Source organism: Ochotona princeps, chromosome 11 (assembly GCF_030435755.1).
Source record: "Ochotona princeps isolate mOchPri1 chromosome 11, mOchPri1.hap1, whole genome shotgun sequence".
NCBI lineage: Eukaryota > Metazoa > Chordata > Mammalia > Lagomorpha > Ochotonidae > Ochotona > Ochotona princeps.
Genome location: NC_080842.1, coordinates 45,142,529 through 45,286,707, shown reverse-complemented (window position 1 = coordinate 45,286,707; position 144,179 = coordinate 45,142,529). Strand labels below are relative to the sequence as shown.

The window sequence follows — 144,179 nt, the reverse complement described above, 5'->3', positions numbered from 1 at the left end:
CTGCGCCAGTGTGGGAGACCAAGATGAAGCTTCTGGCTCCTGCCTTTGAAATGACTCAACCATGACTTTTCCAGCCATCTGGGAAGTGAGCAAAGAGATGGAAGATCATTCTCCCTTTCTCTACGTGAATGTTTGTATGCCTCCTCACTCTGGAACACTGCTTTCAAACACATAATCTTTTTTAAAAGATAATTTCTGTTGCATATTCTTTTTCATTCCTGATTGTGTGACTCAGAGAAAGCTACTTCAATACATTTTGCCTCCACTTTCTCATAGTAATACTAATGAATGTCTTATGTGTGATGATTAAATGTGTAGATTCTTGTAAATTTTTTTGCTGCTGTGACTGCCAAAATAGAGGTAGTTCTATAAATGTTAGCTATTTTAGAGGAGAAACTATGGAGCAAAGAAATGAAAATGGAAAACCTTTAAAAGAAGCCAAGAGGATCTGGGCTGAAGAGGGAGGATGATGAGGGTGAAGACCTGTTCATTAGGGCACTCTAAGAGACAGCGGGGTAAGCTGAATCAGGGCATAGTTGTTCAAGGAACTTCATTCGCAAACTTTAACACAGAAGCCAAAGCCTAGATACCCAAACACCTTCAACATGAGCATATGAAAATCCAGTAGGTGATCCAATGCACTGGATGAGCTTCCGCCAATAATCAAAATGAGACAGAGATGATCAGAGAGAGAGTTCCTCATAGGAAACTTTTTAATGCTCCTCCAAAATTATTGTGCTGAATTCGAACAATTAATGAAATGAGCTTTGCAAGTGAGATTTTTGTTTAGATTTGTTTGCTTTTTATTGGAAAGTCAGATTTAGGAAGAGAAGGAGATCCTTCTGCTCATTCACTCCCCCAGGTGGCTGCAACAGCAGGAGCTAAGTCAATCCAAAGCCAGGAGCCCAGAGCCTCTTCTGCGACTCCCATGTGGATGCAGGGACCCAAGGTCTTGAGCTGTTCTCTACTGTTTGCCCAGCACACAAGCAGGAAGCTAGATGAGAAGTGGAGCAGGTGGGACACAAATTGGCATCCATACGGGATCCCAGCAACTGTAAGGCAAGGATGTAGCCAGTAGGCCATTGCACCGGGCTCCTTCGATTAGGACTTCTAAGGAATGGTCAAGAGAAGGAAGAGCCTTTGTGAATGTGATCATTGCTTTATGAAAGAGGCTGCAGAGAGGTCTCCTGCCATTTTCTATATGTGGAAACACTGAGAAGATTTTCATACTCCAAGAAGCAGGTGCTCAGGAGTATTTAACAATGCTGGCATGCAAAAACTGTGAGACATAAATCTCTGTCGTTTATAAGACAGCAAGTATTTTTATAAAAGATTTATTCATTTTATTACAGTCAGAAATACACAGAGGAGGAGAGACAGAGAGGAAGATCTTCCGTCCGATGATTCACTCCCCAAGTGAGCCGCAACAGGCAGGTGCGCGCCGATCCAATGCCGGGAACCAGGAACCTCTTCCGGGTCTCCCATGCGGGTGCAGTGTCCCAAAGCTTTGGGCCGTCCTCGACTGCTTTCCCAGGCCACAAGCAGGGAGCTGGCTGGGAAGTGGAGCTGCCGGGATTAGAAACGGCGCCCATATGGGATCCCGGGGCTTTCAAGGCGAGGACTTTAGCTGCTAGGCCACGCCACCGGGCCCAAGACAGCAAGTTTATAATACTTCATTAAAGATCCCTAAAAGTCTAATGCAAGATTATCACTACATATTTGGTCCTGATTTTAATACTTTCGAACAACTTTTCTATTCTTATATTTAACTATCAACACAACTAAAAACAGTCAAAAATTAAACTACCACCATTAAATGTGTAACAGTTTGTTGCTGGTTTTGTAGTTTTGTTGATTTCAAGAAAAATGGGTCCCTATTTACAAACAGGAACCATTCAAAGTAAGTCTGCTCATGTAAAAAGAATAATTTTTTTTCTGCCACTAGTATTTCCTGCGAAATGTAATTGGAAAGTTAATACCATTATTTTTTATTTCTTAGCAGCAACTCCCCAGAAAGTTGAATGAGACCTCAGAAATGCAAATGAAGCTTGTTTGCACATTGCACTTTTAACAGATTAATTCCTCAAAATTAATTGTTTTGAATAGACAATGCCTATACTAACAACAGACACGGATGACTAGATTTAATTATTCAGCCATTACTGTATATACAAGGTACTACATGTTACACATGTACTTATGTCCCATGTTACTACATGTTACACATGTACTTATGTCCCAGTTCTGTGAATTAGGTACTGATTTGGATATAGCAAGGCAGTGTTTTGTTAATGATGACAAAAGTAGAACCACACAGGTTTTATCAGTTACTCAAAATCACATGACTCGGGGCCCTGTGCGGGAGCCTAGCAGCTAAAGTCCTTGCCTTAAATGCGCCAGGATCCCAGATGGGCACTGGTTCTAATCCTGGCAGATCTGCTTCCCGTCCAGCTCCCTGCTTGTGACCTAAGAAAGTAGTCGAGGACAGCCCAAAGCCATGGGATCGTGCACCCATGCAGGAGACCCGGAAGAGGTTCGTGGCTTCTGGCTTCTGATTGGCACAGCTCTGGCCATAGGTCACTTAGGGAGTGAATCAGCAGGCAGAAACTCTTCTCTGTCTCTCCTTCTCTTTCTATATCTGACTTTGCAATTAAAAAAATAAATAAATCTTTGATAAAAAATTCACATGACTCATAACAGCATGGTTTGTTTTGAGTGTCTGTGATGAGTTGACATTTTAACTCTATATCACTGCCATATGTAAAGGCCAACATTATATAAACATTTATTGAAAGATTTAGAATATAAAATCCATTAGCTATATACTTGGGCAGCTAAGAAGACCAAAAAGTAATTGGATATGAATTCAGAATATGTGTAACTGTATATTGGAAACCACTGGAATTATGTAAGTTTATTTGACAATGTTGAATAGCTGAAGGAGAAAAACAAACAAACAAAACAAAACAAAAAACTACTTTGCCGGAGCTATAAAGATCACCATTAGTACTTAGTAAAAAAAAAAAAAAAATTGCTTGAAAGTAGCCTAACTGGCCCAGTGCAGTATCCTAGTGGCCAAAGTCCTCGCCTTGCATGTCCAGGATCCCATATTGGCACCGGTTGGTGTCCTGGCTGCTCCACTTTCCTTCCAGCTCCTTGCTTGTGGCCTGGGACAGCAGTAGAGGATGTCCCAACCCCTTGGAAACCTGCACCCACGGGGGAGACTTGAAAGAAACTCCTTGCTTCTGGCTTTAGATCAGCTCATCTCCGGCCATTGCAGTCACTTGGGGAGAGAACCAGTGGACGCAAGACCTTCTTCTCCATCTCTCCTTGTCTCTTGAAATCTGATTTTTCCAATAAAAATAAATAAATCTTAAGAAAAAGAACATGCCCTTCACAGGAAGTGAAAGAAAAGCTAGTAACTCTTAACGACTCTTAATTCTATGCAGGGGTAGTGATCCTTAGGTCACGGGTCAGGTAAGATCTGCACAATCATTTGATCCAGCTCTGCAAAGGTACCTGCAGGTGGGACTTGACAATAATTAAGTCTATAGCAAGCTAATTTTTAATTTGATAATGCTATACTGCCTGCAAATGAGATAAGGGGATTAAGAAAACACCCCTAATTGTAATAACATATAAAACTAAATAAGAATAAAATACATTATCTAAGAAGAAGATTTGCATCTGAAAACTGTGAGACACTTAATAAAATAATATCTTGGTGACCTTCAGCATGATTTCCAATGTCAGGTAGATTAATTATCTTTATTCAAAGATAAAGTATGATTCAAGAAAACATTTATGGATGATAATTTTTCAAAGGGTAGATTGGTAAGGGTCACTTTTATGCATCATCTTACCTGGAAAAAGATGTTCAGACAGCTTGTAAAACATTGTTACTCAATGTTTTTGTAAGGTTGTTTCCAAAGAAACTAGAATTTTAATCAGGAGACTGAGAAAAGATTTATTTCACCAATGTTGTGGCAGGACATATTCTGATAGTTTGAGAACATCAGTTGAACAACAGATAGATAAAGGATGATTTATCATCTTTCTCTTCCTGAGCTGGGATTTCTGTGTTCTCCTGCCCTTGGGTCTCAGAGATTCCATATTTCAGATCCCTGGATTTGCACGAAGACACCTGTCTTTATGTCTTTCAGTCCCCGGACCTTCATTCTCAAGGGGATGTGACCACTCTGTCCTCCAGCCTACTCAGTAAAGCTCACTATTCTCTTAAAAGCAGCAAGACCTAAGTTACAGTTACATAAATTCTGCACTTTGGAGGCTTCATAAAGCTGCTATATTATATTTGTCCACATAAATAAACCAAGCAGCAAAATTAATTAAATCAATAAGATGTGGAAGTATCTTTTCCTTTAAGTAACATTCCAAGTTCCCTTCTGTTAAACCTGTACCAGTGCTGTACTCTGGTGAGTATGTGCTCATGTTTAGGAGTAGTATGATGAATTGATCGTCCTTTCTTTTATAAAAATCAAAGGAAATAAAGTATCAAGAAAAATTAGTTAATATCAATTGATTAATCAATCAACACAAAAACCAGAAAGTCTCTCTGTGGCTTCTGTGAGTTGGCTGCTACTCAATACCTCACTCAGATTCGCACCAAAACACACCAGTGCCAATTCCTTCTATTGGTGAAAGACTCATATCAGTCAAAATATGAAAATGAGGTGAAAAATCATCTCTACTACAAAGAACCAGAACACTCCTTGTGCTCACTGCCAGCATGCACAATCTCTGTAAGCTGACCAAAATTGCAAGTTGAATCCCAGTGGGAAGTTTTTTCAGCATGTCAATAACAAGAACAAAGGAATATGGCCGGGCCTGGCGGTATGGCTTAGCAGCTAAAGTCCTCGCCTTGAACTCACTGGGATCCCATATGGGCGCCGGTTCTAGTCCCGGCAGCTCCACTTGCCATCCAGCTCCCTGCTTGTGGCCTGGGAAAGCAGTCGAGGACGGCCCAATCAGCTCCACTTCCCATCCAGCTCCCTGCTTGTGGCCTGGGAAAGCAGTCGAGGACGGCCCAATGCCTTGGGACCCTGCACCCATGTGGGAGACCCGGAAGAGGCTCCTGGTTCCCGGCTTCGGATCGGCGCGCACCTGCCTGTTGCGGCTCACTTGGGGAGTGAATCATCGGACGGAAGATCTTCCTCTCTGTCTCTCCTCCTCTCTGTATATCTGGCTTTCCAATAATAATAAATCTTTTTTAAAAAGAAAAAGGAATATGGCTAATTATACATTAATTGAAATGGTGTTTACTTGGCTAGGTGCATCCATTTGGCAATGGGGCAGTATTGTTAATACTGAGGAGCTGGGTCTTCTGATGGTTCATTCTGCATGGTTTTTGAATGAGCACTATTTACTTTTTGTTGGCTCCTGTGGCTTACTAACAATATTTTCAATTTATGTTTTCATTTTAAAGCATAAAATATATTATCAGGGTATATTCTAGTACACTAGAAGTATAGTATCTCTTAAGTAATGCATTTAATCTGCATTTGTGACTTATGATTTAATTCAGAGTAAGTAAATCTATTTCTTTGATCATCAGATTTTTTCATAAGGTAGAGTATACATTAATTAAGCTTCTAAATTTTTGGCATACTCTAAACAATCCTGGACATAAAATGAATATTAGCTCTACTATATGATTAGTAACATGCCTTTCAATTGAGTTCAATGTATTATATATGAATGTACCATGTAATTCTTGAAAGACTCAAATAATAAAACTAGAACTCATCTAAATGGTGGACACACATGCCACATAAACTGGTTCCTCAGAAACTCAGCAATATAAATCTTATTTTACTTGACTTCCACTGTGCAATCGTTGTACCATGAATAACTTCTTCATTCTACGTTTGCTGTGAATTTGCATACCCATTCATCCCATTATTCTTAATGTGCATGAACAGCTGGATTCATTACAAAAATATAACTTTTGTTCCCAGAGAGATTGAGGTAGGAGAATAATTTTTAAACATTTACTATGATATTTGGATGGAAGAGCTAATAGACAAGATGTGGCTGCCTCTCTGGGCTTTCTGTTCCAGAAGCCACTTGTTTCCCAGTGGACAGAGTGCTATGTTCTTCTTAATGAAGCCCAAGTGTTCTTGTAGCATTTCCCTGTAATTTTCTGGACAAAGTGAACTGCTGTCTGTGCCAAAAGAGAACTACACACTCCATTATCTTTTCAATAGGCCTGAAAATTATCTGCTTAAAAACCTTTCCCACTGTTGCTTTTAGAAGTATTTACAAAGTGGTTGATATAGATTTTCCTCAAATTACAATTTTGGAATTGCTTCACATTCAGTCTTATATTTTTAAAAGAAATCAAATTTTAAGTTAAAGAAAATCACCTATCTCCCCTGGCTCTATTTTATACACTGAGAGATTTCCTTTGTTTTTACATTAATTTTTGGCTTCACAACCTGCTAACTTCTTCTGTATTTGATAATTCCCTTGTCATCCTCATGAGAACACTGCACCGTGCATCTTCTAAGGGACTGATGGTATGATGCCCTTCATTTATCTCTTCACGACTCATCATACAATCATCATATTACAATGCTGGAAATTTATCTGGTACAGCGGCTTGTAGCTGATGTAGCTTGAAAGCTAGAATTCTCAAGTATTTTTCTGCCACATTTGCAGAATGTGTGTTTTCAAGGCATTTTATCATTCACCTGAATAAGCAGTTCTCCATTTCCAAACATTTAATATTGTGGTGATTGAACGAAATATTCAGATTTTTTTTTCAAATTACAAACTTGTCTTTTTCAATGTATGGTCTATTCTAGATATATGTAATTGTTAAAGATCGAAACTGATCCAAACTGCTCTTGGTTACAGACAGTATCATACATTATATTTTCTTACTAAAAAAAATCCATTTCCTACAATCGTTTTTCTTTCCTACTCTTTCTGAAACATGGCAGGTAAAAGTTCTTGCTGATGTTCATAAAAATGGTGCAATTATTATCTAAACATGTTCATCCCTGTTTACATTCATGACCTTAAAACATTGCATCAAACTCATGTATCTGGACTAGAAGGGCGGTATCATTAAATTAATAGAGATATTTGCAAAATATACTTTTTGTGTTTATTAGCAATGAAAATTTCAAAAAATATGTTTCATAGAACTGTGACTTTAAAATAAATAAATAAATATATATATATATACACTTAATTTTGGACACCTTTCATCTCTTTTAATGTTTTAAATCAATGAGTTGTGAAAACTCTCATTAAGTGGTTCTTGACATCCATTTCAACATATTCTTTTTTTCCCCCAACATATTCTGTATACATTTTTCTGTTCTTGAGTTCAGAAAGCTCTCATCTTAATTTTTCAGACTTTCATCCATTTAGTGTTCTGGATTTAAATTCAGTGAAACTAATACATTTATACAAGATTTGAGAAGTGAAAAACCAGGTAATTAAAGACATCTCTTGGCTCTACTTTTTATTCACTTTTATATAGATTTATTATCATTTGAAAGGCTTAGGGGCAAGAGAGGATGAGAGAGATCTTCCATCAACTGGGTCACTCCACTCTGTAGGCTTATTACGGCAAGTCACAGCTGGGACAGATTGGAGCCAGGTGCCAGGTATTTTATCTGTGTCTCCTACCTGGGTGGCAAGAACCATAGCAGTTTCTATTATAATCCACTGCTTTCCTATTTGCAGGAAATTGGTTTAGAAACAGAAGAGCTGGTACATACACTGGCACTCCAAAATGGGATAGAGTCATCCCAAACAATTTTTGAACCTGTCGTGACACAACACCTACTCCATGCTTGTTATTCAAGTAAAGCCTAATGCAAGAGTTCCAGGGTTTAACAGTTATACTAGCAGTAGTCTTACCAACCTACGTACATAGAAATTAAAAGATAAAATATGGATAAATGATTTGGATCATTTTAATTTTAGAAAACACAGTGTGTGCATCTATACGTGATATGTGTTACTTGGTTATGATGGCTGGGTGTGGCTGTGATGTAAAATTTTTTAAAGATTTATTTTATTTATTTGAAAGGCAGAGTTACAGAGAGAGAGGAAAGGAGAGAGAAAGAGAGAGAGGGAGAGAGAGAGAGAGAGAGAGAGAGAGAGAGAGAGAGAGACCCCTCTCTTTGCTATTTCACTCCCCAATGGTTGCAACAGCCGAGCTGGGCCAGCCAAACCCAGGAAGTGGAAATGTAGGTGCAGGGGTTCCATCAGTACAGCTGTCTTTCCCTGTTTTTCTACATGGGGTGCCATTGTCACAGGTGGTAACTGCTCATTGAGCCACAATGCTAGCCCTGGCAGTGTTGCTGTCATGGTCAACTTTAGGGAATTAGATCTTTCAATGTGGGCAGAAAACTTGCCCTATCTTTTCCTAGAATGGGACATTAATTTTATCTTATTAGATTGTAAATGATCACACTTTAGTGTTGTCTTTTCTACTAAACCATTGTTTTATATCAACCTATATGACAACACCATCTACAACAAAAACAGCACATTTCTTTGCTGACCAGATGTATTGAAATGGAATTCAAGAAAATTTTTCCAAAAAAAAAAAAATCTGAGTAACACAGTAGGGGTAACCCACCTAGTGTGATGTAGTGTCCCATCCAGACACCCTTCCAGAGGCCCTTTAAAAATTATATATATATATATATATATATATATATGTATGTATGTATTTGTGTATGTTGCTACACATCACTTCTGTTGAGTTCTTCCAGGAGGATATGCCATGATGATGACTCTTTTGACAAGTGAAAAGTCTCAGTGATGGAAGGTAAGATTTTATCTGCATAATTTCTCTTATGTAGGATATAATTAATTCTATTATCTGTAACGCCTCTGTATATATCCACTTTTGAAACATAAAATGATCTAAATATTCAATGCCTGATATGAGAATCATTTGAAGTAGCCAAACTTTGATTTTTATATTAGTTTTGAACTAGTTGGAATTATCAGTCACAGTATTGCAAGTACATGAAGATAATTGTTTTCCTTTATTTTTGTTATTTTTGTGAAGACAGATATACAGAGAGGAGGAGAGAGGAAGATGTTCCATCCATTGATTCACTCCCCAAGCAGCCACAACAGCCAGAGCTGAGCCATCGGAAGCCACGACCAAGGAGCCTCTTCCAAGTCTCCCAAGCAGGTACAGGGTCCCAAGGCTTTGGCCCATTTTCCACTGCTTTCCCTGGCCACAAAGAGGGAGCTGAATGGGAAATGAGGATGCCAGGATTATAGCTGGCGCTGATATGGGATCCTGGAGCATGCAAGGCAAGGACATTAGCCATTAGACCATCACAGCAAGCCCAAAAATAGTTGCTTTTTCTGTTTGTCTTTTTTTAAATCTAATTTTTAATTTTAGTTCCCACATACAGGGGAGAATGTGTGCTTAAGTTTTTTTTCTTGCTGCAAATAAAGAGTGTTATTAAATTTTGTTTTAAATATTTGTCAAACAGGTTAGAAATTATATGCTACTATAACTTCAACGATTTTGAAACTGTTTTAAAATTTATTTTGTACTAGTGAAGTTGAACATATTTTTAGTTGATTATTGTGTATAGTCCTTGCGTATTTTCCAATTGATCTAAAAGATTTTTTTTTTCCTTAACTTGTTGAGTTTCATATAGTGGATCCAATAAGTATTTGAGTAAAATGCAAATTAAAGCTATGTTCTCTAAAGAAAATTGAAAAGCATATAGTATTAGAAGGAAGCATGTGAAAGTTAATAATCTTGCATAATCTTGTGTTAGTTGATGAATTTGTCAAAATCTCAGATCATAGAATTCTGAGACGGAGATTTTCCATAGCTAGTGCAATTTGTTTGTAATCTTACTAAATATAAAAAATTTTATATTTGAATTACTCCCCTTGATTACAGGAGAATTATAGAACAGTTGAGTAATTGGTGGATAGACCAAATTTAATAGACCAAAATTTAAATTTCAAATATGATATGAAATTTAAAATATTAAAAATTTCATTTTGGGGATGTTATTTAGAAAGCCATGAGAAAATATAAGAGAAATTAAGTGAAAATCTATATATAATTGGGACTAAGAAAAAGTGTAGCAAACAGAAACAAAAAAGCATTCAAAGAGATAAGGAAAGATATGTTAGCAATTGGAATTACAGGGTGAAGGAAGAAGAGAGAAAGAAATATAATTAGGGTCCAGCGTGATAGCATAGTGGTTAAGTCCTCACCTAGCATGCCCGGGATTCCATGTGGGTGCCAGTTCTAATCCCAGCAGTCCCACTTCCCATCCAGCTTCCTGCTTGTGGTCCAAGGCTTTGGGACCCTGAGGCCACATGGGAGACCTGAGGCAGGTTCCTGGTTCCTGGCTTCAAACTGGCTTAGCTCCGGCCATTGTGTCCACTTAGGGAGAGAACCATCGGATGGAAGCTCTTCCTCTCTGTCTCTCCTCCTCTCTGTATATCTGACTTTCCAATAAAAACAAAATAAATCTTAAAAAATATATATATAATTAAAGGGATCATTACTGAGAATTTTCCAAAATTGAAAAGACAGTCAACATATTTAAAGAATTTCAGTGAATGCCCAGTGTGATGGCTCAATAGCTTAATCATTGCCTCACAAGCACCATACTGCCATATGGACCCTGGTTCGTGTCCCTGTCTGCTGTACTTCCCATTCAGCTCCCAACGGGTAGCCTGGGAGAGCAGTGGAGGATGGCCCAACACCTTGAAATCTTACGCCTGTGTGGAAGACCCAGAGGAAGCTCCTGACTCCTGGCTTTGGATCAACTCAGGTCCTAGCTGTTGCAGCCACTTGTGGAATGAACCAGCAGATGAGGGAAGATCCTTCTCTCCGCAACATTGCCTTTCCAATAAAAAAAAATCAATAAATCTTTAAAAAAAATAAAGAAGTGATAACAACTAAAAGCACTGGGATTGTGGGGAGAGTGCGTAACCTCTGACTTTAAGGAACTATAGGGACTTATGTTGTGGCACACTGGATGGAGCCACAGGCCACAGCCTTTGATGTTGGTCTACCTTTTAAGTCCCAGTTGTTCTATTTCTGAACTAGTTCCATGCTACTCTGCCTGGGAAAGTAGCAGAAGGCGTGGGTCCTTGGCTCACCATCAGGAAGACCAGACTCTAGGCTCTTGCCTTCACCATGGCCCCATGCTGACCTTGTGGCCATTTGGGAAGTGATCAAAGGATGGAAGGTATGTGTGTGTGTGTGTGTGTGTGTGTCTAGATAATTCTACCTTTCAAATTAATAATATTATTAATTATTAATAATTATTAATAATAATTCTTAATAATATTAATTTGAGAAGCACAGGAGCCCAGTGACTTTGAGATTGCAAAAGTCACATATTTTCAGTGAAGGTGATAGATATTATATAACTGGCCCAGGAGAATGGAAATGGCTCAGCTTCTCAGTCTAAGTAGGTACAAGTCTTCATTCTTTCAATTCAGCATCAGGTTATGAGATAGTTAAGGGTGTCAGGCAAACACAAAATGATGTAGAGTTTAAGTTTGTCTAATTAAACTTACAAAGTTTAGTGAAAGGTAATGATGTGTTTAAACCAAGAATAAATTATTTTATTGTGTTTCAGTTTTGTTATTAGTAAAGTATTTCCTGTAGGCTCTCAAATCTAAGGTTATTGCAGTTTAATATTATAGAAATTGTAATAATGAAGGCTTAATAATAATAACCCATTAAAATTAACATTTTCTATTTAAAGAGCTTCATTCTTCTAAGTAGAAAGTTAAATGACAAAATTATGCTTTCAGCACCACTTTGAAATGTGCTAATTATATTTATATGACTTATATATGCATTATTATTAATTAATATTGGTAATTAAAAACACTATTTCAAAATTTTAAAACCACATTATCAAATCTTGATCACTTCTCCTTACTCATATCAGAAGATTATTTAATCACTGACTTTTATTTTCTGATTAAAATAAAGGTGTTCACATCTCATATCTGCTATTACTCCTTAGTTGTTTTATTTGAGATTAGCATGAAACTAGCATGTATCTTGAAGACCATGGATAACGAAGAAAAAAATCCTAGGCTATCCAATGAAACTTCATTTTCTTCATTTATAGTATGTGTCCTATTCCATTCAAGTTCTCATTTCTAATCCTCTTGTTTTGGCCTTGCTCTTGTCATTGGGCTCCATTAATTGTACTTTTTCTGGAGTGTTCCTTGCCAGATAATTTCTATTTGGCATGAAGCTAGTGATAGATTTGCTTAAGCAAAGTGACTTTCCTTTGTAGGTTCCAAGAGCATACACTTGATTAACGGAGAATGTTTCTATACTGCTTCTTCTGCTCTGCGCTTGATTAGGTCTTCCATTTGGCTTGGTTCTTTCCTGTCTTTTAACAACTTCCCCTACAAGTTCCCAGAAAACTTTCCTTACTCCGAGGTCGAAATTATCAATTGCTGACATTACAGCTCATTTTGCAGTAGAAAATGTCTTACCTAGAAATGGTTCTAGGGGGAGTTTGGTGTCTCCCTTTTAGTGGCTGTAGATCGACCGGTTTGGGAATATAATGTTAAAGCATAGATTGGAAAACATTTTGTGTTTTGTAGGTAATTAAGCCTCTCAGAGACAGAGCCATTCTCCCTTTAACAAATGGATGAGAATATTTGTATTCAGTAAAAGCAAAGGGAGTTTACAGTTCTTCCTCTCCTTTCCATTCAAGTGGGAGTCTTGTATGGATTGCTGTACAAAGTTAAAGGTTGCACCTGTTTCTCTCCTGGTGTATGCTACACCAAAATTAAACTGAAAGCTGGCTGATACTGTTACTGCTCCAGATACATCCATTCTCACAATTTAAGAAAATTTACTCCAAAAAGAGGACTCCATGTTGGAAGGACAGGTACAGATTGGCTTGCAGGTATCTTGGATGGGGAATGGCAGCCCTAACTCTTTTTAGGTTATCAACTCTATGCCATGATCGTGGATTTCTAGATCACTCCAACTGCAAGGTTAAATACTTCACCAGATCAGATCAGTTTGTAGCATACCATGATTGTTAGTCATGATCATATGCCAACAAATGCTGTCACCAGTGGAACTGAAAAACTATTGAACTACCTTGAATGTCTTAATCTTGTGTCATTTGACATTGACTGGGTTGATTCCAAGAGTCCTGTCCAAGAGTCCTGTATGGCAGCTTCTTGCCATTGTGTTGTTCTCACCCATAAGCTTTAAACATATGAATGCAGCTATCCTTTCACATCAAATCATTTTATAAACATTGGAATAACATATGTAAATTAAGTTATCTAAGGAATCTTGGCATTGTGAAATATAAAGTTGCATTGAGATCAAGTTGATCGATTGTGGTATTTGCAAACCATGTCTTCGCTGTCACTAATTATGGTTTAGTATCTCAACACGGACAGGACAAGCCAAAGGGAGGATATCATCAAAACCAAGTAAGTTTTATCTAAGCCAAAATCCATACTTAACCACTGAGTTTGGCTCAAAGCAGCTTCTGCACATAGTGAACTGTAACTTGCTTGACATGCAAAAAAAAAAAATCTAACCTAGTTTAACAGTATATCTTTGTAACTAAGCAATTGAATCTCAACCAGTCTCAACAATCGAACATCAGCTAATGGCAGACTGCCAACAGATCAAGTCACGTAAATACAAAGCAAATGCTGACAGGGACAATCAAGCAGCTCTTGTGTGTCAATTGTTATTCTAGCTGCAAATAGAACCTGTGTGGATGTGTGGTGAGGTGAGCATTTGGAATCACAGTCTGAAAAGCTGCGGAACAGTACAACCTTCTCACTTAAGTAAAATTTGTTCAGTTGAGTTGGACCCAGTTTTTCTTGTATCTGATGTAATTCCATATTTTTCTTAATGTACAGCTGAAGGATTTGATGCTCCAAGAGTTAATATTGAGCATGGATCTGAGAGTATAAAAGGTTTTCTTGTCATTGTGCAAGTATACTCATGACATACTATTTTATCCAAGCCTTACTGTTCTGCCAACTGTTTCCTTGGCTTTACATTTTCAAGATGCATAAAACTTGTAACTTCATAGAAATTCCTATGAAATCTGTTTCATCTGTGTGACTCTTCCAGTACAAAAGTGACACGAATTGATTACATGTATAGTATGCTTTCATTTAAATGACTGAGAAAATCTGGGCTGTAGACTTTATCATATCAGTGAGGCAACTAATAGGTCTATGTAGCATTTTGGTGCCTGTAATTCTACTGATATATAAATTTGGAACTGTTAATACTTACTTTGTTATATAAAGGATAATAATTTCCTCAAAGGGTGACTAATGTGTGACTATAATTTTCAAAGTATTTGTTTTAAAGTATACAAGTATAATATAACCTTATATTGTTCACAATGTGTTATAGGTCTATTGGAAATAAAGAATAAGGGAGCAGTCTTAACTATTGATTATATTTATAGAATCTCAATAATAAATACTTTAATATATAAGATTGGTTATCACATGTTTGAGTATTAACATTATTCAATGATAATAGGCAGTTAGTACCATCAGGACCTATCGCTTCATTATGATTAGGCTTACATGGTTAGTGATGTCCAACTTTCCATCGTACTATACTAGAAATAGATCTCAGTTTTTACCATTTCCAGCTATGTTAAGTTCATACAATTAAGAAGCACATGGCCAAATTTCAATTTTGGTTTGAGAGTTTACAAAGAAATGGTTTGTAAGTGGTTCAAACATAACTTGTAAGTGGTTTCTTAGTGCTTACAGTGTAGAAATTTACTCAGAGTATTTTTAGGTAAACTACCTTCAGTTTAATGAATTGGAATTTTTACAGTATCTTCCATTTCCATTGTGTTTTGGAAGGAACGATGGATAATCAACAGTTGTCTCCAGGTTTCTGTCATCCCTGTGTACTTCACACATGGCCCGTACCACACAGGGTTGAGGGCCAGGTGTATCTGCAGGGTCGCGAAGTTAACATTCAGATGGGAAATGAGCGTGCAGATCTTTTTAGGCTTCCCCTCAAGAGCAAAGTCATCACACTCAGGGCTGGCTCAGTGGCTCAACACTAATCCTCTCGCCATCAGCACAATGGCTCAACCGGCCCGGGTCCTTGGGACCTACACGTGCATGGGACAGCAGGAAGAGACTCCTAGCTTCTGCCTTTGGATCACTTTGGCTCTGGCCTTCGTGGCCACTGGGGAATCAATCAGTGGATGCCAGATCTTTCTGTCTCACTTTCTCTGTATAAATCTGATCTGCTTTTTCAAGGAAAATAATACGTCTTGCAGAAAAATTGTTTCAGATCTTTCTTCCCTCTGCAGTGGGTTCCACCTGAGGTAGAATATTTGCTATCTGCTTTTGTGTCTGTGTTCTTCTTGCGAACGTTCTGGGCACATGGGAGCCAAACAAGGATTGGATGCTGGATAACACACCACATTAGCAGAATCAAGCCTCAGGGTAACATCAGTCCATAACCTTGGACATCAACTGAACTACCCATCAGAAGATGAACTTCCTCTGCAAACATTGTGCAACCCCCTAGAAAGCAAAGGAAACAATTCAGTCATTTTAAGAAAACATGAAACTATTCTGAATACCAGAAGCATGGGATACATAGTGGCTAGTATTTTCTGTCCTTGTACCTGGTGTGCAGTTGGACCCTGGCAGATGATAGCTAGAAACAGATTACTACCCTCAATCTGACTCAGTTTCTCCCAGCTCTTCCTGGCTTTGAATGATGTTACCAGGCACTGTTTCATTTTTTAAAAGAGTCACAGAAAGGGAAGGGTGGAAGGGATGGAGGAGAAAATCTTGCCAATAGAAAAAGAATCTGTAAGCCAGATTTTGTCCTAAAGCAGAAAGCAGTTGATTAACGCTCCAAGCTACACCAGACAATATGAAACACAACCTCTGTGTGGAGGATAGAGACGAGCACACATGTTTGGGCTGTCCATGAACTACATGCTGAATGGACAGGATTTTCTGCTTCAGCTGCAACCCGTCTTTGCCAGTGACAGGGAAGATCAGAAGACAGGAGTCCCCACAGATCTGCCTGGAGTGCAAGGACACACGAGGGCACAGTCTTGTCTTCCCATGGCAGTGGGAAATACAGGACGATCTCCAAACATACAACAGTCATAGCCATCACGATGGACTCAGAGATGCCCCTGTTGAGGAATTCTGAGTCCCTAAGGGTACTTTTTCAAAGCTGTTTGTAGCAATATGAATGTTGGAAGATGAACAGTAGTTCTTGATATGATGAGGTTGTTGGGGAGATGGACTTGGATTTGTAACAACATCAGTTAAGGCTATGGTTCCTGGGCTCCTTATGCCTCTAGAAAGCAGATGATGTTAAAGAAGGAGATAAAAAGTTGTGAATGTCCTTTAAATATTTCAGTTCCATTGAAGGCTTTTTGACAAGATCTTATTCCGCTGAACACATTCAGGGCCAAGCGTGTTGTCCTCCAGCTGTGGGTATGTGAAATCGCATGAAGGAAGCAAGAAGCGTGCATTCATTCTTCCTTTTTCTTCCTCAGCAACACAAGCTCGTCGTGCCTGAAGCTGCAGCTGGATCCAGCCACGTGTGTTTGAAAGCAGACTTTCCATGGGCTACACCACCTCTCACCGGAGGCCTCTGGGGTTGTTGCCACTGCCTTCCTCTGTTATCACTCACTGTATTCACCTGTTCCCCAGGTGCACAGGCACCTGCTTCTGGAGTGGAAGAGCCACTGGAGGGGGATGAATCCCCGCAGGACACACTGCTCGCTTAGCACTTTCCAGGGCTGTTTCCTCTTTGCCCATCTGTGATTGTATGCGTGTTGACGTTTTGATCTTGACCTCTTTGACTGTGTAGGGAATATCTCATAAGCAGGTTTTCTAATGTAAGTAAACATACTCATGTTCTCGCTTAGATAGATCTGTTTTCAGCCTGCTAGTGCTTATCCTCAGCTTTTTAAAAAAGATTTATTTATTTTATTGCAAAATCAGATATACAGAGAGAAGGATAGACAGAGATGAAGATCTTTCGTCCGATGATTCACTTGCCAAGCGACCACAATGGCTGGAACTGAGTTAATCCAAATCCAGGAGCCAGGAGCTTCCTCCAGATCTCCCACTCAGGTGCAGGGTCCCAAGGCTTTGGGCTGTCTCGTCTGCTTTTCCAGGACACACACAGGGAGTTGGATGGGAAGTGGGGCCGCCGGGGTTAGACCCGGTGCCCATATGGGATCCTGGGGCGTTCAAGGCGAGGACCTTAGCCACTAGGCCATAGTGCCAGACCCTAACCTCAGCCTTGGAGCACAGGCCTGCACAGGACCTGAGCCAGGTCCATGGGAGGCAGCTCTAGAGGTAATGGAGGAATTACTATGTTCTTCAAGGTTTAGGGTTTCATTACACTGTGCCTTTTCCTTAGGACAGGAAACTTCATCAACTTTCTTTAATCTCTTTTGATTTTTTTTTTCTTTCCTTTTCTGTTGTTCCTGGTTGACGGAATGCCAACTGTTCTTCCCTTGACCATGTTGTGGAGTTTTTGTCCTTGTCTCTCTGAGTCCCCATATTCAGGAGAGAAATGCAGTTGATAAAAACAAGTATTTACACTTCCAAGACGGTCTGAGGTCCAAGAGTGCTTTTCTGAAAGACTTAGTATCACTTAAATTTATTTTATTATGTAAAAAGTGACTTACAGTATATTTAATCGTGTGGCTATTTCTTGTTTAAGAATAAATCATGAGCAAATTAAAAGATATAGACTGGTAAGCAGAGATCCTTAATCAAACAACAAATATTAGAAAGGGACAAGAAATAGATTTGTGAGGTGAAAATCCATAGAGGTTAAACATGACTGTGGAGCTTTACTTTCTTTTTTCTTTTTTTTTTTAAGTCTGATCAAGACTCACCCAAGTTTCTGATTTATCTCAGGCAGTTGTGAAAAATCAATAAGGAACTTAACTATGCTTATAAAAACTATTTTTATGTTTATTTGACATTTCAAAAATATTTATTTTTATTGGAAGGGCATATTTAAAGGGAAGGAGACAGAGAGAAGTATCTCCCATCTGCTGGTTTAATCTCCCATGGCCTCACAGCTGGAGCTGAGTCCCCGTGGATCAGGAATTCCCTGTGGGCCTCCCATGCAGGTGTAGAGTCATAAGGCTTTGGGCAATTTTTCATTGCTTTCCCAGGACACAGGTTCCTTGCTAAGAAGTGGAACAGCCAGGATACAAACCAGTGTCCATTTGGGATGCCAGTACTACAAAGCAGAGGGTTAGCCAATTGAGCCATCATGCTGCCCTCTCAAAGTATTTTATTTTAATTACATACATAATACCAACAATCAAAACAGAAATTCGTTTTTAAAATCGCATTGAATTAATAAAATATATGCAATGAGAAAACTTTAAATTTTCTAGATTTGTAAATAGAATGATGAACTTGAGTAAATTCATAGAAAGGAAAACCTGACTTCTTTTATATAATGTTTTTCTACATATGGCACTTTATAGGATAGAAGATAGCCAATTTTCTGGGTGAACTTAGATTTAAAAGGTAACATTATCTTGAAGTATCAGAGATATACGGTAGTAATTTATGGTCTCTCAAAAAAATTCAGGGTAAGTTACATTTTCCTGTCACCCCAAAGCTTTAGGTTTTAAAAAGAAGTTTAAGAAACTAGCAAAATTTCACATTATTGTCCCAAAATACTATATGCCAACATAAAGAAGCCACATTTATAACAAATTCAGTTATTGTCAGCCAACAAAGAGACCTTTAAAAACACAAATTTCAGATTGAGTAAAATTAAATTCATTTTAATAGGTACAAAAAAATCTAACACTAATTTGCATGAACTTAATTTGATTTTAAAAATAGTAAGCATCATAGCACATTCAATACAGACAAGCTTTTCTTACATAGATAGAATCCAGTGGTTTTTCCCAAATACAAGGTCACAACTCACAAATATTAGTAGCTCTTGACCTATCTTCTCAAATCAGAAAATCTACCGCATAAGTTTATCGTCACCCAGAAAATTTCAAATATAACATGCTATGAATATTCAATTTAGTGTTATTGCATCCTGGAGCACTCTTTAAGCATGCGGTTTGCTTGTTAATGTGTAGCATCAGGGAAACATGCTACTTTTTTTTTTTTCTAATTTACCAACAAATAGAAGCTGCAGAGCTTCTGTGAGCATCAGCTCTGACGACAATATTTGATGGAGGGTCACACTCCACAGACTGGAGTCCTCAAAACTTGAATTTGTGTTTTCTTAGGAAATTATGACTACAAATGTGATACAAAGAAACTTAAAACCACATATGACAGACACACCCAAGACCACCTGGTAAAAAACGAAGTTTGGGTACATTTTTTTAAAAAGGTAGTTCAACAATTCTTTTTTCCTTTTCTAATAATACTTGAAATTTTTTTACACATTAAGTTGACTTTAAAGCACAGTGTGGTTTAATTACTGTGTTGATTGTATCAAAACTAAATACATTGGGAACAAATGTAGAAAGCGTTGCGAAAGAACTAATTCCTTTGTTTCCGCTTCCTGATACTACTTGTTTTCACAAACGTATCTTGCTGGAAGTACCAGTATTTCTCCAACATTATAGGCCCACAATCCAGAAACATGATTTGTAACATAAGACTTCAAAGTGAAGCATGAATGACTAAAATCTTCACACTATCTCATCAGTGCCACTAACTTGGGATCAATTTGGCTCCTTTTTTTTAAAAAAAGATTTATTTATTTTTATTACAAAGTCAGATACACAGAGAAGAGGAGAAACAGAGAGGAAGATCTTCCGTCCAATGATTCACTCCCCAAGTGAGCACGACGGCCGGTGCTGCGCCAATCCGAAGCCAGGAACCAGGAGCCTCTTCAGGGTGCAGGGTCCCAAAGCTTTGGGCCGTCCTCAACTGCTTTCCCAGGCCACAAGCAGGGAGCTGGATGGGAAGTGGAGCTGCCGGGACTATAACCACCGCCCATATGGGATCCTGGCGCATTCAAGATGAGGACTTTAGCCGCTAGGCCATGCTGCCAGGCCCAATTTGGCTCCTTTTATACATACTGATTTACAAAACTATATTTGAGTAAATCAGAAAAAAAAATCAGAGTTCAGTGAGTTTAAATATAATGAAACCAATAATATGGCAAATGAAAACTAAATCTATTTACTGGTAACGTTAAGGGGGGAAATGGAATAAATTAAACAGGGAGGTGTTGTCTTTTGTGTGCTTAGGCATTTTAAAACATACATGATCATTAACTATGGGTCAAAAAGACTCAAGTGTTTCTGGAACCAAACTGTAAGCTACATTAGTGAATAAAAAGTGTTACAGAGATGAATTTTTGGTTACACACTGTACAGGGTTCTTGGTTTTTCATATAGAAAAGCAGACAGCAGGCTTCTTATCAGATGCATCTTCACAAAAGAGTCCTGATAGAAATTTGAATTAAAAGAAAAAAACAGTTTTCTTTAACTTTTCCTACACTGGATCTTACACTGGTGTATTGGTATTCTATATAGAAATTCTAGATTTCCAGAGCTTTGCCTCTCACACAGCGATTACAATAGCTTCGATGACTCAGGCAGGCAATATTTGTAAAGGGACTAGCATATTAACTAACATAATGATCTCATTAAGAAAGTATTCTGAATCTTTTCAATTAAGAAATTAGATATGAATCAAACGGTAATGATATTCACGACTTGATGCTTGCAAGAGATCAACCAGAAAAAGTTTCATTTTTAAAAGAGACTTCACAAAATTGTTGGAAAAGCTTGTGACTCAGAGGTTTTTCTGTCTTCTCTTAAAGTAGTATTGTAAGACCATGTTTAATTTTGTGGCTCAAAAGAACCAACTAGAAATACATGGGAAGCATGTACACGCCTTCATTAGATGGGTCGGTATAAAAATATGTACGTCTCAAGTCTAATTAATATGTTTGTTGTGGATCTATTGAAAAAGCCACTCTGTTAACTAAGTTCCTAACTAGGTTAATAACAGTGACATGTGATCACATATATTAACAAAATAAATATTTATCATAAATAGAATTTCCTGAAACATTACTTCATATGTGCTTTGTGACACACACACACACACACACACACACACACACACACACTTACTCCACAGACATACAAAGCTAAAACATAACTAAAACTTTTTTAGGAATATTACAATAAATGCACAGACCTAATCATTGCTTTTCTATACTGGCAATTTTAACTGATGTTAGGAATTGAATACAACACGGTACAGAGAATAAATCACTTATGAGAGGACATATTCCTTGTACAAAATATTACAAACAATATATCTCAACCTAGCATGGGAGACACAGTGGTCTAAAAGTGTTGATAATTAGGAATTTTAATAGGCAACGTGATCTCACATTATTTTATGGAAAACAAACTTTGGATGAATTATTATCTTTGAAAATGACTTTCAGTTGAGCATCCTCTACATTAACATTTTCATTAAAATGCTCATTGTGATTTAAGGATTCTGTTAAAATATCACTGAATATGAATGTATGTTTACAGTTTAGTTTTAAGAGATAAAAATAGAGAATACTTCATTTGACTTAATTAGCAACAACACAATTCTCACTGTTTTTATTCTTAATATTTCCTTCGATGTTCTCCTCTGTAAATTTAATGAAAATAAAAGTTCTTTCATAACAAGCACAATATTAATATATTGAAATATAAATTTATATGTCAAAGATTATAAAATAAATAATTTTATTAAATGATGACTTTCACTTAATGCATGAATTAAATACTCAATACAAAGTACCATAATTTATCTTGTTCACATATTAGAAGTAATTTTAGTACAATGTTGTGATTTCTAAGCATGCAGATGTTGAAAATAACTATACTTAAACTCAGTTTAAATGCTATACCCTAAATACAATGAATTAATAAAAGTTCCTTGGGACATTAGTTAAAAGAAAAACAAATTGCACTGTAAGAAAATAAAGAGTGAAATGGTATTTCAAAGTTTTGAATCTTTTTATAAGAAAAACTACTCCAAGTATCCCAAAAGTACCCAGATGAACATAGGAGTGCCAGAGACTGATGGCTCTCCCTTGCTTAGCAAACTATTAATATGCCCCAGATTTCAAATTAAGTAATACATACTTATATGTTTCACAGAAATATGTCTGGAGACCTTCACTATGGGGAAAATAAAAATGTTGATTATCAAGCTTCTTGTATTCTCCCATCGTTGAAGTCACGTCAGGCTGTGCCCCAGTAAAGTTCTGGTGCCATTCTAGAGACCACGATAACATCAAGGCAGTGTTCAGTTCCCAAAGCCAGGAATGAGAGATGAAACATTAGACCATTTGAGATAAACATCTACCTGTAAGAATAGATAGATACAATAGGTGGATCTATATCTTAACAAATTTACTTATTAAGGAAAAATAAAAATGTGAAATAATACTTTTCATGTTGCTTTGAAATAAACTATGATTTTATCAAAAAATAAGATTAGAAACATGATGTAAGGAGATCCTGAGATAGGTTTGAACTAGAGATCCCTGGGAATATTTTTGATCAATAAACTGCCGTCTAAAATTTACTGAAGAGTTAAAAAATATAGTAAATGGTCACATTAGTTCTATTTCTATGATCAAAGAGCTGTTTGCACACTAATAGTATCAAAACTCATTAATCAACTCTTAGAACCACACTTATTTACATATTTCATCTAGTCTCTTATTTTAAGTTTTTATGGGAATCAGAGGCATTGTAAATTTTCATTAAATTCTATAGGTGACACTAAATTCTATGAGTGACATTAACACGAATTTCAGGGCATGGCATATAAAAATGGTGAAACATTGATTGATATAATTAATATGTGCTAATTAGTTTATATTTCTCTACACATACATTTACTTATCTACATTTTGTACATACCATAATCCTTATATCATTGTATACCTGCATAACCTTAAGTGCAATTTTTTGGGCCAAAGAAATCCATGTCAGTACACAAAAATGTGTTTTCTGAAAAATAGGCCTTATGGCAAACATACCCTTTTTACTTTGTGTTTTTAAACAGGTTTGTGGAATGGAAAAGAATGTGAAGAATTTGGAATCCTTTGTTGTGGAACATCCTTCCTGTTGTCAGTGAAAACATAAGGCTCATTTTGATGAGCTTTAACAGAATAGCAGAATGATGGACTTATGACTGAAGAACTATACTATTGTAACAACACAGGGAAATCGGTGTGAGGGGGAGGGAATTTGGGGAGAGGGTAAGGGAAATCCTAGAGCCTATGGAATTGCATCAAAAAATAAAACTAAAAATAAATTAAATACAACTTTAAAAGATGAGTGTAAAAATTACCCTAAAAGTTGAGAAATAATAAGTTTTGATCTACCTTATTGGAAAATCTAAGCTGTCAGTGATCAAATAAAATCTTCACGGTGAAATTATAATAACTGATCCAACTGTTTCAAAGAATAGCAATCTTAACCATAAGATGACAAATATGCCATAAACACTCCTAAAACTGATGCCATGAGTGTAGCTGCAGCCCTGTGCCCCAGGTACAGATGAGTTTTTCCATTGAACTACAGACACATTTATTTACAAACATTTTTACACATGTACATATTTATAATTGTGTAATTGTAGTTAGACATTATGCAGGAGATGGCTTTACAAGGAGAAAATCCTTAAAGTTTTATGAATGCCTGTCATACAGGGCATTGCTAGTGCTGGCCTGCTTTCAACCATATTCCCTCATAGTATCCAGCACTTCCATCAGCAGAGGAGCAATGCTACATGTCAAACTCCATGAAAAAAGGATATCTGTCATTTCACTGAATGGAAAAAATGCAGTTTTTAAAACTACTGAGATGACAAAGAAGGTGCTGTTGCAAGGAAATGAAAGAAACACATTTATCAGCTCATGTAACAATTTCACAGAATTGTATTTAATCAAGGATTTCAGGTTTTATCTCGTGAGGGAATGTTCAATGTCAAGGCTGCCTTTACAGCAAATTCTGGTAAGGAAAAAAAAAAGATGCATTTGTGACCCTTGTAATAATGCAATCATGCACAGTGCATAATCTAATCACATAAAAACAAAGAAAATGAAATCAAAGAAAAAGCCTAAAGGAGGGAAAGAAAAAGCAACTTTTGTTGAGACTTTGCTAATTTCCATTTTTTATTGATTTTATGAACAAACCTATTTATGCACTACACTCAAATACTTTACAAAACTGCAGAAAATGCCACTATTTGACTACTTATGTTTCTACAAAAACATCACCAGAAAGGTGCATCTATTAGTAAAAGTCAACTAATAACTGCTAATGCACATGTCAATCAAAAGTGTTTTAGGTTTGCCAAAAACTTTGAATCTAGCATAATACACAATTGTTAATGTTTATTACCATACTCTGGGGCCTAAAGTGTATTTTTAGATATTAAAAGAAAATGAATTTATTAATTAATCATTTATATTATATAAACTTGAGAAGTGTGATTTCTAATCTGTATGTGTGTTCACGTTTGTGCATGAGATAATCCACAATCTGTCAGTGATGCTTTAAAGTTGCAGTTTAAAAATGTTAAACGCTTACCAAAACCACTTCTAGTATACAAAGCTGTTGTAAATCTGAGTCAGCGAAATTTAAAGTTGCAATTTACAAAGGCAGATTTACATGAATTCTTATCTGAAAGAGCTGGCTTTCAAGACAGAAAAGTGTGCCAACGCACTGCCCTTTCCTTTAGAATTAGTGGCTCCTGAGTCCTGATGAAAAGAAGCCTTAAGGCAGAATTTGCAGTAAACAGGAAAGAGGAGAATCATGTAAGTGCTCAACTGAAGCTGGGGACACCTATGGATTCTCATCAATGGGAGTTTTTGGCACAATTTTCTAATCCATTACGAACGTTGCTCCACAGCAGCCACACCTGTCCAGTCTCCAGCACCAAGAAAATTTAGCTGATCAATTTCAATACAACACATACCTGGAAGGAGTAAGACACATTTATTGTATGTATATTTTTAAATTTCAGGTAATTTCCAATGATTGAAATAAGATTTCATTTAATACTTTCAAATAAAATCTGAAGCTAAAAATGTAATGATCATGACACTCCAAAAGTCACTGTATCATAGGCATAGTTAACATCTGGTCAGGGAGACTCATGTAAGTACTGGAACTTGTCATGCTGTAATATGTACATGGCTATAGACACTATACACAATAATTAAAAGCTGCTTTAAGAACTCTAGCTTTCCTTGTTATATGTGCCAAGCATCCAATTTGACTAGCAGGGATTTGAAGCACTCATGATGGGAATTCATGTCATGAAGAGAGACTCCGCTATTTAGGACAACTCATCACTGAATGATGTTATGTCCCACCATAATTCAGTAACACAAGAAGACACTTCTATTTAAGACCTAAATCAAAAGTGTCCTTAAAGGATGACACAGAAACTGCATTCTTTAACACAGAGTAGGAAATGAAGTTCATCTTAAGGTTAAGTCTCTTTGAAAGGCAATGGCTCTTTTGGTATGGGGTGCTTTCTGCTCATGGTTCCATGAGTTAACAAATGCGTATCTCCATTAAAGGTCTACAGGTAAGCTCTACCAGTATATACAGACTATACATGTTGGTTTCATAAATTAGCAGTTATTAGTCAAACTGTTTACAGTCAAACAAACCGAATTTAATGCAGCTGTACATCCCAACACAACGTACATCTAGAATCAAGGACTAACTCCTAATACAGGTTCTCTGTTTAAATATGTGGCCCAATAAACTAAATTAAATGTACCAAACAAAACCGGGAAAACTATTCTAGACATTCTGTCAATTTTGCTGACACTGTTGAAGGTTTTCTTGGCTTCCGCTGGCTTGTTTTCCGGCTTCTTGTTGGGTTCGGGCGTGGTTGCGCTCTTGGAGATTGTGGAGAGAACCGGGTCTTTTGAGAGGTTCGGGGCGTAATTGGCCACTGCCACGGCATAAGCATTGTTCTGTATCATGACAGAGGCTTTCTCTTTTTTCTATTGAAAAATACAAAAACGAACAGAGTGTGGGTTGAGCCTGATTCTTAACATTTTCTAAACTCCAATTCAAATTCTGAAGGAAAATATCTTGATACCAAAAAGAAACCTATGGAAATAAATCTATAAAATCTAGAGATATTTAGAGTGAGGAAATCCCCAGCATAAAATCAAGATTACCATTTCCTCAGAGAATTATTTTTTTGCTATTTTCATAGAAAATAAGCAATGGAAAATGTTCTACTTCATAATACAACATTGGTTTCCACTATTAAAAGTCACTCAGATATCTGCTGACTGAATCAGTGAATGAAGCAGTGAAATGAATATATATATAAATGAGTATATATATACATATATATATATATTTTAACAAGAGGAATTGTCCTCTATAGTGAAAGAGCCCAGATTTCCAATTTGATAAAGTTCACGTATATTCACTCAGTATATAGTCTATATATTACAGTGTCTGCTTTACTCAAAGAGTAAAATATAGTAACTTTATGCAGATAATATAGTAATCTTATGCAGGTAGCAGTGGAAAAAACATTTAAAAAGGAAAATCATAGGAAGGAAGTAAAATAAAATACAAACTCTTGAATTTTTGCCTAGGTCACCCTCATATTGTTTTACTTCCAGTTGAGTAATCACCAGCTCTTCTGGGTTACTATTACCTTCTGTCTGCAACATACAGTATTCCTTTGTACTCTTCTACTCTTTCAGCTTGGCCTGATAAATCTTATCATAGATACACTATAACCCCAGGAATCCCCTTAAGACTTGCGTTGGATCATGTCACTCCAATCCATAAATCTCTTAAATGCTCTTCAAGGACCTTAGGATAAAGTATCATTTTTACTTACTGTGTACTGATTCTTCCAAAATGACTTTAGTTTTCAAAATTCAGGCTGCCTTTGATGCCTTTGGCTGTACTACTCCCATAGCCTAGAAATCCTTATTCTTACCCTGTTATTCACATGACCAATTAATTTCCTCTCATTTTTATATGAGTTTAAATGTGAAATGCAAATGGTTTCTATAAAAAGTTCCTGGTACAGAATTTCAGGTATCATTTATTTTAATTAGGAGTTCTCAAAATAGATAAAATAACAAAAGAACTCCAAAAGTTATGGGAGATCTAACTCCTGTATTGCCCATCCATCCTTTTTTTTTTTCTTTGAGTTCTGCCCACTCCTCTTTCCTTTGTTGATAAGAGATTATTCCAGAGCTAGTTTTTATTTAACAGGAGCAATGAAGCACTAACACATGTAACTAAAAAACCTGTAACAAAGCTCCTTGTCCTATTGATGCATGTAGTCCACCTGTTACAAATGCAGAATGGTAGTAGGATGTGTCAGGGTGCAGGATAACCTGAGGTGGCATCTTTGACAATCCTTACAACTGGATAGGAAATAATTTCCAAGATTCATCTAGGTTATAAATAAATGGAAATGAAATCATAAATGTTGATTAAAGAGATTTTGTGACTTGACTATTTTCCTGTCTACTAAATGGGCTGAATGAATACTACTTAGATGTATCTGGCTCTCATACCTCTACTTTAAATAATACTGCAACATTTTCAGTCTGAAAAAGCTGGTCAAAACTCAGGAATAACTTTTTTTCCCAAAAAAAGCTTATGTTAGTAGGTTATTTTCCCCAAGAATTCTTTAACCCATATAATGTATAATATACAGCCTTTACATTATTTTAATTATATCTAAACATCATTTAAAGTGGCATAAAAGCACATTTAGTAGGGAATCTGGGCCGAGGGAAAGTTCCTTTACCTCTCCCTGCTTCAGTTTCTACTTTAAATAAAGTAAAATAATATACCACACCAATCTGGAACTGTTGTGATAAACAAATGCACCAGGGTTAGTCTAACCAATAGAAATACAGCGATCTCTGCTGGTGGAACGCAATGACAATCAATTATTACAAACTAGACAATGATTGCTGGCATATAAAATGCATAGGTAATATAACTTAGTATGTGTTTGGAATAAAAAGGGATATGTCTTATATGGGAATGCACAAGAAAGATTTTTACGAAAGTGGGACATATACATTGGAATAGAAATTAAAATAAAACATTCTTTGACACACAAAAATTTACAGTTTTCCAGGCTCCTCCCTGCCGACCCCAATATCGAGGCACTGAAATACTCTTCAACTGCCCAGATAATCACAGGTAATTAAAATGTGCTTAAAACTGTAGACCAGAGTAACTAAATCAGTCAGAAGAGACAGTCCAGCCAATGACCAGTCAGAGTGGACATGTTTACAAATATCCAGCACAGCCCTATCGGCATGAACTAAACAAGTGTCAGCCACACATATTTGTGAACTGCATGTTTTGTTTAACCTTAACACTGCATTGCATAAAGGCGATGTTAAAAAATAATTCCAATATATGTTGCTGATATTTATCACCTTATCTATGAAGGGAAAAACTACTCTTTTTTTTTTCTTATTTTTCCAAGTATGGCTTCAATTTCTGAGTGTTACTGGCAGTGGAAAACACACCAAAAAAATTTTTTTAAAAAAAGAGGGAAAATAAATACAAACTCAGAAGCAGGCCTAGCACTTAAGGTGTTGCTTTTGGCTGCAAAATTCTGCCTTGCAGTTTCGCAAAGGGCCAATTTAAAGCAACATGTACCACACACACAAGTACTGTACTTAATCAAGGTCCCAGTGCTTGGCACCTGAACTGCTTATGAATTCTCTGAATGAGAACAGGATATTCTCAGGGTACTACATCTTCCCAAATCCCCACCATAGGAGCACAATGTATTTTGGCTAAGATTTTTACAATGTCTAGCTTCAAATGAGAAAATAACTCCCATCGGTGCATTTGAAAATAATTACCCAAATCTGCAGCAAAAAATGAAGTTTTTCTTCATTAAAAAATATATACACAGGAAAACCACTAATGAATTAATAACTGACTCACAATTCTTCTGTCTTCAAAAACCTCTCTCTTCAAATGATCAAGTAGTTACAGCATTAAACCTATGCATAATGAACTATTACCAAGAGATATTATCTCATCCTAGTCACTATTAATGACTATGTAAAAGAACAGGATTGAAACAAATTGTATTTTAGAGACCTCTTTGAATATCAAAAAGGCTTTACATTAGCCCAGACCACCAGCAAGTTGAATTCTTTGGCCACATGACTTGGACCCTGCTAGACTTGATTTTACTTTAATTAATGGACCCTTTGACTTACATTTAGACCTTTGAAAAGAAACAGCTCATTGAAACCTACTGCATAACTCTTCGAAGCAGTACTCACCATGAACGAAACTGTAATGCCAATGCCCATGACCTTTTACGATTTTGGTTTCTTTTGAAAACTAGAAAAATTCTGGCAGTTCTTATTGCCTAATTTTCTATACTTTAATTTAGTTCTGTATTTATACTTTAAAGCACTAAGGACACCTCATATCAATTGAAGAATAAGGTCACACGTTTCCAAAAATATGTATAAGTACAGGCTAAATGTCTGAAGTTTCAAAAAAAATGTAGAGCACTAAAAATTAAAATCCAAGTCAACTGACTGGAGAATTGAAGAAATGCAGAAAAAGTCACAATTATTTTCTATTCATTTTAGGCAATCCTGTGAGGCATAATACCTAGACAGGGGTAATTGCTACAGTGACATTTCATGATTCTTAACTACCATCATTTCAATGGACTTGTACAGACACAAAACATCGAGAAATGCACTCAGTTTAAATTTATACTCACTTTCTCTGCAAACTATACACTGCCTATAATTTTTTCATCTATTAGTAATACTACCATTGAGGAAGAAAGTCCTAATTAACTCTAAGAGTTGTTCCCAAGTCAGATGTATTTTACTTTGTTCCCATCACCAGGGTTACACTGACTCAGATCAAAATCACAGCTATGAAGATACTATTTCTTGTTGCCTACATTAAGAAGCACTTGTTGGTTCTTCCAAGGCCATATGTTGTTTTCCTCTGTAAGAACACCCATAGGTATTCTTTTCAATTTCCTTTTCCTCTTTCAATGAACTCTAAGCTTTTGGAAAACACAAGCTGTACTGGACAGCTTCTAGCACAGTTGCTGGAGCACAGCATACTCAAAAAGAACTTTACCCAATGATAAATGAATGCCAGGTACAAAACATAATTGTATACAGATAAAATAAAAAGTTTAAAGTGAGACATTTTATGTAAGGCATACTTTGCTAGATTGGTAGAAACACAATCCCATAAATAATTCTATAATGCTGTTATCCAATCATGTTGAAAGTCCTTAGTAACACAATCTACAGGTGTGGAAGACTGAGGACTAATAAAATAAGCTCAAGTAATAAACAATGACTATATATTGAAGTTATTTCACTTGTGACTGACAGACAAAAGTTTGAAGACTGGACTTATGTGAGTTAGAAACAAAACCAATAAGTTACATATTTTTATGTACTACCTGGGATGGATAAGTAAGCTATTACACATTAAAGTTTGCTGACAGCTATATTGACACTTAGTTGAAATAGAGGAGGAATATACTCATATCAGTTTATTTTCTATTTTATAAATGATATTTTACAGGATCTGGAATATTTTGTTACCACAAGTGTCTGGTTATATATTGTAAAGTGTGAAATCTAAAAAAAATTTGAAGTATCTTACACCATTGTGGCAGTTCAGTATTAACTTCCTTTGAGAGGGAGAGAAAATAAAATTGCTTGTAATCTGAACAAATGCCCTAGCTAAAATAAAGATACCTATTAGTGAAGTGAGCTAGCATATCAATGAAAATCACAATCGCATGGTTTCAGAATCGGAACTAACCTCAGAGATGATCCCTTACAGAAAAAAAGAGGTTCTTACAGAAAATATTGAAACCATAACATGTTGCCTTTTTACAGTGACTATGGCTACTAAAAAGCCCATTACTTGTAAAACAACAACATGCTCCCTGGTCAGAAAATGCTACTGTTAGCTGTCTCAAAACCATCCTGACTGAGAAAAGAGATACTTACAGAATATTGTTGGAAGGTTAAACAGTCCATCCACTTCTCTAAGTACGCTAAAGTCTTTCCTTGGATTAAACTGGGCCATGAGATAGCTATGTACTTGGACCATATTAGATTAGCTCCTTGAAGAATTGCCTTCACTGAGTTGTATGTTAGTGTAATGACTTCAGCTTTTATTGAAGGGGACTACAAGAAACATCAATATGAAATTCATTACAGCATTTATTGGGAAAAATCTGACATCACTTGTTACAGTATCAGTTTTCCCTAACAGAAAAATTCACAGGATGTTTTGTTTTTTTAAAAAATGATTTCAACATAAGGAAAACATTTTCTCTCTCATGTTTCCATTTTCTGTATAAAAAAACAATTTTATTCCCTTTTGTGCTGCTTTGCTCAGCAAGATATTCAGAATGCGGATCTCAACTATTATAGCTTTGGACTACAGCTAGTGTGCTGGCCCAGTAGTGGACATGGTTGAGTCTCTTCTACTGATTTTCTACTTTAAATCCCATTTTACCTATTTGTAAATAAATGCATGCATTTTCTTGATAAACTACTTGAAATTCTTTTGAAACAAGACAGGATGTTAAAATCCAAATCAATGAAAAATATAATTAAAAATAAAATACTTCCCATAAATTGAATAGAGTGACGCACAAAGCACAGATACGTTCCCTAAACACACGGATTAACATGTTACAATGCTTGGGGTTGAAATAATTTATGGCCTGGTATCTGCCATGTTTTCCTTAGCATATTTAAATGCATAGACTCAAGATTCAGATGAAAACAATCTCAAAACTTAAAGTAAATATCTTGTAAAACATAGCCCAGTCAGCTCTGTGCCAGATGCTGTGCAACATAAAAGAAGCTACAATGATTAATGATACAAAAATATTCTCTTGCATATTGTAACCTGGTGTTAGAAAAATACACTTGCAATTAAATTCTAAGTCACTGAGCTAATATTAAAGAGATTTTTGTCATGTTCTATGGGAACACACATTGTGAGACTGTCAGTCTAGAAAGCTTTGAGGTTAAGTACAATCAGACAATTGTTAAAGATTAAGTAAGAGTTCACTAAGTAATCAAAGAAGATATTTTATAAGAATGGTCAGTATAACCAACATCATAGAAACATAAAGAAACATGAATGTTTGGGGAAATGATGGTGACTTCTAATGGTAAGAGAAGAAAACAATACAATCGTGCCATTTGGGTCTATCTTTGGACTTGGATCCTTCATTTACTGCATGTGTAATCCAGACCAAATAACTTCCTTTGATAATTTATACCTAAAACAGAGATGTGTTCAGGAACATAGAAGCAATTGCATAATAAATAATAGAAAATATCTTACTGCCCATCCTGTAAGCAAGTTTATGAGAAAAGTACATATACATCATATTAATTTATTTAGAGTTAAGTGATCCAATTTATATTTTAGAATGATAATACTGGGGGTTTGCTGCTTGGCATACAGGTTACAAGTCCTGCATCCAACATCTGCTCACCTGGGTTTGAAATCTAGCTCTGATTTCTATCTTCACTTTCCTGCCAACACAGACTCCAGGAAACAGCAGTAGTGTCTCAAATAATTGGATTCCCTCCACCCATATGGGAAAACCATGAATGAGTTCCCAGTTCCTGGTTTTGACCCCAACCCAGATCTGGCCATTGGGAAAAGGTGGGAAGTCAACCAGCAGGTAGAACCTTGATATTTCTATCTCTCAGAACAATAAGATACATTTTGAGAAAGAATAAATACAACTCTGATAGTACTGTAAGAGACAGATTAAAATAAGGCATCATTACAGATGGGAAACCACGAATAAACTATAAAATAAGAAGAAATGGTGAAGACATGGTTTAAGGTTTTCAGGAAGGAAAATGGGTAAGATTTTAAAAGTAGCTTTATACTGAAAAATACTCGCAAGAAACAAGCCTGTGCAATAGATTGTACTACTGACTAGAGGACTGATTAGGCCTGGACAGAGGAACGCTTGTAATCTGTTTGCTTGTCTGTTTCTCTTCTCCATTCTTGTTAAAGATTTGTAGATTGAGATACTCAGGTTGATCTCAAAAGTTAAGAAAAGTGTAGGGTATAGTTGTCAATTATAACCCTAGGCAGAAAGAAAAAGCCATAGGTGGTCACTTTCGTATAGTAATACCTCATTCATCCATACCATACTTGCTAAGTACCTAATTCACATGAGAAACTGTGCAAAGAGCCAGTGATAAATGGTTTATAACAAGGATGGTGAGATGCAGATCAGTGAGAGTGGAGACACACATGTACAATACAACCTGAGGTAAGGGCTCTGAGGCCCAGGCGCAGCACCAGAGGCACACCTGAAATCATGAGGGAGTTTCCAGTCCTCAGAAAGTTCCTGATGACTGTGTATTTGTACCGAGCAGGAGCACGATAATCTGAATGGGACTGTCAAAGGGCGACGAGTGTGCTTAGTGTGGCAGACATTCCTACACATATTGCACTCTGAAACCCAAAAATTGAGAATCACACAGCAAATTGAGAAACAAAAGAAACAGTATCAAAGAACGCTGGAATGATTCTTTAAGGAACAGATGCAAGGGAGGCTGGATTCACTCTGAACTCTGGCAGAGAATCCCAAAGCTTAGAATGAATAGTGGCAGCTGCCAGGATGTGGAGCAGAGAAGCTGAATTTCCAAGGCCAGTTTTCCGAAGCAAAAAGGAGACAAAGAGTTGTTGATTTTAGTCTGGTGTGGGTTTCTGCAGTCTAAAAGCAGAAATGTTCCTGGAAATCCTTTGAGAAAAATGGAAAATTATTATCTGTTTCTTGAAATAGAGATTATTGCTGACCCTTGGTTACAGGGAAAACAGATTTTAATAAGTAGAGAGTTGAAAGTGCAACCGATAGTGCAGAATTCAAAGAGCGCAAGAGAACTGGAAACAGGTGATCTAAAACAGTTTAATGACTAAAACTTGTTGGGTTTGTTTGTTTGTTTTTAGATGATGTTGCAGGAAAGCTTATTTTGCAGTTGCACTCAAAGAGATTGATACAAGGTAAGCTGTAAGGGTATCTCTCTCCTTTCCTTCGTCCTGTTTATATGTAGTAAGCAGGGTCCTGACTGTCTCTCCTACCCCTGTTTAGGTAGGAACTTTTATGCCTCTCTCTGGCTCTTATCTGTCACGAGTAAACAAACCTTTCCTTTCAGGAACTCCTGTTTCAGTGTGATTATTGAGCAACTCCCCAGGAAAACATGCCTAATTGTGTAGGGTAATAAAATGATAACACTATAAACAATACTTTAGAAAAGTCTGAATGGGAAACAAAGGAGAGAATAAGGTACAGACATAGGATTGGGAAAATTTGGCTTTTACCATTATGGTAAATTAGACATGAGCATCTTCTTAAGCTGAAACAAAGGAGTGGTTAAAAAAGTAAACATATGCATTTGAAGGAACAAGAAAAGGATAACGAATGGGAAGACATTTGAAAAACAACCAGAAATGAAACCTAGTTAATTAATTATTCTAGTGAAAGGATTAGTATTCAGCAAATCAAGGAATACAGAATGAGAAAGAAACTTCCAGAATTTGGGAGTGGCATAGATATGTTTGAATATGAAATAGCAAATAAATCTGGAGACAGCTTACCTGACCCTGGACTATACTTTTAGAAGGTTTTGTTGTTTTACTTTACAACAGGCTGACAAGGGCATGACTCTTCCCAACAAGAAAGCAAAGTCTTCTTTGTTGCCTAACTTAGGGTTTGAAAGTAGCTTAAATATAAGTAAGTGGGTTTATTAATTTGCTTGTGAAAGTTAGATTTAACCAATATCAGAGTATAATCAACCTTTAGACAATCTATACTTAAATATGTTAAATAAGTACTTCTTTTTTTCTGGACACAATTATTGGTATGTGTCTGAGTAATTATTCCTACAAAACAAATTTATACTTATCATTTGTAAATTCTAAGAATTTTGATATACTGTTTGAATTCAAAAATAATTTAAATGTATTTACAGGTTTCCTAATGCAAAAACGAAGGACTTTTGCTAGACAGATTAGTCTGAAGCACATGAAAATGATCTGAGGGATAAAAATTCAAAAATGAAGCCAAGATAGTGTTACTGAACTATCTTTTATAAATCTAGCAGTCTTTTGCGCAATCTACTAAGTATACTAAATATCTGTTTTGTTCTAGGGACATGGCTATTCCGAAGGAAATTTGAAAATACCTTGACTCATAAAATGGGTAAGGTGGTTGTTCATAAATTCTTTTTTGTAAAGCTTTTAAAGCCTTCCCAGAATTTAACATCTGTAATTCATTTAATTCTTAGATTCAACAAATAGTTTTCAAATTCTTATTAAAGTTATGGGCATTGCACTAGTCAATCTTGTCACAGAAAAGTGAAGGAGAACAAATATTAAGACTGAAATATCATAAACAATATTGTCTTCCTGAATATTACATTGATAAATCAGATGTTTTGACATGAATTTATCTTGCTTATGTGTGATTTAACACGTAGGTAAACTAAATATTCATCGGTACTGCTATTGTTTTTTAAATGCAGTTTGGAAAGCCTTTTTCATTTAAAAGTACCTTCATTTTTTTAAGCTCAGGAACTGAAAAGTCACATCATTTGATATGCCAAATTGCATTGTCAATTTGATTGACACCCCCTAGCATTAAAGATAATACACCAATATATTTCTACATGTGCACATATTCGACAAAACACTGTAATTTATATTTTATAACATTTGCAAAGGACTATTTAATATTTTACTCAAGAAATTGTGTGAGAAAGTATGTGCGCCAAGGTGGGTAGGGAGAGATTGCATTCATAAATGAAAAACCAGTGTACTGTATGGCAAATGGAAACAAAGATTAATAAAAAGTAACGGAAATGCTGAAGTAGCCTTGAAGTAATGCATATAAAACTGGTCATATTTCTTTTAATATTTATTGGTTGGCTCTGTTAGTAGAAAAATAAAATTTAAATGAGATGATATAGTGTTCTTATTAAATCTTTATAGTGTACACAATTAAGGAAAAATGCAAGAATTTTAAATTCAACATCTACCCTTTCTATGCTTAAACTGCAATATGGTATTAAAGTAAAATGCATATCTATTATATACTATAATTAGTATTATTATTGGAAGTAAAATACATATACTTATTTTTAGTAGTATTAGAAGTAAAATGATATATATTTATACACTGTAACGTATTTCACTCACTAGAAATGGACTTAAAAATGTTATCCTTATTTTAAATTTAACAGAAGACGCACTTAGTTAGATGCAGTTTTAAATGGAAGCATTTTGATATAATATTATACTACTATTAAGAATATTTTATATTTTATTATGATATATCCAAAGTCTCATCATGAAGCAGAAAAATAATAATGCAAAAAGCAAGGAAATTACTACTTATGAAAGCACAAAACTTCCCAGGTCAGTACTTGGAACCTACAGATTGACACCAATAATCTCAAAAGAAATTAACCCTAAAGACAAATAACTTTTCCCTTTCAGAGCAATTTAAAATTTTTCAGCATTTTGGGCCCGGCGGTGTGGTCTAGCTGCTAAAGTCCTCGCCTTGAACGTGCCAGGATCCAATATGGGCACTGGTTCTAATCCCAGCAGCTTCACTTCCCATACAGCTCCCTGCTTGTGGCCTGGGAAAGCAGTCGAGGATGGCCCAAAACCTTGGGACCCTGCACCCAAGTGGGAGACTCAGAAGAGGTTCATGGCTCCTGGCTTCGGATTGGCACAGAACCAGCCGCTGCGCTCACTTGGGGAGTGAATCATCAGACGGAAGATCTTCCTCTCTGTCTCTCCTCCTCTCTGTATATCTGACTTTGTAATAAAAATAAATAAATCTTTTAAAAAAATTCTTCAGCATTTCAGCATCTTCATGTTTATTATATAAAACATGGGAAAGGCAAAAATGCTACCTGAGCTTTTGCAACCTAGCCACAGACATGCGGATATGTGAAGAGTACTCAATCCCTGGAGAAAGCCTGGAATTCTACAATAAGTATGGTTAATTCCCACATTCTTCTTCCGATCTATTGTAAGGCTATATGGTGTTTAAGAATATGAACTTAGGGCCCGGCGGCGTGGCCTAGCGGCTAAAGTCCTCGCCTTGAAAGCCCCGGGATCCCATATGGGCGCCGGTTCTAATCCCGGCAGCTCCACTTCCCATGGGAAAGCAGTCGAGGACGGCCCAAAGCTTTGGGACCCTGCACCCGCGTGGGAGACCTGGAAGAGGTTCCTGGTTCCAGGCTTCGGATCAGCGCGCATCGGCCTGTTGCGGCTCGGCTCACTTGGGGTGCGGCTCACTTGGGGAGTGAAACATCGGATGGAAAATCTTCCTCTCTGTCTCTCCTCCTCTGTGTATATTTGGCTGTAATAAAATGAATAAATCTTTAAAAAAAAGAATATGAACTTAATGGTTGAATAGAGATTGGTTCTAGTAAATTACTAAATCTTCTGTGAGCTTTGTCAAGTGCATGACTTTACTCAGCACTGACAAAAAAAAAAAAAATGAGAAGTAGGAAGAGAATCTAGTCACAAACTTGCTGCAAAACTGCCCAAGAGAGCATTGGTACAAGACAGAGCACAGTGCATGACACAGAGACCTCAGCAGAGGCTAGGGAATAACCATAAAAGCAGCATTGACACCATAAGCACTCCCAAGGTATTTCAGGCAATAAATATGTATAAACTTGTATACATATTTATGTATGTAAAAGTTCTCTTTTCAGATAAGATGGTATCTGTTACCAGTTGAATATGTTGGGGATTTGGGGAATTATAGAGAGAATGAATCTGTCACTTACCTTGTCATTCACTACACTCTTCCCATCCCAAGCCCATCCTCTCTTGGTGAAGTAATTAACAGTTGCAAATTCAATTAGGGCAGAGAACACAAATGCATAACAGACAGCAATGAACCAGTCCATGGCAGTTGCATAAGCCACTTTGGGAAGAGAATTCCGGGCACTGATGCTTAAAGTTGTCATTGTCAGAACAGTGGTTACTCCTGCAAGAGAATATACAAGAACCAACATCAACATGTCCAACTAGGACAGCAGGGAAATCAATTGTCCTTTATTATTTTTTCTTTCTTCAAAGTTACTTTCAGTGTCATTTTTATCAGTTTGAAGATACTGCAAGAATATAGTTCAATTAATTAATTAATAATATTATTGTATTTCTTCAGGTAATAACTGATAATGCTTTCAATATGAATCACTAACTCTTTTTTTAAAGTATTCTTGAAACTAAAAGGACTGCACATTCTGAAGTAAGATTCCTGTGAAGAAAAACAGATTTTTAAAAGTGCAATTTTGTCCTTTAACATTATCTTTTTTCCCCAAATCCTGCTGACAGTCTTCAGTAGATACATTCATTCTTCTTTTTTAAGATACTGAAAGGGAGAATTAAAGACAAGGAGTGACAGAGAGAAATCTTTCATCCAATGGGTCACTCCCCAAAAGGCCACAATGGCCAGAGCTGAGCTGATCCGAAGTCAGCAGTCAGGAGCCAGGAGCTTCGGCCTGGTCTTCCATGTGTATGCAGAGACCCAAGGACCTCTCCAGGTCATAAGTTTACTTCCCAGGTCATAATCAGCAAACTGAATTGGAAGTGGAACAGCCAAGACATCCACATGGGATACAGATACTAGCCTTTATGCTGCCGCAGCAACCCTGCTATATAAATTCTTCATTCAAATCATGTTACACAATGAACTGACAAGCCACACTCATGATCATAGTGGAACTCTGATGAATCTAGTTTTCATTCCAACATGACTATAAAAGTATGAAATTAATTCTGAATTACTAAGCATTGTGAAGATGCATTTCTTTCCATAACAAAACATAGAATCAATAGAACATTACTGCTAAAAACATAATAAAGAATGTTTTATACTTTCATTGGTTTAACAATAACCCTGTTGTTTCATTTTATGGTTGCTCAACTAGTAGGTAGCTGAGTCACAATTGCTAAAGACCAGGAAGTTGGCCAATCAGGAGGATAAGTCGTACCACCAACATGCAGCATGGCTGTAAGCTGCTGTCTTATCAGTGATCCAAGAGAAGCTGAATTAGTTACCCAGGAGACAGTTTATGCAAAAAGAAAATGAAAATGTGAAAGAAATGTTCATTCATATTTTGAAGTCTTTGTATTTTATTTTTTTACTTTCCCACAAAATAGAGCAGTTTTTTGTTTTCTCACCCACAATGGTAATTCAAAATGCAGTAATTCCATTGAAACAGTAGTGAATGCATCAAGAAATATGATAGTAGTAATAGAAATAAAAGATAGAAATGAGCTTACTTTATCTGCTGCTGAGTCATTATCATAAAACATTTTACAGAAGCACACTGTACTTGCATGTATCAAACAGTAAAAAATATGTTTTATCTTCTGACTGATACATAAAAGCTCACATATTAATGGAATGCCATGCTGTGGCTTGTTTGAAGTTCACACTGCATAAAGTCCAATCAAGACAAATAGATCTATCTCTTCAAACAGTTAACATTTCTTTATGGTATATACATTCAAAATCCTTTTTTTTTCTATTTTTCACTTAGAAAAATCTACAATACATTAACACTGTCTATAGTTATCTTACTGCAAAGTAGAACAGCAGAACTAATTATTCCTATCTAAATATAACAGTAAATATTAAATAACTAAAATCCCAGAGTCCCTCTTCCCTACAGTTCCTATCTAAAACTATAAAAGATGACCAACATGATACACTTAACTACTATGAGATCAACATTTTTAGATTGCCATGTGAGTGAAATAATACAATGCGTTTTTCTTTGGCTTATTCCATTAACACGGTAACCTGTGGTGCTACCATGTGGCTGCAGATGGCAAGGTTTCATTCTCTTTTTATGACTGAATGCTATTGTGTACAGGTTTTCTCTATTCAGTTGGCAGTTGATGTCACAAGTTTTAGGTTAAGATGTTTTGTTTGAGACTTTTGTATGGAAAGTAGAGTGCAAGACAGGTACAGGACTTCCAATATATGCTTCTCATCCATTTATTCACATACAATACACACAGGACAATCATGTGCATATGTACAAACCTGTATGTATAATATAGGAAAAGAAGATACCAAATGAGTACATGGAAATACATTTAACTTTACCAGCATTCAACGAGGTGCAGACAAAGCAATAATTACATACCCTTTTCAGAAAGCAATACCATAATCAACATACTAGCAAACTTTTGTAATATTCATGTCTTGGTGTTAAGGAAAATATGAAGCAATGGAAATAGTGATTTAATAGTGATGTCAAGTTGGAGTTAGCTAAGATCAGTTGCCTAATTTAATGTCATAAAGGGTTTTTTTGTGAATAATGTTAGGTAGTTGTGCAAGTTGGTTATTTTGCAAATGGATATTCAGTATTTCATCATCATTTACTGAAAATACTTTTTCCAGGAATACATGATCTTGGAAAATTAAACAGCATTTTTTGTAGAATTTCAATTTTATCTCATTGATCAATAAATTGTCTTTGTGCAAGTTTATACAGTTTTGATGACTGTTTACAATAAGTTTCAAAAACAGGAAATTTGGGTTCATTCATATGCTTAATTATCTTATTCATTTACAAGATTGTTTTGGCAATTCAGGGTGCAATAGGGTTCCATGATTTTATGATTAATTTGCCCCCTTCTAAAAACAGTCATTGACACTTCGATAGTCATGACATCGAAATTGTAGATTGCTTTATGCAGCATTATCATTTTGACCATGGCATGCCTTCTAACTTTTGAATTTATGATACCCTTCCATTGTAAGCAATTGATAAGTAAATTTACACAAGTGTGTAAAGATACATAGAATTTATTAGACCTTGCATAATTTCACTTTGCCCCTTAATAATTTTCCAGTATACAAATTTATCACCTCCTTGGCTGAATTCTTTATAGGTATTTCTTTTGTTCAGAGGCTAAGGCCAAAAGAATTGTATTTTAACTCTTAGAATCTTCATTTCTGATTTATAGAAATACAACTGATTTTCATGTACTGCTTTTGCACCCTGCACTTTTGCTGAATTTGTTTAATAGCTCTAATTAACAGTTAAATGTGGTTTGCTAAAAATCTTCTATATTAAAGACTATGCCATCTGTTAATGGAGAGTTTTTTCTTCTTTTCCAATATATATGTCTTTTATTACTTTGTCTTGGCAAATTGTCCTGCCTATATCTTCCAGTATAATGTTGAATATAATTAGTGAGAGTAGGTTATCTGTGTGTTTTTGATGAGTGGAAGTTCTTTGATTCTTTGTGTGTTATGGTAGCTGTATGCTTTTCTTAGATATCCTTATCTTAGGATGAAAACTTTCTCTTATTGCTACTTCACTCTTTATCAGAAAAGAGTTCTGAATTTATTTAAGAGGCTTTTTTTTCATTAATATGATAATTCATTTCTTTACCTGGCTTTGTTTTCTTAGTTCTATAACCCTATACAGTGAGCCAGGAATTGATGACTACTACTTTATTAGTTGGAAGGCTATGAAGATATTTGATGCTGATTAAAATATGTACACATACAAATACATGTATTTGAAAGGCAAAGCATGGGAGAGAGACACAGGGGGAGAGAGAACGAGAAAGAGAGAGAAATCTTGAAATCACTGATTAATTTTTCAAATGGCCAAAACAGCCATGTGTGGCAGAGGCAGGAATCAGGAACCTAAGGAGCTCCATGCTGGGACCCGGCAGGAGTAACAGCTACCCAAGTGAATTTAGCTGTATCCTACTGCTTTTCCAGGTAATTCAGCAAGAAAGTAGATGAGAAGTAGAGCAACACAAAATCAAACAACGCTCTAATGTGGGATGTTGATTCTTGGGGCAAATATTTGGCTTATTGGCTAAGCTACAGGTACGTACACATGCATCCCATATAAAAACGTCTGGGATCAAGCTCTGGCTTTGTAACTCATTCCAGCTTCCTAAAAATGTGAATGCCAGAAGAAGGATACAACGGATGACGTTGCTGGGTCCCTGCCATGCAGTTAAAGTATCTAGATTGAGTTCTAAACCGGCCTGGGCAAACCCTAGCTATTGATGATCTTTAGGAGTTAACTAGTGAGTGGTCCCATCTTGCGTCTCTTCTCTGTCTTCCTTATAAGTATATAAAACATTAAATTATATTGTTGGTGTTAACTGTGAAAATTTTATAGAAATATATGCACTGATATGTCAATATCTGTATACCTTCATAAAGAGCATAAAACAAAAATCAGGAAAGTCATTCATCTATAATCACCACTTTAAAGAATATTAAGTGGATAAAATAGAACATGAATCACCATTGATATTTCTTTCCTTTTTTAGATATTTTAAAATGAAAGCAGAAATAAAATTAAAAGATGAAATCTGAAAGTATATTACCTTAAATATATTACTTTAAATACTATTTAACTATGAGAATGAGATTTTAGTATTCTTATTTTGTTATTTTTATTTCTATTCCTTTCTTCCCAGCACAAATCTAGTTTGCTTTTTTGCCAAGAAAAGACAATTTTATTATAAAATGATCATAAAACTATTTTTACATATTCAAATATTCTCCATATTAAAATCTCATTTTCTCTCATCACTTTGGAAATTTGATAATAACATTGTTATGCGAAGCATCATTATGAATTTAAATTATATATGTGAAATACATGAAACATTTTATCTTCGTGTTAGTAAAAAGTTTTTAAAATAACTTATATCTCTAGGTCCTTTCTTTCTTCCTTCCCTTCCTAAAAAGTTTTTGAAATAACTATCTCTAGATGCTTTCCTTCTCTCGCTTCCCTGTCCTTTCTTTCCACTAGACAGCTACTCTACGAATGAGTGACCCATGATGTTTCTTAGCTTTTTTCTCCACGCCTCACCTCTGTGTGACCTCCACAGAACCATATTCTCAGGGAGGCTTGTTTCTCTCTCAGTAAAACCAAAAAAGCATGTATCTTAAATCACATTCAACACTAAAATTCCATGCATATATGTGAGATGTATGTCAGCCCCCTCTACATGCACTGATACATATTCTGGCATTCTGTTACACAATATTTATTATCTCAATGTGTGAGTGCCAAACCTTCCTTTAATTTGTTGATATTAAATGTTCATTTATCTTTATTTATTTGAAAGAATGAGAGAGAGCCCTCTTGAGAAAGAGAGAGAGAGAGAGAGAGAGAGAGAGGTCCATCTACGACTTGGTGGACTATACAAATACTAACAAGAGCCAAGCTAACTCCATCCAGTGTCTCATGGGGTGGCAGGAAAGAAGCAATCAGACCTTTACCGTGGCTTCTCAGACTGTAGCGAGAAGCTGAATTAGAATAGAGCAGCCTTGAATGAAACTGTCATTCTGATAGGGATGTAGCATCCCAAGCAACGACTTACTCTGCTGCAACGCAATGCTTGCCCCACAAGAGCTGAACAAATTCTAAGGAAAAGCATCCGAATCTTGGTGAAACCTTCCGTAAAAAAGGAAGTGGTTTCAGCTCCAAGGCAAGGAGCCTGAGTTTAATCTGTGGCCTTGGGGAAATTTCCCATTCTCTTTTGATCAGTGCTTCATTACCGAAGTTGACATTACATATAGAGACTTCCAAAAGTGCTATTACCGAGACTAGATGCATTATTGCATGTAAAGCCATGCCATTTCCATCCGAAGGTGCTCCAATGCACGCAGGAAAAAGCTACTTTAAAAGCAAAATCAAGACAGATTTAAACAAGAAAGGTTTAAACAAGATTGAAACAAGAATCTGTGGTTGGATTTGAGGTGAAAGTAAGGAAGGAACAAGCCTCAAAATCTAATAGTCACAAAAAATGCAAGGAAACAAATTTAAAATTGTTTGATACCACCTGCTGGTTACTGCTAGAAATGACAAAAACAAAAAGATGGTAAAAGTGTCAGACTTTTTTTCTTTCTTTTTTTTCAGCACAAATGGATAAAGCAGTACTTTCCACCGTCCAAATGAAACAACTCTGATGAATGCGACCTACGTGTATTTGAAAAGTTAAAATTTTAATCCAATACTGCACTAAACCTGAATGATAAAAACACTGACACTGGAATTTGGAAAACATACCTATGTTGTAAATCTTAACTTATCAACAGTCCACTAATTTACAGTTCAGGAATACAAGAGGAACAATTATGATCTAGAAAAAGTTCAAACAGCCAATTATAGTATAAGTAATACTGTTGAGGGAATTTTTTTTTCTTAGTTGGATATACTCTATCGCCATTCCATATCCTTTTTTTTCAGATAGCCCTTTTTCAGTGAAAGTCTCCATATACTAAATATTAATACACAATCAAAATTATTTTATCAGTAGTCACAACTGAATCTGTTTGCTCTACTTGAAATCGTATATTTTCTCCCCTCCTTCCTTTCATTTCTTCCTTCTTTCTGTTTCTTTTTTTCTTTTTTACTTAATAGACAGAGTGAGAGATTTCCTGTCAACTGATTTACTCCCCAAACAAATGTAACAGCCGTGGCTGGGCCCAAGCCAGGGGCCAGAAGCTCCATCTGGCCACCTGGGTCTCCCACTGAGATGGCAAGGATGCAAGCACTTGAGTTACCAAGTCACATGATGAATATTAGTAAGAAACCAACCTGGAAGGCACAGCCGGGGACTTCAAGTCAGGCCTCTGATTTCGGATGGGGGCATCCCAAAAGCCTGCTCACCACAATGATAAAACCTGTGTGTTCATGCCACCTAGAACCTTCTGCTCATCATATATGGCTTTTTTTTTCATTTAAGGAACTCCAATTACTTCGTTAAATAAATTATTATTTGTATCTAGTAAGTATGAGGTATTTTTGTAGGGACTAGGAACAGGCCAAATAGTAAAATAGCAATTACTCTTGCACCCTGGAAATACAGTCTACAAGTGCTGTATAATGTGTTGTGCTGCTTTTACAGGTGGTGGGACTTCTTCCCTAAAGGCACCAGGAGCCTGGCCTTGAGAAACATTCTTATCACATCCTGTCGCTTTCACATTTTCTGTTGGTTCAAAGCAGATTTTCTTCACCACAAAATGAAAAGGCTGCCTAGTGGGGGGCGGGGGGGGGGGGTTCTTAAATCTTTTTTGAATGAATTTAAACAAATCTTGAATCTACTCTCCCATGGATCAAAATTGATAAGCATTTATTTCTTAGAATAATTATAGGAAACCTATCCCTTCTTATATTAAGCAAGCATGATTTTAGTCCTCACTTTGTAGTGGACACTGAGGGTGTAAGTGAAACTTGAACAAAGTAGAGTAATGGCGCAGCTGGGCAAGGTCTGTGAAGACCAACCCTAAGGCACTCTACCCAGATGGAGAATTCTGGGTGAGTGTTTCCATAGGAAAGAGGGGGAAAAAATTAAGCAGGGAAAATAATACTGCCCTGAAAAATAGCAAGTTTAAAGCTTCAGGGACTCAGGAAGCAGGGTAATTAGCAAGAATGGAAAGAAGGCTGGAGGGTACAAAGGTCTAACAATTTCACCACAAATATAAGCAAAATCACACTAATATCAAAAGAGGAAAACTGGTACAATGGTGTTAATCAATTTAACAATTATTTACCTTAGCTGCCGAAATATTTAAAATACCAAAACTTACTTAGTATAGACTAAAAGGAACTGCAATAAGAATCAATACAAAAGTTCTTTTAAACAGCTAACAGGGGTTAGTAGTTAAAACTAAAGACATAATGATGAGGAGATATTTCAACACTGGGCTGAGTACCATCTGTGTTATCAAGTAGCTCTTTGCATATCTTCATAGCACAACACAGCACAACAATTTCCTTGTCTATCTCCTAAATCAGTTTGTAGCCTCTCCAACTGTAGAGTTATCTCCTTCTTGTCATTTTGTCTGTAATATACAGCATAGTACCTGATGTATTTAAAGAGTAAATAAATGAATAAAAATATTTCATAAACTTAAAGCATAATTATGGATATACAGACATAGAAACAAATGATTATGCCTGTCTGTGTGGTGTAAAATACACAAACTATAGTTTTTAAATAAATGTTTCTTGTACTTGATAAATTCATTCAAAGTCCATATGCATATATGTATATATAATACTCGTGTTTGTGAATATGTGTGTTGTGATTAGTTAAGTTTTAGAAGAGATAGTCCAGATAGCTGGTAAGGGGCCAGCGTGATGGCTCAATTGGTTAATCTTCATTTTGCAAGCAACAAGATCCTATATGGGTGCAAACTCATGTCTTGGCTGCTCCACTTCCCATCCAGCTCTCTGTCTATGGGCTGGGAAATCAGTGGAGGATGGCCTAAAGCCTTAGTATCTAGCATGCATGTTGGAGACCCAGAAGAAGTTCCTGACTCCTGGCTTTGGATCGTCCCAGCTCCCATCGTTGTGGCCATTTGGGGAGTGAACTACCAAATGGAAGATCTTTCTTTTTCTCCTCTCTGTAAATCTGTTTCCAATATAAATAAATAAATACATACATACATTTAAAAATCTTTATAAAGAAGCTAAGCAACCCCTGAAGACTGTTACATAGAGTGAGCAAGCAGAAAAGATTAGAGGAAAGATGTATTCCTTCTTTCTCTGTCATTTAACAATTATTGCATAACATGTGCAAGAATAGGAGATCTTTAGCATTAGAAGCCTAGACTTCATCTTCTTTATTTATCACTATTGAGGTCTACTTTAGTTTTGAGGTTTAAGAAGGTTGCCAACACTTCTCTGCCCACCAAGAAAGGGAAAATTGAATGAAAATAAGGCATATTCACAGGCACAATGACAGTTCATGAGCACAAGGCTAGAGTTGAAAACTATGTCATGAACGATTGCTCATATCGCCCCAGGCACTTCTAGTTGTACACACAGAAATGTAGTCTTGGTTTGATGAACATAGTTAGCATCAAAACTACTTTTCTGCAAGTTAAGTTTTTTAAAGATTTATTTATTTTTTGTTGGAAAGGCAGATATACAGAGAGGAGGAGAGACAGAAAGAAAAATCTTCCATCTGCTGATTCACTCCCAAATTGGCTGCAACGGGCTGGGGCTGAGCCAATCCGAAGCCAGGAGCCAAGAGCTCTTCTGGGTCTCCCACACGGGTGCAGGGTCCCAAAGTTTGGGCCATCCTCGACTGCTTTCCCAGGCCACAAGCAGGGAGCTGGATGGGAAGTGAAGCTGCCGGGATTAGAATCAGCGCCCATATGGGATCCCGGGGCGTTCAAGGCGAGGACTTTAACCACTATGCTATCACGCCAGGCCCTTATTCTGCAAGTTATTAGAAAGTAACTAACAATTTTTAACATAGGGAGCACTACAATTATCTGACAACTGGCTGTGTCAGTTGATTCAAAGATGAAGAAGGAAGGAATGCTATATTTGGATCTTCTAAACTTCCAAACTTAACGAAATAAAGAAAACAAGGCTTATACTGCCCATTCACCATACCACATCAGCTTGGCAAATGCAGCATTTTTTGACAGCTTACAATCTCCACTCTCCAAATAGAAACTCTGCAACTACTACTATTCCACATACATTTTATATTTTCACCACCCCTCTCCATTTTGTTTGACATCAGCATTTAATTATTAGTAGCCTGCAATAAATTGTATTAATATCCCATTCTTCTTAAAATATTGCTCTTCCCTAAATAATCTCATTTACCCTCATTTCCTATGGGATAGAGATCTTCAAGGATACATCTTACGAAGTGTAGAGCCAAAGACCAGAAAGTTTAAGTATCTGCATGGACTCACTTAGAAAAATACATACTGTATCTTTTAGGTGATATTTTGTATTTTGGTAAAAATGTATCCACTCCACTACATCCCAATAAATCTATTAGATATAAATACATGGAAAGACACACTAATTGCTCAGGAAAAATATGAAAATCTGGAAGATGAAAGTATGGGCAATTTACAAAGTAATGCACAAAATAAGAGAACGAACAGGGACCTCTTCAACTACCCCGTGGGCTATCTAACAAAGACTTTTGAATCAGAAAAGGCTTCCTGAAGAGAGTAAAAAGGATGCTTTAAGGATTTGATAAATATAGGTGATACCTAAAAGAACATGTTCATACATAGTTTGTAGGTCAGCTCAGAAAAGAAGAGTTTTAACAATTCAAGCTGGTAAGCTGTCAAGAAGGGCTTACAATTACCCGTGTGTTTTCTTCAATAGCTGCAATGTAGACTCATGAAAAGATTTTGGAGGGGATATATAATGAGATTTTAACTTTTAGAAAGATCATTCTTGCTACAATATATAGATTTGACTGACCAAACCTGAGAATAAAGATAGAAAGACCAGAAGAAACTTGTGCAGCATACCAATAAAAATGAGCTCTTTTGAAACTTTGAATTTAAAGCATTTGTGTCTCAAACTCTAGCCTCATTCTTAACCTATTACATGTTCTACAACTTGGTATTGCAGAGACTGACACTGCACGGTCTAGCCACTCGGAAATCTAGGAACATCCCATGGTGTGTGCATTTCCCTCCCGCACTCACATCCAGTACGCCTTGCACGTTCTTCCGTAGTATTACTGAGAGCTACAACTACTACTGCTACAGACAGGCACTGCTCTATTTCAGGACCTCACCATTTCGAATCTTGGGATATTATTTTTATTTTTTCCTTCATAAGAATCTTCCCCAAACTCAAACATATCCAATAGTTTACTCCTTTGCTCCAACATTTCTCAAATAGTTGCCTTGGCTGTTGCACACAAATTTGACTCTAAACACATTAACAAACAAATGAAATCTTCTTGAAATGAATAAATGAGAATTTTTGATGAGAGTAGACCCGTCAATTATTCTTTTACTTTTCCTATATTCATGTGTTTTTTGATAACCATGCATCCTGTACTTAGAACATGGAGTTTCCCATTATATTAATTTGCAAAGATTAACTTCATTCCTTTTCTCTAAGAGCTTCTCTGAATTCCTTAGGTACAATTTCTTGCTATTACTTTTTCTCCTTCGTTAATTTTGAAATATTTCTCTCCAAGCTTCCAAAATCCTTCATTCATTTACTCACATGTCTGTTACATCCCTCTCCACTCAGCATAACTTGGTGGACTGGTAGTCTTCTAAAAATTCTGCTGCTGGGAATGGTATTTGACACAGAAATTGAGACTTCACATAGAGTGCCGCATTCCTTGTACCAGGGTCTGGATCAAGGCTTAGCTCCACTCCCTATCCAGCTCCCTGCTAATGTATCCTTTGGGAGACAAGAGATGATGTCAAAATTCATTGTATCCCCCGAGTCATGAATGAAATTCCTTGCTCCTCTTCTTAGCCCAACCCAGCCCTGGCTATTGTGAGCGTGTGGAGAGTAAGCCAAAGGATATAAGATCTTTCTCTGCCTCTTCATTGCTTTTTCAAATAAAAACAAACATTCATTACATTTTAAATAATAAAAAAATGGCCACCTAATTCAACATCAGCAATTACTTAATACCACTTTGTTCACTGAACAAATAATTAATTTTAATATATGTGAAAAGTAGCACAGTGGACATACTTATAAATTTATTAAGAAAATATATAAATGATATAGTGTAATGAAGTATGGCTTAATGCGGTTTAATTGCAATATAATTTACTTTCAAATTGTAGAGCTTGATGCCTTCTGCATGTAAGTTTTACATTCTTACATTATGCTTAACAGGATGATTTAAAAATATCACTAAGGAGCATTTACAACATTATGTTACATATTCCAAGAAATTGTATGCATTATTCTGAGCCATCCTCAAAACATTTCTTGTGAGTTAGATAGTCCTACATCCAATTACAGATGAGGAAACTGAAGCTGAGCAAGGTTTAATTTCTTCTGAATATTTTTTATCATCAAGTAGTGAAGTTGAAATAAACACAGGCAAAACTAACTTATACTGCTGAATGTATTCATTTTTCCAAATATATGAGAAAATATTTTTCACACATATGCCTATATTTCATATCCTTTATCTAACACTTTCATTTTACTATATAGCCCCTACTACCTTAGTGTATTGTAAGGTTATATCACTTATTTAAATGTTCAAATTGCTTGAGAAATGACTGTGCATAGACTTTAGTGGTCAAGCTAAGCAAGAGTTCAGATTGCAATTCTATGACAGTAACGGTGATTTTACTGTTCTTTCATCCATACAATGGAAATGTTTGAAGGCTGTTGGGAAGATAAAATATTTCTGTTTCTACCAGATCTATATAATTGTTCAATAAGGTTAACTGTTCTGTCCTTCTTTCTATCCTCCCCCTCTACATTTCTCTCTGAAGTATGGAATATACACCTTCCGTATTTCTGCACATTATGGGAGTGTGTACAGTCCCTGTCCGTGCAGCCTGCTAAACAGAGGAGTCCAGAGCTTCCCTGTATTGCTTAGTTCATTAGACACCCCTGTACGCCTAAACAAAGCACACAGAAGCTAAGAATCTAAGCCAGGGATGAAAGAGTCCCATCTAGTGGTGGTTTAAGAAAAAAAAATCAAAGGACACTTAGGTATTACTATGTAAATGTTTGCCTAGAAAAATCTTGGGAAATTTTACTTTACTTATTACACATGTCTCATTAGAAAGCACGGAATATGGCTCATTAGAAAGAGGAGAGAAAAGCTCTGAACCTGATACCGCTCAGTTCTCCAAGAACCCCAAATCTTTTCAGAATGGATTTACAACTTTGATCTCATAGAATCTACCATTTTCATGACTGATTACTATGTTTCGAGGTTGCTAAGGAGACATGACACAGATCACTAATTAGGAATAATTTGATATCCTGAGATCATCAAATGGATTTGCTATTGTCAGTGTGACTTAAAACAATTCACAACTGAGTGAGGAACAAGTGGGAAATTCTACATTAAGATAAGGCTGGAACTAAGGATGCTCCCATGCAGCCCATCGGGGCACCACTACACTTCCTTACACCTCTGCGCCTACTGCTGGGTGTCAGAAAAATACTGCAGCTAAGTAATTAAAAGCTCATGTACTCAGTTTGATGACAACAAACAATAAACTCATATCTGGTACAAACTTCCCGTTTTTATCAAATGCTTTTTCTATTTCAGTCTTGTAAGCCGTATCACTGTATAATTCAGGGTGACAGCTAAAATATTAACAGCTTGGATGATGTCTTACAAATCTCTGAAATGATTTAACTGGGGAGATATGTGTCAGGAATAATACGTTGCTAATTTTTGTCATAAAAAGTCATCTGACTGAATGACTTTAAAGACTGGAAAATAGTTAAAATAATTAAGAGCTGTTAGTCTTTTTCTTTAAAAAAAAGCTTTAAAAATCTAATAAATATGCATTCAAAATTGTGTTCTAGTGAAAGTAAATATTTCACAATTTAGTGTGAACCTAAACCTATATGAATAGTAGAATAATCACAGTAAGGACACCAGCCATAAATTTCTATTTTTTAATTCCAAACTTAAGTGAAAAAAAAAGCATGCTTACAATAAAACAATAGTAAAACAATCTCCTGAAACAATTAAAATCTTCCTCATATACTCTTTGTAAACTAATAAATCTTTCACAGATAAATCCAAGGAAAGGTACATTATGAAGAATCAGGTTTAAGAAACCAATGAAAAACTATGATCAAATTCTTCACCTCAGATTACCCGGGAGTTTCAAATGACTAAGGTGATCCTATTATACGTTAAGCCTGCTTTTAGAGAACTGGGTTAACTCAGTGATTTTTACTTAAAATTAGAGAAGATGACACGGGAGTGGATCTGAACTCTTAAAAAGCCGTTCTATCGTATTACTTACTGTACTATAATTTGAGAGTATGAATTTCTGCTGAAGGGCAAGGAATCAGAATTATTTCCATTAATAGCTGCCAAGCACTAATTTAAATTTAAATCTAAATACTCATAAGTTCTTATGTACATTGAGTGAGTGTGATTCCCAGGCAGAAACTACCCATGGATTAAACAATCCCAAGGTATTCCTCTCTTCAGACTTTAAACGAACAATGAAATTAAAGCCTTCTGGCAGAATGCTGCAGTAGAAACAATGAAAGCCTTTGAGTTAGCGAACTCAAAGGTCAAATTATTCTAGTATTAACCTGATATTTAATGTTGGCATAGCCTTTTAATAGTCCTGGTCTCAATGGTCTTGTTGGAAATTGGGACATAATGTCTACTTAACCTTGGATATTTTTTTGTTTTTCCTATAGTAAACCTGGGACGTAGACGGTGGCTAAAGAGTACTGCTGTTTTTATTTTTGTCTCATCATGATTGTTACCTAAAATGTAGGACATGGGAATGAGTTATGTGCTCTCATGACTAAATTGTCAGGGCAGTAAAAAGTACTATTCCGGTGTGTTTGTGAAAGTCGAATTTGGAAAATATTCAACAAGAGCCCAGCAGCATATCCACTTAATTCTTTCTTTATGTTATAATTGTAAGCAGCTAATAAGCCATTCATTTCGATCAACCCTAACCAGGCTGCCTGTGTTCCTGAAACCACTTCTCAGACTACCTCTAAACCAGAACTAGCATGGCTCTCTCATGCTCCTTGCCATTGCTTATTAAAGCATTTTGCTCCACTCACCTTCCTAATTGGCAGTAGGCTGCCTGCGATGCGGCTCTGACAGCAGCAGGCAAGAGGGCGGCTGGTGGGCTGGCAGCTTGTATCTGATTAGCATGTGCTGCCTTATGCCAAAGTCAATTCTCAGATGCCAGTGGTGACTCCTGATACCACTCCACAGCCCATACTTTGTGTAAGACAGAGAGCAGAAATGAATTCTGCAGAGATTGTTTCTGTCCTATTCAGGATTCCTGTTCATTAGTTTCCAATCCTGTTTGTTACCAAACAGGCACTGTATGCCTTCTGTGACCTTCTCACAATTTCCAATTAAGACTGTGTCCTTTTCTAAGGCTGCTCTAACTCTTCAGTCTAACTTCAGCCGCTCTCACAGGACTTCCTTTCGCCTCACTTTTGTTTTCTGACATAATGTTTGCAGGCTACCCTGTTCTATTTTTGTATGCCTTGATCTGTATGCAAATTCTAATGTCCACAGAACAAGGCAGGAGAACTACAAAGGCAAGGGAAACAACACCGAGAGGTAAGTGCTAGGATAAAGCAGAGCTTGCAAATATTTACAGATAGAAAGCAGAATCTTCAGTTCCTGTCAAGGATGATCATATGTGGCCATGATATCTGTTTAACAAACTCTTTTGGCTTTTCAAAAGCTTTTTTAAAGCAATCTAGATATTAATTTGAGTATCTATAAGTGCATGCCTGTGTGTGCATGTGTAATCAGTATCAATCATCGTGGCTCGGCTAGTCAGCTAGCTACCTCTATCCTTCACGTGTCAAGTATTTCTATGAAATGCAATAACCAAAATCAAAATACTCTTTCATACACATACGAAAAGGAGTTGAAACATTGTATAACTAGAGGATCAGATGTGGACTAAACAAAATTGAATTCAAGACAGAAACACACACACCACTTTAATTTACAGCGCATTTGACAATATGCTTGGTCCCAGGAAATATCCAAATTTGAAATCATATAGGCAAAACAAAAAGTAAATACTCACTACAAAATCTAGTTACAGAAAATACTGACACATGTGTTGAAATAACATGTTGACATGGTGAATGGAATGATCTATATACTGATAATTACAGATACAGGATAGAGGGGCAATGAAACTAGCGTGAGAGAGGTAGAAGGGCAGACAGAATCTCAATAGAGGTAAGACAAAATAATCTAGGTATTACATGTTTAATATTTGCTTCTGTACTGGCATTGAATGTTCAGTAAACAAATCTGATCTTATCCTCTTTTCCAAAAGAGATCCCACTCTGCCCTCAATTTGTTTCTCTCTCTCTTTCTCTCTCTCTCTCTCTTTTGAACATGGGGTTCTAGAGTCATACATTGAGAAATAAGGTGAGTTTTGAGTGATAAACTCTAACTTTTATAGAACTGGAAGCCAGGTCCAGACTCATGTGTCCAAACGATAGAGCACAATGCAGATTCGGAAGAAACAGAAACACATGAGTTTCCTTGACTGTTTCACAATCTCTCCCTGGAGTCAACCAGAGCCAGAGCACAGCAGCTTTGGACCGAGTTCTCAGAGTCCTTCCAGGGAATTATCCAGCCTGAAGATGATGTTGGAAAACACCAGAAGTAACAGTGAATATCAGAAGGACTGCAGCTCTGTGGGCTATTGTCCCTCTAAACCTCACAGCTGGCTACTTAATTTTCAAAAGATAACTTTTTCTTTATTGTTATGCCAATATACATTCAACATTCAATTCAGTGTAACACTCTGATTTCCTCTGGCTAACCATGTGGTGTGCAATTTTTGTCCACATATTGTTTGTGTTAACCTAACTCCTGTTGAATTAATTAATGTATTATTTATCTATTTCATTAATATGTGTATGTGTATATTAGTGAATTAATCTACCAACTATAATATCTCTTATATACTCGCCTAATCTAAAATTACTTACCACTTACCCACTATTCTCACAATTATATTAGAAGTTTGAACATTGTAGCTTTATTTCAAAATCTGATGTTAAATTATTTCTTACCTGTCTTCTTTCTTTTTTCATAATTTTTGTTCTTCATATGAAGAACAGTCCTGTTAATATATTTTAAATCAAAGGTATACCTCCATATATGTAATTGAATTTGCATGCAAATGCATTTTTACTGTAAAGTTCAACATCTGAATTATTTTGTTACAATTTTCATTTCTTCTGCTATAGAAACGGAAATGCGCTTCCAGTTTTCTTTAACTTATTCAACTTTTTATGGTTACTATACAGGAAATACATGGACTACAGGTTCTCAGCTCTAATCACTTTGAGGAAATAATTGATTAGTTCCAAGAAATTACAGTTTGTAATTTTTGCTTGCTTGTAAACTATAAGCTATAACTGATAATAATTTTCTTATACATAGGGAGTGGAAATTTCATTTCGGCTACCCAGGGTACATGCATCGATTAACAAATATTTTTGAGGACTGTGAATATGTTTAGGTGCATGTATCTGGATCAATCAAATTTTTCTCAAAAGAGATTTTAATTTTTCAAAGATTTATTTATTTTTATAAGAAAGGGATATTTACAGAGGGGAGAAACAGAGAGAAAGATCTTCCATATGCTGATTCACTCCCCAAATGGCTGCAATGGCCAGCTCTGAGCAGATTTAAAGCCAGGAGTCAAGCACTCCCTCTGAATCTATATGAATGCAGGTGTCCAAGGCTTTGGACCATCCTGCATTGGTTTCCTGAGTCACAGTAAGGAGCTGGATAGAAGGGAAGCAGCCGGTGTATGAAAGAGCACCCATATTGAATCCTGGTGCATGCAGCGGGGAAGATTAACCAAGTGTGCTTTTTGTCTTTTTACAGTGCTTCAACCTTTTATTATCATTATCCATTCAGGATATTATGTTTAATCCACCATGTTAAACCGCTTGAATACAGGGGCAGGTTTTCTTTGTGTTTCTATCTCTTGGCCTTGATTTTGTATCTGTTATAGTGGGTTCTCAGTAATACTTTCCTAAAGGAATGAGTGGCCCAAATACACAAAGATCATCTACTATGTTATGTAATTGGTCCTGCTTAATCTATACATTCAAAAAGCAGCATCCAAATGCCCCTGCATGATTTAAATTAAGATGAACTTGGTAAGTAAAAACACTAAAGGAATGAGTCTCTCTCTCTCTCTCTCTCTCCCTTTTTTCTTCCCCTTACCTTTTCTTGTTTAAACTGCAAAAATCAGTACAGGCAACTGGCCTAGTAGTTAACACACTGGGATGCTCATATGCCATATCAGAATGTTAAAATTCACAACCTGCCTATCTAGTGATTTCAGCTTCCTGCCACTGTACACCCTCGAAGGCAGCAGATGATGGCTGGAACAGTTGGGATCCTGCTAGCTTTGGGAAGAGCTGAATTACGTTCTTGTCTACAGATTCCAGTTTGGCCCACTACCAGCCACTGTGTGCCTTTGGAGCAGTGGATCTGCAGATGAAAATGTTGTCTATTGTTCTCTCTCAAATAAAGACAAATCAATCGATCGATAAAGTATTAATACTAAAACATCTTTCTTCATTTAAAACAATATTGCAATAGACATAGAAAGCGTAGGACTGACAGTCTGCCTCTAAAATAATTCCTTGGCCTAGTTTCACTCCAGGAAATCAGACACATTAATGGAAGTGAATGACACATCTCTCTTTTGCTTTCTCCAACTCGTATTACTAAAATAATGTTCATTAATTAAAAAAAAACACAGAAAGCCTACACATATGACATTGTTATATTCTAAACCAATATCTTCAACAAAATTCTACCTTTACTAACATAACATTGAAATAAATATCAACACGCAATATGAAATAGCACGAAAAGATATTAATGTGTATCTTGAATATCTGAGCCTTTATGAATCGTGTGGTCCCAACTCTATTTTACTTCCCTGGGCCCAGCTACCTCATCTAGAAGGTAAAATCAATATGGTCTGCCCATGTTCCATATGATCTTGAGTTGAGAATCAAAAGAGAGTGCTTTTGAAAGTGTGCTGTGGAACATACTGTGCTCCCTTACAAAGTGCACGTCCACTCACCGAACACAGTTCTTGCAGGCACCGACTCTCTGTTAAGCCAGAATGATACTTGTGATAGAATGACAGTCATAATACAAGGCAGGTATGTCTGAATCACAAAATACCCAATTTTTCTTTTCAAGTGGAAATGAGCTGTCATTACTGTATATTCACCTGGATGTAAAAAAAAAAAAGTTAGGGAGTTTAAAAACTTTAAAATCCAATTGCTTAAACATTCTGGAAATAGAAGGGAATAAAAAAGAATAATCCTGAAACACATACATACCCCACATGTGCTGCATATATGCCACAGAAACTATCATGTTCAAATGCATAGTTAGCAAGAGTAAGAAAGATAATTTCAATAGTATCAAGAAGTGTGTGCTGCATATCCTGTGAGCTGGTGTTTGATTTGACTCTTCAGGGAGATGCTAATTCACCCAAAGAATTCGGAATTCATAAATGGTCTCTGCAAATGGACTATCTGACATAAGCAGGGCCTGGTAACCATCGATCCTAAATTCAAGCTTCGTCTTGGACTGACCTATGATGCTCTTTGTCTTTTCAATGGTTGTTCTCTGGGTCCATTTCCCTGACTGGTCTTCTGGCCCAAATTTCCCACTTTTACCACTAAATCTGAATTTTCTGATTTTGTATTTCTGCTCTATTTTTTCAGCTAATTCTATCTGATCCTTGGAAATGAACACATTCTTTGTGTTTCCTGGATTCTAACTGTGGCCAGATAAAAGAAAACTCGTCCACACAGCTACTTTGTTCATACATCAGGATGGCCCTTCAATAAATAATATAACAAGCTAAGAGTGTTATCAAAAATCAAGAGTTGAATAGTCATAAACTTTCCCAAATAAAGGGGAAAACATAAGAAGAGTACAGAAATTGTCATCACTTATTTGAAAATGAATGCTAAAATTGACTGGTCTGGGCCCAGCTCGGTAGCCTAGTGGCTAAAGTGCCACAGGGTGTCTGTCCTAATACCAGCAGCCCTGCTTCCCATCCAGCTCCCTGAGTGTGGCCTGGGAAAGCAGTCAAGGATGGCCCAAAGCCTTGGGACCCTGGACCCGCGTGGGAAACTCAGAAGAGGCTCTGGGCTCCTGGCTTTGGATGAGCTTAGCTCCGGCCTTTGCAGTCACTTGCGGAGAGGATCATTGGACAGAAGATCTTCCTCTCTGTCTCTCATCTTTGTATATCTGACTTTCCAATAAAAATAAATAAATCTTTTTAAAAAATTGACTGGCCTGAGATGGCACACTCTTTCAAAATAGGGATTATAGTTCAGAGTGAAGCCTAATGTTCTTAATGGCTTAAAACTCCAAGGAAATCTATGCTTCTAGTTCATGGACCTCTAGAACAGATGCTTTTAAGTAATCTGACACCTTTCCAATGGCTGGAACTACTTTCTTAGCACTAGCTTTTCTTTAGACTCACTTTACTAACCTGTGCTGGATTTAATTGTCTCCTTTCCAATCGACTGACCAAGAAGATCGTATTGATTTAACCTGGAGCCATCAGGAGCAACCTGTACTGAATCAGATGCGTTGTAAGTCCAAATATAAGTGACCTCTGAGGTTGTATATGCATCTGTGGAAAATCAGAAAAAAAAACCATTTTTAAGCATTTCAGTATGACCATCAATAAAGCACAATATCGAAGGTTATTCATTTCAGACTCACTGTTTCCCGAAAAACATAATATGTATCATTGCTTAGGGCAAATTTGCATTCTTGGAATATCCAGTTTCTATATGAAATGGGAAGCAACCCAACAGAGACAAATATGAAGAGGAGTGTATGATAATTGCAATTGTTTTGAGAGCTAGAGTGAAAGTATCTGTAGATCCTACAAAAACCACTGGGAACTGGGATAGCTATAACATTTGCTTGAGCCCCAAGATAGCAAATGAAGACACAGTAATAAACAGGTTACTAATACCCAAAGTGTAAATGTCAATTGCTTCATGAAATCAAAATCACAGTCCACAATTATATAGTCTTCTGGACATAAATGTACCATAGTTGATACAAAAGATACAGCTCTAACAAACCATTGTTCTAATGTCATTAGAAGAAAGATAACTACTTGCTACACAACATGCAGGAAAAGAAAAAAAGGAAGCTTTGCTTCCACCAAGTTGCACACTCTTTTTAATCTGAGTTTATTTTAAAATTGATGCACACAAACATTACTAGCCATCTCAAGTGATGGATTGATGGGAACGGACTGAACACACACATCATGTGTGAGTTCCTTATTTATTTGGACATGGTCGAAGAATTTAACAAAAGTCAAATCACTATACAGTGGAACACAAATGCTGTATATGGTGTTGGCCTTTTTCTGTGGTACTTGCGAGTTTCTTCGTCCGTGTTTGTGCTGTTGGGGAACGACGGCCTCTCCACTAGTTCCCTAGCCGGAATTTTAAACACCGTGCACATGCTTTTCTCATGTAAATGTTTAGAAATAATAGTTCTTATTGGTCTTGGAGAAACCTCAGCACCATAGTAAATTTTCAGTTGAGAATAAGAATTGAGTTTTGTGGTAATATTTCTGCCTTTTACTCTCCAAGACACTGGAAATCTTATCTCCTGTCATGGGCAGATTTTCTACCTTCATACCATAGTTCTGGATGCAGTAAAGTGGCAATCTATGAATTCATGACTTACTGCTCTGTGGTGTTTTAAGGACATACTGTAATGTCCCCTGATTTTACGAATGTTACTACTAAATGTTCCTTATCAATGAAGTACTGTTTTCATTGTGCTTGGACTCAAGTACATCTACGAGTAAATAATGTGAAATGATTTTTTAACACTCTAAAAGTAAATTAATTACATATTCATATGTGTATACTTTAGATAACAGAACATATCTATTAAATGTTTAGAAGTTGATTATTTCTAGTTATTCTAAGGCTCCAACTTATTAATTAATTTTAATTAATTAATCACTAATCTACTGAGAATAACAATGACATCAGTAGCATTATTGTGGTTAATTAGCAACTTACTTGTAGATTGTGTGGTTTATTTTGTTTCCCCATGCAAACAAATTTCAGCTCTAGCTTTAATAAACTTTCCAATGATATACAATTCAACATATTTTTGAAAATCATTTGTGCCCCGTTTTTACTGGGAACATCTCATTACACTCAGTTGTGAGATGTACGAACTTATGAAGTTGTTTTAAGCTAATGTAATTATACCATTTTAAATCATGTTATAAATGAGTCCCTATAAAGCTTATAAGATTTTAAAGGGATTAGTGAGACGCTGATAAACAAGGATTATGTATGACTCGTATCTGCATGTCTAGCTGCAAATACAGGGCCTGACTTGCAGCAAAAGCTCTCTCTTTGTTCTTGCCAGTTTCATGAATAAATTCAAGTTTTAGTTGTGTTATTTCATGAAAGATAGAAACTTGGAGAAGAGTCCAAGAATATATCGTATAAAGTAACCAAGTTTCACATGACTTTTAATAAAAAAGTGATGTATTTCATTGGACATGAGTGTTTCGTTTGTTTTTAAGATCTTGGGTCTGGTAAAATTAAACATGTAGCAGAATTCAGACAATACAACTTGGAGGCTCTCTCTCTGGTACACTAACATCCGTAACCAGAAAGCATTCAAATGATCTTTAATACAGGATAAAGTAAATAGAGGCTGTTTGTTCTATATCACTCTAAATTATTTGTTGAAATTGGGCTGACATCAACTCCTTTCATTTAATCTAATCAAGCAAGATGCATTTGAGGTTTGTGTTGCATTTTACAGATACCTACCTGCTAACTCTCAGCACACAGTAGGAAAAAAAAATCCCAAATATTTGGAGCCAGTACTTTTTACCTCAAAAGGCATTTTACAATTTCTTTGGGGATAAAGCTTAAACTGCCTCTAGGCTTCCATTTGAGCAGTTTGAAAGTAATTGAAGCAAAAAAAATATACAGGTAATAATTTTTTATAAAAAGACTAAATTTTAAATTACAAACACCTAAAAGGATCTTCCTTTGAGAATAGTGATGAACTTTCAGAAAATCAATCAATTTGATGAGTGGAATAATTTCTATGAAAAATGAAAATAAATGACTAGAAGAAAAATGTCACTACTGCTTTTTGAAAACTTTGTTTATCAACAATTCCAGGCTTGACTTTCTTATCTACACTTTTATATTTATGCACCAATTTTTCATCAGAATATAAGCATAAAGAAAACAAAATAAACCGCAATTCCTCAAGTAGAGAACAATTAACGAAAACTATGTTATGCCCATAACACTTCTGCATTTTATAAGCCATATTTTCAAACATGTAATCTACTACTCTGTAGCTTCACTAGATGATATCTTTAAATTTCATTTAAAATGCATTTGTTTCTTTTTCACAATTTAGGTGTCAAGTCAGCTGGGCTTGATACAATAACAACACTTTTCTCACTGAAAAATGCTTGTTTCATTACATCATTTTATCTTACGTCAGTCTTTCTTTTCAAGGTTTCCAATTTTTATTTTAATGTCACTTATGCAATGCTAATGTGTGCTCCTCTGATGCATCTGCTGTGGTTTTTTCAGTGTCATGTTTACATTGTATAATACTGTCGACTGAAATAATGTTGGAGGAAGATGTCAGTAGAGAAGCAAAGGGAAATTCTCAAACGAGTTCAGGACTATCACCTTTGTGTGATTGTTCAGAATAAGCAAGACCAAACTTATTCCATTAAACTATGGTCATCCCAATGATTGGTGAGTCTTGCACTCACCACAAGCCAATAATCTTTTTTTGTTTATCAGTTGATACAGTTTCAGAGAAGATACACTGCTCAGTCATACATATTTTTAATAAGGCAAGAACACTGTATCTATGCTCAATAGAAAATAAAAAGCCACAAGCTTCCCAGAATGGTTAGAGATGGGTTCCAGAAACAACACAGTTTCTAAAAAGGTCAGGGATGGCACAGGCTCACAGAGAGAGCAGCTGCTTAACAATATTCATGAATATATTCTGAGTCCATCAGGAGTGCCACGTGAGGACCTGGGAGATGATTTGACCTTTCCCCTCTTCGATTATTCTAGGAGTATGAATGTTTCTGCTTGGCATACAAGACAGAGCCTCTGTGACCTAAAGAATGGCCAAAGGCCATTCGATGCACATGGAAGCTGTCTGCACATTGCAACCCAGCTACATCATCTCCAAATGTAACTGGGGAACAAAAAATATCCCTTCCATGAGTTACACAGCAGAGGCAAACGCACAGCTTTAGCTTCCGTGCCTGCCACTGGCAACAGGCTGATGGGTACTTCAATAAGCAACAGAAACAACCTTTTACAATTCACTCTTTGTTGATGAAAAAGATTTACTTTGCATTTTTAACATTATAACACAAGAAGAAGAAAGTAAATTTCAGGCTTCATCTTTAAGGAATTCTTGGTCTAGTTTTACCAATTTATTAAGCACACATTCCTTTTTAGTAGTCAAATGAGCAGTAATTTAAGCGCAATGAGTATTAGAACGTGTTGAGGTTTCAACAATTACTCTCCTGAAGGTAGTCCACATGTTTTTACTCATGTACTGTTTTGGACAAGTGTCAAGCATCCCAGTAAGCGGAAAGGAATGACAGAACTGATCAGGAAGGTTTATCCCTGTACTTACAGCTGCCAAATTTCAGAGGACATGAATGAGCATCCATTGGAAAATCCTCCAAATGCATTGGACATTCAGCTTGAACTGTAAGCCTGAAAGTCAAAATTCCACTCTTTGTTTAAGCAAATTGGCAAGTAATGAAAAATAACTCATCACTGTTGTCAATCCAAATCAATGACCTAGGAAATTCTTTACGCTTCACTTAAGGCAATTCATGTTCAAATCTGTTTTACATTTAGGTGTTCCCTCAAAAAGATATTTACATACAAAATAATAGGTATTAAAATAAATACATTTGTTTATATATAAGTATAGTTTCCTCAGTAAACTCATTAATATTTGAACTAGAATTGTGTAAAAAAAAAAAACCATAACTCTATAATGGCAAAAAAAATAAATAAAAGTCATTTTCTTCTCCATTACCTCCTCAGCAACCATACATATAACAATGCTGATACCAGAATTCAGTACTTGCCGAAAGGAGCTCCCTTTAAAATTAAGCAAACTGTTAAATGAATACCATATACATTATATAGATATTTAAAGTTGTGTATAAAATAAATATAAAAACATGTTAAGTAGCAATAGAGATGTGTATCCTCTTAATATTTTATTGCCATCAGGCTGTTGGTTGAATTATGTACCCAAATAATGAATGTGAGATGCATATTTTTCTATTGCTACCTGATCACAAGAAAGAGCAGTCAAAGAAACGGTGTTACAAAGTTTCCCATATTCTATTTCATGTTAAGCAAAATAGATAAGTCCGACACAGAATTTATTATAAAATCTGTCACAATTTGCAGAGAAAATGTGGCTAACAACTCTGGTTTATGTAGTTCTAATAAAGTATTTACACAGAACTCTGTGAAATATTTTCTAAAATTCTGTTTATTATATTTCTATATTTTGGCTGAATCCAAAATTTTTCAATCATTGATTTACCCCAAGGGAATACTCACAGTGAAAAGTTTAACAAATGTACTATGTATGAATATTTTGACAGAAACAGACTTTCAGGACGAGAAAAGAACCAACATTCCAACTTTAGGTGACGTCTACTTACAAGTGAGTCTTCAGGGTTATTCTTTAAAGACTAGACATAGTCTAAGCCTGTATTATTATCCCTTCCTAAATAACTCTATGACTAAACTCCAGCATTTAGCTTCTTATATATTACATCATATTAAATGTATGGAAAAATATCCACTTATATGTAACATTTATGAGTTATCTATGCTTTAAATATTTTATTAAGCCATTTATTTACTCTATGTCTTCTAATCTGATGGTTTGCTTTATTACATGATAGAAATAACATTTTTCACATTTTATGATTAATATAAAATATTAATGCACAAGACTTGTTAAAATGTGGGTAGAATCATCAACTCGTTATTTCCTGGATAATGTCATCGAATGTCATCAAATATGATATTGACACTTAATGTATGAAAGCATAATTTCATATGGTACAATATAATATATGCTTATGCAATGTAACTTACCAATTTAAATACTTGTTAAATGAAAAAGTTGATTAAAGGAAATATATTCTCTAGAATAGCTTCCTAAGAGAATCAAAACATTAAATTAAATAAAACTCTGCTGAAATACCAGGTAAGGGACCGAAACTGTAACACAACAGGTTAGGCCACCATCATTGAAGCACTGGTCTAAATTCTGGCTACTTTGTTTCCAATGCCACTTCCTGATAATTTGCCTGGAAATGCAGCAGAAAATGGCCAAAGTACATGGGCATCTGCTACTCATGTAGATCAGTTAGAATTCCTAAACCCTGGTTCACCCTGGCCTGGCTTTGACTGTTGTAGCCACTGGAGGGCAAACTACCTGTTGGAACATCTGTCTGTCTCCCTTTCTGTCTCTTACACACACACACACACATACACACACACTTTTACTCCCTTTTCAATAAATATTTAAGTCTTTTCACAAATCATTTAAAATGTTGCTGGGATAGCTAAAGAACTATGAGCAAAAAAAAATTACACTTTTGTAAACAAATATAAACTGTGGCATTAAAAATATACATAAAGATTGTTGACATTAATAACAAAAACACTTCTTTGCAACTAAACATTTCTTTTGTTTTAACACTCTATGATGAAAATTAAATTCATAAATACCATTTTACCTTTGTGTTTTTAATATCCAAGCTTTTATAAAGCATGAAAGAGTATTTAATATGCTAGGGAGCTGTTCATCTTGTGCCATGCAAATACGTGTCAATTTTATTCTCTGGTTGTTTAATCTATGCATTTGTAAGTATTTAAATGTGACATGACAAATCTAACACATACCTCATTGTGTACAGCAGCGTTCCATCATCCTGAATTCGAAGTAGTTTATTTGGCATTGTCATATTATGAGCTACAGATTTTTTCCCATTATGAAAGAAGGTATCTGGGGTCCAGATTTTGCTAGCCATTAAATTATTAAGTCGAAGGATATTCATAGGGCCTTTAAATTTTAAACGTTCATCTTTCCATTTTTGTCGGAAAAAAACATCGATTGTATATTCCTAAAATCGAAAAAATAGCATTATTTGAAAATATACATTTAAAGTACAAAAGAACACTTTAAAAGGCCAAAAAAAATCGTATGTTTAAATAGATTAGTGAGTCAAGTTAAGCCCTAGAACCACCTGGAAAGTGCTAGATCGCGGTTGGGAATGGACCTTGTAGGGAAAATGTGGACCTCCCTCTGATGGGCTGCAGCTCCGACCAGGGCTTGGAGTGGAGCTGTCTGGGCAGGCTGCAATAGCCACCATCATAAATGTGAGCTGGATAATGGTAGAGGCTGAACTAGGCTGCAGCACTCACTGGTGTGTACAAAAGCCCAATGGGATGCAGAACAGACTGGACCAGTCTGCGGCACCTAACAGCAAGCACAGGTACCACGGCTGGTGGTGGGCCTAATGGGGGTTATTGGAGATCAATCCGAATAGGCAGCAGTTCCCACTGGTGTATATGAGCACCAAACGTGTGGCAGGCAGGGTTAGGTTTGGCTGCAGCATCCAGTGGTTTGTGTAAAAGTTGGGGATAGAGACAGAACTGCCCAATTCCAACCACTAGTGTGTGTTTAGGCTGATGTGGGTGGCAGGCTGAGCCGAACCCATACTGTCTGGCACACACAAGAGTCAGATCTGGAGTACATAACCACATTGTTGCAAAAAGAGTTAAGTGCATATGGTTTTGTTCAGGTCTCAGACAAATTACTCTCCAGTTTCTTCTACCTTAACACTGCTTGGAAATTAGGCTTGGGTTGGAATCTGGATGGGATCTTTTAAGTAATTTAGCTCAAGAAAAAATAAGCAGGTAAACTTTCTAGTTACAAAACCAAATAAATAATAAAACAGAAAGGACAAAACAGAAAACTTGTGAGCACACAGTTGGAGCCATATGAGTCATCACCTCCTGATGCCAAAGACACCATAGATCATGTTTCTTTTTTAATCCTAAAAAAGTATGATAAAATATCATTGTTAGCAAAAATGTGTCAGGGAATAACGATTTCAATGATGTTTACTGATGAAATTATTTACAAGAAAAATGCTTTAGCAAGTTCATATTAGTAAGTTATATTTATAAATAAATTCCCTCATGTCAAAATATACTCTAAAATATTCAGAAAGGATAGTTAGTGTATTCTGTTATCACTGTCTAAAATTTTTAAAAAGATTTGTTTTTTTAATTGAAGGCAAAGTTGCAGAGACAGAGAGAAAGCAGGAGAGACAGAAAGAGATATTCTATCCAGTGAATTTCTCCCCAAGTGACAATTTATTATTTGTTAAAATCAGTGTCAACATATTTTATAAGTAATTACATTATAAATAATTAAATAATTAGACTGCCCAATTACACAGTTGAGATTGGAAATTCAACAACTTTCATTAAACATAAAATCAGACATCACCTGTTTAAAAATAAATGCCATGATAATTTAGCAATTTCACTAAACTAAAATCAGGTACATAGTTAAAGGGTCATGTAATTATGAAACTATCAAATATTTGCAGAAGTCTTAATGAAATAAATGATTTTTAATAATCTTTATAGCATTGATGCATGAAAATGATAAATATTAGTTACCAAAAACGGTCAAAAAAGGAGAAGGCAGTTACTCTGCGCTTTGCTTTTATTCTTAGTGGAAAATTTAATAACCTAATTCACCCTCGTTCTCTGTGATCTGGTCATTTTTTAAGTTTTTAGTTTCATGCAGTTGGAACTTAAAAAAAAAACACAGGTAGGGAGATGAGTCTCAGTGTATCTGAGTGTTTCCAACTGTGGCGCCTCAAGTCCCACCTTAGCAAGTGTACATTTGACACTTATTTTCCAGGCAAACTTCATGTGTTTAAAAGCACATCTAATACAATTTCAACTCCAGTTTCATAAAATTGGGATAGAGCTATTATTTGAGCTTGTGCCCACTGCGAAAGACCATTGCACAGCCCAGCCATCTGCTTCTCATGCTCCTCAGGACTCTCCTTCTAATTTTGTCTCTCTTACAAGTAAGATTTCCATGAACATTCTTGTTCATACTTTTAGTATAAAGCTGTAAGAATTCCGCTACTGTAGTGCAAAAGAAACGATTTATTAATGGCTGAGCATATCTTTGTTCCAGTAAATCTTTACTTACAAAATTAAGCCACTAACAGGATTTGACTGGCGTCCCATAGTAGTCTGAACTCTGGTTTAGACCTACACGATTAGTGAGAGCCCTGAAATCGATTGTATGTGCATCTTACTGATATATTGTCAAACTGAAATCCTAAGAGAAATGAAAATTTGTACTTTTTAGAATTTATTTTATTTTTATTGGAAAGTCAGATACACAGAGAGGAGCAGAGGCAGAGAGGAAGATCTTCCGTCTGTTGATTCACTCCCCAGGTGTCCGCAATGGCTAGAACTGAGCCAATCTGAAGCCAGGAGCCTGGAGCCTGTTCTGCACCTCCCATGCAGGTGCAGGGTCCCAAGGCTTTGGTCTGCCCTTGACTGATTTCCTAGGCCACAAGCAGGGAGCTGGACGGAAAGCAGGACTGCCAAGACACAAGGAATCCTGGCACGTGCAAGGGGAGGACTTTAGCCGCTAGGCTACCATGTTGGACTGGAAATTTGTATTCTTAATTGCAGGAATTTATTTGGCTTCCCTACAATTTGCCATAGACAGAACATTTTACTTTATGTATTGTGATTCATGTGAAATATTCATACTGTTCTTATGTAGATGTCTATGTTAACTTGTACATTTAATGCATTTTAATAGTTTATCAAAATTCTGTTTTTTCATGAATTTTGTGCTCATCTCATCTACATACTTTTCTTCATAATGTCCTTTTCTTTATGAGTTATGGAAATTGCACATTTATTCTACTTTTGATGCTTTCTGAAAAAACACAATGAGAATTATCTTAAAATTACAAATATCATAAATATGTTCCTTTGTGTTTCTCCTGAAAATGTATTGTTCTGCTTTTCACAATCTTGCCTTTTTTCCCCTGGGATTAGTGCACATGATATGAGCTAAAAGTTCTAATTTTTGATACATTAAATGGGAAAAAACTGGGGTAGTACCATACATCAACTAATACATCTTTCCCATTGTACACAATTACATTCCTGTACTTATCTATGTCTACATAGACTTAAATCTGTTTCTGGCATTAGTTTTTTTCCCCACCTTTGTCTATCCTCGAATCAATATCAAAGACATGATTATAAGAGTTGTATAATGCTTGTATTCAGAATTTTTATTATGGTTCAGCTGAAGATATTTTCAAAATTTTAGTGTGGCTTTATCTTCTTTACAAAGGAAAAATTTTGAACTATATAGTTGTATTTCAAAACGTATTAATTTATCTTAGATTTTGTAGTTGATATTTTATTGAATCTTTATTTAGAGATCATACTTTGTTAGATATGAAGCTTTACACTTTATTGAGCACTACTTAAAAAATTTTGTCATTTGTGCTCAATGTTGTCAAGTTCATCATTTTATGATAATTCATTTACTTCTTTTACATTCACTGTGATTAATATACTGGTCATGTTAGCACAGAATATTGTGTAAGAAATTATGATAAAATCAATGATAAAAACCAAAATATGTTTACATGATGAACTGATGAAAATCCATCAGGGAAGAACTTCAAAAAATCAGAAAAAAAGGAAGTATGAGAAAACACCTACACAGTCAGATACACAGAAATAGAGTGAGGGGAAATACCACACTCTCAAGAAAATTAAAGAAACATGCAGACAGCAACAATGCAAAGCAGAGCTGAGACACTGCAGACCGTTAGGAATGGATCAAGCAAGAGCAAAATACAGTGAGCTGAGAAACAGACTGGCTATACAGAAAATCACTTCAACCAGGAGAGAATAGTGATTAGCTGATACCAGTTAGCCATCATTGTGTTAAAATGTGACACAAGATAAATGAGCTAAGTATACACCTGAAAGAACTAGAAAAACAACAGAAAACAATAAACAAAATAAGAGAAGACTCAAACCAAATAGAGATCAAAAGAACAATACATAATATCAATAAATCAAAAAGTTGGTTCTTTGAGAAAATAAACAAAATAGACACCCCATTAGCCCAACTGACCCAACTGACCACACAAAAAAAAAGCAGGACAAAACAAGAATTTAGAATATCAAAGATGAAAACGGAAACATAACAGACACTACACCCACACATAGAATCATTACACACAACTATATTCCAATGAATCATAAAACCTCCATGAAATGGATAGGTTCCTTGACTCACACCATCTACCAAAATTTAGCAATGAAGCAACAGAAAACCTAAACAAACCTGTAACAGTGGCAGAGATTGAATCAGAATTAAAACCTTCCCAACAAAGAAAAGTTCAAGCCCATATGGTTTCACTGCTGAATTTCACAAAACATTCCAAGCAGAGATGACCCCAAAAATCTATTAACTCTTCAAAACAATGGAAGGGGAGGCAATTTTTCCAAACTCATTCTATGAGGCCAACATCACCTTAATACCAAAACCAGATAGAGAATCAACAGAGAAAGAAAACTACAGAGCAATATCCCTGATGAACATAGATGCTAAGATCTTCAACAAAATACTAGCCAATAGAATACAAAAATACATCAGACAGATTATTCATCTGGACTAGGTAGGATTCGTTCCTGGCATGCAGGGATGGTTCAACATTTGTAAATCTATAAATGTGATACATCACATCAAAAAACCAAAGAACAAGAATTATATGATAGTTTCAATAGATGCAGAAAAAGCTTTTGACAAAAACCAACACCACTTCATGCTAAAACCTCTAAGGTAGTCATAGAAGGAACAATTCACAACACAATCAAAGCAATATATGAAAAACCCAACACCAGCATCATACTGAACGAGGAAAGATTGGAAGCCTTCCCGCTAAGATCTAGAACCAGACAAGGATGTCCACTATTGCCACTGCTATTTAGGAGAACGAAGAGACTTAATAAAGAGAATACTAGAACTTACACAGAGTTTGGTAAAGTGGTAGGGTACAAAATCAATCCACAGAAATCAACAGCCATAGTACATGCTTCATGTGGATGAAGGTTCACTATTTTTTTTCTCCCCATGGTAGACTGTACTCAAAGGAATGCATCATGGAAATGTAGTGGAAATCAATATCTTCATAAGTGGAAACAGAGACAAGTAAGTCCTCATGCATGCACTACAAGGATGGATTCACAATGAGATGACTGATAATTCCCTACATTGTTGGAAGACCTCTTTGTGACAGCATGATGGACTTGTGAAAATTCATGAAAGACACCCATTGTTAGACTGGAGGGGAGAACAGGAGAAAGGGGGGGGAACATACATAGAGAGAAGGGAGACCCCAGTGCGTATTAAACTGTGGCATAAAACAATAAAAAAGAAAAAAAGACAAAGAGGCAGCATACTTTCATCTAGAGAGCACTTCAGAGTAAACTGGGAAAAGATGTGGTTATATTCTATAACAAGACGATGGATGTATTCCATTATTGCAATGTAGTGTGCCCTGATCCTCCATGTGAGACAAATGAAAGATGTTGGTGAATACAGAGTTTGAGTACACCTGAAACTTTAATGAAAGTCATGTGGATCTAGTCCCAAGGATCCTGACTGGTTACAGCTCTGTACATTTATAAGCAATTGTACTGTACCTAAGGTAGAGCAAATCTGTACACAGAGGCAATAAAACAAGCCTAAAGCAATCATTTACAAAGTAGGACATGTGCATTCATTTCAGTGGCAGAAGAAAATATTTTTATAGCATATATGTAAATATATTTGTGTAGTATCAAAATAGAAGAAGTAATCTTTACTATTAAGCATTGTATGATATGTTGAGCTCATCGTACTCAAAAGGGTGTTAAAGTAGATTAAGTTCATGTCTGTAAAGCATCCTGGATGAAGGACAGGAGTAAGTACAACAGGGCAGGGTTGAGAGATGGAGGTGCACAGCAAAAATAAATTAATAAATAACATAAAACAAAACAAAATAAAATAAAAATAAGTAAGAAATAGTAAAAACAAACAAACCATTCAACACACTGACAATACAACCTAAAGTATTGGGATAGGATATTTGAAAACTAGATATACAATAAATGGTTGACATGGAAAATATAAAAGGAATTCACACAACTCAATAGCTGCCCCCCCACCACTAACTTTATGAAGTAGCAAAGAACCTGAATAGACACTTCTTTAAAGAAGCCATACAAATGAACAACCAATATATGCAAAGACGGTTAACATTAGCTATTAAAATCATTATTGGTTACCCCTTTATTACAATTAGGATAGCGATTAGAAAGAGACGAAAGATAAAATTTGATTATGGAGATGGAGGAAAGGAAATCCTTGTAAACAGATGTTGGGGATGTAAATCAATACAGTTGTTCAGACAAACAGCAGATTTTGGTAATCTTTTTGCAAGCGAGGATAACTCAAGCCAGATGATGAATGTGTTCATTTTCTTGACTATAACAAATGTTTCACTGTGTATAGGTATATTAAATATTATGTTGTACATCTTAAGTGTACCCAATAAGAAAAATCTCTCCATATATAAATCTACTCAAACATAAGTTCAAATAATAATAATACTAATAATAAATTAAGTAATATGAGATAGATATTAAGAGTACAGTCCATTGAATCAGTATATTAGTGTACTTAACTTCAGTGGGTTATTCAACCTCTCCTTACTTCAGTTGCATTACTGGTAAAATGATGATAATAAAATAGGAACTACTTCCTAGATTCATCTAAGGATGTCATGAGATAACAAGTGTAAATAAGTAAGTGGAAAACCATTTGGACATCAAGGAAGAAAACCAGGCATAAAATGCTTCCAAAACATCTCTCTCCCTCCTTTCATAGTCAACTAGAGCAATCCCAAGGCTGCCAGAGTGGAGAACTGACACCTACCCATTAGCCACACAGACAAGACTAGCTGCTAAGAGAGAGCTGTCACAGAACCTTGTAATAATAGAGCTGGCACTTGTTTTTTCTAATTTGCCTTCCTTTTAGTTCAAATCTGAAATATTTAGAATGACAAGAGGAAGGGTAGATCATGGCCTTTCCCACAGCACATCTGCAGTTATAAATGAGGCTGGGAAAAGGAAACTGCATGAGACCGATGTTTAAAGGCACTGGACTGAAGTCTTTACATTGAGATATTGAGATTACTGGCATGATTTGGAAAAGGGAGCTGCAAAATCTGAACTAGTTCTGTTTAGTGAGTTGACTTTCTAAATCCCTTGAAATGAAAATCCAAGCTCTCATAGCTGACAAGGTCTTGTAAAACATCACCCATCACATCCTGTAAGACAGCCTCCATCACATCCTTTACTTCACCAGTGTATGTCTAGGACTACCATTAACCCCACCACACACAATGCATGGTGGTCTTTGTTATACTACGTCTTCCTATACAAATTCATAAACAACTGTGAGATTTCCCCATCTACCAACATCTGAGCAGTTTCATCTCCCACCAAAAACAAAGGCCATGACCAACTTCTTCAATACTCTGTCACTATCATAAAAACTATGTAACACATATGGATTGAACCATAATTAGCACAATAGGGAGAGACAGATAAATGTAATGAAAAGTATTTGAGTAACACAATGTCTAGGGGCACAGAGGGGGAGATCAGCAAAGACAGATGGCATCACAGTTGTCAGATGAGATGCAGTCCTGCATATAGTATCTGAATCCTTAAATTCATAGATGTGAAATGTCTGTGTATATCTATGTAACTACAATAAATCAATAACAATGGGGCTTTTGTTCTATCTGATAATTACTTTAAAGAATATCAACACTCCCAAAATGGTTACAAAATAATTTCTGTAGCACAAAAAATCTACTGTTTAAAGGTGTATTTGCAGACACTTAGGATCTAAAGACAACAGGATATAATCCCACTAGCTCTGAATATGTTTATCACATCTGTACCAGCCACACTGAAACGTTCCATATTGCTTAATCAACAATCTCTTCTAACCCTCGCTGAAGCATTCTTTCTCAGCTACACAGCTAACCAATCTACTTTTTCCTTATTAGCTGTCTTTCTTTCCTAGATACGTCTACAAATTATCCTCAAGTCAATTCCACTTTGACACAACATTACCCCATAAGTGTTCCAATAAAGGAATCACACTGCTTTAAAATAAATGCTTCTTCTTCGCTTCTCCCACAACCCACCTAGCAAGTTGAGAGCAAATCCTGGATGCATGTATGCATTTCAGCTTCTAGCACACTGAAACCTTCCTGAATCAAACAGGCACAAATTGTGCCTAATAATAGCACAGACTAAACTAAAGAAAAAAGACATGCGAAGATTTTTTTTTATACTCCTATATGCAATGGATGCCATGTGGCAGAGCACAGAGAAAGAAAAGACCATTTGGAGAATCTTGAAAAGACCTTAGAGAAAATAAAATGTTATCATGGGCTTAAGTAAGTCAATGTTCTCCAGTTGGCAAAGGAGAAGGAACATATAATAGGAACAGGAAAAACAAGGCTAAAGAGTTGTTCAAGATAATGACATGTTCAGAGAGCAGGGAGAAGTTCAAGATCTTTAGAAAATAACTTACACTTACTGCCCTGTTTGCCTCTCCCCCTCATCCCTGCTGCTTAAAACTGCAGCCTCCGCTCTCTCCACTTCCTCACCTCCCACAGGCCTCCACCCACTGCAATCTGTTTGCATTACCACCATCAGCAAATACCTCCTTGTTCATAATCTAAAGGAATGATTATAAACATTTTTCTTGGATTTATCATATGGTGTGATTGTTGTCTCCATACTTCTGAAATCTTCTCCTATGCTGTCCTTAAGTGCACAATCTCTTCATGTGGCAAAGCTTTAGGACTATACTGTTCATGGGCTGTGAGATGCTCTTGTGCATGTAAGTTATATTGATGTAGTGATACACGCTGGAAAATCTGTGGAAACAACACCAGTGGGTCATACATGACATTCTTGATTAAAAACAGAGTTTTTTTTGCATAACTCTCCCAGAAAAGACTTGCACATGCTTATGCCCGAGAGTGGAATTTTTCCTGTTCTAGAACATGACTAGAACCAAGAAGTGACTGGGGCAGAGGGTCCACTTAAATGTTTACATTCTAATAAGGAAGAAATTGAAGAACTTTCCTGTATTTGCTTTTACTTTTCCAGTGAAGAATTTCACTTCTCAACAATGTGGTATCTCCAGTTTTCACCAGATCATTACATGAAAAGGACTATCAGATCAGAGAAGTGGCTTTGGTGGAAGCAAAAAATTCCAACGAGTAAACTCTCTAATCTTGAAACCAATACTGTATAGTATAAGTACAAAAAAAGTTACTCTTTACGCCCTGAGTTTGTGGGTATGCCCCTCAGACAAAAAACACATAATTCTGAAAGACTAAAAATAGATCTTACCCATTTCTCCTTATATGAAATTAAAACACGGTTAATGAACTACTCACCATATCTGTATCCGAGACAGGGCCGAAACTGGTCACGTAGATGTTAGTGAACACTTCGGTGATACTGTCTGATATGAGAAATAGTAAGGGTTGAGATTATGGCATGGTCAGAAAGCCATGTTTTGCTTTCTTTTTATTTTTCACAGTCAACACAAAAGAGCTTTATAGTACAGTTATTTCAGAGGTTCTTATAATCCTAAATATAATTTCCCTACAAGGACTTAACATTCTTGCTTGGAAACCCTAACTAATCAGAGTATCTTGCTTCAAAATATATTGTTCAGAATGAATTGTTTTTTTGAAACCATTATTACGTGAACTCATTTACAAGGAATTTATCACCAATGTGAAAAATAAAGTATGGTTATCATGTGTTAAAGTTCTAAATTTTATGTCCAAGGTATATAGTTCAAATAGTATTTAATGATGATAGATTTAATACACAGATTATAACAATGTATCTTCGCCATAAAGCACATAAAATGTTCATCATTGTAAGCTAACGTAATTCACATTAACATAAAATCTTCATTACTCAATGACACAAGATGTAAATAAACAACTTCCACTAATCACAATGGATTACTCCCAAAGAAGCTTTTCTTTAAATGTGTTTAAGAAAGCCCAAAATGCTTATACTGCATTCAAATGGATTTGAAAATTATGTAACTTATTAACTGCACCACAATTAACTAGATTGCTCTACTAACCAGGTAACTTAGATCTTTTACTTTTAAACAAAACCAAGTAGTACTGGAAGAAATCTGGAGAATTAAAAACTCTCTCATTGTACTTGATAGGAAAACCACATGATTAATTTCTATTATCTGAGTTGAATGCTTCATCCACTGTTTCATGTGTAAAATATTACCATGTCAAATTTTCATATTATACTGGGCACAGATTCACAAACATCAAAGGGAGTAAACAATGCCTGGCATACCAATTCTACTAAGATAACATTTTTAAAAATAAAAAGATTTTTGTAATGATTACGATGTGAAGGCTTACTTTATATCAAATATCAATCAAAGGAACTGAAGTATAATAATGTGCATGGCAAACTCACGTAACAGATTTTGTGTTTTCATTCCTATGTATGTCTATGATCCACACAGAAATGTAGGAAAATGTGCCCAATGATCCACAGCTTAGTCGAGTAGGTAAGGCCAGATTTTAGAACTTAAGCAGTCTGATTTGAATCCTCAGGCTGAAACAAAATATTCAGCCACAGAAAAAAATAAACTTGAAGCTAGAAGTAGTCTCATCAACTAAATATTTCTATTCACCATAATACCCTGTGACAAAGACAGCTACAGAACTTTAATCTACGTTAATTTCATATACTGCTGTCTTCCTAAAGTTATGCTATGAAATTTCATTATATAATCCATTTGGAATGTAAATGTATGTGTGAAGTTACTTTCAGCAGCCAACTAGCCCTCCCCAAATCCTGCACAGGTTCAGGTGTAAGCACACTGGTTGTTTAACTCCATAGGATCATTTCTTGCACAGGAGTCCCACATTTAGCTGCGTGCTCTGTTTTCATGCTTCTGAAATCCTCGATTACCTTTGAACAAAAAGCCTGCTATTTTCATCACAGATTGAGCCTCACAAATCATGTAGCCAATTCCAAAAGAGAATTCCACGTACTATTGTTGACACCAAATCAACCATGTCCTTACTTTTATTCAATAACCAAGCGAATGCAATTCAGTTGTTGCAGATGTTGGATTTAAATGTTTGAGATGACAGAAAGTAAAATGTTATGAGAATTTTTGCCTTATAAGAGGTAAATAAAGTTATTCTTAGTAAATTTAGAAAAGAGAGATGGTTTAAAATAAATGTGTTGATGGACTTAGATAATATTCAGAAAATGCTCAAACGCAAGGTCAGAGCGTATCTAGTGACTGTAGGGAGGTGTTTGTTAAAAATTGGGAAAGAGAAAGATACAGATCATCTTAAAGTTCTAAGTTCTAAGTAGTGAGATATGACGTAGGCATGAAATAAGCATAGTTGTGCTGGTTTAGTGACCATGAACTCCTAACAGCAATCTGAACCTGGAAAAACGATCCATGGACGAGATTGTAAGGATTACCATAAAGAGGAATGCATGTAGCTATGAACCATCAGCATGGACTAGACAGAATGTTCAGAATGTTCCAGTGTGATGATGAAATACGTTTTATGGAGCTCACACAAATTTCCATGGTTCTATACTCAAAGTGCAATCATTTTTAAATGAATTTAATTTTAGATGATGTTGATCAGAGTGGGAATGATTAAGGGTTAGGGAAAAGTGCACTCTTTATTTGTAGCCTAGCTTTCCAGAACATACAGAAAAGAATGGGAACAGCAGGGAGTGAAGGTAAAGAAAGAGTGAAAAACAGAAATGAAGGCAAGAGAAAGATGAGATTCTATGACTAGATGTTATTTCCACATCTTATGACACAGATTTACGGAACAGAGTCCATCGTATTTTCTTTATTTTTGCTTTCCCATATTAATTGAGAACAGGGTGGAAATGTGCTGTAATACCTGTTACGATATTCTGACCCATAGCACAGATGTACATCCCAGAGTTGAGGAACTTGCAGGTTTGTTGCAAACTCTGTGTATTTTAGAAATTATGAGTCACTCTCTGAAGTCCTAATCACTCTTGGTGGAAACAGTAACTCCAAGCTTACACACATGGGCTACAGACCCTTCCTCTTTCAGCTTTGGGTGTTACTTCTCTGCCTTTAAATCTTAGTTCATGGGACCCGGTGCGGTAGCCTAGTGGATAAAGTCCTGGCCTTGTAAGCTCCGGGATCTCATATGAGTGCCGGTTCTAACCCTGGCAGCTCCACTTCTCACCCAGCTCCCTGCTTGTGGCCTGGGAAAGCAGTCGAGGAGGGTCCAAAGCTTTGGGACTCTGCACCCGCATGAGAAACCCAGAAGAAACTCCTGGCTCCGGGCTTCAGATTGGCTTAGCTCTGGCTGTAGCAAGTCACTTGGGGAGTGAATCAATGGATGAACATCTTCTTTGTCTTTCCTTCTCTCTGTATATCTGACTTTGCAATAAAAAAAATAAATATTTTTTTAAAAAATTAGATAAATCTTAGTTAATGTATTTTCTTTTCAGGCCAGGAGTTCACCATTCCTCTGACCTTTGTAAGGCCTCTTTACTCTTTCTTCCTCAACACTTTCGTTTCCTCTTACGGAACTTTCTAGAACTTGTCATGATTTTCATGTCTCGATATTTTTACTTCTTTCATTTTTTGTTATTGTTGCTATATATTTGACTTTTCTCCTAAATGAGATCTCAAGTTCTGTGCAGGACAAAGATGGTGTTGTTTTGGCTGACTATTATAATATTGCAAGTGCTTAGTCCACAGTCTGTCAAACATTAGGTGCTATTATTTGAACAAACAAATCATCACTCTTTAAATAAGTCATGCAGAAAATCTATCTTTTCTCCAATTATTTCAACGTGAAAAAGGAGGATGCAGAGCTGAGACTACTGATAAGATTATGGTATCTGTCATTTGTCAAGGCAGAGTCCAAACTACCCTTTGACAGAAAAATGTTGAATGTGTAAGTAACAGGCTTCTGGCGAAGTAACACAGACAAGCCAAAGGAAGGAGTACTTAAAGAAGGCCCTGATTTAGGGCAAACGAAAACTGAACTCTGAACAGTAAGCACTTTCTAATCAAAGCACCCACCATAAGCTATCTAAGCATCCTTGTTTACCTGCCAAATGCTTCACTTCAGATAAACTGAACAGTAACATGGAAAGACAGAGTATCTTCTTGTCTCCAGAGGCAAAACATCAGGATGTTTATAGTAAAATGACTGCGGGAAAAGTAAGGAATGCTGAACCTGTGAGAGCCTGTGTGTCTGAAGCGTGGTCATGAGTCTCAGAGCAGTGGCTTCCACTGGGAACTGAAGCAGGGACAAACCTCCAGGGGGATCCCAGAGTGACTTCACACACTTCTCATTCCTTGCTTTGCAAATCAGTTCTAACAAATTCTGGCAAAAATCGTCATACTTGATGGTGGTCACTGAGTAAATCCTTATGCTCTGTATTTTCCGTATGTTTAAAATGCTCCACAGGGGTGGGGAGGGGGGAATGCCCTTCAAGGATAACCACAATGAATATGCAAATAATTTCAGAAGAGGATTAAATTAAATCACGAAAAACATTCTTGGTTGGGTAATGCAGTATGCAGTAAGAATCAAAGCTTCTTTGAAAAAATCCACACTGACACACTGCTAAAAATTAAAAATAATTTGTGAATAACGGTTCTCATTGCTCCAGATTCACTGAAAGTAGACATATGAGGAAGAACTCTGAGAACAAAACCAGCGTAGCCACGAGAAGTCATGGAATGAATGTCTGCTTAACTAGGGAGATAGTATACTTATGCTTTAAGAGCAATGTTCAAGGAAGACATGTAACTGGGGCTAACTCTTCTGTGATTTTCAAAGTTGCCGTGGATTCCGCAAACCACCAAAGTACAGAGACAATATTTCAGGAGGGGAAAATCCTGCAACTAGTTGAGTTCATTCACATGGTTTGATACGAACAGAAATGTGGTATATCGAGTGAAGAGAGGCAGAGGTTGTGTAAAAAAACAGTGAAGCAAAACATCAGTTCTTCCTGGAATTTTCTCTGTTTCATCAGATTACAAATTTGTCATGCAAATGCTCATCTTACGGTTCTTCATAATATTTGTTTTTAATTTGAGATTCTCTTGTTAGAATAATTCTAACTAAAAGTCTGTAAATATTGTTAACTGTCAAAAACATTTCGATTTGTGAATGTCCTTTTATGACTTTATTTCATTACTTCTATTCATAGTTTATTACAAAAATAATCATAATTTTGCTTGTTGAAACAAGCAAACCGAAAGATTGAGTTTGTTCTTCAGTGTGGTGAGGCAGGAAGTTTGGCTCCTGGTCTAAGATGGTCCTTTGGTTTCAGTGATAAGCATTTAGAGCTATACATTTCCCTTTGAGCATTGTTCTGATTCCAATACATTTTTGTTTTATTTTCATTTATGATGAAATGTTTAAAAAAACTTCCTTTTTGGTTTCCTTTGGAACCAGTTCTCTTGTGAAGTACTCTAAACCTACATATAGTTATGATTTTCAGTTTTTTAATTTTTAATTAAAATTATTTGTGGTTGAAGAACAAAGATTTGATCGTTTTAATCCACTGAAATGTATTGAGTTTGATGTTGAATAAGCAAATAGCGTAGGCAGCAGAGTGTTGCATGCATAATTGAGAAGAATGTGCATTCTAGGACTTTTTTGTGGAGTAGGCCTTTGGGTCTATCAATGTTGATTTATAGTGTTTTTCAGTCCTGTGTTTCTTTGCTGATTTCTGCTTAACGTTGTATTACTGCAAACAGGACACTGAGGTCTCTTAATAGTATTGATCAAATATCTATTTTTGTCTTTGTTTTTCTTACCCAGTTGTATATGCAATGTGTATTTTTTGTTCCATAGATATTTTCTAGTATGTAATTCTAAGCAATTTAATTCTTTTTTAATTGATTTTTATTACTAATTGTCATTCTAAAGATATTAAAATTAATGATTTGTAAATACTTAGTTTGGATTTATACACATATAATGTGAATAGTAAACAGAAGCTCCTTACAGTTATACTTCTTACACATATTTATAAAATTGCATCTTTATACACAGAAAATTTATCGGCACTATTTTCTTTATCTTTAAATGACATAGAAAACTACTGAAGACACAAATAAGTCCATACTGGCCTGGCGTGATAGCACAGTGGTTAAAGTCCTCGCCTTGCACGCGCCAGGATCCTGTATGGTTGCCGGTTTTAATCCCGGCAGTCCCGCTTCCCATCCAGCTCCCTGCTTGTGGCCTGGGAAAGCAGTTGAGGACAACCCAAAGCTTTGGGACCCTGCACCCACGTGGGAGACGTGGAAGAGCTCCTGGCTCCTGGATTCGGATTGGCTCAGCTCCAGCGGTCACTTGCGGAGTGAACCATCGGACGGAAGATCTTCCTCTCTGTCTCTCCTCCTCCCTGTATATCCACCTTTCCAATAAAAATAAATAAATCTTTAAAAAAATATATGTCCATACTATTCCTTAGTTGTAGATGAGGGAATCAATCACTAAGCTTGATTTATAGAGATATAAAAGATTAGATTAAGACGGCTTCCTTGCTCAAAATAGTTTCTATTAATAAAAATGAATTAAAGGAACCCTAGAAATTTCTCTGTGTTGAGCTGAGATCCCTTGTAGAATATTTCATTGTTACTAGCATAGAGAAAATAGTATTTCATAGCTCCTGTGAATACCATATAAAGGAAAAATATGCAGCTAGAGAACTGAGGGCATAGGGGGATATCCCAGACAGAGAATACAGAGAATAACACAGAGTTGATACGCAAATATACACGCAGCAAGATTGCACTTGCTTCATAATATGTGGTCTTAGAAAACTGGTCTCATCTACAAGATATGAGTGACTATAATTACCTGGTAGGCTTAGTTTGAAGGCTAAATGAGTGAGTTTATAAAATCACTTATAGCAGGATTCAGTGGCTAAATCCTCGCCTTGCGTGTGCTGGGTTCCCATATGCGCACCAGATTGTGTCCTGCTGTTTCACTTCCCATCTTATGGCCTGGGAAAGCAGTAGAGCATGACCAAAAGCCTTGGGACCCTGCATCCACCTGGCGGACTCAGAAAAACCTCCTGACTCCTGACGTCACATGGCTCATCTTTAGGCATTGTGGCCATTTGGGGATTGAAACCAGCAATGGAAGATCTTTGCGTTTTTTTCTCTCTGTACATCTGCTTTTCCAATTAAAAATAAATATATAGATAAATCTTCAAATCATTTCTAGCAGATAATACGGTATGTACTGTAACAGTGCATGCTGTTTATACATACATAAATCATGAGGAACCTGTTGCTGTAAACGCATGCCATCCAGTCCTTGGCTCCACAGAGCAATAATTATATTTTTAACTTCTATATACCTAAGTTTCTGTATCTCTAAAAAAGAAATTAAGCAATCACGAACCATTAAAACTATAAAATTACAATATGCTTAGCCATTGGTATGATAAACATAAAACAAAGTTATATAAAACTACATTTATGAAACACTGATACTAATATTTGCTTTTGCTTTTAAAAAAGAATTCAGCCCCTACGTGTAACAGTGAACACATATTTGTCTTCTGGGTCTGGTTCAGCTCACCCAACATGCTGTCTCCCAGTTGAGTCCATGTTGCTGCAAATGGTGGTGACTGGTTTAAAATTTAATGTGTATGAGTAAAATGGTCATTTTTCCATCCAGTTATTATTTATAGTCATTGTCTGTGTTCCCTGTAAACCAAAGTCTTTTTGACTTTTGCTTGCTAAAGTTATTATTTGGTGAAGTATTAAGCCTTTTTCTGTAATTTAAATTTAAAATGTTATCTCAAAATTTCAAAAAATAAAAAGAGAAATAATCTATCTCATCAGGTTTCTGTAAGGATTCTGATTTGCAGGAAATGCAGAAAAAATATCAGATAATAGTGTTCCATAATGTTAGCTATTATTATTGTTATTGGAATTTGAGAACTAGATGGATTCATCTAAGATAAGGAAACAGACCAAGAAGAAAAATAAAATATGCTGCTCTCAACACTTAAAGAACTCATAAAAGAAAATGATCCAGGAAATTAGTTTAGGAAAAAGAATCCAGACAAGTAATGGGACCACAAGATGAGAATACAATGTTCCAAAGGCTAGACATAGGAATGATAAGAAGGATATTTACGAGTCAATGAAGATGAAGTGATATACAGTTGATGCTGCTGCAAAATCAGGTAATTGAGGCCCGAAAGCTTTGCTACATTTACAGACCTAGAAGTCATTAACAGCATAATTAATATGTGCAGAGGCAAGCATAGAGTCCAAGAAGTGGAAGACAGAAAAACTTGACTAATTTTTTAAGACCATTAAGAAGTTTGATTGTGAGTAGACGAGGACTCCAGTGAAGAGAATAGAGCAGAGGATTGGAAAGCGGGGTAAGGAAGAAAAGCTTTTGGCTTTGCTTTCTTCAGGTAGAAAATAGAAGAGCATACTGCAATGAAAATGGAAGAACAGGAAGGCAAAGGAGTGAGTTAACACACAGAAGAAAGAGCCCAGTGACACAGGAAATTTCTGCATAAACATTCAGACATTTGTTAAAACAGCTGGCAATGGACACACATGATAAGGAAGAAACAAGACCTCAGTGATTACATCAGTGATGAGTAAGGATTTAATCAAATGGAAACAAGGTTTTAAGGCTAATAGTAAGAATTGTGAGGAGGCTCTTAAAGCAAAACTTGCAGTTGCATGCCTAATACCTCCATTATTCTTATTATCAAAAGTCAAAAGGTTGATAGTTCAAGCAATTATACTAATAAATTATGACACATCATTGCAGTCATTTGGGGAGTGAACCAGCAAATGGAAGATCTTTCCCTCTTTGTCTCTTTCTTCTGCAATCTACCTTTCAATAAAATCTTTTTTTTTCAAAAAGTTAACTAAACCTTAGTCAACCTCAGTGTTAACCAATTCATTAGTGTAACTTGTATTTTATTAGCTTCCCTCTCTTTCTTGGATGAATTTGTAATACCTTCTTTCTATATATACCCATATCTTATATTTTGTTTGCAAGACAAGCCAAAGTCAAAGCTAACATCATTCACTCACCTAAGAAAGAGAAGTGACAATAGCTATAGAGACAGGAAACATTAATTACATTCACTAAAACGTACCAACCAACAGTGAGATACATACCTTCCTTAGCCTTGTAAGTTATATGTTAGCAGTGATACCAATAAATGCATGAATTTAGAACATTGAGAGTAAAACAAACAATGGATGTCATTCCTTCAAGGAATTGTGTATCAAAATAAGAATGTCCTGCACATATTCTAAGACAAGTTAGTCATTGGTGTCCTAAGCTTTACTCTCTCAGCTGCAATAAAATATTTTGTTTCCTGGAATTATTCTATAACACCCACATATGCCATTTGTCATCAGTCAATTCCATTAAAGTCAACCAAAGTTACTGAGTGACTTCTGTGACTACTTCAAGTAGCGTTCCCAATTAAAAGTTCAAAACATTAAATTTTAAAACATAAAATCTTATCATACTCTCCTAAAGGAAATGCCTCCCTGCACCCCATATCATTCCCAGTGGACACTCAACACACCTATAATACAAAAGGATGCCTCAGCAACACACTGGTCTTTTTGGATGATTGAAAAAAAAATGCCTCTTATAACAGGAAGATTAAAAGCTCTTGCTACAATGTTTATTCCAGTTCAAATTTCTGATCTCTAATTAATTGTCAATATTTCAAAAAGTGAAATAACAGTACTTAATCAGTTTTAATTTCTTTTCCAGGTCAGCCACTAGATCTCATCTCTAACTAGCAAATTAGCAGTGGTCTTTGTACATAGAGGGGAGGGGAAGAAAAAAAGCAATTTGCACTTAAATCAAGAACAATGCAAAATGATACAAGAGATTAAATAATCACAACATAAATTGTAATTAAAACCTTGAACTTTGTACCTGAGGGCAATAAAATTAGGACAATATAAAAAAAACACATGTGAATATTTAAAATTCAGCGTAGGATTTCTTTTTTTTTTTAAGATTTATTTATTTTATTACAAAGTCAGACATACAGAGAGGGGGAGAAACAGAGAGGAAGATCTTCTGTCCAATGATTCACTCCCCAAGTGAGCCGCAACGGCCGGTGCTGTGTCGATCCGGAGCCAGGAACCAGGAACTTCCTCCAGGTCTCCCATGCGGATGCAAGTTCCCAAGCTTTGGGCCATCCTCAACTGCTTTCCCAGGCCACAAGCAGGGAGCTGGATAGGAGGTGGAGCTACTGGGATTAGAACTGGTGCCCATATGGGAATCCCAGGGCGTTCAAGACGAGGACTTTAGCCGTTAGGCCACGCTGCCGGGCCCAGATTTCTAGCTTTATTAGAATATAACATCAGGACTGCTTCAACAACCAAAAACTATCAAATGTTCATAAAGAAAAGCATATTTCCCTAGTTAGCTCTTAAACCTTTATGTCTGTAAAGACGAATCACAGAGTATCCATCCATACAATTTTTACATATATGCAATTTTTAAAATTCAAAACACAAGATGCTTTTTATCCTAGGATACCGGTGAAGTTTTGTTTGCTTATTTTTATTTTTCCAATTAATGAAATGTAGTCATATTCAGAATGCAACCATTTTGGAATCCCCCCCAAAAATTCCTGTTTGCACATTGTTGCCACTTCTAGTGAAAGCAGTTCTAGAAGTTCTATTTAGAACAATTAAGCTTAGAAAACAAATATAGTGCAAATAATTGAGATGAAAAAAATTTGAAGTAGTCTCTTAAATTAAGAAAAATTTGAACACTACAGCAAAAAAAAATCGGTAAACAAATTCAACAAAGATACAGGTTACAAAACCAATACATAAAAATCAGCAGCATTTCTACAAAATTCCAATGAATTATCAGAAACAAAATGAAGAACATAAACCCATTTACAATACCATTAAAAATGTTTCTAATTCAAGTGTACATTCACTGAATGAGAAGCAAGATGTTTTTAGTGAAGAACACAAAACACTGGCAAAAATAACTGAAGATAATGCAAATAAGAAGATAGTCGTTGTCCTGGTTTAATAGATGAACCACTCCTTAAATGACTATGATATCCACTGTAATCTATTTATTTAATGCAGTTCCTAAAAAAATGCCAGTCACTCTTCATGGTACTGAAAATAATCCTAAAGTTTATATGGAATCAAAAACATCCTGACTAGAAAAAGCACTCGAGTAAAAAGAACAAAACTAAAGGTAACATAACTTCTGGTATCAAATGTGGTATAAGGCTATCATAATCAAAATAGCATGGTGCTAGCATGAAAAATAGATGCCCTTGTCAGAATAAAGTAGGAAGCCTGGAAAGAAACCCACAATTCCATAATCAGTTGAATTTCATCACTGTTACCAAAAACTCACAACAGGAAAAGGAATGGCTCTTCAATAACTGGTGCTGCAAAACCTGGTTATGCATATGCCAAAGAGCGCAATCAGACTCTATCAGCGATACAAGAATCACTTGAAATGGATTAAATACCAGAATGTGAGATTATAAATTAGAAAAGTTCTGAAATAAATCATATGGAAAAGCATCAAATGTCACTAAAGGAAACACAAAGACATTTCATCATTACAGTCTGATTGCATATTATAAATGAGTCTGACATTGAAGTCACTGCAAAAAGTCTGTCTCCAAGTTCTGGGAGTTCTGTGGCTCATAGAACCACCCGTAGGGAGGAGATGATGGAGTGTGTTCCCTGACTCTGAGTTTTTAGCACCACTTGGTTGTTGTTACTCTGGTGAGGATGCTGAATACACAACTCTCTCCCCAAAGCACTAGTGAAGCAAGTCAGCAGAGAAAGAGTAACCAGACTGAATGCACTTTAATTTGCAGAGGTGTATTGGAATTATTTGGTTCAATTAACAAACATCTACCAAGAGCTACCTAAGCACATCTCAGAGACACCCCCAGCCAGGCAGACAAGGGAGGAAATATTTCCAAAGGGAAGCTCTGTGTGGTGCCATACGTTGTTTACATTCCTCAAGGTGATGTTTCATCAAGCAATTGTAGCATGCCAGGCTGGGACTCTGACAAGAAAAAGGAGTGAATATGCTCTCAAAGATTTCACCTCTAAGTATAAGCTAGATTTTTTCAAGATGATATTCTCACAATGTTGTCTCATTCTAAGTTGTTAGAAAGCATTCACAGCTAGAATTTTACAAGGCAAAGAAGCAACCAATAGGATGGGAGAAAACATTTGCACACTATACAATTGCCAGGGGGTTAATATTCAGGATTTACAAAGAACATTGGAAATTCAACACTGCAAAGCAACTCTGTGAAGAAATGAGTGAAGGAAATGAACAGATATTTAAAGAACAAATTCAAATGGCTGATAGACATATGAAAAAATGCTCAGGCTCCCTAGCCATCAGGGATATACAAATGAAAACCACACTGAGGTTCCACCTAACTCCAGGGAGATTGGCCTACATTCAGAACTCTACTAACAACACCTGCTGGCATGAATGTGGGGAGAAAGCAACCCTCCTTCACTGTTGGTGGGACTGTAAGCTAGTACAACCACTATGAAAGTCAGCAAGCAGAGTGCTTTAGAGAACTGAAAACTGACTTGCCATGTGACCCCAGCTATCCCACTTCTGGGAATATATCCAAAGAAAATGAAATCTGCATATGAGAAAGTAATTTGTCATCCTATATTAATAATAGCACAATCTGCAAGAGCAAAGACGTGGAAATAACCCAGATGCCCATCAAGAGAGGAGTGGATAAAGAAACTCTGGAACATTTACTCCATGAAATACTACTCAGCCACTAAAATGAATGAAAGTCTACCATTTGCAACTAAATGGTCTCAACCAGAAACCACTATGTTCAGGAAAATAAGTCAATCCCAAAAGGCCAAATACCAAATGTTCTGTCTAATAAAAGGCAAACTTCATGCAAAATATAAGATCAGTAGCCTTTTCAATGCTGTTTTTGCTACATTTCATGTGCTTTGATATTTTTTATTTTCATTTCTTCGGAATAATTTCTTTTCTCGGATTGAATTCTTCACTGACTCATTGTAGATCATACAGCAGAATCACTCTCTCCAAGAATATCTTTGGTTTTCTTTTTTCATTTCTTCACCGACAAATTGGTCAAACAGTAACATGTTATTAAACTCCATGGTGTTGTAAATTTTTTAACTCTATTTCTGTTGCTGATTTTGTTTTATGGCTTTTTATTTAATGGCATATAAGTAACTGTGTAATAGAGACTATGATATCCAGATGTGAAGATACAATGCAGTACTCATCCTTATTTTGAAATCAAAGATGGACTCCCAATGAGGCTATTAAATATATCTAGATAATGGGATGCTGGACTGTCTGCTATGGTCAATACCACGATGTCAGGCTTCATTTAAACAGCAGAATGGTGGACTTGTGACTGCTTATTGGGAACTATACTACTGTAATAATATAGGGGAAATCAGTAAGGGGATGGCAATTGGGTAGGAGAAAAGGGAAGTCCCAGAACCTATGGAATTTATTCATAAATTATTAAACAAACAAACAAAAAGAGTCACAGGCTTATTCAGAACATTGGTTTGTGAAGCCAGCATTACTGAGTTAGTTGCGAATCCACAGCTTGTCAGTCAACATTCTGCAATCTCACACACGTCCCAAATGAAATGATCCTAACAGATGGTTGAGAATTTAAAAATAAAAGCTCTAAAGTTAAATATGTTTCTATTTTGCTCTCATATTAACAAGAAAACTATAATAGCCAATTCACATTGAGATGAATATCCTTTTTTAAGAATTACTTTCTTCGGGACTCGGGAGGGGAGCTTTCTCTGGTCCTTACTTAGTTCCAACTTGGGATCCCCACCCTCTCTTGCAATGACCATCAGGGTCGCTCCGGAGCGTCCCCCTCCAAAAGAATTAAATTAGATAGACAGAGAACAACAAGGAAAGCTTAGAACCAGACAGGAAACGGTCAGCTTGGACTCACATATACCTTACTAGGTGGGACACAAAGATTAGTTATTCCTCACTAAGGTATTGAAGATTTCTCTGCACACTCCTCAACTGTTGACATATGTCTTGTTAGAGTTATAAGCCAGTTTAGACTATCCTAAAATCCACCAACTTCAGTAAAAATTATGCTTCAACACTGTAAGCTGCTAAATACAAAAATGAAAATAGAAATGAGACAACTGAATAGTACCCTATAGCCATTTTAAGGTGTATAGCAGCAAGTTGTGTATAAACTAAAATTGAAATTTCAATGAAATAGTCACAGAATGTGGTCAAGAACCTGTATTTTTTCTAACATATTGGTCACTCAATACCATGTCAATTATCCCCATAACGTTGTAAATTGTTGTGGATGTTATGTTGTGGCTTTTCATTGGACAGGATGATATTCCATCAGCTCTGCTTGCAGACCAGAGATGTCTCCTCAAGAACCTGCTGAATTTATCTGGACAATAAGATTCTGCACTCTATACATGGTACATGCTTTCAATGAAAGAATCAAGACTGGATTTGAACTGTGATACTGCAACAATGTGGAGGAATCCACCATGGAGGGAGGGAATGGGGAGGGTTGGGGGAATCCCAGAGCCTATGAAACTGTGTCATAAAATGAAATGAAATTAAATTGCTGTTTTCACAAAAAAAAAAAGAATAAAAACAGTGAGGAGAGGCATAAAAATGTATTTCTATCTTGACTTTGTAAATGTATATCATTTTACAGAAATAATACATAATCTCAGTGTGTGACAAAAAAGTAATGTACTGTTTTTTCCTTTCATTATTTTTCAAATATTTAAGTGAAGTATAACTGAATTCCAAAAATATGACTTAAATAATGATGACAGAATCTGATAAAATGCATGCTTCATTTGAAAAAAGAAAGAATTACTTTCTTAATAAGCATACATTAAAATGCTTAATACTCTAAGGAATATAATGCATATACATTATTAATATTAGGGGAATCAAAAATTCTATTATTATCGCTTTATTCATTGTAAAAAAGTACTTATTTTAGACATACTGACTTTTTACAACGTCTTAATCACCTCTTACACAATACTGCTGTTGACAACATTTCTGTTTAACTTGCAAATTAATTTCTCTATCTTTTCTTTACTACTTTGCAAGAAGCTTTTGAGGAATACAAAGTGTTCCCATTGAAAAACAAAGTATCTCCAATATATCAAATGCATGTATAAACTGTGGTTTTCAAACATTAAAACATCCTGTATTCTCTCTCTCTCTCTCTTTCCCCCTTTCACTATTCTTGAAAAAAGCCACCATCTTCTGACTCACATTCTACATTTTAATTTTTTCACAGGTTTACTTATATTTCCTATGTAGTTCTTGAATGTTTCTTCTTTCCTTCTCATACTCACTGGCAAGGGGCAGTGGAATGTCCTATTTTGTATTTTCTTGCCTGTAGTAGCGCCAATTCCTCTTTATGGTCTGTGAAATTGCAAAAGTACCCCCCACCAGTCAGGAGCACTGTATTTTCAATTCTGTGAAGAAAACTTTTTTCATCGGCTCTCCTTTTCCTTAAGGCCAGGTCAAAATATCTGAGAATAGGACTTAGGATTCTTCACGCTGTACCTTCCTCAATGCTCGAACCCTGACCGTGTCATTCTGTGTTGCATCCTTTTCTCTATATAAAATATCCTCTCTTTAAATATTCTTTTCTCTATATAAAATATCCTCTTTTTAAATATTTGTTCTGAAAACAATCAGCTCAAATAACAATTCTCCTGTTGAGTTATCCCTGCCAAACCTGGAATATTAATCTTCCTATTGGTTTTAAGAACCTTTCTGCTTTTTAAGATAGAATAATTCAACCTGATTGTAATTTACATTGTTTAAGAAGTCATGGGGCTGGTGTAGTGGTGTTTACCAGATACATAATCCACGTGTAGTGCTGGCATTCCATTTGGGCTTTGGGCAGTCTTTTACTGCCTTCTCAGGCCACAAGCAGGCACAGACTGGCACCCATTCAGGATCCCGGCAGGTGCAAGGTAAGAATTTAGCCACTAGGCCATTGAAATCGGTCCCAAGAGAATTCTATAAGCCATTTTGAAATACGGGATGTCCAAAGAGAACATTCTTGCTTTCCTTTACATCCTTCTAATTTTCCTACCTTCCTGTTTTTCCACTTTCCAAAACCAAAACACACCGAGTGCCTATTGCACTTTGTAATAAATGTAGATAAAGCATATTAAACAGAGCAGGTAGCCATTCTGTTATTGTAAGGAAAATTGATTAATGTATAAAATGTGCAAAAGTACTAAAAACTATCAGAAATATTTCCACACAGTGATGAGAAAGGGATGAGTGGTCTTGACCTCAAAGTGCAGGACTCAGAACTTGTCAGATGTGCTGTGTCATCTTTCCATGCGCACAGCTCATATTTCCTTTTTATTTTATTATGTTTCTTCTGTCTTAAGACTTTCCTAGGTTGAACACTGTTGCAAAGCAGGTTGGGATGTCACCTGTGACATCTGCATCCTATGTTAGCTAGCCTGAGTTTGAGTTCAAGCACTGCTTATTCAGCTTCCTGTTAATGTCCTGGGAGATACAGGACAATGGCTGATGTGCCCGGCCTTTGGAACCTGCCCAGGAGATTCAGGTAGAATTCCTGGCTCCTGGCTCTGACCCGGCCCAGTTATGATGCTCAGATCATGTGTGTGTTTGTGTGTTTGTGTGTGTGTGTGTGTGTGTGAGAGAGAGAGAGAGAGAGAGAGATCTCAATTTCTCACCATTTACTTCTTGCAGAAAATTTTTCAAATAGATGAAAATACATAAAAATTACATTTTTGGGACCATGCACAGTAGCCTGCTGGCTGGAGTCCCCTCCTAGCATGCACCTGGAACCCATATAGGCACTGGTTCTAATCCCAGTGGTCCCATTTTCGATCCACCTCCTACGAAGGCAGTCACGGATGGCCCAGAGCTTCAGACTCCTGGCTTTGAACTGGATCAGTTATGGCTGTTGCAGCCACTTCGGGAGTGAATCAGTGAGTGGAAAATGTTCCCCTTGTCTCTCCTCCTCTCTGTATATCTGATTTTCCAGTAAAAACAAACAAACAAATCTTTTTTTAAAATTTTATACTTTTTTGGGGGGGGACACTGCTTTTTATCTTAACTTCTTATAATTTTTTTCCATGATGCGGTTTTGTGGGCGTGGGGATTCCTCCTCCCCATTTCCTGCCCGCACACTGCTTTCTCCCACATATTACTACAGTAGTATAGTCCTTCCCAACAGTCACAAGTCCACCATTCTGCTATTTAAATGCCTCATGGCGTTATGGTGTAGGCAGTGGCAGAAAAATCTAGTATCATATTGTCAAGGTATATTTAACAGTTTCTTTAAGAGTTTCTCCTTTATTCAGGAGTATAGATGCATACTGAGTTATATCTTCACTTCCCAGTATACTAATCTCCATCGTAAAGTTCATTTGTGAGAATATATATATAGTATATATATATATATATATTCACGTTTACCTATGTATCTGTTTGTTTTGTGTTTTTGCACAAATGTTGCCTTGTACAAAGAAAAACAAGATATTTGTCTTTTGGGGATTGGCTTATTTTACTGATCATGAAAAATTACATCCTTCCATTTCCACCACATCAACTCCCCCACCGCCTTTTTTTGATGCTTCCATAGTTGCACATTTGAGAGATGAAGGGGGTGCGTGCACTCTATCAATCCTAATAAATATTAATATGCATGACGAGTTCGTCTAATTCCCTCTGATGAATTCTTAGAAAGTCTAGATTCTTACTGATGAAAACAGATGCAGCATATGGTGGAGACTCGCATCAAGTGGAAGAAGGAATTGAACAGAAATAGGAGAGGATGAAAAAAGAGATCTATGAAGGTAAAGTACTAGTAGAAGCCTCTGGTGCTCTTCAAAAACACTTTTGGAGGCTACACTCAGACTAGTTATTGAAAGCTTCTTTTAATTTAATGCAAATCCAAATTCACAATTATGGGAAAGTCACAGTCTTATTTAACTTTGTTCTAAATATTTTTCTGAATACTAACTATGCCTCCAGAGTTTTCAGAAAAAAATTAGACAGTTTTTAATACAAAAGTAGAGATGAGAAATATATTGTTTACATTGCTGAAAATAAAAAAAATATTTGAGAAGCAACATGCATGGGTAATATCATACTAGACTTACACTTGAGAAACTGATGTTCAAAGGAAAATGATAACAGACCATGTTTGGAATAAAAATTTAGGTTTATTAGCTTACATCATGTCTTTAATTTCTCAGCTATGAGAATTTCTGTTATACAAAATACTAAATGTAAACATTCAAGTTGCTGTGTTTTTCTTTAAACTTTATGCTTTTTTGTTCTCCACCCCAACGTACTAGTATCAGGAGTTGAATATTTTCCCTGTCCTGAATACGCTGTCCATTCCTGCTTCTTCTAAAAAGTGTATATATATATATACACACTTGTAAGGTGATACATTTAGGGTTTCACCAGAAAATGATTCCCTCGTGTCCACTCTTACTTGTGCTTGCATTTTTGTAAGCTGCTGTTACAGTTCTTCAGGTAGTTTTCAAAGGCTGTTGTGACACAACCTCAGCTGACAGATAAAACAAACAAAAAACAGAAAAACAAAAACGTATCCCATGCCTGCCTTCACTGCCCTCTGAATGTGAGACTGTTAGGCACCTGCTGAACGAACAAAGAATCACCACAAATGAGCCTTTGTAGGTTGTCTGTGGTCCCTGGGATACTGAGTGCTAAAACAGCATATTCCATTTGTGCACTGATCCTGAACACCCACAGCTTTCCTGTTTGAAACGGACACTACATTTCTGAGCTCCATCTACGACTGTTGAATCTCAACATCTTTCTTATATTTATGACTCACAGATTACAAAGAGCAAAGCAGAAATAGTAAGTAAGCTACATAATTTATTTTCCCTTTGGTCCTCCCAGAAATAATAATGCTTGCATCTTCTCTCAGTGTGAAAATTTTATGTATCCCATCTGTAACTATGCACAAGAATATAAATTCAATACAAAAATGAGATCCATCATTTCCTGAAAGCATCGTGACAGTTCTCTTTGGTTCCAAAGGATTTATCACTCATAAAGGGAAGAACTCAGAGCCACTTTTACCCTTATAAGAGACATTTTAAACAGACCTGCTGGGACTTGTCTAGTTCAGTAATTTCATCCACTGTCCATTTCCATTGACTGTGTAATACTTGTCTCAGTGTGGTCAGAGAACAATGAAGCCAAATCACTGTGAAGACAGTCTTAAGGAGACCATTTTCTGCAATCAAGAAGGCAGGGGGCATCCATATTGATTCAGAGGGTGGCTAAAGCTAAGAGCTTGGAGCACAGAACTTAGGGAGAGGAAGCTGACAGAGCCAGATGAAAGTCCAGCTGTCAAGTAAAGACAGTATCTTTTTTTTAAAAAACAAACCTTATTTAAAAAATTATTTGACATGGAAGGAGACATATAACGAAAAGGAGCTGCAGAGGGCGAGCTCTTCTGCAGCTATTTGCAACTTCTTGCAACTGCACAAGCCATCGAATCCTGTCTTTGCTTCTGATTCACCTCCTTGTTGATGTGACTGAGAAGCAGTTGATCATGGCTTAACTACTTGGGTCCCTGTCATCCACGTGGAGATCTGGATGGAATTTTTTGAGTTTCTTAAGTTCAGCTCTTGGAGACATATACAGGGTAAACTAGTGAATGGATGGCCATCTATGTCTGTTTCTCATTTTGTATCGCTCTGTCTTCCCATTAAGTAACTGTTTAGAAGAAATCCAACTATTTGGAATCCTCATCACTGACTCCTGGGGCCTGAATTAACAGGAAACTGGAGTTGTGGGCTGCGGGGCTCAGGGGCAAAGGGGTCACAAAGTCAACAAGATGGCAACCAACAGTTAAGGTCACTGGGTTACATGTGTCGAGCAAAATTGTGGGCAAGGACAGAGCCCTGGGCGTGAACTCGGGCAGGGGTCAAGTCGTTTCAAAGAAAGACTGATTGACCAGGGCCATCTCACTCACCTACCCCAGGCCTACGGGCAGTGGCTTCCTCAGTCATTCTCCTAGTAATTGGCTCCTAGTTTCTCCCCTCCTGGAATTCCTGGGATTCCGGGCCTGAGGCTATTTGTTACCCTATATAAGAAATTGAATTTCCCAAATAAATCAGAACTGCTTAGACAGAACCCCTATCCGTCTGTTTGTCTCTTGCACGAGGGGAGGTTGGGTGGTGGGCAGCATGCTCACCCTCTCCAGCAACAGGTTACTAGAGGAATCTGTGGGGGAGACCCCACAGTGGGTTACAATCAGAAATCAAATCGAGGCAGTTCAACACCTTGACTGCTAAGCCAAACTTCTGGCCTTGGGAAGCCTCATTACTCTTGGCTGTCATTATTTGCTCTAAGCAGCAGAGTGGTCCTCACTTGCCCTTATTTTCTATTCAGCATGACCTTTGTGTATATAATTTTTAGAAAGTTCCACGGAAAATATAAAGAAGTACAAGTGTTTGTACTATTCCTTTTTTAATATCTCAGATACTATAAATTGTAAAATAAAAATATTTGTGTTTATTACAATCCTTCCTTAAGATTTGGTTTAGGCCTAAATACTGTAATTACTCATTCAGACTGTAAGTAACCTCACTGGTGTTGTCAGCAGACTATATCCAGATTCCTAAACTTCAGAGGAGCTCTGAGAAGTGAAAATATCAGAAGTAAATGACACAATTAGTAAACAGCTGGCACAAATAGGGTGTCAATGACTGTTGAATGTTCCAGAGAAAATAAAAGTAAATAATCAAGAACGTAGCATAAACACTGAGTGGTGGGAAACTGGAATGGAGATGATCATCATTCATTGCATTTAGGGTTATGCTAATCTTACAATGTTGCTAGCTCCTTTTTAAAACATGTATTTATTCTTTATTGGAAAGGCAGATCAGATTTGTAGAGAGAAGCAGAAAAGGAAAGAGCTACTATCTGCTGGCTCTCTACCCAAGTGGCAGATCTAAAGCCAGGAGCCGACAGCTCTAATCAGATCTTCCACACAGGTACAGGGTTCCAAGGTTTTGGACCATCTTCTACTGCTTTCCTAGACCACAAGCAGGAAAATGGCTGGGAAACGGAGCAGCCTGGATGTGAATCAGCACCCATATGGTATCCCAGCTCTTGCAAGGTGAGGATTCAGCCATTGATGCATCTGGGCCCTGTACTGATATTTCAATGAAGACTTAGAGAATGCTGAAAATATCATAAAAGAGATGTCTGGAAAAGAAATCTCTAGGAGCAGGAATCTTTTTGTTCACCGACATGTTGCATCGCATTAGGATAACTGTTGACACATACTGTACCCTCACTATTTATGAAATAAATAATAAACGTATCCAAAATGAATTAAAAATAATATATTTTAGTAAAGACATATTCCATGCCATTTTTTTCCATGCATTGTCTTGTCTCCTCCCACAAGCCCTGAGAGGTATAACTTTTCTTCTTGTGAAATGTGAAAGAGAAACAATTGTGTTGTGATTTTTTCCCCTATGGTGAGGCAGCAGTTAACTGGCAGAGCAAGGATTGAAACTCACTCCCAGCTCTGAAGGCTGCATGTGACTTACCGTGACATGTTGAAAGTAGCAACTTACTTCACTGTAGAGTTTTGCATAATCATGAGCCTCTGCCAGGAGTAAGAACAGAGTTATGCTTTCTGGACAAGGAAGCAGATCGTAATTAACAAGAGATACGTTATTCCAGAGTGAAATCTTAATTTAGAAATTTTCACAAGACGTTGGCTCATAACTTTTATGGGAAATGGCAAAAATAACAGGGAGTATGGGTAAATCTGTACTTTGTTATCTTTTTTATTTCCTTCTTTTATTATTTTCAATTCTTCCCTAGGGAATAACTCCTAAGTATTTCTAGTATGTAATCATTGTTCCTGACCACCAGGTAACATAAAAGTCAAAGTACTGGTGAATGATGTGTTTTAAAATGATGCACTTGGAATAATGTAAAACAACAAGCAGGCTGATCCTTGACTAGTCTCTTGATCCCCGTTGAATTCCACCAGATCTGCAAAACGGTGGCGTTCAGTCCTGGCCTGAGGAAGTCTGGGCATTGTTCAGCTGTCCTTTCCTGTAGGGTCTGCATAGGCACTCACACTCGTACTTGTCTGATTTCCAAGTTTGTCTCTGTCATAGAAAGAGGTGGGAATCTGTCCGTTTTCCGATATCTTGTTGCATCTGTGACTTATTCTTAAGTTCCATAGAATAAGGAGAGATTACCTGCATTACGCACACCCACTCACTCCGCACCAGTCCCACGGGCAGCCACAAAATGTCTGGATGCTTAATATTTGCATTCTAATAAAAAAAATTCTAGTCTACTCCCTTCCAAAGTGCTTTCCACCCACACCAACACTCTTTTTCATTTGCCAGTGAGTCATATAAGTACAAGCAATTTATATTAAAAGCTTCAGTCTTACTCTCTGTCTTTCTGTTCTATATTTTTGTCAATATTTCCTTAACTTCAGTAATCCTTAAAACTGCAATAATTCATTTCTTGAGGTATAAACATAATGGAATGGATAAGCCATCATTAGAGTCCCAGAATTTCATGCTCTGAACAATATTTTTTTAGGACTAAACATCCATCATGCTTTAAAAATACCTTAACAGATTGTCATTCTAAATGGTGCCTTAAACAGCAGTTGTCCCTTCTCTTGCAAGCTTAGTGAAGAGATAATATATCCTTTTGGGTCAGGCTGTGCTCCATTTTCCCCTGGTAGACCCTTTAACTACAAATAGCTTGCTTTTCTTAAAGGGACTCAAATTTATTTTTAAATCAAAGCTATGATAAAATTAAAGAAAACAGGTACCTTATTTAAATACGGATTTCTGATTCTCCACTTGCCAGACATCTCACCAGTCACACAAACCCTCAAATCATCAGGATTCTGTCATGCGTAGTACTACCAGAGCATTACCAGAAGAAAACACATCACAGCCTAGTGTGCTACAAATTTCCCATCTTGTTTTTATTTACTTAAAATTCTCTGCATTGCGTTAGAATAGGAATTGCCTAGTTAAAACAGCAGCTCAATTCTAAGACTCTTTAAAGTTATTTCTAAAAGTGTCTCCCAACACATTATTATACTGCTTGAAACTTAATGTGGTTACAACACTTTATTTACATTTCTCAATTATTATTTTCATCATGCCACTAATTATCTAGTGCCAAGAGGCATATGACCTCTCTTCATATTCACTGAACTAGCTTAAATGTAATATTTCTTTTCTTCAAAATGAATTCATTATTTGCAAGTAGAAGGGCAGAGAAAGAAACAACTAAAGGCAGGAACAAGAGAATCCCCTTCCATCCACGGGTTCAATCCCAAATGATTACAAGAGCTATGTCAGGGCAAAACCAGGGGTCTGGAACGCCTTCCCAGTCTCACACATGCATGGCAGGGATCCCAGCACTTGATTCATCGTCTACTGCTTTCTTATTTGTACAAGAGGGAGTTGGATAAGATAATGAAGTAATCAGGACTCAAGCTAGTACTGTGATATAAACTTCTTGTATCAAAAAGGTAGCTTAACCCACAGCATCACAATGCTAACCCCCCAAAATGGCATTTGTTATCTTCCAGATGGTCTCAACGTCATGCCCATTATTAGTTTGATTGCAGCACTCACTGTCCACACCCACATTAATCCTCATGAAATAATACCACTTCTATTCAAATTCACTCCTAAGAAATATTTATTTATTTTTATTGGAAAGGCAGATCAGATTTACAGAGAGAGGGAGAGACAGAGAAAAAGATCTTCTGTCTGCTGGAAGTGCCGGCAACAGCCGGAGCTGAGCCAATCTAAATTCCAGCTCCAGGAACTTGTTCTGGATCTCTCCCATGGGTGCAGGGTCCCAAGACTTTGGGCCGTCCTCGACTGCTTTTCCAGGCCACAAGCAGGGAGCTGGATGGGAAGTGGAACATCCAGGATTAGAACTGGCACCCATGTGGAATCCCAGTGTTTGCAAAGGCAAGGATTTAGACCCTGAGTCATAGCACCAAGCCCTCAAATTCATTCTTTAAACTCCTGAAGTCAATACCTTCTACAGCTTCTTTTATTATGCTCTTATGAAAATCGGAATACCTTTAAGGTTCTCTAAGATTCAAAAATCACTCTTTGCTTTTAGTCTCTTCTCCCATTACTTCTAATTTTATCCTTCTCTCTAGTTTGCATAGCTAAACTGTTGATCAATTTTCTCTAAATCTCCCATGCAACAACCACTTTATGGCTGCCACTTTACACTCATTTCAGGAAGACATACCTGCCACTTCCGGAGGTGTGGCAAACCCATTGAAAAATAAAAAGCAGTACTGCTCCTCAGCTTCCCAAGTGTATCATATTCTAACAACTCCTCTCTTTGACTTTATCAAACACATACAGGGTACATGGTAGCTGCATCAGGATAAGCACGTGTTTGAGCAACCTAGCGTCTGACTCTAATATCAATTCTAAGATCCACACGATCCTGGGAATGCAGAGCTTGTCCTAAAACAACGAGGAACTCACCTCATGCTTCCCACAGGAGCATCTTCCAGATGAGGAGACTCATACAAGAAAAAAAAACCTAGCTGCTGCCTGGTTGGATTTGCCCAGTATCGGAAGTCCATGCTGCACATCTTGGGGTCCACTTCCTTCCCTTGAGGGAACTGTTGAAGAAACACTTTCAGCCCCATTCACAAACCTCCCCTAAGAGATGAGTGGCAACTTTTTGAGAAATGAAATCTGAAGGAGTCAAACATGTCTGCCTTTGGAATTTTCTGATTTAGGTCGTTTGCCCAGGAGACCTATTCCACTTTCGGTTTTGCTTCCATGACAAATACACAATTCCAGGCATAGGTCTGTCTTCATCTAAAGGCAAACCAGAAAGACTATCTCTGTCCAGATGCACAGCTTGAGCTCTACACTCAGTGACCATGGTTGCATGGTTCTATTGTAGGCCCCAGTCCTGCCCAAGTGAAGTGTTAGGGAGCTTGACTATGACATAAAAATTAAGCCACACAGTATTGGGATACGCTTTATGTGACCAGTTTTCATCTTGGCTGCAGTTTGGGAGGGAAGTAAAGGGGTCTTAATAACTTCAGCCACTGAAGAGGAATGATCGCACTTATTTCTATCCAGTATGTTTCATTTTACCTTGTCAAGAATATGTGGAGGGGAAAGATTTGAAGAATTACAGCTGAACTCAGTTACCTACTATTGGTACTGAGTGGGCCAAGTATTTAAACTCTTACAGTTTTAGTTTCTGCAAACATGTGATGAATTAATATTTAATGCCAAGCACTGTTTTACAGTCTGAAGACATGCAGTATTTACCTCACAGAGCTTTGCTTCGGGAAAATTGAAGTATCTTACAACATAAGGTCAATATGAAGATTAAATGAAGTGCAGCGTGAGGCACAGCCACGGCTGTCCCCAGAGTACAGTAAGTACTCAATAAGTGCTGGTGATGAGGGTGATAATGGTGATGATAAATCTTGGCTTCACTAAGGGATGCAATATAGAGGCTAACCACACAGCTCTCGCTGTTAATTCGGTTCTTTCTCGGTGATTGGCTGAGCCTTAGAAAGTCCCACGATGCAAGGGTGATTCTCACGTAAAAATATTTTACAACCTTTGATCTCTGAACTCTGGTCTCAAACCCTGAACAGAGCTCCTTAGGGGAAACTGGTATTTAACAGCTATGTCATGTCAGGAGGAATTATTTTTGAGCTTGAAAGTACAGAAATTTCATTTCATTATGTTTTGAAATACTCACATAAAAGATGCTCAGCATGGTGCCCCCATTGTTGATTGGATACTAGATGAAGAAACGCTGAACAAATATATTTCTCCTACTTTCTACAAGATGAGATGGTTGCTACTAAATGAACAGAGCTATGCAGTTAGGATGGTGCTAAAGTAACTGATACCTCCTTAAGAATGCTCCGGTCATTATCTTAACTGCACGTACCGAATAGTGTGGGAGTATAGGACCATTGTAGTACACAAATGTCTCCATCAGACTTGTGTCATCTACATGCCTTGCTGGTGTTCACATACTAGCTTGGCTACTTGCTAAAAATCTATGCATTCTGAATCCTATAAAACATTTATGACTTATCTACTTATCACATTTATATTCTTTATAAAGGAATGAGGAAATACTTTCCTGGGTAATGGATTGCTCTCAGACACAATCCATTGCTTCATTAATTCACTCATTTATCATAAACAAAGGCCTGTTATTTACTGAGCGTTGGTGATCTTCAATTTTATGCTTATTTTGAAATAAGGCATCAAAACCTGGAGAGCTTAAGTATTATGTTGTTCATGGAATTATATGAATAATGAGTAACAGAGATCTTAACCAGAATATTTACTTCTTTATCCAAGATAAATGACAGATCCTTATCAACAGAAATTGGCAGAACAAAAAACCTGGAAAGCAAAAAGATAACTATATTGGGTTTGGTGTGGTAGCCTAGCAGCTCAAGTCCTCACCTTGCACATGCCAGGATCCCATATGGCGCTGGTTCTATTACAGCCAGCCAGAATTCCCCACCAGTTCCCTGCTCGTAGCCTGGAAAAGCAGTCAAAGATGGCCCAAAGCTTTGGGACCCTGCACCCATGTGGGAGACCCTGAAGAGGCTACAGACTCCTGGCTTCAGATCAGTGCAGCTACGCCCGTTGCAGCTGCTGGGGAGTCTGTCAGTGGACAGACGATCTTCCTCTCTGTCTCTCCTCCTCTGTATATCTGACTTTCCAATAAAAATAAATAAATCTTTAAAAAAAAAAGTTACAACTGGTCTCCAGCCATAACTCTGCAGTAGTTCAACACTGAAGGCTCAAAACATTTTGAATTCACTCCATGATCTTAACCATTTTTGATTGCTATTTGGGAGTTTAAAAACTATATACCTGTGAGATTTCACCATGAATTTCTATAAAAATTAGTTAGTGACTTGGGATAAACATAATATCACTTAAATAAAATACACCATAATCTGAAAAAATGAATATTTAAAAAAATAAACTAAATAAAAACTAAGATAGCCATTCTTCCTTCTCCTTTCTCATTTTCCCTTCATTTTTAAATTAGATAGCTTCAATTTGCTTTACAGTCATAGGCTTAGTTCACCAGTAACCATAATGTTCAATAAGTAAAAAATAGAGAGACCACTGTTCATAAAGTATGAACAAAAACACGGAACTCTACTCAGCCATAAACAAGCATGAAACACTGTCTGTTGCAATAAAATGCATGCAACTGAAGTCCCAAAATGACAAATATCATATGTCTTTTCTGATACATGATAACAGATATTCTTAAATTCAGTTTCATGGAATCTAAAATACTGTCATACTTTAGAGCCAACCTTCACTTATGGATAGTCATATGCACTGTACTTATTACTTTAGGACTCCTGAAAAGTTACCACCTGCTCCTTCTTACCATCCCCTGCACATTTTTTTCTTTAAAAAGAATATATTTAATTTAACTGCAGAGCAAGAGATCAACTGAGCAATGGCCAGGCAAAACCAGGAGCCAGAAAACCATTCAGGTCTCCCACATGGCTGGCAGAGACCAAACCATTCCAGCCATCGTGGATGCCTCATGAAGGTGCAGGAACCTGGGTCAGAAACGTAGACAAGAAGAATTCAACCACTCTAACATAGCAGGTGGGAATCCCAAGAGGTAGCTTACCCACAATACCACCCCATCCTTGTGGTTTCCTTCCACATAAAATAACTGACAATATCCTATTTTGTTAGTTTACTCCCTGTACTTAAAAAATATGCATTTAATATTCAAGGAAGTTTTTATAACATTTTTTTTAATTCCAATTTACAATGCAAGATAAACATCTCAAACACACTGTAATATGAGTGAGAGAGCACTCTCATTTCTGAAAATCAGTGGCAAGGAGTAGAAAACCAGCTATAAAAGAGTGATTCCCCTTGGAACTTACAAGTCTGGAAGCCATGAAACTAGATAAAAATGCCACCTGGCAGATCTGGCACGGTAGCATAATGGCTAAAGTCCTTGCCTTGCGTGTGCTGGGATCACATAAGGGCACCAGTTCCTGTCCCAGCTGCTCCACTTTCCTTCCAGCTCCTGCTTGTGACCTGGGAAAGCAGCTGAAGATAGTCCAAAGCCTTGGGACCCTGCACCCATGTGAGAGACCAAGAAGAAGCTCTTGGTTTCCTGTCTTTGGTTCAGCTCAGCTTTGGCTGTTAAGGCCACAAGGGGTGTGAGTCAGCAGATTGAAAATCCTTCTCTCTATCCTTCTTTCTGTAAATCCAACTTGCCAATAAAAAAATAAATAAATCTTGAAAAAATGCTATCTGGCTTTTGGAAAATGTTACTTAATGAAAAGAATCCAAAACTGGAGCCAGCACTGTGGCTCAACATGCTAACTCTGCATCTTCTAGCCCCAGTATCCAATAGGGCTCCAGTCCATGTCCTGGCTGTTCCACTTCCAATGCAGCTATCTGCTTAAGGTCTAGGAAAACAGCAGAGGATGGTGCAAGTTCTTGGGACCCTGTATCCATTTGGAAAGCTTGAAAAAGGCTCTCCCGCTTGTGGATTTGGATCAGCCCAGCTCCGGCTATTGCAGCCATTTGGGAATTGAATCAGTAGATGAAAAATCTGTTTGTCTTTATCTCTGAAAATCTTCCTTTTAATTCAAAATATTTTTTAAAGAACTCCAACACTAATAAAACAGATATCACTTGAAATATGTTTGGTACCTAGATTGTGGTATCATAAGAGTCTAGAAAATATTAAATTCATCAAAATTGGTGCAATTTAGGGGATATCCAATATGCCGTATCCAAGCTAAACAAAGACTCCAAAAAAATTTAAAAACCCTGTTCTCTAGGGCAGAAATGAACTTGCATTATATTCAATGAGAAAAGCACAATTTGAAAATAGCACTCAGAAACATTTAAATGGAATCATCATATCTTACTGTAAGTTACTGAAAAACGTTTATAAACAAGCATTGATGGATAGAGACAGAATCACAAAAAGCTTTAAAAAATTGGGATTATATCTCCAAACTTTCAATGACAGGTTTAAAACAGTTTGAAAATGGATCTTCATTCTTCTTCAGAGAGAAAATTTAAGTCTCAGCAAACTTACATACAGTGAAACAATGATATATGAAAGGATAAAAGATGATAAACCAGCCTATTCAATTATTAGATATTGGCTGGTCGATAATATGCTAAGGATGCTATGCTACGCACTATGGCCTAAAACAATCAAGATTTTGTTCCTGTAATCAAAAATGCCCAATGTATTTAAGAAGCTAAGACATGTATAATAGTCCCTATAATTTAGGACTTTTCTATTTAGGCAAAAGGCAATACTTTCAACTTCCCTGTTTAAGTGAATAGCTTGTGTAGTCCTTGTGTCATCTCTCTTTTTCTATTAACTTATAAGCGTTTCCATTATCTGAAAAAAACACATCCCATATCATGTGTTCCAGAAAAACAAATAAAACAACAATGACTACAAGTGACACATAAATAATGAATGAATGAAATACATAAAAGGCAGATTCCAATAAGCCAGAAAGGAGGGAAGTGGCAACGGAGCAGCAGTTCCTGAAGACAGTATATATAAGCACTGATGGATAGAGACACAAGACATTTACCACTGCAAAAATTAAAGTACACTGAAGACCCTAAACCTTTGAATTAGAGAAATGGAAATTCAGTTCTGAGCTGGAGACTAACCAATTTTTGATTTAATTTGTATAAGCTTCAATTTTCTCATCTGTTATATGGGGCTTATAATTCCTATTTATAGTATTTATAAAGTATCAAATGAGATGATGTCTGCAAAGTGTACTGTACTTAGAGCAAGCTAAATGTGAAAGCAAATATATTTAAAATATGAAATAACAATTTCAGATGCAGTGTAACAAAATCATTACAAATTAGCTGCAGAATTAAATGTCCATCTAACAGTACATAGTTCTGTAGACATTATCTGCAGAGTGGTATGTCTGGGTTCTCAACTCATGGTCTCCTGATGCTGGGATGAAGTTAAGAACTGGGCTGTGTTCTCTGCAGCCTGTGGGAAAGAATCCATTTTCAAGCTTGTTCGGTTTGTTGTTCGAATCCAGTTCCTCACAAGTAGAAAACCAAGGTTCCCACTTTCTCCTATGGCCTCTTGCAAGGATGGGGAATCTCCCTTAAGTACTCATGGTAGGATTAGATCATTCCCCCACAGATAAACCCTCTCCTTTAAAGATAACTGTGTGATATAACAATACCTAACTGCAGGAAGGCAACTACTATCTGTGTCTCAAAGATAACCTGGGACACATAAAACACATTGCGAGAATCTTAAATGTTTGTAACGGTCTTACAGTTGTCACACTTTCGATCATGTTGAATGTTAATTTTTGAGCTTGAGTAAGTCATAATTTTGATTAGAAACTATACACAAAGTTTGAGTAAATCATAATTATAGTTAGAAACAATAAAACTCATTGCAATCATTGAAAGCTAATTACATCTGTGCAAAGGGATAGAACTTATTCACTGTAGCCTGAATTTCTCAAGGAAAGCAAGTGGATGTGAGGGCATCCTCTACCAGGTTTTCTCAGAAATCCTCTTTCTTGTTTTGGCCTTGCACTGAAGTAAGTTTCAAAGTCAACCATTCTCTTTTGTCTAATTCCAATGTGTGACAAAAAATACCATGCAATTCACAGATTCTGTGGAAAAGTCTGTAAACAAAATTCTACCGAGGAGCATTTCACAAAGGAGAAGCTTAACCATAGGTAAACAGGGTAAGTACTTCAGTAAAGATCATCAAGCACCATGGACATGATCAGTAAAAAAAAAAAAATACCTCATGTCCTATTTTTAATGAATCTGTCATTTTATGCCAATATATCATAAGTTATGAGCATATTTCTGCAGTTGGACATACTATGACAAGAAAGCAAATAAGAAGTTGGCCACTGTTGAATACCTAACACATGCCAGGTGTTTTTAAGGGAACATTACATGTAATTTTTGCTATCTGTTTTACTGACAAAGCAGCAGAGACTTAGAAAAAGTAATTAATGTGTATAAAGTCACAGAGTAACAGCATGCTTGAGCCAGAATGCCAAACTGGTTTATCAGACTTTAAGGGCCAATCTCATTTCAAAGTGCATTCATCCGCCTCACAATATTAACAGCAGTCAAGTGGAACAAAGGAAAATGAACCTGTCTTCACTCAATGCATATAGGAAAAGGAATTCCAGAATTAATATGCATGACTTTTTAAAGCTTTCATATATTCTTTCTTCACATGGCATGCTTTTCCACATCAAATACCATAAGCCTATTATAGTTGAAATTTATATGAGTAATTATATCACTGTCTTATTAATTCCATTAGTAATCTACGTAACAAATTATAATGCACCAAGAAATGCTGAAACTATCTCCGAGACTACATGGCCTTCTTGTGTCTTCCCCTAAGCTCTTCTTGCATGTAATAATAGCAAAATATCTTACTTTCCATTACATAAACAGTAAAAATTAGTGGTTTGAGAGTCAAAGATTCTAGATTTGACTCATAATGCTCTAAGAAATGTTCTTTCTTCCTCTACATAGCTAAACCTAGATCCTAGTATGTGGCATATATTGAAGCATGATTGAAAATAATAATGAGGACTCCCAAGTAAGCAAATGTGGAGGTTCACAGCATCTTTTACGTCCAGAGGCTAATGATTACGTAAGAGTAATAACCAGTGACCTCCTATGGCACAGGTCTCAGATATGCTCACTGAAACCATCTTTCCTGGGTGTGGAGGTACTCAATTACTAATTAATGAGATTCTGGAGACGGGTTTTTCAGAGGCATTCATTGGCTAATCTGTCACAAAATAACTGACTGACAGCTCTCTGGCTCTCAGTGTCTTAAAACTGAGGACCACCAATTTATCTAACCCACATGACTTCTGGGTATTTAATCACAAGTAAAGTGTTAACATTAGGTCTGGCAATTAAAACAGATCAGATGCTATTATTAATTTAAAATATTTGATAATAGGGCCTGGCGGCGTGGCCTAGCGGCTAAAGTCCTCGCCTTGAACCCGCCAGGATCCCATATGGGCACCGGTTCTAATCCCGGCAGCTACACTTCCCATCCAGCTCCCTGCTCGTGGCCTGGGAAAGCAGTCGAGGACGGCCCAAAGCTTTGGGACCCTGCACCCGCGTGGGAGACCAGGAAGAGGTTCCTGGTTCCCGGCATTGGATCGGCGCGCACCGGCCCGTTGCAGCTCACTTGGGGAGTGAATCATCGGACGGAGGATCTTCCTCTCTGTCTCTCCTCCTCTGTGTATATCTGACTTTGTAATAAAAATAAATCTTTAAAAAAAGTTTGATAATAAAAGTATCACATACTCTCCATAAGACATCTAAATAATTATATGATACTTATAAAACTAGTGATTCCTTTCCATTGTTTCAAATTTTAGAAATATTTTAGGCCTACATCAGTCATACTTCTGAAATTCATTTTTGTATTTTTTGTTACTATGCCCACCAGTGACTCTTCCAAGGTTTCACTTCAGGAACAGAATGCAGTGTTACATGCCCTAGAGAAAATTGAAACCACAGAGCCTTTGGCCATGATCAATGCTCCTATGATCTGAAATTCATTAACAGTGAGGGCCAATGACAATTTCACTAGATTAAATTTAAGTTCCTACTGTTGACTCTAATTTCGTCTGTGACTGAATTAAAGGTTCAACTCAGCCACGGAGTTCACCTATCAATCAACATTGCTTTTGGGAATGGTGACTCACCTGGCAATGTCAGAAATCTACAGCACTAAAATTTAGTTACAAAATTGCTAAATGACAAAAATATTTCTGAGAACAAAGTAAGAGTCTACAGTGCGGATTGATATAGGTATCTGTACCTTCGGATGCTTCAGAATCATACTTGTAATAAACAAATGGTGAATTCTAGATCCTGTGATGGCCACTGAGGATACACAGCAAATAAGAAAGACTTGGTCTCTCTCCCCACCCATTTAATTCCACTCTTCCTGAATAATTACTCTCCTTTGAGTTTCAAATTTGAGCCTCACACTTCAGATACTGTCTCCTTTTATATTCCTGCAACTGCTGTTTGTCTTCATACTCAAAGGGCAAAAAACATGGAAAGTCTTTGAAGATATTTTAAATGACTTGTGCGAGAAAAGAATAATGACCAATTCAATAAACACTCCATGCACAGTACACATAACAACAGCTCTGTAATTATATATCCTAAAATGGGCTATTGCCTATGTATCACACTATTAGATAACCAATCACTGCCTGAAGTATGCAGTTCCTTCTTGGTAAGTGTGGGACTCACTATGCTACTTATGATTAGTCCACATTGGATTAGACAGTAGAGTCACATTCCCTTACCCCCTCAGTGTTAAGCATCTCTATGTGGCTTTCGTTGAACAACAGAATGTCAGAAGTGATATTCTGATCAGAAAGTTTAGTGTCATCAACATCTAGCCATCTTGTGTTTTCTCTTCCCACAATGACCGGCTGTGATTCAGATGATAGCTATCCATTGTCTTGATAGCCTTAGTGAAGGTGAAAGGCGACAGTCCAACTCCACACAGTCATCCAATCTCATGGACACCTTTGGGTCATGCATGAGGATAAACGAGAGAGAAATGAAACTAGATGGTTGATACTTCAGTCTACGTCAATTTCTTTTGACCAATCTACTCAGGAAACCAAAGGAGGTTTCTGACTCCTTACAACTTAGAACTATCTCAAAACCATAGGGGAGAAAAATCCCTTTTTGAACTTATTCAGGAAAATTCACATTTCTTTAAATACATAATCATTTTTAACTTAAAATAAGGCAAAATATTCTGAGAGAGGAAAAGCAAGAATCATCTTTAACCGGAAACTTGAAGGCAGATGATTCAGTCTGATGTCTGGATATCTGCCTCAGTATCAAGAACATGTTGAAATGCAAATTTCAGAACCAAATCTAAACTGAATGAATGTTTGAAGATTTGTTAAATTTGCATTGAAAAAGTTATCAAATTAATTTGGTTCATGTTCTTCATGAGAAGTCTCGATTTAAAGCCAGAGGCTGCAAACTAATGATCAGGTGGCGTCTGCTTGGAAAGCACAGGATATTGTTTGATTTTAATTAGAATGGGTTGATTTTCAAAAACTGAAATTCCTCATAAAAATAAAATATCTCAGGCCTTTGGAAAATAATGTGATCAGGTGTAAACCTGATTTAAGCACTTATATGGCAATAATGGAATAAAAAGTATTTCACATAAAAAGAAATACACTCTTTATTTAGGTCCTCAATTGCCATAATGTTCAACTAGTTTATATGCTTTTCCCATGGGAAACAATTAAGTTTGGGTTCTGATTCTGGTTCCTGCATGCTACATTACACACAATGTATATTACACTTTAGGAAGTAAGGTGTGTTGTGGGAGCAGGACAGGGGCGATTAAAAAATGCTGAGCAAAAAGATTTTATGAAATCTAATTACTTCAAAAACACAAGATCTGGCAATATGGAAAACAGTATAGGGATAGGATTACATATGCAACTATTTCCTTTTGGGCAGCATAATATTGATTACCCAAGCAACTATCGTTACTGAGTGACATGGGCTGAACAACATCTATCGCTAAGAAAAGAGGTACACTTGTGTATCAAGGGAAGCGATTATCAAGACTTACTGAATTATCACCATAGGAAACTTTAGCCTAGGTCTACTCTATTTGCCATTTATTAAAGGGAAGACACACATCCAGCCTTTGTGGAAGCAACCAAAATGCCCATCAAAAGAGGATTGGATAAGAAAGCTATGGTTCATCTACTCCATGGAATACTACTCAGCTATTAAAAAAAACAAAATGCAGTTCTTTGTGGCCAAATGGGCCAAACTGGAAACCATAATGCTAAGGGAAATGAGCCAATCCCAAAAGGTTAAATACCACATGTTTGCCTTAATTTAAGATGATATGATGTTATGTATAACATGTTATGTTTTGAATGTTATATGTTGTGTATAAACTAAAATTGAAGTATAGGTGAGGTGGTCACAGAAGGTGGCTGGGAACCCGCATTTACTTTTAACATATTGGTTACTCATTACTATGTCAATTAATTCCATAATGATGTAAATTTTTGCTGATGGTATGTTGGAGCTTTCAATTGACTGGGATGATACTCTGCTGGCTCTGTCATCAGACCAGAGAGGGTATACCTAAGAAACCGTTGAACTTGACGGGACAATAAGATGCTGGACTCTATGTTTGGTATACGCTTGCAATGGGGAAATCTCAACTGAACTTGAGCTGTGGTTATGCAATAAGGTGGAGGAATCCACCATGGTGGGAGGGTTTGGGGAGGGGTGGGGAGAACCCAAGTATCTATGTAACTGTGTCACATAATACAATGTAATTACTGAAGTTAAATAATAAATAATTAAAAAAAAAAAAAACATCGAACACCTTGCGGAATAACCGAAACAGTCCAATCACTCAGGTTGATATTTGTGGACTAGAGCATAACAGCATTATAGCCAGCAGATTGTTGACAAATAAAGATTTAGGAAATTATTTTCAGGTGGATGTTTAGGCTTTTTCAGGTTGACAAATACTGATATAATACATGTCAGAAAGTCACAGGCTGAAAATCGGTTTCGGCTGTCAAAATTATAATCTTAGATTCTATAATTTGAATTAGAGAAATTCACTTGCAAATTTACACAGTTCATTCGTTTTATGATGTATTCAAGATATATTACTACTTATATCTAAAAACTTTCTATACAGCACTTGGATTAGGACAATATACAAAAAGTCACAAATATCTACCTTTAAATAGCGTAGATCCCAATAGTTGGAATCTATTAGAGTTACAACACGGCATAGTAATGTTATGACCAATATAGTAATAATTGATTTTTTTCCAGAGATGTGTGTTTGTGTGTGTGTGTGTGTGTGTGTGTGTGTGTGTGTGTGTGTGAGAAGAGAGAGAGAGAGAGAGAGAGAGAGAGAGAGAGAGAGAGAGAGAGAGAGAGAACCATGCAAGGAGTCTTTGTAGAAGCAATAACATAGATTAAGATTCAGAGGTTAAGGAGGGTGGCTACATTAAAAAACTTAAAGACTGGTGGATGTTAGACTTTGGGTGCAACAGGCTAAGCCATCACCTGCAATGTAAGCATCCCATATAGGTGCCAGTTCAAGTCCAAGCTGTTCTACTGCTGATTCAGCTACATAATGACAAGCCTGGGAAATCAGTGAAAGATGGCCCAGAAGGCTCTGGCCACTGTCACCCAAGTATAAGCCTCAGATGCAGTTCCTGGCTCCTACCTACTGCCTGGCTCACCTGAGGTTGCTGCTGTCATCTAGAGAAATGAACCAGTGATAGAAATTCTCTCTCTGCCTCTCCACCTCCCACTCCCCTCCTCCCCATCTGTCATTAGTTCTTCTGAAATACATAAATACATACATCTTTAAAAATAAAGACTCCTGAGCTACCACATACAAAATAGTGGTAAAGAGTAAGAGATGGGGCTAAAAGAGTGAACAGAGGCCAGCAGCTATATGGACTACTAGAGATATGAATATTTGAACTGACTACATGTATGTTAATATTTTAAATGGCAGAATTGCATAAAATAGTTCTGGGAAAAATTCAAGTAAAAAGCAATAAGAATTAAAGGTACAGACACCATGAGAAGAACGTAAAGAATCCGTTTATATTGCTAGGACAGCTTGGCAAAATGCAGTTCTGATTTATTGTTTCATACATACATCAAACAGGCCAAAAATATATAAAGAAATGAAAAGCTCATAGATAAGAAGAAGGAGAAAATGAAACCCTTACCTTTGGTGTTTTTAACCCTTTTCTACAAAGAACCTACTTATGGTGCAGCTAAGTACATACACAAAAATGTTATTGGAATACTCGGAATAAGAGCTTGTAGCTGAGTTTGCTTTTTAAAACAAGGCTCCTTTCTCTTTTGAGATTATAAGGAACATATTCACACCACAAGCAAAGTCAGAAATAAGACAGGAATGCTCCCAAGGTTGGTTTGGGTGAGATTATTATAAATGGTTAACCTCTAATAATATGTATGGAAATATAAAAAGTAAATTACAAATACAAATTTTCCATCTAAAAGTACTTTTAAGAAACAAAATGCAGGGCCTAGATATTTTGGCTTTTGCCCTTCCCTGATGGAAATTCCTGTTGTGACTTAGTTTGGGTGGTCAAAGGCACATCTCCTCAGTAGGTGGCGAAACCTACAGGTCATGGGCAGTCCACTACAAGGTGTCCATATTTAGATTCTGGGATGGGAAGTGGAGGATGTGTAGGCCATGGAGCATTATTTTGGTTTTAGTTTAACTTTTCCCTTTTCTGATGTCTAATCAGCCTCATTGGTCTTCTGTTTCTGGTGTCAAGCACTTACATTACGAACAGAGAAGACAAAGAGAAACCAGAGAATAGAAGCTGGCGAAGGGTAGAAAAACAACCAACAAGAAAGGAGAGCTGGTTCAAGAGGATGTTAAGTAGAGCAGAGAAAAAAGATGGAGACATGTTACTCACATAACATGGAGCAGCAGCCTGCATGTGGAGCAGGCTTCAGGAACACAAACATCCGTAAATATAATGTGATGTGTTCCATCGCTGCTGCACATGTATCAATCACTTCCCATGCAATCAAGATGCAAATAGCTAATTTCATATGAACTTTTCATTGCTAACAGTCAGAAACTAAAGCCACTTTGTACTCTCGAAGGCTGGGTAGACTCCAGACTCTAAGCAGCTCTATTCTGTTAGTGAAGTCAGGCCCTTATTCTGGCTGTCTATTTCGCTGCAATGAAGAAAAACAGGCCTTAGATATCTGTTCCAAGAATTGGATTTTCTACTCTATTTCCCTTGAAACAAGCCACAAGAAGAAGAAATTTTAGATGGGATAGACATTGCAAGTTATTGTCAATAATCCCCATCTTCAAATTTTGGAAACCAAGGCATGGAGACAAAGTTTGGTTTATCCAAAATCAAACAAGCTTTTATAGAAAAATTTTCTTTTCACAGATAGATTAGTGTATTTTTCAATCTTGTACATCAGTTTTCCATCATAGCTTCCACCAAGGAAATCAAAGTTCCTTTACCTATTATCAAAACTTGAAAACTAAAACACAATCAGTTCTCTACAAACCTAGCTTCCTCCGGGTTTATAATCTGCCCTCTGCCAGACATTCTGATACAAACTGCCTAATTCTGCTTTAAAGGAAAGCATGCTTCTATATATCTTCTACAAACAGAAAATCTTTAAAACAGCACAGAGAATGAATTCTATCACTTTTCTGGGTATAGTTAAATTTTGTTTATATTACTGTCATATTCTGAATACAATGAAATATTCAGAACTAAATTAATTGTTACAATCAATTATTTAAGCATTATTAGCTCAATACCTGCATGTTAGGCTTTTCTTTCATAGTTTCTCCACTGCAACACCAACACATTTTCATGAAACATCACCAAAACATCACAGGCTAATATTCCTTTTCTTTTTCAACATATGCACACATCTGCGTTTATTCACAGAGTAATATATAAGTCAAAGTCGTTCATGACCAGAGAGAAAAAATCTGTGTCTAAAATTCACCTATATTAATAGTCCATCTACTAATTATCATCAATACTAGAATAAAATGTCCTGAATATAAATTTGCCCATAGTTATACTGCTGCAAATATGATTTATAATCCTCAACATTTAGAAACAAAAATTATGAATTTTTATTTGTAGAAATTCAATAGAAATGATAACTTAGCATGTTCCTAACAGATTTGTTCTCTTCATGGCATTTGGTTCTTTATGAGTGCCGCTGATGCAACGTGGTAGCTGTTGCTAATCCTTCTTCGTTACTCAAATTGTGGCCAGACCAGCAGCCTCAGTATAACCCTAGATTCTATGTGAATTGCAACATTTTGAGCCCCACATAGCCATAATGAATCCAAACCATCTATTTCAACAATCTCCATCCCAGTGATTTACAGACACATTCCCCAGCACAGGGAATCAAGGCACAGAAAGATGAAGATTTTTCTTTTCTCTTGGACAGTTGTTCGATGCAGTTGACATTACCATTAGCCTGCTGATTGTCCAACATCCTCCTGTCCATAAAAATTTCAATTTTTATTTAATGAAGAACTGCACCAAGTACAATGTTCATTTTCCCAAATGCCTTTTTGGTTGGAAAACTATGAGAGAAAGGTGCAAGTCAGCTGCAAGTGATGGGAACATTTATTTCTCTGATAAAAGCACCAAACAAGGCTGGTGACATTGCTTCCTGTCATTGCAGCTTTGTGTATGGAGGAAGCTGCAGAATTCTTCTTGGAATTAAGACGTGACAGGGATAATGACAGAAGTAAATGCTATAAAGTATAGGAAAGTAAAAATAGGCTACGTTCTTTATGCTGTCATGTAAGGACTCAATGAAGGAGCTAACTACTTCTAGACTTCCTATTTGAGAAAAGCATTTGGCCACTAAAGACACTGCAGCTGAGGTTTTCTGATGAGTACAACACATCACCTACCACTAAAGGTCTCCCTGACATCCACTCAACTGTGTTTGATTATTTTATTTCACAACTATAGAGCAGTTCCCTTGTTTTCTCCAAATAACAATAAATGAATTACAAAAAGCTGTTTGGGTTACACCCTCTTTTATTATTTCAGATAGTAATGTGTTTTCACTCCATCTTCTCCAAGGGGGTAGGTAAAATTAGAGATGGAAGACCACAAGATCCTTGAAGGGAGAGAATTTGATGAAGAAACATCTGTTTTCATTTCATTAACTTTCATATCCACTCAAACAGGCACTAGCCTAATTTCTTTATCTTCTGATAGATTTTGCTCACTGTCATAGTTGTTCTAAGATAATGACAATGGGAGAAATTGCTACTGCCCCTGCCACCAGTGTTAGTCAGTGTCACCGAAATGATAACAATCGGATTGGGTGTGGTGACAGCTAAAATACAAAAAGCAAGCAGGATTAGTTCAACAAGCAAGAGTGTAAATGTCTAAATCTTGAGTCAAAGGCTGAACCTCAGAACACTTTCATTTACATTTCATAGGTCATATTGAAAGCCCTTAATGACCCTCCTTGATGAAACTGTGGAACACACGGTCAGTTTGAAGGCAACCGAAATTACTACTAAGTGTCCTCCACACCTTCTGAGAAGCTTGAAGGAATCAAAGTTAGAAACCATTTGGTTAAAGCAGCATTCTTTCCACTGCTACATCTGTAACACTCTTTAAGAAATCAGAACATCATTAGTCTAAAGTCTATGTTTTTTAAGAATAACAAATCAATTTTGATATATAATCTATTTTCAAGGGGTGATATACATTAATGTAATCATACATCAATACAATTCTGGATATGGTTCTCATGTTAGCTATCTTAAGTCCTGTGAATCTGAAATATTAATAAGGTAAAGGCTGCTCAGAATGATAAAAGGATACTAAAGCAAAGCCTAGGGAAGGCAAACCGCAAGATCTTGGCATGAGCAAAGACTCCTTGGATAAAACCCCAGAAATGCAGGCAATAAAGGCAAACAGAGACAAATGGGATATTACACCAAGATAAGAAGATTCTATGAAACAAACAAAGTACTCAACAGAGTTAACAGGCAAATGACAAAAAGCAGAGAATATTTGCAAATTACATATGAGCAGGCATTTTTCAAAGGATGAACGTCAACTGGCCAGCTGACACATGAAAAGATACTCAGGGATCACTAGTTATTTCAGAAACACAAATAAAAATTCCTAGACTCGTTACTCCTCATCACAAGTAAAATGACAACTATCCAAAAATCAAAACAGAACAAATACTGGCAAGGAATATGGGGAAATAGGTACTCTAACATATTGTTGACAGAAATGTAAACTAATAATATCTTTATGGAAAATGGTACACACTCCTCAAAAATCTGAAAACAGATCTGCTGGAAGACCCGGGCACTTCACTCCTGGAAATTTACTCAAAAAAAAAAAAAAATGAAATCAGCAAATAAAAAAGTTGTCTATACCCCCATGTCTATGGCAGCTCAACTCACAATAGCTGAAGTACAGAATCAATCCAAATGTCCGTCAACTGATGACTGATTAGAGAAATTGTGGTATAGATATACAATGTCATACTACTCCTCCAAGAAAGCACCATACCTAGTGAAATAACCCAGTCCAAAAAACACAGATTTTATGTTTCCTTTGCCTTGTGTTAATTGCATACAGACTACAATAAATATAATATACATGTGTGGAATTGGCATTTTGAGATTCGATTTACAGTTTTCATCCATACTCTGTAGAATAGTGGTTTTTCTACTTAATACTTGTTGAATTCTTTGGTGAAGGGTTGGCTTATGATTATAAAGAAAATTGAAAGTTCGCTTTTATAAAAATTAAAAGACGGATAAGCAAAGTAGGGAGAGGGAAGATGTATGAAAAGGAGTGAGGGAATGGTAGGAGCTAACATGATCTTAAAACTGTGTATTCGAAGCAATAAACCGTTACTGCAAAAAAGTAAGAAATAAAGAAGGGGGCTTTGATGGAGAGACAAAAGGAGGCAAGTAGGGTTATTTTCTTAGAATTATGTGTATATGAAATTTATTGTGTTTATATTAATTTTTAAAAAGAGTAGCTGGCTTTAATTAACAGGGGGAATCTATTTCTCTCTTAGAAATGCCCAGACGACTGTATCTTACAGTGACTACACATTCACTTCCACTGTTTCATGGCATTCTCATCACCAAAGCCCATTCCATTTATTCTGTTATGATTCTGAAGTTTCTACTATTTTAGCATCTACTGGACAATAGTTTGCTGTTCTCCCAGGCACAATCATCACTTTCACATTTTCTTGCTTCAATGGTTGCTCTGGCATAACTAATTAAATCTATCCTCTGATATGTCCTCCTATCCAACCTGAACACAAGCTTTACAATTCTGTTTTCTTTAATTAAGATTTCCTCTCTCTTTGTATCCAATGTTTAATATTCCTTATAAACTTATCTGGCACCTTAGTACACTATTTCTATTTTTTTAGAATGCACATATTTTCTCTACATAATCATGGGGAAAATGAATTTGTTTCACTATGATTCTGTGATAACTTGCTTAATTCAAACGCAAAAATTTCTTTTTAAAAAACGTGTTTATTGATTTGTTTGAAAGGCAGTTACAGAGAGAGGCGAGAGCAAGGGATCCTCTATGCGTTGGTTGTCTTCCAAACTGGATGCAGCAGCCAGGCAAAGCCAGGAGCCATAGGCGCTTCCTCTTGGTCAACAAAATGGATGCAGGGGCCCAAGCAGTTGGGCCATCCTCTACTGCTTTCCCAGAAACATTAGCAAGGAACTGGTTAAGAAGTGGACAACTGGGACCCCAAGTGGCACAAACATGGGAAGCCTGTGCCAGAGGCTATGGCTTTGCCCACTGTGTCACAGTGCTGACTCCTCCACTGCCCATTAACAACACATAATTTTTACAATTTGGAAAGTCTCACCCAAAGATCTGAGTAATAACTCAATGTATTTTGCTTCAAAATCTGAAGTATTCTCACAAGTAAATGGAAAGCTTTCATCTTTTTCTAAAAATTTCCTATGATATTTGTCTCCCTGATCCAAGTTGCTTTTTCAATTCAAATCTGCAGTTCTTTTCTGCCCTAGAAAGCTTTCAATACACCTCATTGCCAAAGCATCAAGTCCTTTCATCTTCTGATGGAAGCAAGCTTCCCCTCTCATACTTACTAAAATATTTTGTACATCACAACAAAAAATCTAAATAATGGGTTTTGAAATGCTATTATGAGTAATTTATAATTTTTATCCTTTCTTTAACCTTCCTTTTTTATGGTCTACTCTTACTGCCTTATTCATAGGCAAGTCCAATCGTTCTGCTAATGACACCATATTCTTGAAATATTCATAAAGGTTATTTGACTTTGGTACTCCTGTTCATAAGACAGTTGAAAATAGCATGATTTTATGTATTTATATTGTTAATGGAGACATAATAATTGAATATATATACTGGGTAGAGTGTGATGCTAGAGTACATTTTTACAACGTGTAATGGTAAGATTAAAGCAATTAGCTTATCTATCACTTTAAACATTCATAAGTTCCTGGCTTTGGGAGCATTCAGTATCCTACCTATTACTTATTTTGGATACATAATTAGTTATATTCGATCGTTACCCTAAGGTGCTGCAGAATGTCACCAGTGATTCCTCTGATTAAACTCTACTCTTAAGCACCCTCTCTCCACTCTCATCGCACCTTCCCAGCCTCTAATAATCACTGTTCTATTCTCTGCTTCCATGAAATCAAGTTGAGAACATACTGTGGTCGTCTTTCTGTGCCTGACTTGGTTCACTTACCAGGTTCCTCCAAGTTGCTGCAAATGACAGAATGTTTATATTTTGGGGGTGGGGGGTGGTGGAAAAATTTTGAAAAGAATGTTTATATTTTTATATATAAATTTTAACCCATCATTTACAAGTAACCACATTTTCTTTGTTCATTCATCCGTAGACGGAACACTTAGATTAATTCTCTGTCATGACTGTTATAGGAAACATTTGATAAGCACGGAAAATGCAGTGATCTCTTGAACATGTTGATTCAATATCCTCTGGATATATGCCCACAGTGGGATGCTGGGTCATATGGTAGTTCTATTTCTAGTATTGTGAGACACAATTGGCTGTTACTTGAGTTCCTTACATATTTTGAATATTAATCTCCTGTCAGGCAAACAGCTTGCAAATATTTGCCCCCCACTCTGCAGATTGTCTTCGTACCCTGCCGATAGTTTCCTTTTCTGTGCATAGGCTTATTCATTTGATGTAAATCCATGTTCAGTTTTTTATTGTATTTCCTTGCTTTGGGGATCATATAAAAAAATTGACAAGAGTGACATCCTCAAGAAGTTTCCCCACACTTTCTTCTAATGAAATATCTTATATTTTATACTTTTCTACAAATAACATATGCATAAACACATAAAAGAAAAACTAAGGCAATATATTTTATTATATTTTAAAGTGGTAATACCCTAATTAAATATATCCGCTAAGAATACTAAAACATTTATGTGTAGAAAGAATAGTGTTACATTATTCCTAGAATACTTTGCTTCAAGTCCCACAAAAGCTGCTGACAGAAATACTGAATGTTGATAAATATATTCATGAAAAAGATACTCTTTAAAAAGGGTACTATTCCTTGGGCCCGGAGGCATGGCCTAGTGGTTTAAGTCCTCACTTTGAACGCTCCATGTGGGCGCCAGTTCTAATCCCGGCAGCTCCACTTCCCATCCAGCTCCCTGCTTGTGGCCTGGGAACGCAGTCGAGGATGGCCCAAAGCCTTGGGACCCTGCACCCGCGTGGGAGACCTGGAGGAGGTTTTGGGCTCCTGGCTCTGGATTGGCAAAGCACCGGCCATTGCGCTCACTTGGGGAGTGAATCATCGGACGGAAGATCTTCCTCTCTGTCTCTCCTCCTTATGTATATCTTTGTAATAAAAATAAATAAATCTTTTAAAAAAGGATACTATTCCTAAATTTTATGTGACATTTAAAATGTTTGTCATGTTTAAATATTGAAATAGACAAAGTATAACACAAAGAAGAAATAAATTTAACTAAATAAAGATATTGATGGATATGCTACGCTTTGAATTAAAAGGTGTAAAAAAAGTATACAAAGAAATCAAACTTATTACCAAGTAGAAGTTATTGTTGAGCATGTGAAATCAAGTAGAAAATTTCAAGGATGTTATGGGAGGATTGATATTCAGAATTAATGAGCTGCTCTATGGAATCTTTTTTACACTTAAACACTAGTTTTATTCTGATCATATCTAAACCTGGTGGAATTGGTGCATTTCAAGTTAAAAACAAGTTTTCAAAATTCTCCCTTGTGTCACCAGCATTAACACTGCGAAGGAAATAAACATATATTTATTTATTACTCCATAGAATGTGTCCAGTTATTTTCTCATAAAGATAAAGCAGAGGAAAAAAAGTTTTTCTTAAGAAGAAAATGGAGCTGAATATAGAAGACTCAAGTGGAATGAACACATAGTAACCCTGGAAGACCACACTTAATCTAAGTACCCACAACTCCCTGCTGCAGCACACAACCCGTCACTCTGGATATTACATTGTCCGGTAGACACTGTTCTTCTTAGTCTGCCAGTAAATACAAGAAACTCACACTTTATTTTCTGAGAGGAGAAATATGATTCAAATAAAGACAGTGCTAGAAGATTCTACATTAGTTCTTAAATGAGGAAAAGAAGAGACACATAAGACTGCCAAAATATGGTGGGAAATGGATTTATGTTCATCATGGTTTTTCCAGCATTGAAGACACTCAGCAAAATCTTGGCCCTTAGTAAAAAGAATAGTTGGATGAATGAATGAACTTGCCTAACTGCAGTTTATTGTACAAGCAAGTTATTTCTTACTTCTTTGAATTTTGGTAGAAAGCATGTTAAAATAGAACATGATAGTGAGACTAGAGATTGATAGTGCCTCCACTGCCACTCTCCCTAGGAACTTCCATCCCAGGAAGACCAAAATTACACCCTGTGTAACTTTATACCACTAGTATGCCTGGTGTCATATGCCCCAAATACACATGTGCTCAGGACAAAAGTGCTAAAACAATTTCATTTGACTTTCTCCATGTTAACACATTGAAATGTAATGAAATGCTGAGTACTCTGGCTGTTCATTTGGCTATTTGCACTACCATTATGACTGAGCTCTAGCCATCAAAAAAAAATTACAATAAACAGGATGAAACAAATGCATTAGTTTACCAGTGGTCCAGTTTATCTGCTGTGCAAGAAGGGAGGAGACAGACAACTCAGCTGCACCTTATCTTAAATGTTGCAGGAGAAAAATTAGTAAGTGAGGAATTCTCCTGCCTGAAAAGATTAGTTAAAATCTCTCATCTTGACTAATAACACCTATTGAACAGTGAAGGCTGAAAGATAAACTAGTGTTAACTAAAAATGTCTTTGTGGAAAAAAAAAGACCTATTGTTTGCTCACTAAAAACATGCACTTCTGGTCCATGCACTTGTGTGATACTGCCTGAGTGGGAACGCGATGCAGGAGGACCATTATTGAATCTAACGTACATCAGTGCTGCCAGTTTCAGTCTGTCTTACATAATTAGTCAAAACAACAAACTAAGAAAAGTTCTGCCAAACTACCTTCTTCTCACCATTTCTACAGAAGCTGTTTTAGAATTATTCAGCAACCCGGACTGGGCAAACATCACAGTAGGTTGGTAAGGGTACTCAGAAACACTAAGATGCTTGTTAGTCATGCCTGCAAATGCTAAAAAGAATCCAAAAACCTGTCCGTGCCATGACCGTGTTTCTAGTTTAGCCTAGCATGAGCTGTGATGTAGCCCATCAGTATTCTATTCCCACAGCAGATGGATAGACGTGGGAGGCCCCCGAACAAAACTGAAGGAACTGACTTTGATAGCAGTGCCCAGAGCTGCCAGCTTCCCCGGTGGCATTCCTCTTGAAGCAGCCAGCCCCTCTGCTTTCTCTGTTTCATGCTGCCCACAAAGTAAATTTGAATAAACAAGAAATAGCAGATGATAGCAATCATTTAAACTTCTACTGAAAACTACTTACACATGTGTGGGGAATGACCCCAATTTATTTCCAATCTGCCACTATGAAATCACCCAATGCAGTGGTCACTGTGACCTCTAAGGAACCAGTGGGTGGACATGATAAAGAGCAAGAAAAAAGGCTCCTAAGGTCTCGGGCTGTTTCTGAAGGTTATCATGCTCTGGGTACTCTGGAGACCCCAGGAGTCGGAGTCAGAAGGGAAGCTAAGGGAGATGAGATTCCCAGGCACCTGTGACGATGACACTGCAGGAGCAGCAGCTCCAATTTGGCTGCTTAAATGAGGAAGAGAATATCGGACCTCCAGCTTTCCAAGCACACGTCCTGCATTCGCTTTTCACCCTGGCTGCCCCTGAGACCTAAACAACTAAGCATCTCAGATCCATCTCGTTCTTTCTACTCATGTTGCTGTCTCATTTCTTTAATTTTCTCCTTGCCTCCTCCAATACGCATACTCAGTGCATTATGATCTTCATATCTCTATCCTGTTTTGAAAAGAAGAGCTATGCCGCCAGCTATCAGGCATGTAAGACCCAGAGACTTCACTGTTGAAGTAACTCACAACCCACGTGAGGTGGGTGGACATGATTTCAACTTTATATTTCTAAACTCATCATTAATGTTCCATAGTGAGCTTTTATTCTGTAAATACAACTTTACTCCCACAAGCAAATTCATTGACATGAACCGCGATATCAAATTGATACAGTCATGGTAATAATGATGAAGGACAATAAATATGTCATCTTCTGTAATTCTCAGGTTTTGAGAGATTCTGTACATATACAAAAGTGAGTCCTCAAAATGAACCAAAGGAACAAAAATCACAATAATGTCTCCCTTCTTTCAAACTACATACATTGTGTGTTCTCCATATACTATTGTTTTAAGCCATCACAATCTTTATGAATTAAGTATAATATTGGGGCATGTCTGCTATTGCATTTATAGTAGAAACAGTTGTAAGACCAACAATGGTAACATGTTCATTTATTAAGTTTCTATTCTGCATAACATTATGCAATGGATTAAGATATAAAAACGAAATAACCCAACAAATCAATAAGCCATAGGCTTTCATCTCTATTTTACAAATAAAGAAACCAAAGCAAGAAGAGATTGACTAGCATTCTAGAAAGTATGTGCTTAATATATAAAAACAAAATAATTCAAAATTCAAAGCTTGTAAGTGGATCCATGACATTATGAAGTAACTCAATCCACTTGCAAGGTGTACTACTTTCCTCTTAAATCTCAGTGATATTAGATTTTTTTCAGTATTACTTTTATCCACTGAATGGGCTATATTTTATATTTATAAACTTTAGAGTAATAAAATTCATAGACACATGTTGTTATATATCTCCTTACAGCATGAATGAGGGTAAATATCCAAAAGTGATATTGTAAAGTGATTCCCCCAGCCTGAAGTTTATGACCTGTGTTTTAATATTTCATGTCCTTAAGCAAAAAGTTCCTCAATATTTCAGAATATAAAATAAGAACATTGGCAAAACAGCATCTTTCTAGACGAGATTCTTGAAACATCTTTTCCAAACACAGTTAAGCATGGCAGTCAATCTTGATTTTCCAGACTGAGTGTATAATTTAGACACTAAGGCTTGTCATTTCTAATAGCTGTCAATTCTGAACACTGTGAATGTTCACTGCCATGAATATATGAGGCCTGTCGACACATTAACTGTTCCAATGACCCTACACAATTGATTCAAAAACTGAATGTCCTTTCTTTTTGTCAGTTAACAAGTTGGATGTCCCTCACGGAATGTAAAATGAAGACAAAAGGTTTGAATTTATTATTTGTTTGAAGTAAACCAATGCAAGGTTTTAGTAGGCATGAAATCAAAGCAAACCTAGAATCAGTTTCTAAACTCACAATAAGATACCCTACCTAAATAAAAACTTCCAGTATTCTCTTGGCATGTCATCAAGTAATACTATGCTCTAAGAATACCCCAAATCACACAGTGAATTTAGGAGAGAATCACATCTATCATACGTCAGGAATTTTAGGAATTTGTATAATTGATTCAATTCACTAAGAACTCTGTGCAAAAATATACATATTAACTGATGTCAATAATGACATGGTAATTAAGTGATAATTATTAAATCAATTTCAAGGACCAGGTGAGTTGTATAGTTAATTTATGGTGACATACTAAAAGTATTAATTTTAACTAATAAAAAGAAAAATCAATCAAGAAATAATTGAATATCGCCTACATACCAGTCACTGTCACTTGCTCTAGATAGTTAGAGTTTCTTATTAGTGAAACAAGCAACAAAACAAGCACAAAGCCATGACTTCCTAAACTGCATATGCTACCACAAGAGACAAAAGTAAGTAAGTAAGACAATGTTCATTAGCAAATAAATAAACTTTTCTGTTAAAAGATGAATGCTTGGGCCAACATTATATCACAATTGATTAAGCCGCTGACTTCCACAATGACCTCTGCTATCCAAATGCCTGAAGGTCCAGAAAGAAAAACAAGATCCAGACATCAGGAATGCTGGGGGGGAGGCTAGTTTTTAAGAATGACAGTAATTATTTTAATTAAATTAGAATTTAAAATTTCAGGAATACATTTAGAATTTCTCAAGATCTTTTAGTCATGTGATTAATTGACATATCAACTACCTGTCAGTTGCTGCTAAAATTCATCACATACGTCATCATATTTATCAAAACTATATAATTGATATTAGACTATTGTATCGATGGCAAATGTAGATTCAGAGACATTAAGTGCACTGAATTTAAATCTTCAAAAATCAAAAAATTGGCTCTCTTCACTCAGCCTTTCTGACCTCCTACAGCATGTTACTCAACCTATAACCTTAACAATCTTAACTAAAAGGTCTGTTAGCATGAACAGTCCCACTTTCCAGATGATTAATTAGCCATGGAAAAGTTAATCAAACAATCATATTTATTTTATGGCCACATATGCAAATCAATAGTTATTTGCTAAAGGCACAGAGGATTTATGATACAACATCTTGCCTTGATGAGTTTACAATCTTATTAAGTTAACGAGAGACTCATAAAACTGTAATAAATAATAGAAGATAGCATATAATAACTTCCAAATTAGATACAAAGCCAACAACTACTAAAGAAATTCAACAGAGAGAAAACTGAATTTGGGTGCACAATTTAGTCAAGAAAGCTTTTCACTATGGAGGACTGGTGTTAAGATGATTTTTTTGGCCAGGAAGTAAAAGTAGAGCAGAATGGATGAAGAAAGGATGAAGAAAACATAGTCCTGTCACAACAGATAATATAACCTAAGGCCAAGAAAGTAGATGGTAATAAAATACCCATAGATGACCAACAGATGTTTGAAATTCAGGATGGATCGGATAGGAGGTTAAGAGCTAAATGACACCAGATAGGTCCATGGTATTCCACAATACCGTATCATAATAAGAACCTAAGAGAAGTGGGTAGAAATTAGTAATTGCAAGTGCATTGTGTACACTTTTTGTTTTGTGCTTTTCTCAACAACCCTCAAAGCTAGAAAGATGGATATAGCACATCCATTTGAAATCAAAGGAAACAAATCTTGGTCACAGGATAACGAGCGTGTGGACAGAACAGAACTCTAATTAGCTCTATTTGCCTCTAAGGCTCAGGTTCTTAGCATGCTTCCTCATCACTGTCTGCCAAAGGCACTGGGAAACCATTAAAGGTATCTGGTCAGTAAAACAGACTGACATACGGAAAACTATGGAACACTAAAAGAAGATAAATCTGCTTGTGAGATGTTAGCACACATTTAATACCAGAGGACTGGAAATAAAGAGAATAAAGTTAAGTTGCAAAGACCATTTAGTATACATCAGAATAATCCAAATAACAGAAAATCAGAACGTGCTCGAATGTGAGTAAGGAAATAGAGAATATAAAAGGTATGAAAAAAATTGCCAAGAGTTTGATGGCAATATCAAAGTCCTGAAACAGGTGGCTCTCACTATATATTCTTCCTAAAAACTAAAAGAAGCAGAATTCAAAGTCTAGACTGAATATTTTAAGATCGTTCAACAACACCTAATTTATTTAAAATACTGAAATCTATGGATTGGCAAAGAGATCAACTTTAGTGCAGTCTACCTCTACAACCACCTTCACAAACTGTAAGAGCCTTAGGCTATGTATATTTCTTTCTTGTTAATTTGGCAATAGTTCATTGCAACATATTTGCCAAGAGACAAAGCAATTCCTTTCATTCAAGACCACTAGACATTAAAGACTAACATGATTTCCCTTTTACATTTCCTCTTACAAACCAAGTGTATGCTAAACAACTGAATTCTCCCTTAGGGACAAAATGTGTCACAGCAGTGAACATAGCTCTTCCTCGGGGAATTCTCTTAAAATTCAAGGTACCATCCAGGGAGTAGAGCCAACAAAGTCAGCAATAATTAAATAGCATACTACTTAGCATCAGTTTGAGCTTCTGCTGATATTTTTCTTATCCTAGGAACAAATCAAGCTACATAACTGTTAATGCTAGCTACATAAAATGAGCAACTCAAATTTTCCATAAATAATAGTTGATGTGATTATTAGGGCATTTAGTCGATACGAATATTTTTAAGAAAACTGATACTGAAAGCTTCCAAATCTGGAAATAACAAGGATGATGGTATAATCTTATGAATATGAAATGTTCAATAATGCATTTTAGTTTTAAACTGATGACCAAATTCAATACTGTGATAATTATGAAACACACACACACACATGCACCTAAATGCGCACATTTATCAATGATTGTTTCCTGGTTACTAAGATGGCTACTCTAACGTGTGTGTTTGTACATGGGCATGTCTGTGTGCTCCTACAATCTTGCTAGAATTGAAGAGTAACAATATTTTGACTCATACTGCTTTAGAGATTCACAAATCTACTGTACATTCACATAACTACTTGTATCATCTCCCTAAACTAAATAGCAATTAAAATGTAGCATATTGATCAAGCCTGAATCTTTTATCTTCATACATAAACAAGAATTGTTTTCTTCTGAGCTGAAATTTATTTTCAAAATTGAAACCAAACTATGTCATCAACTACTTATTTGAGCTTATACATATCTCATACATCTAACATATCTTTTAAAGGTTCAAGGATTCCCTTCCTGTGCTATATTGCAGAAATACTATATGCAGGGGTTAAAAAAGTACTACAAAATCCTAAAAAGTGAATGTTCTAAAATACCACATAGGTACTCATTCTCTTATGTGTGTTCTTTATTTTCATATCTTTGTGTTGGTGCGAAAATAAGCACCTATGAACCACAAAAATAACCAAAGATACCACGCATACAAATCTCTTCAGTAGTGGAACACTCTAACGTACTCTGTGGGTGGGGAACAAATAAAAGAAATTCATTTGAAAATTACTCATGCAGAGATCCTGAGTACCATATGACACTAGGCTTCCTAATAAAAGGCATGCTGAAACAGTAAAGGTATAGAAAAATAATTACAGATAGCATTGATTTCACATTACCTTTCTATATCCTATGATTTTGGCACATATCAATGTATTCATGTATAAACTATATTAAAAGGGAAATGTTATATTTAACTTATAAAGACATTATTTTGTGCAAGATTTTATAAAAGGAAAACTATTTTTACCTCCAAGTCCTGGTCTAAGCCGATTATCGTAACCATCCAGAAGTCTGTCTAGAATTCTTGTAAAGATGGTAATATTATTTTTAGCCTCATCTTCTTGGATGTTTGCCAGCACCAACCTAAACAGATAATTTTACAAGCTGATATGGATGCATAACTGCCAACATGTTCTTCTTGATTTGAATTTTAGGGCTCCCTAAGTTATTAGTGTCGTCAGAATTCCTTTGTTTTCATTTTTTACCAATATCAGTATCTCTACAGGGAAGGCAAATATACTGTTGATAATGGATACCAAACAATATATTATCATAAGTTTGATGTTAGAACCTTTTGAGGTTCCTTCCACTTAGCATCCTATCTACGCTGTTTCGTTTTCGTAAAATCCACTCCCTAGAATATATGATGATTGTAGATTATCAAGTGCAGACACTATTAGGCATGGGGTTTTTATACCTAGAGAGGTAAAATAGTCAAAGAGACTTCTGAATTCAATCTTCAGTTATTTGAATATTAGCTGGAAAGCAAATTGTCTCCTTGGAGAAACCAAATTTCTCCATCTCCTTCATAAATGTCTTTCCCTTCTTTTCCTGTCTTCCTCTTTCAACAGATTATTTTCTTACTTTGTATCTGCCTCCACCCAATGGCCAAGTGCAATATAGACATCAGGGAAACTCCACTGGCTGTGTGCCAGGCTGTGCTGTAGCCAGGAGGTGGAGGTGGGCTCTGAAAGCAGCAGCAACGTGCACCTGTGTAGGGAAGGTTCCTCCAGACTGGTCTCCCAGAAGAGTGATAAGTGGCTACATAAAGGTTAAAGGGCCAGATACTTCTTTTTGTAAATAAATTTTTTTAAAGAACAGATGGCCTTAACACATCACCAGAAAAGCTTTAAAAATAGTGTTTTTGCCATTGTATCTCCACCAAATAGCTAATCAGAGACCTGACTCTCTGACTTTCAGCAGTTTGGTGCAGAAACAACTGGATATCTAAAACAGAATGTCCTTTTTCACTGCCTCCTCCCCTTCTTAGAATGATTCAGAGATTTAAATTGCTGGCATCAAAAAAAGAATCATTTATATAATAGAATAAAACACTGGCAAGAGTATTACTGGTCAAATACAGCACAAGAAAACTAGCAGAGAGAAACTGCTTAAGCATTGGACATTTTTAATGGTTAATTGGTAATACACTGATCACTTCTTTAAAATCAATACACAGATTCTGATCAAGGTGTATTTTCTAAAATATTAACTGTCCATTATATTTAAAGAAGATAAGATTTGTAGCTTAAAAGAATCATAGTACATCAAAATTTGGTAAATAACAGCAAATGTTGCTTTAATAGTATAAATAGTAAAACACTCAAATTAACATTCAAAAATTACATATGTAAATTAGCTCAGACCCTCTAGGTTAGAAAGTTTTTACATAATCTACTTAAGCAAATTTTAAGACCCATCACTACTAGAGTCATGGCACTTATAGGGATTTTCACTTAAAATCGCTTCAAATCACATTTGATATTTCCTTTCTGAAGTCAATCTTCAGGTGTTTAATTTAGTATCAAGTTTTATAACCAGATATCTTCTCGATTCTAGAAAAGATTTTTAGACTTTGACCATTATCTGGACAGAATTCAGAGGGAGGAGGGTGGAGGGAATGAAAGGTGAAATCAAGATTTTTAAAAAAACAACAGTTACAGGAGTACTTTATGCAAGTTTTATTTTATGTCCTTTTGCACTTTGATAATCTTGTCCTGAAGGCAGAGTAAAAGATGTTCACTGATGGTAAGAATAAGAAAAAACTACATTTAAGATGACATCAATGAAAATTTTGTGTTTGCCCAGCACTGTAAAAGCAAACAAGTTGCACATTTGGAGTAGCATTCCTTATAACAGTAACCATTTTAGGATTAAAAGATCTCTAAGTTAGGAGCATGAAAAGTTAATACATTAGGCTTTTGTTTAGTTGTGACTGTGAAGTTGTATACTATCTCCACCTAGAGGTTTAAGACTCACTCATCATTTAGGCTTCTTGCTCTGTTGACTCAAAGAATCAAGACCACTAATAAGGAAAAGAAAAAAATTAAGTTGCCACTCAGATCAGTACTTTTCTATCTGGCTTTAAGGAACACTTTGTTTGATTACTCAATAGTATTAGGAGCACTTATTATCACGTCAACTCCTTGTAAGCATGTACCATACAAAGGATTTTAAACTTATATATAAAGGAAAGATTTCTGTTCACTTTTGCATATCATCACTAAAAACAAACAGCGGAGAACTTTTTATAATCTCTGTCACTTTACACATTTCTGGTACAACCCCTTTTCGTTAGAAAAAGAAAGAAAGAAACCTTTGGTTATTACCCTAAGTTCTACAAGGCCACCTTGTATTGGTGGTGCTCAACATGCAACAGAGTGAAGCTCTTACCTGGTTGAGTCCCACACTAAAAAGACAAGCAGCAGCAGCTGCATATTGTAGATGTTCAGTTTCATCTTCATAGCTCCTCTTTGCAAAGCCGTGGAAGAAAAAAACAAAGCACAGTTAACATTGCCCCAGTTCCGCCGTCCAAGGAACCCAGGAGAGTGCCATTTCATTTGGAAATGGAAGTTAAAGCTTTGCAGATTACTCTAGTGTAGCATCTGAAGAGAGCGGAGGGGAACTTCTTTTTTCTTCTTGGCATCAAGATGATAAGGTAATCACACTTTCTCTGCCAGGAACTCCCTCCCCCCAGCCCTGTGGTCAGCAAGCACCTTGCTGTGTACAGTCAAGAGTAACAATACCCCAGATTCCAGAGACAAATAAGCTGGAGAATAAGATTGGTGGGAAGGGAGAATGGAAAAGGGGAGGAGAAATGGGTACTTCATACCTCAACCCCCTGAACGGAGACCACCCCCGCAACCACAGCAGGAAAAGCGAAGGGTCTCTAACCCACTTTTCCTATTATTTCTCTTTACAGTGAATTGCTATCTTCAGGTCTTTTCTGCTTTACTCCCTTCTGAACATAAAATAGCATGAAATCACACAAAACAAAAATCTTTCTGCCTGCCCATCATGACCGCACCAGACTGCCTGGGGAAGGGGTCAGCAGGGGTCTGATCCTGAGCCGGGAAACAACATTTTTGACAGCCCTCAGGGAGCTGGCGACTACAACAAGCCAAGGAGTGGGGCTTGGGGATTAAAGCCCAGTCAGGCTGGTAGCGGCCAGCACAGTCTGCAAAGTTGAAGATCATAAAAGAACCAGGCTCAGACGCTGCTGGACAGGCTCCTGCATCTTATTGTAGTTGCAAAGACGCTCCTGAAGATGAGTATTGAAACGATCTTTTGAAAGGGTTGGGGAGGAGGAAAGACCCGAGCCCGCTCCGTTTGAACGAAGCATCCAAGAGTGGGGCGGAGGGAGAAGAGGCGTGCACGACAGACAGGCAGATGGGCAAAGGTCCTTGCGGGGACCGACGTGGGCGACCCTACCTGGAACAGAGAGCGGAATTCGATGCTTTTCTCTCTTTGCCCTGATCTCCAGGAGGAAGCAAACTTGAGGGGGTGGGAGAAAGAGAGAGAGAGAGAGCGAGAGCGAGAGAGAGAGAGAGAGAGAGAGAGACTGAGACTGCAGCAGCGAGCGAGTGGGCAGAGATGGTCTGGTCGCAACCAGAGCGGCGGCCGCGGCGCAAGGAGTAGAAGGAGGCGAAGGCGTTGGTAGTGGCGGTGATGGGCGGAGAAGGAGGAGGAGGAAGAGGAGGAGGGGGAAGAGATGGTGGTGGGGGCGCGGGCGGAGGCGCCGAGCACGCTGGCACTGGCGGGCACGAGCCCCGCGCCTAGAGGAGGAGGAGCCAGGCCAGGGAGGAGGGCTAACGAGGTTCCCCGGAACGCAGGGACCCCCCTCCCCCGCCCCTCTGCCGGGGGAACCGACCCCCTCTCTCCAGGCACCTGCAACCGCGCAGCCCTGGGATGCTTCGGGCGCCAGGGTGCGCCCGGAGCGCAGCTCCCCGCGCCCACGCGCGCCCGAGGAGCGCGGAGCTCAGGCGCTGCCGGGGGGTGGGGGCTGCTCCCCGCGGCCGCCTGCTGGGGCTCCTGGGAGGCCCCGAGGTGCTTGGGTGGGTGGGGGCTGCTGGCGCGAAGTCATGCATGCAGTGAGTCTGCGAGGCCCTGGATCCTCGCGGCTGCGTCCTGCCTCCAGTCTTCCTCTGACATACCCTGGCTGGAATTGATGTGGCTGCGGAGAAGAGTAAAGAGGTACTGCTCCCACTGGAGGGCCAGGGGGCTAATCCCGTCTTTACTTAGTCATCAGCGCGTCCACGCAGTACTAAGTTCAACGCATATTGCGTGAAAGCAGACAACAGGAAGTTTCTTTGATTTTTTCTGTGCCTCTTGATGGATCGCTCATACCTCCACATGCCAGCATACAGGACCGATTTTCCCTCAAAGAACTGAGGGTTGGAGACCCATCTAGAGCCAGTCAGCAGAGCAGGTTTGCAGGTTAGGCACGCAGAGACCTCCCTCAATTTCAAGCAAAACCTTTCACCAACCTCAGGGGCGTCCTTACATGTAAGCTCATTCTATCTAGTGCTCTAAAAAGTTTACATTACCAGAGGGTAAAGGGGGATTGCCTACTTCCACACCTCTGCAATCCTCTTCTGGGTGGGCACGAGAGGGGGGATGTAGCAGGGCTGGGGGGGTCTCCCCCGCTTCCCCACGCACCGCCCCACAATTGATTCTCTTGAAGGCAAAGAAACTTGCCATTCTGGTCCCCATGCTACACTTACAGCACTGTGTGTTTGATCTCTCATTTCTTTCTGTTTTATCATAGGTGAGAAAATCCAAGCATGCTACTAGAAAAACATTTTTCCTTCTTTGTAATTCACAGAGAGCGTGCCGTGCACACTCTGCGAAGATAGAGCAGAGCCTCGGCTTACCTCTTGCAGAAGTTGTTACACATGTCAGACGACTTTACAAGGGAAAGATGGTAAGTATGCTGATCTGTTTCTGCCAGTCTGCATTCAGAGTTAATACGTACCAAACACTTCCGTTTTCAGTAGTTGTACACCAAAAATTCAGGTTTTTTTTTTCTTCCTAGATGGTGCAGTTTTTCCTAAGAGACAGTGCCGATCTACAGTAAAATTTAGCTTTGTTTTGAAGATTATGTGAGAAAAGAAAACCTTTACATTGTAAGTAGTTTGCACAGTCTTTTTCAACCTATGAAGAATGACTTTCTGAATGAACATGTCAATATGCTACAATCAGGACAAACGCTCTCTCATTTAGGTGGCTCTGGAAAGGATGGAACACCACCTACTTTCTCCTCCATCATTAATATTCCTTTCCTGACTTGCCGTTGCAGAGTCTAATTGAAATTCATCAAGATAAAAAGCATGCCATTTAAGACCTTGCAACCAGGAATCTAAACGTGTTAGACTTGGTGGGAATACCTCACTTCCTACTGCATTTTCCTGTTTTCTGTTTCAATGAGTCAGTCTGCATTAAGGTATTTATTGCTTCATCATCTGTACTACTTCTAAACTGTATTTGATCATGGAATTTGAACAATGCATTTTTTCCTCCCAGCCTTAATTGCCATGCTCCTAATTTCATGAAAATTTCTTTTGTGAATGTTATGAATTTGAAAACATTTGCACATATTATTTCATATTCTCCACAATCACCTTTATCTTGAATTTTAATATTAAATGATAGACATTTTTGTTTCAGTTGCTTTATTTTAAAAATTTTAGCAATTGAAATCAACTGTCTTGAAAAAATCAACTTTTTGGTGTTGGCAGAATTATTAAATTTGTAACCTCATTGACACATTACCTGTGTGGACCCTCACAAAGTTGAAGGTCTTCAGATGGTTTTCACCATGCGTTTGTTTTGTTTTGTTTTTGTTTTGTATATTGAAGCACTCCCCAGGACATACACCTACACGAGAAAGACTCAGAGTAAAAACTAGAGAAATCCATTACAAAGTCATGATCATGACTTCTTCCTTACATAACATTTTGCGGATGTATTGACGTTGCATAGCTGTGATTTAAACTTCAAACCACGTTAAAGAAAATGGAGATAGGAAAACCTGGTTGCAGGCCTGGGGTCTCTACCCCATAGCACTACCCCTACTGGTATTTCACAATATTACGAATCCAGACAAATTGCTTTGAGAATCTTGGTGGATTGTCCAATGTCCCCAAACATGAGCTACATTCATCCTGGCTTTCTTTTCAGCTCTCAGTGAAGGAGTGCAGGTTAGCTGAGACTGGGGAGTGCAGCCAGCATGTGTGGATCGTGACTAAGCTCTGCCCACTCACTCCTTTTTGTAGCATGTTCTGAGGCAACCAACCCTGGAGAACTGGCAACTAATTGGTTGTCAGTAAACCCAATCCCATTCAGACTCAGGCAGTGCCAAACCTTCTGTTGGAATCTGTCTGAATTACTCTCCTATAAATTAGATTTGGGAGTCATTTATATATTGCTCACCTTCAACTCTTATGTCCCCAAGAATATTTCCACATATGGTAAAGAGTTGAGACACGTTGCTTTTGTCTGAATTCTCCCTGCCTGAACTATCAGCACACTGTAAATTTGTTTAAAATGTTACAAAACTGATACACAACTTTGAACAGATATTTTACAGAGCTTATTTTAGTGCACAGCTGGGCACTGCTATTCCAGAGAGCTACTATTCTACATGCCATTAAGAGCTCCCTCAGTCTTTAAACATGCCATAAGATAAACTTTCTATAAGAAAATATGTGAATAAACACACATACAAATTTGTGGATGAATGATAAACATCTAAACTAATAGAAATAGTCATGAAAATTCTAAGAATATCATCTAAACAGCACATCTTTACAAAAAGTCTTACCAGCACATGGTCTTGGTGGTTTGTGCATGCTTTAAAGAGGCACATCAAAACAACAATTGTAGTTATCTCATTACATTTAAAATTTTTTAAATATCAGTGTCTGTTCTGTATAGGAAATTTGTATTCTCTTTAAATATATGCTTATATAATTTATTTGTACTGAAACAATGTTGTGGAAAAAAAAATAGAAACTGAAGCACAAACAGCCCCGTGATCACAGAATCGATGCCTTCGAAACCCCAAAACACATTTGGAGTTTAAGTTTAGTTTCATGTATACCCATCTGACATAAAGCAAGTGTGGCAAGTTCCATTGTTTCCTGTAACTTGAATTTGGAAGGGTAGTTAGGCTGTAAAATGCTGAAAGAAGAAACAACTGGGAAGTGAGAGTTACTAATCTTACAAATAATTCCAGAACTACTTTCTTACCTTAATGTATCTAGGTCACATTTCATTAGGCTAAATATATAATGTATACTAGTTTGAACATTATCTTTTTTCAAATACAGTTAGCTACTCTGTTTATAAAATAATCTTACAAATCTCTGTTCAACTTCTAAGGTGAATATACCAAGTATTTGTAAAATAGCTAGTGGCTTCGGTTATTGTAAAAATATGTTTATCTCATCACACACACACACACACACACACAGTGTTTCCTTTCATGAAATTATAGGTAGAATTCAGGTTATTCTACAACTTTGTAAAACAAAGATTAAACTTAAATAATTCAACCAAAAACTTCCCTAGTGAAGAACCACAGTGTGCGTGTTATTGAAGGGTAGGTGGCTACGGGACCAGCAGATTTTGTCCCTTTCTGTAAAAGACAGCTATCATAGTGAAAATACAAAAATACATTACAATGTCTTCACTTGTATCATTATTTAGACTTCATGCTCAGTATTTTTTAAATTATCTTTCATCTGTGCCATGAGAAACTGAAAGCGCACAAAGGTTAAGCTGGATCTTTGTCTCATAGTAGTTGAGTCAGGAGTATAGCTTAAGCAATTTAGCCTTCAGAGTTCACATGTTTAATGACTATGCTATTTATAAAACATCTCACAAGAAAAACATGCCATAGAAAGCAACAGTAATAACAACAACAAAATTAGAGGTTGTAGGGGATCAAGTAGTTCATTTCAGTCCCTTTACAGACATTTCAGATAGAGTAGGATTGTACCCAACTGATGTTTATTTAGTAACATTATTTGTGGCATCAAGGCTCTTCCATTTTGAAAGGAAGTGAGGATGTGTATATTGGGAAGTAATAAATGACAATTGTGATTAGGCTCAAAGTATTTCATGAATCAGTCAGAAACACAAAAGAGAAAAGAGAAAACAATTATTTCTTTAAAAAAAGAATATTGCCATGGCAAATTTGTTATGAATATCAAATAATTTTGAATATAGATCATTTCTTCTTGGTAGAGACTGTGTTTTTGTCACAGAGGCTTGCACAAAGATGTTCCATAAGTAATTACTGGTTATTGTAGAGTTAAGCCCTTTGGAATACAAATTGAGAACCTTGTTTCCAGAATTGAAAATGAAATGACCTTGGGCCATCACAACTGTAATCCCTGCTAGCAACTCTCAGATTTCTCTCTTAGCAACTCACCCTCCATCATGGAACTCCGTTGGAAGGGAAAACTAGGAGGACCTTCTAAATTAGGTATTAGCAAACTATTCTTGAAGAACTTGTGAGGAGGACAAGGAGATGTTTTAAGAAAGTAATAACACAGGTGCTGTACAGAAATATCAGTTACCAGCCTATGTATATCAACAACCTGGATTTTCTTACTGTCCCTGAAACTAGAGAGATCAACAGAGTTTGCTGCAATAGTGAAATGATAGCAGAAGAAACATGGGTCATTTCTACATGGAAGTTGAATGAGTTCAGACTCACTGAGCTGCTCATGTCCCCATGTCCTTGTTATCTGTGACCCCTGCTCACCCACATGGGGATAGCTCATCGGATCCTTGCATGAGTATAGTGTAAGGTCAGAGCTCTTAGTTGACCTTTGCTGAATATATAGCATGGACTAGAAATATGTAGCAATTATTGTCACTTTAAATTACAGAATACTTTGACATATCCCAGCCATTGGAAGATAAAGAGAAACGGAAGTTTCAGTATAATTTATTTTACTTTCAAAGACATTATTGAATGATGAAGTAGCACATAAAATTATTTCTGGAAGAAGGAACTTTGAGATTCAGACACCGTGGCATAGCACATAAATAGCTGCTTGCCTAAGTAAGTCTGAACCAATTGATTTCCTTGGTCATTGATAACATTTGTGCTTTGTTTCCATCTCTTAACTGTTCTTTTTCTTGGTGCAGCTAAACATCCAGAGAAGTTGAGAGGAACTTTGAGTATGTTCTTGACAAGCATTTCTGAACTCTTGCTCATCCCTCCACACAGTAGCAAGCACTTTAAGTGGGTGGTGATATTTTTTTTTCCGTTCCAACAGGATCTCTGATTGCTCGACCATCTGACACATATCAGGAATAGGATAAAACATGACAAAAAGAAGGAGTCACAAAAACAGGCCTGACAAGGATGTGAAAGCAAAAACTGCTAGATGTGAAGGTGAAAGAGATGGGTTAGTATGCTGGCTCTAAGTATCAGTTCACGTTAGGAATAGTTCAACCAGATCAACAAAAGACAAAAGAAACTGACTCTGATCTAAAAATACATAGTGATAACTTTAAACCAGAGATTTTATTTTCAGAGATTTTTGACAGGGTAGGAAAAGGCCAGTTAGTCTTAAGTTTCATGTGAATTTTATTGTCATTGCACAGTCTGCTGGAAAAAAAAATAGGGACTTAAACTGACTCTGCTAGTCAATCAGCCATCATTTCTGTGCCAACCATTGCAACAATTTAACATTCAAATTATGAGAAGAAAAAGTTAGAGCTCTTTAATAAGCTCCAGAGGAAGCAGAAAATGTCTCATCTCGCTGCTGTTTACAGTGCTGCACACACCAATGTTGATAGAATAGAAGACACATGAGTGGATAAAAACACACAGCAATCGATAAATGAATGCAAGACTATGTCAAAAAGTTCTTAGGTTGTTCACTGTTGCTCATGTGGTCTCTCCTTAATTGTTTTGTCTCAGCAACCTCACCACCATGTAGTAGTCTTGAGTGATCTTTCCACAATTCAGATCTGATTATGTCACTGCCTAACTGAACTCCTTCTGACAGTCCCCATTACTTACAGGGTCAGAACTAAAGCCTTTACTTTGGTCAATGTTCTCCACTCTGACTCCTGCATGGTGCTGATCCACTGTTTCTGTTCGTCCACCAACACCAGCCTTCCCTCAGTTTCTGTATTGCAGCAGATTCTGTCTGCTGTAAATCTGCCCCATCTCCCCACATGGTTTGTGTGCATCTGTCCTTCACAGTCAAAGTTAGGAAGAATTTCCTCAGGAAACCCTCACTCATGCAGAATCCAGTTCTGCCCCACCGCATCAGTCTGTTACGTTCCTTTCCTGGAAGTATTTTGTTATAGCAGCTTGCTTTGCCCCTACACACACACCTGCCCCCACCTTTTTTTTTTTTTCATTTTAGCCTCTGTGTGATTGTTTAACTTTGGATATCCACTTACTAACTGTTTTGTATGTTGTATGAGTCTACAGCCATGCTTGTTGTAATGTAACATTGAACCTCCTTGAATTAATGCATATTCTAATTCAGAGTAAAAACTCAGCAGTTGTTGAAACAAATGAAAAGACAAATGAATACATAATATACACAAATTTGGTGTATATTACGAAGATAGTGTCTTCTGATGCTAAAATTAAACCTACAGTCCAACAACTGGATTGTGACAATCATCAGAAATCTATGGAGAACTACATGCTAAATATCATGTCATTGACTTTCTGTGCTTAAGAGAAATGATCAGACACAACAACTTATGTTAGTATCAAGGGACAGAGAAAGAAGGGGGTTTGATTAAGGTAGCTAACAAAAAATAAATTGTGGTTTTTATTATTGTTAAAAGATTACTCATGTGAAAGTGAAGTAGAGAGAGAAATTTTCTTTCCATTCTTGCACTTTCCAAATGTCTGGAACACCCAGAGCTGCACCAGATTTAAGTCAGTAACAATGAACTCCATCTCCCATGCAGGGTGATGGAGCCCAAGCACTCCAGTCATAATCTGCTGCCTCCCAGTGCATTGATAATAAGCTGGATCGAAAGACAAACAGCTTGGATACAAATCAAGCTTTACCCCACTGCAGGGCCATTTACATGCCAGGCATTGTATTCTTGGATTCTCAATGGGGAAGATTCATTCTGCAACTTGAGTGAATTGGTAATGGTGGAGGTCGATGGACTCTTTGCCTTAAAGAATAGGTAACATGTATCCATTTGCCCATGTTCTGGAATTAACCATCTGAAAAAGTTTCAGTATTCTTTGTCGATTGTGGGATTATCTGGTCTGACTCAGTTCTTGAGAATTCAGAAATGATGGACTAATTAACAGCCTACAAGAACCCATGTGAATATAGGATCTGTAAGTATTCCTAAAAGGATCTTTTAATGGAGGAGTTACAGTTGATGAAATATAACATGATTTCTATTTTTATATATTCTTGCTTTGTACTAATTCTCCTTATTTACTAATTTCCCAAGGACTTTTATTAAAAATGTGAGGTTTGTGTTTTTCTTAAATTCTAAGCTTTTGAGTCATATGAACACTTTTTTCATATTATACTTCTCTAAATATTGAAGTAAATTATCCGAGGGATGTATTTTATATCATGTAAATATAGAGTCTTGTGCATAGATGTATAAATATATATTAATATCATAAGAAGAACTAATCAATTTAGATTCCAGGTCCAATAAATTTAATGATGTACATGCATGATACTTGTTTGTGCATGGTAAGATATACTGATATACACTTGCTTATATTTTGCATGTTGTGCAGTGATTACTTTGCATGCTATAACAGAGCTGAGTTATCTGTGACAGAGACAAATGGAACAATAACCCTAAAACATCTCCTTCTAGTTCTAAGACTAGACGTTTGCCCCCACCTCTGCATTGAGTCAAAGAGTAGCACATACAAACTGAGTAGCAGCTCAGAAAACTTGAGCAGTATGATAGAAAGGTTCTTTTATAACCTTTTTGCCTTTCTCCTGTGTCCTTGTACCATGCTCTTCCTACCACTTTACACTCAGTTGGAACACTATTCTCAGGTTTTCCCTCAAGTGGAGTGTGAGTTACTTTAAGGTTATTTATTTAACTATTTACATCTTTGTCCGCCTCCATTTAGTACAGTTATAGAGTCTCAATGAAATTTTGATGAAAAACTAGACAATTTGAACTAAACATAAATATCATTGACTCCCGTAATAAACAGTGTATTTGCCATGGATTTTAGCTCCTGAAATCAATTTTCCCTGAATGGTGAAAGTTTTTTATGGGGAAACATATATTTCCAGCTGATAGTTATATTAACACTCATATTGGTGTTACCTACTAATTGTTACCTATCCATAGTGGAGAAATTTCATTCTATTTACCATCTATTGTCACAGGGTGTTCTGAAATACTTCTTTTTACAAACAAAATGCACTGAACTAGATACAAATTCGTATCAGTTGAGATTCTATCACAGTATCCAAAAATCGTGATATAGAAATCCAATACAGAGCCAGGTATGGTACCCTAGTGGCTAAAGTCCTTGCTTTGTATGCACCAGGGTCACACGTGGGCACCAGGTCTAATCCTGGCAGCCCTGCTTCCCATTCAGCTCCCAGCTAGTGGCCTGGGAAAGCAATAGAGGACTGCCCAAATCCTTGGGACCCTGTACCCACATGGGAGACCTGGAGGAGGCTCTGGGCTCCTGGCTTTGAATACGCTCAACTCCAACCATTGCAGACACTTGGGAAGTTAATCAAAGGACAGAAGATCTTTCTCTCTGTCTTTCCTCCTTTCTGTATATCTGACATTCCAATAAAAATAAACATTTTTTAAAATCCAAGTATCATTATCTTATTATCAGAAATTGACAAAATCAAAATCTAATATATTGTTTCTCTACAAATGAACATGAACTCCCAATCTTTTGTTTTCCTGCAATATTCCATAGAAGGCATTAGTATCTGAATACATGGATATGCATAAGGAGAAAAAAGAGAAAGAGAAATGAATTTGAATGAAATATTAGTGTAGCGAATAACCTATTTGTAAGAATAATTAAGAATAGACAAAACTTTAGGGCAAATACAGCAAGGCAGCCATCATTTTGTTCCTGTAATATCGGTTGTAGGGCATTCAATGCTTCCAAGGATGAATCCCACCCTAGGCTGTTAAAATAACTAGAGCAGAATAATACAGAGTCTTCCAGAAACACACTTTGGTATCAAACCTCAAGTCAGCCTTGCTGTGTTTCTCTGATCTGACGCTGTACACAATAGCAATAAAATTGTTTGGTTGGGATTAAGACTCAATCAATACTTGATTCTTGTTTTTTTTCCACCTTATTCTCCCACCCCTGAATCTTACTATTATTCCCTTCTTTATACTATGCCTTCCCTTAGAACAGTTTTGTATTTTACTCATCTATTTTCTTTCAGGACCACAAACACAGTTATCTCATTTCCTTGTTTATTCCATTGTGTATTCTTTTAATTTTGCTCTACCTGTAAGGAATACGGTCTATTAACTCACAAAGTCCTCCGGAAGTTTGGCAAATGTTGATGGAAGAAGAAAGTGATTTTTTTAGCATCACAGACTGACACATCACGATAGACATTAAATGTCATTTAAAACTAGACTGCTATCCCTTTCAACCTAGGATCATATATGATACGCAAAACTGGATAACTTTCAGATAACATTGGTTTTATTCATTAAGTCATCTACAAACTCACTGAAAAATCCTCTCAAAAATCTTCCTTGCCCACTACCACTGCTACAAGGTGATTTGTTCAATTTCTTTAATAGATGTGATACTTAAATAGAACAATATATAATGTATGAGTACGTTAAATTGAACACCTTAGAAAAATTTAATTAGCTTAAGAAATTTTTAAATATGAATTAACTACTTTGATTTAATTAATTAGCATATGACTTATGAGAGCAACTTTTTTGTTCTCAATTTTAATGCTTGGTATTGTAGATATGTCAAAATTTAAGATGAATCTGAATGGATTCAAAGTTTTTGAGTGAATAAAGTTCATGAGAGGAAGTTCAACAGGTTAGCTCTAGGCTCTTAGACCTGGGAATATATTGCTGGTAGAATCAGTCAAAGACTACCACATCCTACCAGGAGGACCTTTTGTGTTCTCAGAATAAAGCTTCATAGAAAAGTCTATTCCATTGATTTACGAGAGAAAGAATGAACCTCTGACAAATTAAAATGTTCTCTGACTACACCTGCTTCTTAATAAATGTCTTCAACATGGCAAACTTTGGTGTAAGATCAGCTTTTTCTGTATGAGTTAGCAGATATGCTGATAACTTCCTCTAACCAGAAGTGGTTACTGATGTTTATCAAAAGAACCTGACACTAAAGGAAAAAAATTGGTTTGGCATGCTTGTGTGATCTGAAACTGGAGAGAGGGAATGTGGAGTTTGAAAATGAGAGAGCGAGGAGTGAGCATCTGCTATTTAAGAAAATGCTGCCAGGGCTTTATCAGTTGTTATGGGGAAAAGTATAGCAATAATGACATACCTTGGCAGGAGCCACGTTATGAAAAGGGAAAGCTTATTCACACCTGGCCTAGCTTCCTTGATTTGGACAAGATCTCCCTGGAGGAACAACAAAAAAAGTTCATAACGCAAGTACAAAAGCTTTAGGCAGAAAAAGGATTTTATTTTTAGAACACTAGTAGTTAATATGGGAAGAGCTCTCGAATGTGGCTGGTAGTATACACAAAACAGAAGCCAGAGATATTTTAGGTTTCTTCCCCAAAGAAATAGCATGACACATGATTACACGAATAGGACTGGCATTGGAAGATTATAAATTTATGGCCCTGAATCAGAGCTTAAGTGAAAGCTGAAAGGTTAGCAAGTCAAAGCTACTGGCCAAGGAACTATTTCACTATTACAATCTCTACTGAGGAAAGGGCATGATTAATGAGTTAGTAGCCATGGTTGAGGAGGCTAGAACATTCAAAGAATAGAAAACAAAGTAGATTATTTCACCATCTGCCCTTAGAAATTTTATATGTCATAACCACTTACAGATGTACTTCCTGCTGGATTTGACTTGAATAGATTCTTGACTTGAAAAGCCTCTGTCTTTCTTTTATTTGTCTTCTCTTTGTTCAAAAGTAGTAGCTACAATTGGAAATGGCTCACTTTTTTTATTTGACTGAAATTTTTGCTGCCATCTCAGGATGGGAAAGAGATACCAGGAATTCATTTTGTCATTCACTTATAATTTCTACTGTAATTTACATAGTAAAAGCTAGATGTGTATAAGCAATCTTCTCCCTTCCCTCCCCCATTTAAAAACTAGTCAAGGGAATCTTCTGATTTTTGTTTTGCTTAAGAACCCTAGATTAGCCAGCTAAGACTCTCAAGTTTAATAAACATCATGAAAATAATCCAAAGACTCTTAACAACTTATTTTGATTGCAATTTCCAAATTTAAAAAAATGCTTAAACAATCATTTCTGCTGCCTATAGTCCGAATTCTTGTACATTCATCAGCATTGAGCCATTGCTTTTTTATGTCACAAGTCTATATATGCACTCTTTTTAGGTGTATTAAAAAAACCTTTTTAAAAACATTTTTGTTTTTTAAAATTGAAGATTTTTTGAGGTCACATTTTTAAAACATTGGCAAAAAAGAAAATCCCCCCTTTTTAAAAATATTATTTACATAGTTGATAAGGATACATGCCTGTATGAGCCTCTGATCGGAGATGGGTTGGGGTCAGGTATGAAGGAAGGTGGGTAGGACATATGTTTAATTTCTTTTTTCATGTCTGCAAGGAAGGAGGGGAAGGAGTCTGCTCCTTGATGTCAAACCACTCGGCACCTGGGATGAGGGGTGATGCTCTGAAGACACTCTAGAGACACTTATATGGGGCAGAGTATTCGGAAGATTTGTTACTTGAGTGGCTTGGTAGTTCTGAGTTGTTGTTAGTTTTGTTCCTCCAAGGTTGAGAAAATCTTTCCAAGGTCTATTGGTTGACAAAGTCCACCTTAGTGCATCCACACACCCACACACTTATCGTTGAAGCTTAGCTAGGAGAACTGTCCAACCTGCTCTGCTTTCAACCCTCTAAAAAGTAATCACTTACATGTCCTTTCATTTATAATTATACAAAAAAAATAACTGTAAATGGACCAGAGGTCCTGAAGTCCTATGGCTCTCCATAATCCAGAGATTCTGATGGTGCAACTCAGGATGCCTCAGACTAATGACTGAGCTGTTACAACCAGCAGTCAATATGTAAAGATATTAGTTGTGTCTAAAAGAAGATTCCCTGCATAAATTCGCTGAATGCTTCCATCAGTGTCATCTAGTAGCAATGCAGCAATGCAGGAAGGAGACCTTTAATTAAAAATGAGATCTATTTTGGCTGTGGTAATGGAGTTAAATCTTCCATTTTTAGCAAAACTTGATAATGGCTCAGATTGAGCCCCTGTTCTAAACACATCACTGTACAGGAAAATTTATATGCAGCTTCTCAGAGATTTCTTGCAATTCCATTGTCAAATGTTATTGCTGCTTTAAAGAACAGGTTCATCCAAGTCAAGTAGTTCTAATTTATTCGTTCAAGGTATCTGGCAAAGTTCCAACCATTTCTGCCTTCGTGAGCCCACTCCTCTGTTAAAAACTCACAAACAGAGTAACATTATATTATACTACTATGGAAAGAGAGCTCTAATACAGACTGGTCTTCAATGTTATTATGTTTAGTTGTTTCCTTTTAATTAAAAATAAAAATAATTTTATGAGATTCTAAAACATAGATTTTTAGGTATCACACCTATTGTTCCTAAAGTTGTATTGGCTCCACAGAGACAGGATTTAAACTTAGGTCAATGGGATAAGTACAAAAGATAAATCATCCCACACCTTCCCCTCTTCTTGGACATTACTACATCACAAATCTCGTAACTTTTCATTTCTCCCAAATGGACTTAATAGTAAAGAGTAATAATAGCCTTATTAACCAAAATCTACAAGTTTGTTGAACATTGATTTCTTTACTTGCAGAGTATAATGTGTCCAGAATTAGTTCAGTTTTTTACAAAGAAAATTGTCACAGTATGTTCAGTGCTGCAGCAGATAAGAAAATATGTTCCTCACAGTTGTTTAAACTCTTAAAGCAATAAAGAACAAAGATGCCTAACATATCTTTATCACTCATTTCTGTCATTGAACCAAAACTGCATGCAGGTGCAAGTGGCTATTTAAAGAAACTTGTAAATGGCTTTCATATCTTATCAATATAGTGAGGACATATAAATAGTCACACATGGCAGATAATTAGTTTATGCTAACACATTATTGTGCTTACAAGCATCTGGATACCAACTACTTGGCAAAAGAGCAAAGGGAAGTCATGGTTAGCAAAATACTATGAAGTTATTTACAAAATGCTGAGCAGTGAGTATTCAAGTGACAAAAAAAAAATCTGAAACTTGAATTAATGGGAATGATTTAACCTACCAAAGAATTCCAGAGGAAAAGTAGTCATGACAACAAGTCATACCTAATATCACTATTTCATAAGAT

At 36.7% G+C, this 144,179-nt stretch overlaps 1 protein-coding gene across 1 annotated transcript; it reads right to left on the bottom strand.

Moving 5' to 3' along the window:
- Window positions 1-24,109: 24,109 nt before the first annotated feature.
- Window positions 24,110-129,096, bottom strand: GABRA2 (gamma-aminobutyric acid type A receptor subunit alpha2). The gene is made up of 9 exons (XM_004579125.4): window positions 129,023-129,096; window positions 126,597-126,712; window positions 74,422-74,489; window positions 64,712-64,932; window positions 62,400-62,482; window positions 58,195-58,338; window positions 56,761-56,913; window positions 37,952-38,154; window positions 24,110-26,080 (listed from the first exon to the last, which is right to left on the bottom strand). Exons 1-9 carry the CDS (start codon window positions 129,091-129,093, stop codon window positions 25,784-25,786), a joined length of 1,356 nt encoding a protein of 451 aa, XP_004579182.1. The 5' UTR covers window positions 129,094-129,096; the 3' UTR covers window positions 24,110-25,783.
- Between the last annotated feature and the right edge of the window lie 15,083 nt (window positions 129,097-144,179).

Bases quoted from the DNA above. Each gene is read 5' to 3' on its own strand.
- GABRA2 (XM_004579125.4), bottom strand. From the start codon at position 129,093: ATGAAGATGAAACTGAACATCTACAATATGCAGCTGCTGCTGCTTGTC. The intron at 38,155-56,760 runs GTGAGTGGACGT...ATTCTCTTGCAG, and splicing joins GCCTGCAAGAACTGTGTTCG to GAGTAACCACTGTTCTGACA. The intron at 26,081-37,951 runs GTAAGTGACAGA...ATTTTTCAATAG, and splicing joins AGAGTGTAGTGAATGACAAG to AAAAAAGAGAAAGCCTCTGT.